The following is a 127,612-nucleotide window of genomic DNA, read 5'->3' on the forward strand; positions in this document are numbered from 1 at the left end:
GTGTGTGTTTTCTAGAGAGGAAGATATATATATATATATATATATATATATATATATATATATATATATATATATATATATATAGACCTCCTTATGCAACAACAAAAAATCTCAAAGTAAAACTACCTGACCGTTGAAAACCAACGTGAAGATCAAAACAAACCTAACAAACACGTAACAACTTGCATTGACCCACTCAAAGCAAAATCTTAGAAAAGATAAAAAAATCTAATTTTATGTAACAAATTCTAAAACAAATAGTTTATTTTATAAAAACAAAATTAATATGAGTAATATATTTTTATAAATTTTAAATTATAAAACAAATATTTACTAACATTCCCCTACATAATTTAAAATTTTAAAGTATTTTTTTTTAAAATAATTTGTATAGAAACGTAAAAGAAAGAGCATGTGATATTGTATTTTGGTATAAGGAACCTTTTGGGTTTGAGCCTTATACCTAGTGTTTATGAACTTCCGCCCAAAAAAAATGTAGTGACTTAATTGTCTTGAACTACACCTTCTTTAACCGGACTTTAGTATACAACCCCTACAATATTGTCGTTTATTTAGGTTCTAAACAGTGGTAGCGCGTTACATGGCCTTGCGCATGTATCTTGTTTCGTGAATGTCACTTAGAGATTAACCCATATCTCTCACAGTGGCGGCCCCACCACCACACTCACTAGGTGAATCCTCAAAGAGTGGTTTGTGAACCCCACCCCTACAATAATTGTCATCGGATTTATTAAGAGATACTTTTTTATATACCAAAAATACACGTATATAAATACCTCAACCTTAATATTGCCATAATTTATAATACACCTTGTCATAGGAATGAGAAACGGAACAATTCTGCAAAATTTTATTTTTGTGTACTTTAGTCAACATGCAATTTCGTTGTTACCCGTTGAACTCCATTCATGGGATCACCAATCACACGGAGACATGTGTCCATTGTTGTAACTAAATAATGGGCTCTAGTCTCATTCTCCTCGATGACTCAAGTACTTGTTGGCGTGTTAACCCTTTTATAAGCGGATCCACAATATTATTTTCTGACCTGACAAAGTCAAGAGAAATGACACAATGAGAAATCAAATTTCTGATAGACTTATGTCTCACTCTTAAGTGTCTTCTTTTTTCATTAAAATTTTTGCTAGTAACTTTAGATATAACAACTTGACTATCACAATGCATTGAAATATGAGGTATAGACTTATTCAATAATGACAAATCACATAATAAATTTTTAAGAAACTCAGCCTTACTAGTAGCAGTATCTAAAACAATAATTTCTGCTTCCATGGTAGAATGTGAAATAATAATTTGTTTAGCAGATTTCCATGATACTACACCACTAGCTAAAATAAAGACATAACCACTTGTCGATTTTGTTTCATCAGAATTAGAAATTCAATTTGCATCACTAAACCCCTCAATTATCGATTCTACAAAGCCTTTAGGTTGACTCATAAATTTCTTCTTCTAATTCACCATTTAAAAAGGTAGTTTTTACATCCATTTGATGAATTTCTAAATTAAAAACACAAACAAGTGCAATTAAAACCCTGATAGTAGTAACTTTAGAAACAAAAGAATATGTATCAAAGAAATGTACACCTTTTATTTGTTTACAACCAATCACAACAAGTCTCTTGTCTTAAATTTTTCTATAGATCCATCAGTTCTTAATTTCTTTCAGAAAATCCACTTACAACCTATACTTTTACAACCACGGGAAGATCAGTAAGAAACCAAGTTTGATTAGTTTTAAGAGAACTTATTTCATCATTAATAGCTTCTTTCCAAAAAGATGCATCAATTAATCTCATGGTCTCACCATACGTTTTAGGATCATCTTCAAGTAGAAAAGAGCAAAATTCAAAACCAAAATACTTAACTTTTTTTAGATCTTATACTCCTCCTAGGTTAAAAAACAATGTTCTTATTAGCATTACTACAAGATGATAAATTAGAACAAGAAGTATCACAAACAGATTTAGACAATTTATTTTTCAAAGGAAAAACATTTTCAAAAAACTGACATCTTTAGATTCCATAATAGTATCATTAGAAATTTCAGACACTTTTGAATTAACAACCAAGAATCTATAAGTAGTATTATGCAAAGAATATCTAACAAAAACATAATCAACAGTTTTTGATCCAATTTTCCTTTTCTTATTAATAGGGATGTTAACCTTTGTTAGACACCCCCACACTTTAAGATATTTTAGACATGATTTTTTTTTTCCATAACTCAAAAAGGGGTTTTCAAAAAAAAAATTATAAGGTACCCTAGTAAGAATATGACATGCAGAATCTAAAGTTTCACCAAGTGTTCATTTTATTGCTTTGTGTGTTGTATTTTCACATGTTTATTTTTTTAGCAAGGAGCTACATATGCAGAGGCAACCAATCTCCAACGTGTAGCAATAAAGTACTTGCAGCAATAACATTAAAAACAAAAAATAAAAACCAAACAACAAACTTCCTAATTTTAAAGACTTGTAAGTTCACAAAAGAATTTGACCAAGTAAAAGATAACTTTCTAAAATTAATATATAAATAGAAGTAATGAGATGCTTTTAGTTTTTTATATAGACTAATTCTAAAAACATTTTATCTTTACAAAACATAATTGATAAAGAAAATATATTTTAATTTTAAATTTTAAATTATAAAAAAATATTTTCCAACAATCCCCCACTAATTTAAAATTTAAGAAAATGAAATAATATAATAAAAATATTTTTAATGGAGCATAATACATTGTGTTTTCATCCATTAATTTTCCAGGTTTACTAAAAAGGAACCCCAAACATATTCATTACAGACATTTTGATAAAATAGAATGCTTTTGCAGAAAAGATTATACAAGAACATAATAATTTTTCTCTCAAAGATTGTTAGAAAATTAAAATAAAATAAATAAAAAGTCTTCACTTTAACCTAGGACACAAAGATTAAACATTACACTTCACTTGAATGGGGTGAAATAAGTTGCCTCAATGAGACTGGAAACCTATACCAAAACAAAGACAAACAATCCCCAATTGTTGTGATTCCTAAACTTACATTTTTTTTCCCGCTTTAACATGTGTTTTTTCAACCAAACTGAAGATACTTTTATTGATTTGAACTTGATAAGAATTATCTCTACAAATCAAAATGAGGAACCATGAAACTAAAGTTGACATGATATTTCTCTTTTTCACCCATCTTTTCTTCTACCATTTGCACTAATTTTTTTCTAATAGAAAAACAATAAACACACTACCAATCTAAAGGAAGCATGAGAAGAGGGAAAAAAAGAAAAAATATTGCAGAAAAACAACTCATTCAAAAAAGTAGTATTATTGAAAATCTGAAATTAACATTAATAACTAATTCTTGCATTGTTTATGTGCTATCTGCAAAACTGGATGTAAAGACTCAAAAGTTGATGTGCAATCTGCAATTTCATATCTCTTGGCAAGTTCCAGGTTTTTGGAAACTGGTTATATCTTTTTCCCGTTGTGGCCGTAGATTACTTTCGTATCTGAAACATTACCAAAGGAATTCTAGGACTGAATTCCTTGATCAAGAAGTACAATCACAAATAGCTAACTCAAAACATACTTGGAAAATTTTGTATCTTCAATGAGTGAATATGCAAAAGTGCATGATGATTCTGGTCCTTGTTTCTTCTGACTGTTGAATAGGGAAAATCACACACTTGCAACTTACCATGCAGAAGCCATGAATTACTGGCCTTCCTTTCCACCCTAGTAAAAGATTTCCCTTCTCACCGGACAATGTATATCCATCACAGTCATAAACAGAAAGCATCATTCTAACTTGCAACTTACCATGCAGAAGCCATGATTACTGGCCTTCCTTTCCACCCTAGTAAAAGATTTCCCTTCTCACTGGACAATGTATATCCATCACAGTCATAAACAGAAAGCATCATTCTAACTTGACTATTGCACTTCAGTGGCATTACCTGAAACCCTGCTCGGCCTAATTGCCTTCTCCATTGGTCTACCCTTTCATGTCTTTCTATTCTATCTTGACCCTCATAAGCTACAACATTCCGAATTTCTTCTGCAAAGTGTAATCTCTCTATTTTCATCCTGTGTTGGCTATTTCTTGGCATACTTGGCTCGAGAGAATCAAATATGGCTGAGTAATAGTGAAGTGATTCCAAAAATCTCCCAAGGAAGAAATGGCCATTGTGGTTTGTGTCTTGCTCCACCACTGTAAGTGCAGTTGGACCTAACTTCTTTATTGATAGAAGAATTTCCTTCAGATAGCCTCTACTTTCCTTGACATATTTGTTCAACTGTTAGATATTATTAACAAACAAAGCTTCACCTTTTCTCAAGATCAGCTTCTCCATAGTAAGAAGAGAAGGAGTTGGAGACTCAGAAATTGTGATTCAAGATGCATTCCCAATGAGCTTGATTCCTCCACAAGCACATTCATGCTTGTTTGAAGATTTGAGTTGTCTTCATTGCCGGTTAATCCGGTGATCCGGAGCGTTGGATGGCCCTCAGGCCTTGAAGCAAGGGCCCTAATTAGGGAAGACCACTGAAGGGTATTCTCCATTCCTAAGTCGACAATGTGCATTGAGCTCTTTCCTTGTGATGCTTGATATATGACTTCATTTGCACCCATGAAACCAAAGGAAATGTAAGGCGTGGTTTGGTAAAGAAGCTGAAAAGCTTCCATCTTATTCTCCCTAGAGATCAAAGGCACATCCATGGAAATGCTTGTGAGTGTTCCATTTGCAATGACATTATGAGGAAGAAGTGATAACCTACACTTCAATCCTTTGGCAAAACAGCGCGTCTCCTGAAGGACTTGCCAAAGGCCAAATTCTTCTAAGCAGCAACTCTGCTTGTTGGTTGTCTCTACATCCCACAGCTTCAGCACAGGCCAAGTCTAACCCTTGGTTCACACCAAGATTGGCCTCTTATGCACAAGGCACGAGCTCAGGTATAGCACCAAAAGAGCCACAAATTTGAACCTCTTCCTCCCACATGGTTGTTGTGAGAGCTTCATGGATCTCCAATTCTGAATCCTCCAAGGTGGTTGGAACATATTCAAAGACTCCACCATTCACCATGGAGTATGCATCATCCTCATCATTCACCACAAAGTGGTCAAAACTTTGATGATGCTTCTCTTGGGACCCTTGATTTTCATTCTCATACTCATACTGAATTCATGTTGACGAAGCCATCAACAAAGTCATCAACTTCTGATGAAACCAAACAAGGAGTGCTGCCACCTGTAGCATCAGAAGAAGAACATAATTCAGTGTCATAAAAAACTACTGCTGCCTCTTGATCTTGCCATTCTCCTCCTTGTTCTTGCTCCATTCTTGCAGGGCAATACTTTCGTATGGCGAAATCATGGTTAACACTTCCATTCACATAGAAAGATAGCCACCTGTTTATGTCTTCCATTGTTACTAGAGGTGCCTGAAGCCTGGAAGAAAAAATTTGAAAGGATTAGAGTGATTTTATGACCTTAATTAGTCACTGTTTGCACATAAGGGTGCACTTGGCCTATTTAAAAGAGACAGCATACATACTCTTTTTATTTTAATGTTTAAAATTAGCTTCCAAGATGCAAAACAAGGTTTTAAGTATCGGTCACGGTCACTTTGCGATTTCGTAGCGCTTGTTGATATTGCGGTAAATTGCCGACAAATGCAGCTGATGCGGTTCCAATTCCGGTTATAAACAATTAAAAAATCTTGATGTTACAGTACAAATCACGGTCACCGACTGATATTTAAAACCTTGATGCAAAATAAACACTAAACAATGGTATTATTGAAGAATAGTACCTAAATTCTCTTAGCCTGTGACTAAACATCGTATTTAAAAAAAAATTAAGAATTTCCAGTTCAACAAGGCCATGCAACTTTTTTTCCCCTTCGGTTTCTAGTTTTGTGTTTGTTAAAAGTTCATTCTGCTAACGATTTTTAGTTGGTTTTGGTTGTCATCTATAAGAAGAATATTCTGTCAATCAAGGAGAGGCTTTGCCGCACTGAGACACTGTACAAATCTTTTATTAGAAAGAACCAATTCTTTCAAAATAAAATATTCTCCGGATCGAGCATTTGTCAATTGCTTTTAGAAAGCTGTTATGAAAAAAACATTATCAACACTTCCTCTTACGATTTCTAATGCAATTCTATATTATGATTAAAAAAAAAAGTAGTTACTTTTGCTTACTAAAATTTTTTAGAGAAAAGGAATGACAACAATCTAAGACTGAAAACACCCTCAAGTTATAGAGACATACGTGAGGTTTTGTCTTATTCTACTTACTAATTCTTTGGAGTTAAAAATTTATGGATTTATTTTTATATATTCCACTGGTGATGTGTGATTAATTTTATACATGATCAGAATTACATATAATTTTTTTTTGCTAAACAGATCAGTTTTATTTATGTGAACGTAATGAAATTTTACACATATGTGACAACTCGTTGGATTAAAATAAAAGAAAATTATGTATTAATTATTTATTAACAAGAATAATGACTCTTATTAGTTACTCAGACTATATTGTTTATCAATGTCATAAATATTCGAAAAATTTGTATATCATTTATCAACATAAAACAATCTTCCTCTTTTAATTTGTACTTAAAACCGATCATACAATAATTTTGTAATAATATTTGTTTAAAATTGAAATAAAGTGAATTATACTTTTATTTATTTTATAAATTCTTCTTTTCAGACGATCAAGAAATAAAAAATACTGAATTTATTCAAGATAATTATATACTTATAAAATACTGTCTCGATTCATCCTATTTTATCACAATTTTATTTATCATTTTATTTCCTTTCACACAAAAAATGAATTTTCCCCTTTCCTTACCACAAGTTCGAGCCTTCCTCTTTTGCTTACTTCTAATTCCTTGCTTATGGGTCAAAAAGATACATGAATTGAACCAAAGCAAAAAAATTCAACAATTTATAAGAATAATCCAATGTGACCAATACAATTTTTTTGGTGATTTTAACTTTTTAAGGAATATTTATAGCCTCTTTTGTTATAATTGGAATGGAGAAAGTTTTTTTTAATAAAAAACAATATTGATTAGTTATTATCAATTTTATTTTCTTATGTCATTAAGAAAAAAAAACATACTCAGTTTAATTAATTAACGAATGAATTTACATATAGTAATACTACAATTAATTAAGAAATTGGGTCCCAGTTTCCACAACTCCATTTAAGACTCCATCTTTCAACAACGTGTTCCGGTGTCATCAATGCCAGTAGTACTCCTATGAGTTATTGCTCGAGTCCAGGGGAAGCAGAAAGTTGATGCCCACACACGAGCTTAATTGGGAAAGAAAAGGGTAATGGTAATTTGCAAAGAGGCAGTTGATGTGCAATACAAGTAACAATAATAAAGCCGAAAAGGAAATTGAGTTTCAAGCCTTACTTAGAAACATTGGTACGCATATCATGCATGATTTGTGTGAATGTGACTAACATCTCGTGTGAAACTTGATGAAATAGCTCTTACGGTAGAAATATTATGCACAATGTATGTGATAATTAAAAATAGCATTTACGAATTTATTTGTATTTTTGAAAGTTGATTATATTTTTTATATATATAAGTTGTTTTTAGTTTATTTTAACAGGGTTAATTTGTGAAATATATATTGTTCTTACTAAGTCTTTCACTCATCTGATCTACTAAATGTCATCTTCTCCTTCGAGTGAGCTCCTTCTTTGATATGGGGTGAGATACCTGAAAAGGGACTCCGATGATAAAGTCAGTATTTATTTGAGGTGTATATCTAATGAATTGAATATTACTTACTTCTTCATTTCCTAGTGTCAGGTTATATGAAGGAAGATCATTGGGTTCGTAAATATCCCCTATAACATCCCATTTTTTGTAAATAAATTAAAAAGGTTTTTTAGTAAAAAAAAAAAATAAAATTTTACAAAATGGTGAGGTTTTTATAATTAAATAAATAAAGAAAAATAATTGTATTAAAATAATGGTTTGAAGAAAAAAAAATAAATTTGATTTATTCATTTGATAGGAAATAAAATAGAACATTTGTTTATAAAATAATAAAAAAATAGAATAAATAATAGACTAATAGTACCTAGCTATAAATAGATACAATGCTACCTCATTTTTTCAGACTGACTGTAGTCTATACGGTTTCTCTCTCTCATTTTCGTTTTTCCTTCTTCTCCTCCCAAAACTCTCTCTCTTCCTGCATACCACCAAACCTGTCCTAAAAAAATAATGATCTTGGACTCATTCACCGTTGGATCGTCTTGAAATTTAAGCATCAAGTTCGCAACTCAATTCCGAGAATTCTTACCGTTGAGAATTATGAAAAGATGTCGGATCTGAGAGAAATACCCTTTGCATTGTAACTTTTTCTTTTCCCGCAGAAACCCAAAACTGTTTCAGTAAAACTATGATTCCGGATTCGTTTACCGTTGGATTGTCATGAAATTTTGATATATGGTTGGAGATTCATTTAAACACATCTTTACCGTTGGGATTTAAAAAATAATCTCTATGTAGGGAGAAAGATGCATCGCACATAGGACCATGGAATGGAGGCTTCAATTCCTTCTCCTTTTTTCTAACGTTTCGAAACTCTATGAGAGCAATCAGAGGAAAAGTGTGAAGAATCACAAGAAATTTATAGAGATACCGCTATCACCGTCAGAATACACACGTGAGCCCGCTTAGAAGTAAGAGATAAGTTTACCGCAATTGGGGTTAGAATGAACATGTATAGGGATCCTTAGAAGATTATATTGGGGTTTATTTTGGGATGTTTGTTGAATTATAATTTTTCCTTTACGATTATAAATACAATATTGTTATGTTTTACGTACCAATTGATGTTCTGATGAGAATTGATCGATATACTTGAGTGCTCTTGATTTTTTTATGTTTTGACCTATGATTTTGATATAATTGTGTGAAATTATTTGAGGGGTTTTACTTCCCATGTTGTGATCAATCTTTTGTATGAATTGTTATATTGAGATTATGATAAGGTGATTTAAATTGTGAGTATGTGATAAATTGAACTTGTGATGAAGGGTAAAATACATATGAATTGAGATGTGTGTATTGAGTTGTGAGCTGTGAATTATACAATAACCCGACCAATGTTTATCTTGAGAAAAGTGTTGATGCACATTGTTAAAGGAAAAATGTAGGTTTCCTATTTAGGAACCAGTGTTAAATTATAGTGCAATGTGTTAAACGTGTTTAAAACACGAATGTGAGGTCGTGGGTATTGTATAATTCATGAACAGTGTCTATAAATTGAATTTGTGATGAATTGTGGAATAACATGTTGCTTTGAGATTAGAATATTGTTATTGAAATTTAGTACAAGTGCGTAGTTGAACATGTGTCAATCCGTGATATACATGTAAACATGTGATGGTGAATTGTGATATTATAAGATGTGAAATTGTGAACATGAGTTTTAGTTGTGACTAAGTGTGTGGATAACACTTTATGTGGCATTACATGTGTCGTGAGCTGTGAATTGTACAATTATCCGACCAATGTTTATCTTGAGAAAAATGTTGATGCACAATGTTAAAGGAAAAATGTAGGTTTCCTATTTAGGAACCAGTGTTAAATTGTAGCGCAATTGTATTGAACGTATTTAAAACATGAGTGTGAAGTCGTGGGTATTGTATAATTCATGAGCAATGTCTGCATGCAATTTTTTTTTAAGGGTTGGACTTGAATCAGGAGAGAGAGGCCCTGACGGACTCTTCAGAGTGTAGGACTTGGGGGTACATCCGGTTTGAGTGCTCCTTTAAGTCTGTGTCTATCCAACATGGTTGGAGCATTCTCGCAAAACAACGTGACCTTGACTGGTCTCCCTATGATTTTACTTAGTGAGAGTAACTTGATATACCCATGTTGTGGTGTGTCTTGTTATGTACTCCTAAGCGTCCCAGGGTGGTTTTTCACTAACATGGTACCACATTGCATATAGGCTTGAGTCTTAGCATAATTGTTGCATAATGCTTGCTAATTGTTTATTATGAAATTGATGTGTTATTATATCTTGATCGGGGTGTGTGATTCATGTGTAATGTGATTGATGATTGAAAAGTGAATTTTAAATGACAAAGTGGTGGAATTACGTGAGTTATGTTGAAGTAAGTTGTATCTCATTTATATGATATGTATATCTAGTTGTCTTGTTTCTCTGTTAGTTAGGAATGTGATAACTCACTCCCTGTGTGTTGTTTGTATTTGGATCCTGTGATGATCTTGAACTTTATGTTCGGGGGAGCAGATGACTAGGTGAATTGCTTTAGGGAACCTTGTGCTGAAGGATGTCGGGACACAATGCTCTGATAGGATGTGACATTAGGATATAGGTTTCTATATTAATTGTATGAAGTCTTGAACGATCTTGTTTTGAGTTAAGATGATTTATTATTTATTTGGACAAGTTTTATTATGATATTAGAAAAGTGAATGTGAGCCGTTTACCCTTTTGAAAAGCTTGTATTTAAATGTGTTTTTAAAAACTTTTAATTAAATTTGATTTCTTATTTCTTTTATTATTAGTACATATATGTGAAGGGTAGATGGTGTCACATCCCCACTTGCCCACTAAGGATGTGTGCTGATGATGGTCGTCGATTGGTTGAGATCAACTACCTCTGGGCTTGATACAATACACAAGGCTCCCAAGCTCTAAGTCTGATGAAGACAAAAGAGCTTGATGATTATTGTGTTTGTGACAAATGTAAGAGTGAAAATCAAAGTGATTGACCTGTTTTACTTGGTCGATGTGTATTAAAGATTAAATAGTATGTCGATCTGACTTCACTAAATATTCTGACATATGCGCTCAAACAAGATGATAATTTTTTAGACAAAAAAACCTTTCGATTTGAGACATGATAGTCTAGACATCCCTTGATTTTTCCACATGTCAAACCGTTTTAGGTTCGAAAATATTTGTCGCTTAGGATGGGGAATGAAACCCCAAATAGTGGCGTTACAGAGGGCTAAAACCCTTGATGGCAGTTGGTGCTTCAGTTTTTGCACCTCCATGATGGGTTTGTAACTCTTTAGGTAGTCGCTAATAGTAAGAAGTCAGAAAGTTGCTGAGGAGTTTTCAAAGCTTTATATATACTTAACTTTCCCACTTCCATCAAATCATTTCATCTCTTTCAAATTTACCTGAGAAACTTTTGAGTTTAAGGGATTTCCAGTGAAGGGTTCAGCACAATAGGGATAGTTCTTCCTATTTCTACTTTGTCTCTATCATTTTCAACTCCATTAGATATGTTTTTGTTCTATTTCCCTTTGTTTGTCATCTTCCTTCGCTTTTTCCTTCTACTCTTTCTCTCTACATGTCTTATTCTAGTTCTTATAGGGACGAGTCTCTGGTTGTCCACCGGGAATCCATGCTTGAAAATGAGGTTTTAGGCATAGGGGAAGAGTCAAATTCATCCTTTGGCTCCTTTGTTTCACTCTCTCTATTTGATGAGGAAAATTTTCAGAATTTAATGAAGGGACCAGAGATAACCTCAGTTGTTAAAGTTGTTGTCGACGACATTGTCAGCGGTGACATTAACACCATCCTTGTCGAGTTTGATGAAGAAAACACTAAACATAGGAAATATGGGTGTGATTGTGTGAATGCGGGTGAGGTTGCTGGCGATGGAGGTGATAGGTTGAATATTGTAGGATCCTACCCCTAAACATAGGAAATAAAAAAGTAGGAAAGGAAAATAAATAAATATCAATCCTAGAAAACCCAGGGAGAAAAAAGAGTACCCTCAAATTATTCTCCTTGGATATACTTGGGTGACTGGGGAGGTCAGTACCTACTCATCCTTCTTCCAAAATACTAGGTCGATCATTGATCTAAAAGATAGGGTAAACTTGACTCATTTCAATGATACTGATTGGGTCATTGTCAACCATTGTCTTCCTAATGAATAGATTTTCCTTAGTGTTGGTAAAAATTAGGCTGGCTTTACGTAAGTCTGTGAAGATATGTTTAAGGACTTGGAGATTACTCTGCCTTTTATTGAGTTTTAGTGTGGGGTATTGAATAAGATGAATGGATGAATGTTGCTCCAACACAACTTCATCCAAATAGTTGGGCTTTTATGAAAGCATTTTCTACTCTTTATCATTACTTAAATATTACTCTTATTGTCAACAAGTTTTTGTACTTCTATTGGGTGAAAGCAAGTGAGGATGGGAAGGTCGATTGGGTGTCCATGATTGGTGCTTATAGGTCTTTGTTAACTCTTTTCAGTCAATCTTGAAAAAAGATTAAAGACTCGTTTATGTAGGGTTTGGCCAAACCCTGTTTATCTTGACCACAATGTTTTTTTTTTTTACAAGTTTGATGGGGTGACTAAGAGGTTTCTTCTTTATTGGCAAGAGTGAGTTCAAAGATTCAAATCTTAGACAAATCAATTGTTGACTCCCAAGGATAGACGAAATGCTGCCATAATTATGGAGTTTCTTAAAAGAATGAATATCAAGGAAATTCTCAACTTACCTTATTCTAATGATATTGAGGGTTTTTAAGGAAAGATAATGAATTTTAATGGTGTTATGAATAAATATTTAAATTTATGCATTCATTAATTAATTATTATGAATTCATTTATTGTATTTATAAATTTTAATTTTGAAAATAAAATAACTTAATTAAAAAATAAAATTAATAAATTTTACTACACTTATTCATTAATACGTATTAGTGCACTTATTCCAGCAAAATGAGGATAATTTAGATAATTTTTTATTTATTTAATAAAACTATATTAATTAAATAAACTTTGAATAGATGACTATTACAATTATAAACTAATTTATTGTAATCAATTAATCATTGAATTAGTCTAATTGGTAATTCGAATTGTCAGTCATTAATAATAAATTATGCTTTATAACAATTAATTACTTTAACTATAATTATAATTATAAAAAAATTATTGCAATAAATAATAAAAAAAATATTGCAATCAATTAAATGTTAAGAGTTTGGAGGAATGCCACTTGTAAAAGTCATTTTAAAATGCGTGAAAACTAATTACCCTTGCAATCACACACGTACACCGCTAGTTTCACGGGAGAAAGAAAAGTTTCATAGCTAAAAAAAAAAAAAAAGAAATATTTTGTGTTAGATACAAAAGATTGCTCAATGAGTGTGGTATATTTTTTACTAAAAAATTTCACATGATGAAATTTATTTAAAAAATAACCCATTAGAATATGTAGACTTTTGAATGATGAAAAACGGTAAAAAATCATAATTGGATATCAATAAATTTTATTATATTCTTTATAAGAATTTTGATAGTCTTAATTGATTATCAAAAGACTTATTTCTAATTATTTTGTTTCTATATTTAAGACTCAATTAACAAATTTATCAATATTAATAAAAAGTTATTAATTTAGTTAATAACAAATATTTATAATTTTTTTCAAAATTATCAATACTTTTCTCTCTTGTAACTGTTTGTCAATACATTATCTCTTCTTTTAATGAAGAGTGTTTCTAGTATAAAAATAATTAATACAAGAAACAACATAGACCAAGGTAAAAAAAATCATTTCAAACTTGAGTCTTGTAAAAGCAAATAACACAAGAAGGGGATTGAATTATGTTTTTAGAAATTTAATAACTTTTTAAAGACTAAAATCATGTTTTATCATGTGATGCAAATAAACTTAAAAACACTTATATAGGTCTTGATTTAAACTTTATCATATGATGAAGAAAACAGTTTTCTTTGAAAAACAAAAAAGAGATATAAGATCTAAACATATATTCAAATCCTTTGTCAGTTAAATAATAAGAAAGTACACAAAGAATTTAGATTGGTTCGTCTCAATCTTGAGACTATGTCCAGATCTTGGCAACTACCAAGTTTTCACTAACTTATCAAACTTATAAGTATTGTTCACTACCACTTCTGACTCTTACACTTGCTATCTCGCTCTACCCCAAGCATGACTTAAACCCTAGTATTCTCTGTAATGCCAAGCCACTGCTAGCTCTAAACAAATCAACAGGATTTGTTGGATGTTTGTTCATTGACTAAAGTATGATCGTCCAAACAGACATATATATCACTCATCACTTTTAGTTTTTTCTCTCAAGGTATATAAGGTATTTTGAGAACTTTCTATCTTTATAAGAATTAACATAAAACTTTAGAAGAAATAATGAAAGAATAATTTGTCTCTTGTTTCTTCAAAACTTCTTCTATATATAATCTTATCTCCAAGTATCTATTGTCTCCTAATGATTGGATCTTTTACTATGTTCTTTGTCTGAAGTCTTGAGTCCATTAGATCATTTAATGCTTGCATTAAATGCACATTCTTTTTATATGCAAAGTTCATGGTGATAGGTTATCATGTTTTATACTTTAGTAGAGAAGTCACTTCTTTCGTCATAACAGGTCCACAAAAATATTGCAGTTTTTTTATGAGGATCAACGTCGAACTTCATTTATTCTTCATAGGACTTTGACATATCCTAGGAGAATGTTTTCTGCAAGAAAGAATTTCAAACATAAAATATTAATGAAGGTCTAAAATGCATTTCTTAAATGTTGCATCAGATCGTTTTATGGGTGCATCATAGATTCACAAATACAGATCATGATCTGATAGTATATCAGACACAACTTTTATCATTTGTATTTATTTACATCCAATCAAAATAATTAGGAGTCTTGATTCGTCTTTAAGAAGTAAATGTCTTTTGACTTAACAAGTCTTATACATAAGAACAAATGAAATATTATTTAAAAATCTTAATTGAATATCACAATTATTTTTTAATGATTTTTTTAACCTTTCTAAGTTGGATAGGTTAAGCTTCATTAATAATCAACTTTCAATCAACTTTAATTAGTTAATTAATTATATAATTCTTTGAAAAGTCTCTCTCCTATTTATTTTATGGACTCATTTCAATGTAATATTTCTCTTCTCGTTAAACTAATAATGATTACTAACAAAAATAATTACTTTTTTTTACCATAAATCATGATTAATATTTGTTACATAAAATGCAAAAAGCAAATTTTAGATAAAAATTTATATATAATACTGTATTTTGTTTTGTGCTGTGTAACTACCGTTGCATAAGGGGCTCAATTAATATTTGTTACATAAAATGACTTTTCTTTTTACTAAGAAAGTATTTTTTTTTTCTTCTGATCGATCATATACTACTACATACTATTGTTTATAAGGGTGATGGTAGTTAATATACTATGATTGTTATGCTTTCTTTCTTTCTTTTTTTGTTATACAATTTTTATGGTACACCGCTGTTATCTTTTTATTATTATTATACAATTTATAACAATTTGATTAATAATTACAGTATTGTATAAAAAATTTATCTAATTTTTTTTTGCATTTTAAGAAACAAATATTAACCATGATCCTTTTAAAAAAATTATTTTCTTATTTATTTGTAAGTTTACTTAAAAATTATTAGTAATTATTTGACTTAAATGCTTTTTTATCCTTATAATTTAAAACATTTTGAATAATAAAAAATATTTTGAACAATAAAAAAAGTCATTAAAAATATTTTAAGAACTAAAAATAAAATAAACATATTTTATAAGAATTAAAATAAGAAAAAAATTATAAAAACAAAAAAAAACTATAAACATCAAAACTAAGCTTAATTATTTTTAGTTTAATAAAAAGAGAGATTACATTTTAAAGTGAGTCTTATAAAATAAATAGGAAACAGATCACTAAGCTTTCGAAAAATTGTATAATTAATTAGTTAATTAAAATTAGTTAAAAGTGAATTTTAACGAAATTTAACCGGAAAAAAGTTACACAAGTTAAGAAAAACGTTTTTTTTAAATCCATTAAAATTCTAATTAATTACAGCCACTTAATTTCATAAATAAATTCCCGATTCACCACAGTACCAAAATCGAAAGATTCCATGAATATTCAAGACATATTAATATTCAATCGAGTGAAGGAGTACACAAACAACGATTCCAACAAAGCAAGTTGTTTTTTTTTTAGAGAAGAGAAGCAATAAATCAATCAATCAAATCATTCTTACATTGTTGTTACGATGGAATCACCGTTCAGACCAGAGATTCTGAAGGGAAAGGTTGCTCTAATCACCGGTGGAGCCTCCGGAATCGGATTCGAAATTTCCACCCAATTCGGCAAACATGGAGCCTCGGTCGCGCTCATGGGCCGCCGCAAGCAAGTTCTTCAGTCCGCTGTCTCCGTTCTCCAATCCCTCGCCATTCCCGTAACTACTCACTGCTTCTTTTACTCTTTCAACGCTGTTTTTTCTTTCAATTAATTTAGTGTTTTCTTTTTCTTCATAGGAAATGATTCCGTCGTGTTGAATTTTCAATGAAAATTTTATGTGCGTCTCTCTCTTCTTAGAAATAAAATAAGTAGGGTTTTGTTAAAAATTCGTGAACAATAAGAAGAAAGATATAAGAAAAATGCAATATGTTAGGAATGTGTCTTTCGTCAAAATCACACCACCCGTTATTTGTATCAAATTTTGTCTTTGTTGTTTTCAATTTTTTTGGGTTAAATTACTCTTAGTATCTATAGTTTCTCTATAGTTTCACAATTCCAACCTTTTAATCTTAGTTTGAAAGTGGTTTTTTAATCTGTATACTTTAGATTTTAAATTACTTTTAGTCCTTACAGTTTAAAGTGATATTTTTAGTCCTATTTTAATTCTGTCGCTATAATATAAAAGTGATCTTTTAGTCCTATTTGTATTTTAATTATCTTTTAGTTCTTACTAAAAAAAATTAACTACAAATTAATTATAAATTATCAACTATTTTATTTATTACAAATTATCTTGCGATAAATTAGTTATAAATTACTTGCTAATATTTTTATAATTGATAATATTACTCATATTTTGATGACAAAGACTAAAAGAGAATTAAAATATAAAATATTCGGGTTAAAAAAGATCACTTTCAAACTATATGGACTAAAAGAAAATTAAAATGTAAATTATAATGACTAAAAAAACTACCTTCAAACTATATGGACCAAAATAGAATTAAAATGTAAAAATCACTTTAAAACTATAAGGACTAAAGGCACAACCGATAAACTATAGAACCAAATGAGTAATTAAATCATTTTAATCGGGATTTACTTTTAAAAAAATCAATCCGTTTATTTTACTTTTTGTACAATAGTTTTCATAACAAATAGCTAAGCTCAAGATATAAACACCAAATTTCGAAGTCGTGGCTTTGAACCTAAGTCAACCTTCCAAAACTATTTGTAAAGTAATCTCTCATTTATATAATCTAATTTGATCATATCACTAATGAATGTAACATGGATCTCCAACAATAGTCGTCTAAAGATTTAACTGAGAAGATCCTTCAACAAAACTTAGATATAGTGTTTTATAGGTACTTATTCTGGTGTTGCATTGTTGTGCACTCGTTGTACAAATAGAGTTTCACCTCCATAGTTTAGTTATATCTCCTTTAGTGAAATCTTAGTTGTGCATATTATGAAAGTGAAGAAACTATGATTTTGATTAGAGAAACCAAAACCAACTATAAAACTGGTTCAAGACCCATTTCCTTTTTTCTGGGATGGGGAAAAGTTAAATCAATGGACTTTTTGGTCTTTTAAAGAAAAAAGTGGACGGTAGTTTTTGATTTGGCTATTAATGTAATGGGTCTGAGTTTATTTTTATTTTGTTTTTGTTTGTGGTAGAGTGAAAGAGAGTTACTGATGTGAAATTTTTTGTGGTTTAGGCGGTTGGGTTTGAGGGGGATGTGCGGAAGCAAGAGGATGCGGTGAGGGTGGTGGAATCGACTTTCAAGCATTTTGGAAGGATTGATATACTTGTGAATGCTGCAGCTGGGAACTTTCTCGTTTCTGCAGAGGATTTGTCCCCAAATGGCTTTCGGACAGGTTCTGCTTCTATCACCTCTTTTTTTAGGCAAAAGCTAATTGAGATTGTTAAGGAATTAAAAATAAAAAAACTTATTACAGAGTGTATGATTTCCTATGCATCACACTTTATGTTAATGTGGTTAAGTGTTTTTGGTGTTGCTCTCTAATGAGAATAGGAGTTTAATCTTGGTCACTTATGCTAACTTTTAATACAAACTTTTATTATGGGGAATAGTGAAATTTTAATTCTTACTAGAGAATGGCACTAAAAGCACTTAAGAAACGGTATCTTTGTTTTGGAAGAGCTTATTGATAGACTTATGTTATGACATAAGAACTAGTGCAAGTGTTTGTAAAAACTTATGAAAATAGCTTATGATATGTTCATAAGTTGTTTTAGCTTATTTCAATATGTTCTCTAGAATAACTTGTGAAAACAACTTAAAACTTGTATGAAATAGTTTAACCTGATTTCCTTTTTGGTTATGGAAACAACCTATATATAAGGGCTTATATGATAAGCACTAAATTGAGTTGTTTACCCAAACGTGCCTAAAGTTTTATGCATTATGTTTACTGTTGTTAGACGGACATAGGTCTCGTATCAAAAACCTCTTTGCTTAAAGAAGCACCATCTAAATATGTGGATAGGATAGATTTGTTATGTTTCAGATGAGTGGTTACTCCAAGACACTCTAAGTTTCATGTTTTCTCAGGTTTAGAACATGATGCAACCTCATTCTGATTATAGTAATTCAGTAAGAGAAAGGAAGTGGTGATAAGCTGTAATTATTCTTTGCAGTTCTGGACATTGATTCTGTTGGCACATTCACAATGTGCCATGAAGCACTAAAATATCTCAAAAAGGGGGGAGAAGGAAGGAGCAACTCTTCTAGTGGGGGATCAATAATAAACATTAGTGCTACCTTGCATTACACAGCTTCTTGGTATCAAATTCACGTGTCTGCAGCAAAGGTTTATAGCACTTGACTTAGATGTTAAAATTATCTTGTTGGCATTCATCTTTTAATTTCTATTGTGTTCAACAGGCTGCAGTTGATGCCACTACGAGAAACTTGGCACTAGAATGGGGAACAGACTATGATATTAGAGTCAATGGGATTGCACCAGGTCCAATAAGTGACACCCCTGGCATGAGTAAACTGGCTCCTGATGAAATAAGTAGCAAAGCCAGAGATTACATGCCGCTGTATAAACTTGGGGAGAAGTGGGATATTGCCATGGCTGCACTTTTTCTAGTATCAGATGCAGGTTGGCCACTTTATCTATTCACCCATATATCTCTAAAATTATTGTTTCTGTGTTAATGATTGAATGTTCATGTCCGATGAATGTCTTGAACTTCCATTTCATTTATTTTGAACAGCTCCCAAAACCCAAAAAAATTATCAGAAAGTTGCAAAAATGAAATTCTTAATAAAATTGTTTCTAGTTTGGATTATTATTTTAGGTTTAACAACTTTCTCTCCCAGATCCCAATCAACTAGTTCTATGTTAGGGATGCTTCACCAAATTGCGCAATAGAAGGGCATTTAGTACCATGTTTAATATGTGGTGTGCTATACTAGATATTTTGTAGGAAACCATTCAGAAATCTTGGAACACATTTTCCTAACTTCCTTCTTTCAACATAAGGGGATGTAATTGGATTTCTTGCATGATTAAAAAAATGGTGTTGGAGAGTTTATCAAGTATTAGATTTCATGCTTGGTTTTCATTTTAGTGGCAGTTCAAGTATTTGGCATGTAATTGGATTCCTCTGTGCAATATTTCATATTCTTCATACTCCTAGTCCAATATACCAAAACCACAAGTATAAAGAGTGTTGTCTTAAACAATATCCAATTGTGTAATTATTTTTCTAATATCTATTCCTGTAGCTATTTTTAATCTCCTTTTTTTATGATTTGTATACAGCTATATGATTCTTGATAAGGAATGTCTATCTCTGTGCTACTCCTATTGCAATTTCTTTTATATCATAGTTTTGGCTGCTAGCAGACTATTCCTATACTAGATTTGATTTAAACAAGGGAATGTTTTTCCAGCCAATATATTCCCTGTACTTTGTATGTAATTTATGTTTTTCCAAAATATAATGTTCTTCTTTTGTGATCTCTAGGAGTGACTAATCTATTTTTTATTTTCTACCTGTGCTGAAAAGGGATAGTTCTTTTGCTAGAAGATATATCCATGCACACTTTGTTTGATTGTCCCAACCCTTATTGCATGTTTATGTGGCCTTTAATATCTTGGTTCTATTGTTGTTATCCTTTGGCTTGATATTTGTCTAGTAGGACTATAAACATGCATTACTTTTCTATTACATCAGATTTTTATGGCATATGCTATAATTAAGTTGGAAAAAATCATCACACTTCATGTTAGAAAACAAAAATGTTTTGGTATAGAAACACCTTGAAATATTGATTGTGCTTTATCCTGGTAAGATATTTGATTCAGCATGAGTAATTTGTTTTTCGAACTTCCATTATGGCTAACCCAAATTCACAGACATGAGCCATGTAATGAAATTTCCTTTCCATCTGTTTATAAAACTTAATTCCTTTGTAAGGTTGTTTACAAATTTTTCTACCCATACTTCTAAGTCATCATACAGTTAGCAGTTTCATAGTCTATTTTAAAAACATATCAAAGTATCCATTTACTTTCACTCTTTCATTTTTTACCCCTAAAGAGTAACTATCTCATTATGCTTAAAAAAGATAAAATTGTTGACACTATTAAATTATTGGAATGGCCGCAATGTTACTCTAGATACCTTAGTCATCATTTTTTTTTTCTTTTCCTTCCTATCTTTTACCTATGGAAACTTAAAACATTTCTGCAAATTTGTGAAGGAAAATTCATTAATGGCGACATTATGATTGTTGACGGAGGACTTTGGCTGAGTCGGCCTCGCCATTTAGCAAAAGAGGCTGTGAAGCAGGTATCTCGATCAGTAGAAAACAGATCCAGAAATGCATCTGTCAGTGTTCCAAAAAGCAAGCTGTGAACCAGCAGATTCAAGTGTTAGCCCCTCTACACAGCCGGGAAACAAATTATAATTTGTAGAATACTATGGATTTGGAAGATATCATCTGTTACTTTTAAATTATTAAATAGTTGAACTTTCTCAAACTATCAAATATGATGATTAAAAAGATATGCCTACATCCAAGACATCCCCCACACCCAAAAAAAATAATATAAAATAAAATAAAGTTGTCGCAGTCCCCATGATATATCACTTGGATAATAAGCAAATCCATCTCAATGAGAGGTGGTGCATTACCCTTAACACTATAAATATTATGTATGAATGCTGAAATAAGGGCTATGATTTCTTATTGGGTCATGCTTGTGGGGTTTATATATTGTTGAAATGTTGTGCTTATTTTTTTTATCGGGTGATGCTAGGTGCATCAGCTTTATTGCTTGTGTTGACCCAACATTTTTTGTTAATTCCAAAATTACCCTATGGTTGATCTATATGGTTTGTACGAATGAACTTGATCTGTAAGTATAATTTAAACATACGGATCAACTTGATCCGTATTACTCATACGGATCATGTTGATCCGTATGACTCATTTTTGCGCATTCACTTAAAATGCTGGGTGCACATAGCATCACCCTTTTTTGTCCCATAAGAACTTATGACTAAACCTTCTCAATAATTTCTTCAGCTACATGTTATTTATCGTCATGCTTATTTTCACCTGGTTCGTGATAAGTTCAACCAGTGTTATGAAACTTAGTTTGGTCATTGATCCGATTGAGATAGTGGGTCAGTGGTTTAGTCAGCGGGATAGTAATTAAGCTGACATATATTAAAAATTTAAAATTATGTATGTATTTATTATTTATAAGTATATAACTAATATTATTTGATTAAAAAAAGTTCATTCATATTCTAAAATCTAAAATAACAATTGATAATAATGAGACATCAATGTAGAGGTGATCTTTTTTTTTTTTTTGTAAAATCGGTCGGGTCCAACCGGTCCAATCGGGACCCGGTGACCTAACTAGTCGATTTTGGCCAAATCATTTCGGGTCAATTATGTGATCGATCTAATAGTAAAATCGGTCCGGTTAGGCCACTAAGTTCCAATTGAACTGATCCGACTGGTTGGACTGAACCAGGTTTTATAACATTGAGTTCAACATTTATAAGCCAATGAAGAGCTACAAAGATGATTGAAAACAACCTTGTAACAAAAGGAAGGCCCTATACAACACAAAATCATAGCTCTTAAAGAGTCTTCAATTATTTTTTTGCCTATCGTGTTCTACATGTATACTATATGGCATTTAGTAATAAGTTAACCATGCTTTGAGTGTGAAGGAAGATGGGAATAAAATCAAGATTGAAAACTCATTTAAGTTATAGAAATGATGTTAGTGACAATTAAATACAACAAACTAGCTTAGTGTTCCTTGTTTTGCATATGTATTAAATTCACATCTTATAATTTATAGAAGTAATTTTTTATATTATTTGAATTTATAATATATATATGTTATTAATTATTTAGTTTAAATTTCAATAAATATGTCAGTATAATAAAGGATCACTTTACTGGTCGTAATTACCTTAATTCAAATTAAAATATATTGGACAATCAATTAATTGTCCTTTTATATTTGTTTAAAATATCAAAATAAATTGTGATGAATTTTAAAAATTTAAATTATAAATAACTATATAATATTTACTAAATATCTAGAATAAACTAATGTTGATTTAAATTATTTTATTGGATAATCAATTAAAACTGTACAGGTGTATGTTTCGTAATAATAAAATATACCTAGGTGAATTAATTTAAATTTTACTTTGCAAATTATAAAAATATCTGAAACTCTTGATTAGTTGTGTTCGTGTAAAATTTATTTTTAGTGAAAATTACTATATTTTAAAATATACATATAATTGGATATTTTTCATATTTTTACTTTGATCAGCAAAAAAAAATACATCATTTCAATTTATATTGTTCCTATATCTACTGTATAAAATTTGAAAAAATAGAATGAATTTGAATATTTCAATTTATATTTTATACAATTCTTATTAATTGATTTAATTAAATTACAATTTTATTGGAAATAGTATATAAAATTTACATTAATTAAATTATTTAGAGGGAATGAATATGGGGTACCATGTGACATCTAGGCGTCGCACACTAACCCGCCACCATCCTCTGACATGTGCACTGCCTTCAGAAACACCAACACAATCCTTACCAACATTATCGTGCATTGCTTGCACCCAATCCCGACGCCGCCTGCACCATCTTAGCACCCACCAAACCACTTGTCCTTCATAACCACCTGTGCAATTGGCAACAACCCAACCTCCACCATCAAAACGTTGTGCACCGCCACCCACTACGCCAAAACCCAACCGCACACTGCCACGCATGACAAAATAACCCATGAGTACGCCTCACCATAACTCATGACGAGAGCAACAATAGATTTGTGTTGGAGATATGTGTTCAAATCTAAGCATTTCCAGATCTAAGTGTTTTCAAATACGAAATTTGAGATATTTTCACTATAAATATGTGTTTTAGATCTCGCATTCGAGCACAAGTATATGTAGTGTGTGTTCATTCTCTTTTTTGTCCATCTCTATGTTTCTATGTCCCTTTTATGTTTCGATTGTGCATTGTGTTCATGTAGTTCCAGAGTTTCGATTGTATGTGTTCATATGTTCTTGGTTTTATGTTTGATTTGAATTGAAATGACATGATGAAGGAGAAAACAAAATGGATATTAGATCGTTTTTCTCCTTTAATTAATTTTGGTGGTTTTAACTGCAAAAAAAATACAATTATTTATAAAATGAAAATTGGCAGTTTTAAAACTGTCACAACTCATATTTTTAACAAACTAATGACCACATCACCAGTTAGTGGAGAATCATAACGGAAGGGATAAAAAACAAAACTTTTCAAATATCATGGAGCAAAAACCGAAGAAAAAATTTATCAGTGATAAAAAACGAATTTCAAGTATATATAAGGGAATAGGGGTGCTCACGGTGTGATTTGGTGCGATTTTAGCTTAAAATTAGTCCGAATCAAATAAGAAAATTAAGTGCAGTACAACTTGATTTTGTTTACATTATTTATGAAATTCGAACCAAACCAAACCAATCTTTTGCAATTTGGTTCTATTCGGTTTTTGTGGTTTGAAAATTCTACAAGTTAGTGTTAAAAAAATGCTTTAAAAGTTTGATATAATTGAACAAAACTTGAATAATAATCAGTTCAACAATCAATGGTATAAATGGTCAACTTAAAGTTTCAACTTGAATAATAATCATTCAACTTAAAACTAATCATCCAACTTAAATAATAAATCATTACACTTAAAAGTAAGAACAATGCGCAATACTTGCTTCCAAGTTCCAATGACTAAACTTAAAAAAACACAATAAAACAACATTCATAGTACTTGCTTCCAACCATGAAACTTAGAAAAAAAAACATTCAACAACAAAACAATAATTACAACAATAGTCTAAAACCATAAAAACTAGAAAAGTAGATCTCCAACCGCAACATTGTCATTCCACGAGAGAGGAGAGAGTGAGTGTTAAGTGTTTTAGTCTTAAATTTAGATTAAGTGTAACCGTTGTCATTTCACATAAGCTTAAAACTAATATGAGTATAAGCCCTATATTAAAATAATGAGTGTGGTTTAGTTTGATTTAGTTTTGTTTCCATGTGTCAAACCGAAAACCGAACTGTATGGTTTGGGAAAAACAAAAGCCAAACCAATTTGATTCCCATCGTTTTTTCTATGGTTTACGATTTTTTGGATCAGTTTTGGATTTTACGTTCAATTTGGTTCAATTTTGAACATCCCTATCAAGGAACACTAAACATATTTAAGTCATTCTAATAAATGATTTAATGTCACCTTTGTTCCATTGTGTTAGACAATTGTTTCATTTTGATCCATAGCATTCGGTTGGTACATTTTTGTTTTAAAATTTTTAGGGTCCCCATTGTTCTTGAATCCTCTCACTGACACAGAGTGTGTCAACCTTCTTCTTTTGGATGACCTCAACGCCATATAGTAATAAGGTTAACAAATGTTTGATTTTGTTACTGAAATGTGACCATTTTGTCGTAAACCATTTGACGATGCAACGACAGATTTAGAACGTGTGAGTGATTTGATGCAACCCAAGAGAATCGAGTCAGAGCAATTATAAATTTCCTCCGAGTTACAGCCTGCTTCCGATCCGATGCCATTTTCTCCAAGGCTCGTCACCCCAACCTTTTGTTTTCATGAACAAAATGGGCATCAACGTACAAGTTGAGAACAACCAATCTGTTACATCACGGAGCAAACCTTTGACATCAATAATTTTAGCAAACATTGAGAAGAAGAAAAAGGAAAGTTCCAAATGGCAAGAGACTTTATTTTTTCCTTTGATTTGATAATGAAATGGAATGACTTGTGGATAATTAATTCATCACACCCCAACACAATAAAACTCCATCTAGTGTCAATTATAAAAACTTTTAAGACTTTAGATCTAGATATGAACCCCAGTTTTTTTTCCTGCAAAAATAATATTCTATTAATTGAGTACCAGTGGTACTAGAATTACAAACTACATTCCAGATTAGTCCCAATACATAGTTGGGACCAAAATCTGGTATAATATCAATTTACATAATTTGCTCTAATAGTCTATCCTCCTCTATTGAGAAATGCTACTCTGATGTTTGAGGACCAGTAGTTAAAATGCATGTTGAAATCCTTCTCCAAATTTGTGAGCCACGTCCATAATAAGAAGACTGCATTGTCTAAGATTCTATTAGCATCAAATGACCCATTTGAGAATATAATATTGTTTCTTTGCTACCAAATGCTCCATGTCAATGCCAACCACCACCACTTCCATCTGCTAGACCTTACTCCCCCTACCATTCCATGTATGTGTTGGATAAAGTGTTGCCTTGGGTGGTTTGGAAAGACACCCGACAAACCCACCTAAGACAATGACTCCCACCATACTGAAATTATCTTACCACACTGAAAGAAAAGGTGGCCTGCACTTTCCTCCTCACCTCCGCAAAAAGGGCATGCTAGCTCTCCAACCTGAATCTGTCTCCTGTTCAAGTTTACCCTGGTTGGTAATCGGTCCCTAATTAACCGCCATGCAAATATAACAAATTTTGATGGCAGCTTGAGTTTCCACAGCTCCTCAAATGCTCCATCCTGCTGCTGTTCCGATAATTCCTCCCACAGCACTAAACAAGCAGATTTCACCGTATATTGCCCACTCGGGTCTGCCTTCCACTCCCATTGATCTCCTTTGTGAGCCTGTATTGTACTCTGTGTAACATCTGACAAAAATGAAACCGCCATCTCTATTTCATTATCAAACAATGGTCTTCTCCACCTAAAATCTCATTCCCACCCAGCTTCTTTGAAGGCCCCCATGTGTTGTATACATTGATGTTGTTGATTAGAAATACTATACAACCTAGGGTATTTCGTGAGAAGCGTGTTCTCTCCCCCCAACCACCTATCCTCCCAAAATTTAAACTTGTCCCCGCAGCCCACCTTCCATGAAATCACAGAATTCATTATCTCCCTAGTCTACGGATGATTGAACAAAAGCTTTAGATCCCTCCACCAAACAGATTCACCCTTCCCTCTAGTTACCTCATCTAAATCCCTTCAACCTTCATATTTTGACTCCAATACTCTAGTCCACAGCTCCCCCTGGCTATGAAATAAACTCCATTTCCACTTACCCAGCAGCAAGAGGTTAAAATAGTTAATGTCTTTTATTCCGAGCCCCCCAACTTCCTTGGGCAAGCATACAGTATCCCAATTAACCCAAGCTATTTTGACTTGATCTTGGTGACCACCCCATAAAAATCTTCTCTGAATCCTCACTAGCTTGTCTTGCACCTTCTTAGGGACCCTGAAAAAAGAGAAAAAATAAATCGGAATGGACGTTAGCATTGACTTTATGAGAGTCACTCTCCCCCCAAATGACAAGTGTCTTTGCTTCCATTTTGCTAACTTTAGCTCACACTTAGTTATTATAGGGTCCCACATGTGGCAATATCTCGGATTTGTTCCAATAGGAACACCAAGGTACGTGAAAGGGAACGACAACAGCCTACAATTGAGGTAACCAGCTGCAACATTTCTCCACTCATCAGACACCCCAAAAGCTCCCAACCCGCTTTTAGCGAAGTTGATTTTGAGGCTCGATACAAGTTCAAAAATCCTCATCATTGCTTTGATAGCCCTGATATTTTCCATTGATGCCTCTCCGAAGAAGATTGTGCCATCGGCATATTGTAGCAAGCTAATTTCCACCTTATCTTTACCACATAAAAACCCCTTATACAACCCCTTCTCTAACGCTTGTGACATGATGCCACTAAGTGCCTCTGCCACAATATTAAAAAGGAGAGGTGATAATGGATCACCTTGTCTGAGCCCTTTTTGAGGTAAGAACTGTGCTGACAGGCTTCCATTCACCAGGACTAAAACTGATGCTGATGTTATACACCCCTTCACCCACTGAATCCATTTGTCACAGAATCCCATTCTTTTTAACATGTAAAATAGGAATTTCCAGGAGACAGAGTCATATGCCTTCTCGTAATCCACTTTGAACACAAAGCATGATTTATGACACCTTTTGGCTTCGTCAACGACCTCATTTGCAATCATCACACTATGTAGCATGTATTTACCTTCTATGAATGCTGATTGCCTTTCATGTATGATGAAAGGCATGACCTTCTTCAACCTGTTCGCCAGTATCTTCGCCACTATCTTGTATGTGCAACCTATCAATGAGATAGGTCTGTATTCATTCAGCAATTGTGGATCCGCTACTTTGGGAATGAGTGCTAGGAAGGATGCATTCGAGCCCTTTGGGAAGATTCCATTAACATAGAATTCATCCAAGAAGCGCATGACATTAGGCTTGATTATATTCCAAAATTGCCTTATGAATTTGAAAGTTAGACCATCTGGCCCCGGACTCTTCTCACTCCCACAGTCCCACACCGCCCTTCTTATCTCCTCTTCTTGAAAACAACTCACTAGAGTATGATTTTGCTGATTGTCAATGGTCTTGAAAGCAACCCCATCTAATGTTGGTCTGTCCTTCTCACTTTCTTTGAAGTGTTGCTCAAAGAACACCCTAATTGCCTCTTTGACTGTCGTCGGGTCATCCGTCCATGCCCCATCAACCATCAACCCTTTCAGGCAGTTATTTCTTCTAGTAGCATTGATCATCAGGTGAAAGTATCTAGAATTACAATCACCTTCTTTAATCCATTTGGATCTCGCCTTCTACCTTAGTAATGACTCATGTGATTGAGCCGCCATCCATAAATCCTCCTGAAGCTGCTTCCTGATCATCGTCTCCTGCTGGGATAATTGTCTATCAGTTGTGTCCGCTTCCATCTTATTCAACTCTTCTTGAATCTTAGTATATTTCTTAAAAGTATCCCCAAATTGTTCTCTATTCCACACCTTGAGTCTGTTCTTAAGTGCCTTTATTTTTTCTTTCAACACATATCCTCCCCACCCTTTTTGCTGATTGGATTTCCACGACTCCTCCACTGTTTTCTTGAACGAAATGTCGGATAACCAGCAATCCATGATTCTGAAAGGCTTAGGACCCCAATCAACATTTTTGGAGCGCAACAATATCGGGTAATGGTCAGAGAAGTTTCTCTCCAATGTATATTGTGTTGTACCAGGCCATTTGGACATCCATTCTGGAGATAATAGGACCCTATCTAGCTTGCTTCTCGCTGTCCCGTTTGGTCTTACCCATGTGAATTTGCTTCCCACCCATGGTGCTTCCTCCACCTCCATTTCTTCGATCCATTCATTGAATTCTCTAGATCCAGCATCCACCAAACCCCTATGACATGCTCCAAATCTCTCGGAAGAATTTCTGATGCTATTAAAATCCCCCAATACACACCATAATCCACCTTGGTTTTGAATTTTCTATTGTTTGACAGACTCCCATAGTACTCGCTTACTTTGGATATCACAAGGTGAATAAATGTTTATAATATGCACTATTTGATCCTCTGGAATCCACTTTCCTACCAACATTATAAAGCAATTCCCAGTTTCTTTCTTCTCTATTTTGAATGTCTTTTCGCTCCATACACATAAAATTCCACCAGTTGTGTTAACTGCTGGCTGAGCTACCCAGTTAACATCCGAGTTACCCCATAGTGCTTGACACATATGTCTCTCCATCACCTCCTTTTTGGTTTCTTGTATGCACAGCACATCTACCTTTTGATTTCTGACCATCCTTCTAATAGCCGGCCACTTTACTCCCCTCCCTAACCCCCTTGCATTATATGTTAATAAATTCATTGGGTCGTTCTCCTTCCTCCCATCTTCTACGTCTCCATGATGTCCCTTTCTTCCATGTGTACTAATCTCTGCACTTGACTTGTTTGTTCCTTCGGGTATGCAATCCCCATTTCTTGTGCCAACTGCCATAGTCTCTCAGCCTCCTTGTCAATATTATTGTGTTGTTTCAGCTCCACTGATGTGTTGTAGACATCCTCTTTTTGTTGCTGTTTTGCGTATAAGTTATCTCCCCTTTTCTTATCCTGGTTAGGTGGGCTTCCTTGTTGGTCCACATGTTTGAGCAGGTACCTGTCTGGGCTTTTTGGCTCTGTTTGCTTTTTGCGCCATCTCTTTTTTGAGTACACATTAATAATGGGTGTTTTTTCTGCTTGTATTTTCAAAAAACTTTGCTGGAGTTGTACTTTTGGGTTAATGGGGGTGTGAGGAGTAAAGCCCAGCCCACATATTTCAGCTCCTTCTTTGACACGTGCCACTTCACTTTGTTTTAAAAATGGTTCCAGCACTTCAACGGTCTCCTCTGCATGCACCCTACCATTTTTGTGAATGTCTGCTGCCAACGGTGCCGTGGTTGACCCATTTTCTATTTCTTCTCCCAAATCAGGCAAAACTGTCACTACCCCACCTGCGTTGCCCCTAGCTGTCTCTGCTGTTTGGTTGACGCCACCTGTGGTCAGGATGCATGTCGACCTCTCCGTATTGTAGGTATTATCCACTGGGTCATGGTGTTTGGCGCACTCACTGGATAATAACCGTTCGAGTTCGGTTTCCGCCTCATCGGAGCCAATTTCAGCTTCCTCCTCCGTCACCATCTCCAACTCCCGACTTCGCACCGCCTTCGTCTCCGGCGACCCCTTTTGTGCCGCCAACGCCATCTCCAGCAAGTCTCCCCTGGCCCTCATCTTCTCCATCGGAGCCTTGTGTATCGCGATGGCCCGCACCATCTCCTCCTCCGACGACCCTATCTGCACTGCCATCTCCTCCGACACTCCCATCATACATGACGCACCCAGTTCACTTTCTTCCGACAGGATATCCTCCGATGAACTGTACTCTATACCCCTCCGACACCGACACGTGTTGGAGTAAGCGCCTGTTTCCTCGATTATGTGCACCATGAATTCTTCCCCTTGGATATGGACTGTAACTGTATGTTGAATAAGCGCCGGCCACGGTGTTTTTATTAGGATCCTAGCCCGGTCCATTTTCCGCAACTCCTCTACATCATCATCGACATCCACCGCATCTCCTATTCCAGCCACTATTGTCTTCATGTGTTGCGCGTCCCACGCCATCAAAGGTATTCCCCACGCCTGCACCCATGTAAGTCTGTTCCTTACTCTCACCGTCGGATTCCACCTTTCTAGCGAGTAAAACAGAGCATCCCTTCCCTCTTCGTCCACCTCCATCAATCGTCTTGCTTTTTCTTCTATAAGTCCGAGGAGCAGAACCATGTCCTCACCAATGTATTTCGGCACTATATCTAGTCCGAAATCCCATAGCATGTCTTCCTCAATTCTATCATACATGGTGAGGTTTTGTAACCTTCCCACCCATGCATCCTGTAGCCATTTTTTCCCTGATAACGGTATTTCGAGGTGCACTTCTGATCTGGACTTCTAGTTTACATATGTCGCGCTTATTGGTTGAATCAGTTGGTCCCTTCTTGAATTTCTCCGTGCAACAACATCCGCAAAAGTTCCGTGCTTGAATCCTGGTGCCGTTGGAAACTTTTGTGCCCGATACACCCCTCTCCCTTCTTGTACCTGTTGTCTGGTGGCTGCTTGAGCTCTAGTTTCTGGTTGTCTCCCTTCATGTGTGTCTCTTTCATATTTTGGAATATTAACGTACAATTTCAAACCTCCCAAAACAATATTATCCAACCTCCTCTCTAGCTGTTTCACATCATCCACTCCCTTAAATCTTGCAAAACCATATCTCCTTCCACTTCTATTCCTCTTTCTGGAAATGAAGACCTCTCTAACATCACCCACATTTTTGAAATGTTGCCATAGTTCAACCTTCGTTGCTTCTTCGGGAAAACGGGTGAAGTAGAATGAAGAAATGTTGTGATAGTCCCTCCAATTTGTCCTCACATAGCTTTGTTGTTTATCGTTCCCTTCTCCGACGATATTCCGACGTGGGTCCCTAGTCTCTCTCCTTCTCACACTATCTCTCCCCTCCCATCTTGCTCTCACTCTCACCCACCCATCGTTTCTCTCACCAGTCTCTCTCTCTCCCTATCTCGCTCTCTCTCTCATCTCCATGCAATCTGCCTAAACAAAGTGAAAGAAAAGGATAATCAGCAGAAAGCTGAAACGAGAATCAAACCATTCTCGAAGCTTTTGCCATCGCCGATAGTCCAGATCTAGATCTAGTTAGGTGTGAATCCATGAGGACAATGGTGTGATAGAGATGCTATGACTCAGCCAGCTACAGAGCTTGTGGATGAGTGCAAGGGTTGCTCCGATTAATGGTGCAATGGCTCTAATTATGGAGTTATCCCTCACCTCCAACGACGGATTTTGATTTGGGATTTAGGTTCTTACTGTTGCTTATTTTTCTGATGATTGATGAATATTTATTATTTTGGGATTGTGATGAATTCTTGTGTTATATGATGCTTATCTACAATTCATTCTTGTGTGGAGGACTGAAGCTTGATCCTATTTCTTATTTATCAACAGTTGAAGATGAAACAGAGAAGATGGATTTTTTTTGTTGATTTTTAATTTTATAAAATAAACACAGTGATGGCCTTTAGCTGCCACAATTATTTTAAAATTCAAACATTAACCGAACACTAACTTTTACTAACGAAATCGGAAGAAATGAATCAATTTAGACACTTCAAAAACTTAAAATATCAAAATAAAACTTTTAAAACTATAATGTACCAATATGAAACAACTACGAAACATAATAGATCAAAGTAACATTAAGTCTAATAAAATTATGCAAGAGTGAAAATTTAAACTTAAAATTTTAATATCAATGATTAGGACAACTTAATTTTTGGTGTTGCAGTAGGCGTTTCCCATGTTATATCCCGTCCATGCTTAGATTTATACAAAATTACAAACCATTGATTGCACTAGTCTCAGCTTCATACTTTGAAGCGTACAAAATTCAACTGCAAATTTTGAGGGCTAAAAATTTCATCCTCAACCATACATGACATTTTGTAAAACCACGAAAATGCAGAGTCACATAAAGAATGCCCTCCCAGCCCCACAAAAAAAATAAAAAAAAAATAAATTTATCAAGGCAATGCATGAAGATTGTCGAGGTGTCTCCAAGGCTTACCAGCACAAAGAATTCATCAAAAATGAGATGCATCACTGGCCAATTGCAGAAGAAAATGAGCAATTTAAATTTAATCAACAGCTCCACTATGTTCCTCTCCCTGGTCCTATATTTGGTCCCATGAATGTATACATATGGGGTTGACTTTTTATGGAAAGTTACCACCATCAAACCCATTTCTCTGTCCCCAATTAGAACTGTTGCAAATGAGGTTGTAACATGAAGATCTGAAGGTGTCAACATCTATGGAGAGGAGCAGGATACAAGTCGGGTAACTGATATCGTAGCCGATCATTATGCGGTAATGGTCCCTTCTGCATTGATAAAACTACAATTATTGCATTTGTGGGAGGAAATGAAAAGCGTCACAGTTACAAACTGAGTTGCTGTGAGCCTTCCAAAAAAACAAAATGAGTTGCTGTGAACTAAGGCATAATTACAAGGAGAAAATTATAGGAACCGGTTCAGAAAATGGAAAACCCTTCAATTTTAGGGCGGTAATTGGCAAGGATGGGCCAAACCTTGCAAGACTTGGTTCCTGTATCTAAGGCGCCTAAGACCTCATATAGGCCATTTTTTAAAGCCCAAACTTTCAAACCTATTAAAAACTTTGTAATAAATTTTTAAAAAAGGCCGAAAAACTACCTCTAAATAGGCAAATTGATAAATTAGAGGGCTTAGAGCCTTTAAATTAAACAAATAATAACATATTACCTTAAATTTAAATTGATAGTAATAATAATATAGGCCTACATATAACATAATGATATTATCATTTTGTTTATATTTATTCAAATAGGCTAACTTGTTAGACCTAAAAAACTCTAGATATAAAAAAATCCTAGGCCACATCCACGGTTGATGTATGAAAGAGAAAACACTCTTATTCAAAGTTATTCTTTTGTTCTCTATTATTTATCTTAGGTATACTGTCAGTTACAACTGTCACTGTTAGACAGTTATAACTGACTCCTAGCCCTGACCAGTATATATAAGTGATTTAAGTCAGTGGCTGGGTTAAGAATTGTACATTTTACAAACAGATCAACAAAACCTTACTTTGGATTCTGCCAAATCTAATGTAGGCTAAGTCATACGCAAGCAATCTATCTTATTTTCTCCCCTAAGCTTCATTGCAATTCTCAAGATCACTCTCTAACCTGCCATGTACATGAGACCTGGACTCTCCCTCCCCATTTCCACTCTCTCTTCTTTCCCTCCTATAATTTATATCCTGTTATTCCGCTCTATCTAGTTAGCTCTAACTAACTAATAGTGGGGTTTCCTAACAAAAAATCACATATTCTCCCAAACATTAATATTCATGAGGAAGAATAAGTCAAAAAAATTTACAGTGCTTATTCATAATTTGCTGATAAAATACCAAGGCAAAAAAAAAAAGAGAGAAGTTTAACAGAAAAAGATGGGAAAGTGAGAGTAATCAAACAAATCAGCATTCACCTTTCAACCTCTCAAAAAATGAATTATTTTTGTACAACAATAATAATAATAATATAATAATAATAATAATTGTTTGATTCCTGCAATTATGCTATTACCTCCGATCCTATATATAAGCAACAATTACCTAATTCATCATAACCAATAAAAGTGGTTAGATTGTTTATTTTGTCATAAATTTTTAATTTTATTCCATGACTACCTTAAGAGATGATTGTTTTTCAAATTCAACCAATGAGTATACCTTATTTTGTAAATACCTCAATAAATGCATCCACTTTTATGGGAAAATGAATGTAATAATTAATTCACCTCACAATTAATTAGGGGTGAAAAGGAAACTTAATAATGAAGTAGTCTTATATTTCTTATAATTAGGACTATGAAAATGTTGTCTTTTGTATCTTATATATAAGACCGGAGGTAGTTTTATATATCAACATATGTATGCTATTAATTATTATGCCAATATATAATGGTGTCGAAGGGTATCCAGACACACTTTAATAACCTAAACCACATTAAGCAGTGGGGAAGAAAGTACCTCATCTGGATTTATCTGGAATGGCTTCACAAAGTCCTCGAACATTACTGGAGACATTTCCTTTAATTTTTCTTCAACCTCCTATGGATGCATAAAGTAGAAGCTAAGTAAAAAAGAAACACAACATAAAATAGGAAAAAGGAAAAGAAAATTATATAATCAGGCCAAAAGCACGGGTAGAAGGGAAATATAGGCTTGGAATAGGAAACCCAAGACCAAAAGAGTTTGATTCTAGCCACTCTGAATACAACAGCCAGTCCATTTTGATTCTACATATCTAAATTCAATTTACCCACAAGGTAAAATAGGTGCATTATCAACACCTTAAGCCCAAAAGGCTCTTGTATAGGAGGAGGTGTGAGATATAAAACCATTCCCAGGCCTCTATGGAACAACTTCAAGCATTTGGGGGAGTTAGTCTTTGACAGGAGGGAAACAAATATTTTTTGTTACAATACATTAGACAACACCAACAAGGATCAAACATTGAACAAGTTAATTATGCTTTAACCACTTCCCTCTCCAGTGAAAAAAGTAAAGAAAAACTGACAACAGAAATAGGAACATAGCATACCAATCCGGTTATTCTTGACCTCTCCAATAGTTCCCTCACAATCAAGTCCAGGATGTGCCTGTTATTCCTTAAAGCATTCATTGCAAGTTCTTCCGTTTCTTCAATGTACTGTGACAACATATCAATTAAACAACTAAAAATCATTGTATATTCACAATAGATGAAAATTTTAAAAAAATTTAACCAAATGTTTCATTTTTTGTAATATATTCATTTCCCTCTTGATTATTTAGAGTGAAAAACCAAAAAAAAATAATAAAAAAAAAAGCCCCATCTTGATTAGCTAAATAGCTCTCTCTTTCTTCACCTTGTATAAAAAAATGCCATGTTCATATTATGTCATCATTTGTGTCGCAAATGTTTAACATGAAACTCCAGTTACATAGAGCATAAACCTTCATTAGATTCAAGTGTGAAGAATTTGCATAAGCTTAAAGCTCCTTTCAAATGCCATAAAATAACGATGGAGAGAGATCAAACAGAATTACCCTTGTCAACTCCCTTGTAAAAAGCTCAGACACCTCTAGTGTCATATTAGCAGGAATTACTTGGGGATCGTCCCACTAAACACAAATGAAGGAAAAAAAATGAATTACTTTCACATTACAGAGAAAGGTAAACATTATATTTGCTGCTTCAGAGAAGGACTATACTCTATATCTTATCAACTCTCCATCTGGGCTGTCTGGTCGATCATTTAAGCCAACCCTTTTTGTTAAAGCAATTAACCCCAACTTTTTATTTTGGGGACTGATAACCATCTCCCTAGCAATCTGAAAACAAATTTCAGTGATAAGCAAAATAATTAAAACCAAAAGATAATATTAACATACAGGCATACACACCATCAAAGACGTAATAACCTATATCAACAAAAGAAAAATTCATAATTATTGTTATTGAGAAAAAGGGAAAACAAAATCAAGAACTCAAGGGGTTGGATAAGTTTATTTTTTAAAACAAAAACACAGCAAATGTGTCTAAAGGAGAAACAGATGAACCGCATGTACAATATATATTTAAGAAGCCCTCATAGCCAAGAACACCCCCTCCACCCGTCAAAAAATAAATAATCAAGGAAATATGATGTGGTAATAAACTTATTTTAGTTCACTAACTACTTGGATGTTAGGAATCCTCTACACTCTGAGATTAGAATTGCAGAAAGAAAGATTATTTTGTGTATTATTGAAGTAGAATGGGAATACAAAGGAGCCCTCTCCTTTCTCACAAGGATAATTCCTAATGAATCCTCACCATCCTTCAAAGGGTCTATTTACACCTACTATCTCTTGACTGTCTAACTGTCCTAACAGAATTAACAGACTCAATAGTATTCTGTTCAGACCCCTCCTATTTTCAATTATTGGACTACTTTCTCCTTGTGTATACTCACAAAGCTTTTTGTTCAGCCCGTGGCTGACCCTGATCCTCTTTCCTAACAATATCTCCCCCTTCAAAAAGAACCTTGTCCTCAAGGTAAATTCTGGAAATTGCTGTTGAATGCACTTTTTTTTATCAACAAAAGTATGTATATATATTATTGAAAATGATTGATGATTGTTAGCAGTACCAGAGGTACTATTTCTGTACATACTATCATGCTATTACCATCACTGTTCCGTTTTGGGATTCAAATATATTCTGAATGCAGTATATATTAGAGTACCAAAACACTGTGATGAAGAGCATGATAAATCCCACCCACAAAAGACCTTATCCCCCTCCACACAAAAGCCCAGCTTTAGTATTGCTGGTCCATACGTGATAAGGTATTTCAAAATCCTTTCCATGTTTTTCAGCCACAACCAACAAAAGTAAATCACCTCCACACAAAAGCCCAGCTTTAGTATTGCTGGACCATGGAATTCTTCATTGGAGAAAATCAACCTGTTCCTATGGTGCCATATACGCCATGTCAAAGCTACCCACATTGTTTGTCACCTATTCTGAACCACACCTTCCAAACAGCAGTATGAATGCCGTAAGAAGTATTTGTTTGGTGTTTGTGGCAATACTATAGACACTCCTAGCCATGAGAGACACTCCCACCACATTGGTATGATCCTATCACATTTAAAGAATAAATGGGAAGCATCTTCCTCCTCCAACATACACATCGGACATCTAGACACCTGCATATCCACATGTCTTCATAAAAGATTAATCCTTGTTGGAATTTTGTCCCTCAACAGCCACCAACTGAAATGCGCAACCTTGCTTGGGACCTTCAACTTCCACAACCTGCTGAACACCCCATTATCGTCCCCAGCCTCTCCCCAATCACCCCTTCTTCACTGAGAATTTTATACGTGCTGCTAACTTAATACTCCCCACCTATGTCCCCCAACCACACCCATCTATCCTTCTGCAAAGGCTGAACACCAAGAGCCTCCACTTCCGCCATGAAATTTTATGCCAAGGCCAGCTCACTCTCCATCAGATTTCTTCTCCTTAATAGATTCCATTCCCAAATACCACCTACCAGTCGCCCCATCTGATAAATAAATTGTTGTCTTTGTCCTGAGATACAAAAAAGGCGTTGATATTTATCCATCATACAGATTCCATCGTCAAGCCATCCATCCTCCCAAAATCTAGCATTTGATCCGCACCCGATGCTCCATTTTATATTCTCATCAAACCATCTTCCCTCCGCATTAGAGCCACATATGGCACTTAGATCACGCCACCATATGGATTCTTTGTTACTTCTCCTCTCACAGTCTAGATTCCTCTATCCACCATACTTCAACTCCAGTATTTTACCCCATAAGTTACCTTGGTGATAGATTAAATTCCACCGCCACTTTCCAAGTAAAGCACAATTAAACTTTGTCAGTTCCCGAACGCACAACCCTCCTCTCTCCTTTGGAAGAAAAATTGTCTACCAACTGATCCATGGGATTTTCTTATACTCCGCGTCACCTCCCCAAAGAAACCTTTGTTGCAGACCCTCCAGCTTAGACACCACCTTCTTGGGAACCGTGAAAAAAGAAAAATAAAAGATAGGAATTGAGTTTAGGACTGACTTTATAAAAGTCACCCTTCCCCCAAAAGAGAGATGTCTCTATCTCCACTTATTTAATCTCTTTTCACACTTCACAATGATTGGGTCCCATGTTTCGCTCTGCCTTGGGATAGCCCCAATGGGGATTCCCAAGTAAGAAAAGGGCAACAACAACAATCTAAAATTCAACATGTTTGCAGCAATTTTCACCCACTCCTCAGACACTCCGAAGGCCCCAAAGCAGCTCTTGGAAAAGTTAATCTTGAGACCTGAAACTAGCTCAAAGCTCCATAGAATAGCCTTGATGGCAGCCACATTAGCCATGGAGGCGTCACCCAAAAAGATAGTATCATCTACGTACTGCAGGATACTGACTTCAACTTTATCGCTTCCCACCTCAAAAGCGTCATACAAATTCTTCTTTTGAGCCTCCCTCATCAAACCCGATAAACTCTCAGCCACGATATTAAACAAGAATGGGATAATGGGTCCCCTTACTTGAGACCTCTTTGGGGAAGGAACTCATCTACAGGGCTCCCGTTCACCAACACTGAGACTATAGAAGACTTCAAGCATCCCGCGATCCAACGAACCCACTTATCATAGAAGCCCATCCTTTTCATCATGTATAACAGGAAATCCCAACATAGTAAATCGTACACCTTTTCATAGTCCACTTTAAAAACTAAGCATTTTTTTTTTGTTTCTCCTCGCCTCGCCAACAACCTCATAAGCAACAACAACACCATGCAGCAAGTGCCTTCCTTCCATGAACACACTCTAACGCTTATCAATGATGCTCAACAAGACCCTCTTTAATCGTCTTGACAAAATCTTGGCCACAATCTTAAAAATACACCCGACCAAAGAAATAGGCATGTACTCATTAAGGCCTTGTGGATCCTTAACCTTTGGAATCGAGGCCAAAAATGATGGATTGCTTCCCTTCGGAAAGATACCATTTGCATGCAATTCCCCAAGGAATCTAAGAAACTCCAGTTTAAGAATCTCTCAGAATTCCTTAATGAACTTGAAGTTGAACCCGTCTAGACCCCGGTTCTTGAAGCTTCCACACTCCCACACAACTACCTTCACCTCTGCTTCCTCAAAAGGGGTTGTGAGTATGACGTTATCAGACTGATCAATAGTTCTAAACTCAACCCCATTTAACCATGGCTTCAACTCGAGAGATTTTTGAAATCTAGTCTTATAAAATTGCTTCAGCTACTCCCACATTGGCTAGAAATAGTGCGAAGATAGAGTATATAAGTGAAGGACAACCTTCACCCTATGAGTTAACTTTTGGGATTAAGTTAGCCCCAAACCCATATTCTAAATGTTATATTATCCTGTCAAGACAGACTATACACTAAGATATCATAAAAAAAGATCAAAATAAACTTCCTGAGGAAAGGTTGCAGTGTAGAATTCATAACAAACTAAAAAGTTGCAGGGGCATTTGTCAATCCAAAAGGCATTACCAAAAATTCATAGTGGCCTTGATGGGTCCTAAAGGCTTTTTTTGGCATATCATCCTTGTGCATGCGAATCTGGTGGTATCCAGACTTTAAATCAATCTTTGAAAAATATCTAGCCCCATTTAATTCATCTAAAAGTTCCTCAATAACCGGAATAGGAAATTTGTCCGACACAAACACCTTGTTAAGGGCTCCATGATCTATTCAAAATTGTCAACTACCATCCTTTGTTTTAACTAATATTACAGGACTAGAGTATGGACTATTACTAGGCCTTATTACACAAAGCCAGCATGTCAATTACTTTTTCTATCTCAATTTTTTGTAGATAGGGATACCAGTAAGGACAAATAGTCACTGGATCTATTCCAGCCTTCATAGGGATGCAATGGTCCACCTCTTTGTTTGGAGGCAACCCCTTTGGTTCAGAGAAAACTTGAGCATACTCTCCCAAAATTATTTTCAGCTGCTCCTATTTTTCTTCTGATATTTCAGACTAATCCAGAACTCGCCCTTCCTCTCTAGCTGATTCTTTCTCTACCATCCACAAAAACGAAACTGCTTCTATTTCTGTCATTTTTAAAAAAATTTAAGGAAAGATCAATCCTCTAAATAACCCGGATCACCCTTTACCTCCACAACTTGTCCTTGCTGTACAAATTTCATTGTCTGACTTTTCCAGTTTACTTTAACTTCCCCCAAAGTAGCCAGCCATGCTACTCCTAAGATCAAATCCACAGCCTCATTGTCATCCTCCTCAGTTCCCGTCTCAGTTTTTTTCCTTGTAATTTCTCCATCTTCATTGATTAGCTCATCCTCCACTAAAATCACTGCCCTTAAGCTCTTTTCTGGGAATCTAGGCCCTGTCCCAAAAGGTCCCCCACACTGAAAACATAACTTTTCATCCCTCCTCTTCACATATTCTTGGTAAGACAGATTTCACGTACCTCTATTTCTTGGCCCCCATGACCTATTTTCTCTTTGTTTTCCAAATTCCCTGTTATAATTTTATTTACCCCGGACTACCCTTATTCTAATACTGGGTCATTTATTTTTTACTCAATCCTCCATAAGACCCATTTCTTGAAACAACTCCACCCCCGGTTTGAGTAAGGGTAACCCTCACCCTAGCCAGTTAGCCAACCATCTTCCCACAGTTTAATCTTTGTTCCACATCCAATTTTCCATTCTATACCACCTTTGAACCATCCCCCCTCCCCTGAAGCATTACAGACATGTCTTAAATCCCGCCTCCAGATTGAATCAGAGGTATTTGATCTTGATTCATCCAGACTTCTCCAGCTCTCGTATTTGGAATCCAAAACCCTCGCCCATAATTCTCCCTTATGATGAAAAAGGTTCCAACGCCATTTCCCAAGAAAATTGCAATTGAACTTTGCAATATCCTGCACCCCCAGCCCACTTTTCTCCTTTGGAAGACAAATTGTCTCCCAATTTTCCCAAGCAATTTTCCTTTGGTCTGAATTTCCACCCCATAAGAACCATCGCTGCAGCCTCCCCAATTTGATGGCCACCTTCTTCGAGACCCTAAAAAAAGAAAGAAAGAAAATAGAGACTGAATTTAAAACCGACTTTATAAGAGTGACCCTTCCCCCAAAATATAGATGTCTTTGGTTCCACTTTGATAGTTTTCTCTCACATCTCTCAACTATAGGGTCCCAAATCACATTATGCCTTGGGTTTGCCCCAATAGGGATACCCAAATACAAAAAAGGATTGGCCAACACTTTGCAACTAAGGTAATTTGTCACATTCTCAATCCAATGATGCGAGATGCCAATTGCCCCAAATTTGCTTTTAGCAAAATTTATCTCAGCCTGGAAACTAATTCAAAACTTCTCAACAAAACCTTGATTGCTTTTACATTCTCCAAGGAATGGCCAACACTCTGCAACTAAGGTAATTTGCCACATTCTGAATCCAATGATGCGACATGCCAATTACCCCGAATTTTCTGTTAGCAAAATTTATCCTCAGCCCGGAAACTAATTCAAAACTTCTCAACAAGACCTTGATTGCTTTTACATTCTCCAAGCATGTTTTCCCAAAGAAAATTGTGTCATCAACGTACTGAAGTACAAGCTAATGTCCACCTCATCCTTCCCTATCTTAATCCCTTCATAGAGCTTCTAATCCTGGGCTTCTCTCATCAACCCAGCTAGCCCCTTGGCTACAATGTTGAACGAGAAAGAAAATTCATCTGTGGGACTACCATTAACCAGGATTGAAATTGAGATTGACTTCAAGCATCCATTTATCCACTTAATCCATTTGGTGCAAAACCCCATCCGTTTCATCATGTAAGAAAGAAAATCCCAACTCACAAGATTGAAATTGAGATCGACTTCAAGCATCCATTTATCCACTTAATCCATTTGGTGCAAAACCCCATCCATTTCATCATGTAAGAAAGAAAATCCCAGCTCACAGAGTCATAGGCTTTTCATAGTCTACTTTAAACACCAAGAAACTCTTATTGCGTCTCTTTGCTTTTTCTACAACCACACTGTGAAGTAGTTGTCTGTCCTCCATAAAAGCAGATTGACGTTCATCAATGATGCAAGGCAACACCCTTCTTAAGCCTGTTAGACAGCAGCTTTGCCACAATTTTGTAGATACAGCCTATTAAAGAGATAGGTCTATAGTCAATGAGGCCTTGAGGGTCATTTACTTTAGGAATCAACACTAGAAAAGATGCATTGCTTCCTTTTGGAAAAACACCATTGGCATGAAATTCATTCAGAAATCTAAGCACATATGGTTTAAGGAGATCCCAAAACTGTTTGATAAAATTAAAATTCAGTCCATCTAGTCCAAGGCTTTTCGCATTACCACAATCCCAGATGGCTGCCCTAACTTCATCCTCTTCGAAACAAGCCACCAAAACACATTATGCTGCTGATCAATGGACTTAAATCTAACTCCATCCAGCCTTGGTCTCTCTCACTCAACTTCCTGAAATCTCCTTTTAAAGAATAGCCTAGTCTTCTCTTTAACTCTACCTGGTTCATGAATCCAGCACCCCTCAATATTCACCCCTCTAAGCATGTTATAACGCCGCTTACAATTTATAGTCAAGTGAAAATATCTAGAGTTGCAATCCCCTTAATCCATCTTGATCTTGCCTTTTGTCGGGCTATGGATTCAACTGATCTTTGCTGCCCACCATAAATCTTCCTGAAGTTGTCTTCTTAATTTCTGATCTTCCTCATTCAGCTGCCTCACATCTCCCTCTTTTTCCAGATTATTGAGCTTAGCTTCCACTTTCTTTAATTTCTGTTAAGCATCTCCAAAGTGATTTGTATTCCAATCTTTTAGTCTCTACTTTAGCTTCTTAAGCTTTTCTTTTAGGACATATCCCCCCTGCCAGATACAGAATTGTCCATCCAGCAGTCCTGAACTAACTTCCTGAGAGATTTATTTTGCAGCCAGCAATCAAGAAACCTAAAAGGCTTGGGTCTCCAGTCAACAGAAGAGGATCGCAACAAGATTGAACAATGACCAGAGAAATTACAATCCAAAATAATCTGAATACTGTCTTGTCATTAGCAGAACCAATCAGTTGAGACAAGAACCCTATCAATTTTGCTTTTTGATGTCCCATTTGGTCTGTACCAAGTGAATTTTCTGCTCACACTAGGTACATCCTCAACATCTAAGTCAGCAATCCAGTCATTGAATTCCTTCATGTTGCCCCCATTCCGAATCCTTTGACATACTCCTACTCTTTCAGATTGCCTTCTAATGCAATTGAAGTCTCCTAAAATACAACATAGGCCCCCATTGTTGGCAGCTCTAAGTTGTTTGATTTCATCCCGTAGAATTCTTTTGGAAGCTATGTCACAAGGTGAGTAAATATTAATTATAGTCACTTTTCCACCATCACCAGCCCAAGTACCTTCCAAATATATAAAACCATTGCCCGTCACCTTTTCCACTTTGAAAGCTACATCACTCCAGATACACAATAATCCCCCTGCATTATTGATTGTTGGCTGTAATTCCCACTTAACTTCAGCATCTCCCCCCAAAGCTTGACATAAAGTTTTTGTCAATGACTTCCTTCTTAGTCTCCTGTAGGCATAACAGATCAACTTGCTCTTTTTTCACCAAATTTCTTATTGAGGCCCATTTTAGACCCCTCCCCAAGCCTCTTACATTGTAGGTTACAATCTTCACAAGTCACCTACATTGCTTCCCTTCCTCTGATTTATGCCCTTGTCCCTTTCCTCCATGTTGATCAATTTTCCTATAATTGTTCCCTCTTGTTTATTGAAATTGACTCCTATGTATTTTTCCATTTCCAAGGTATTTACTGCCTCTTTTAATATTTCACAGCTTCTGGATGTTGAAGCTGAAATTTCTGATGTTGTGGCCTTTTTATCCTTGGAGTTTCCTACAACTTCCTTCAGCCCACTACCTGTTTTCTGTTTAAGGGAAGCTGACTGGGTGTATTTTAAAGAATTGTTCCTACTTTCAGCATTATGTCTGGTTTTTAGACATGCCTTATGTCCCTCTCGCAAATCTAATTTATGAATGGGATGATTTTCTTTATTGCACCCCTTGTTTCTTTTGTACACCTTCCATTTTTTATTGGGCCCATTCAACTGGAGGCCCAAATCCCCAACACAAAATTTTTTGGAGGGACCCGAGACTGCTTTGTCTTTTTCACACTCCTGAAATGATTCCCACTTCTCCTTATGCAGCCCCTTTAATTCAAAATCTGACTGATTATGTGGAACCCCTTCTTCACCTTTGTTGCTCTTTTTATTAAACTCTTGTCCCTCCTCACCCGAAAGCACTACATCTGCCTCCCCATTATGGTTACTTTCTGCTGCCAAATTTTGCTGTCTACTATCCTCCCTGTCCCCCTCCTGTTGTTCTGCAGTGCTCAACCTTCATTTGCAAACATATATTCTCACCTAAACCACCGTCCAGGATTTGGTGAGTAGTCTCGTTGTCAACATTGTTGACTATTGTTGCAGAGAGTGGGTAATACCCAGCGGGTAATAACCGCATTCCACAATTCAGAGCCCTTGCATCTCCCTCAACATCCAAGACAGTGTTTGATGTCGGAGACTTGCTTTCCGCCTGATCTTCCTCCGACTGGATGCCAAAACCTATGTCGTTCCACTCTGAAGATATTTCTTCAAATGATTCCCCATAGTCCCCTCTGTTACAATTGCAGCTGTGACACACATAGCATATCTCTTCCACAATCTTAACCGTGTGCGCTACCCCATTGATAAAAGTTGTAACTATATGATTTATCACATGGAGCAGTGGGGTTTTTAGGAGGACACGTGATCTATCCAGTCTATGGAGCTCTCCAACATTTTCATCGATGTTCAACACCTCCCCAATCCCATTCACGATCTTTGTGATATTTTCCACATCCCAAGCATGAAGAGGAATCCCCCAGCACATCATCCAAGCCAATCGTAAACCAGCTCTCAAAGACAGACTCCATTTCTCCAGCGTGTAGAACATTGATAGGCCGTTTTTAATTCCATCTCTACACAACTGTTCTGCTCTTGCGTATTTTGGTTTTATCTCCACCAATGTATTTTGGTTTTATCTCTTCACCTCCATCCCACATAAATTCTTCTTCGAGCCTATCAAACATTACTAGGTTCTTCAGTCTTCCCACCAAGTGTTGGTTAGTCATGGTTTCTTATCCAATTGTATTGTTAAATGGAAAGACGAGCAGGATGGTATACTATTTGCATGGGCAGGCTTCGGTGTCCATATTTTTGTCCCATAATTCCTGCCTGTTGCGATCACCTCGCATATGTTCTGCTGCCTGTCACATTTCTGATACTGTGTTGTTGACCTCCTGTAGTTGTACTCTGGTTTGCTACACCTTTTCCTTTGTCTTTGTCCCTATCCCTCACCTTTGTTGTAGCTGCCTCCTCCTTTGATTGGGGCTTGCTTTTTATAGTCTTTATCAGCTTTTGTTCCCTATCATGCTTCGGTAAGTTTACACGTAGTTTCAAACCTCCCAGAAATAGATTGTCCAGCTGTCTCTCTAGTCTCTGCATTTTCCACCCCTTTGAGTCTCACAAAACCATACCTGCGGCCATTTCTATTCCGATTCCTTGCAATAAAAACCTCCCTAGCATCTCCCCATTTCTTGAAAACTGCCCACAGCTCCTTTTCACCCATGTCTTTCAGAAACCTCGTGAAACATAACGAGAGGATGTTCGGAGCATCCTTCCAGTTGTTACTTCTTCCATTTTCCCCAGTTGGCTTTATACCCTTGGCTTCGTGTTGCAGATAATCCTTCGCTGGAAAATTTGATTTCAGGTCACACGAGTGTTTATTCCTTGGTTATTCCACCTCTCCCAAAGGCTACAAGTGTCTCTCTCCTAATGACAAATTATATGTTTCCAAAGATGTTATCTTCAATGAGCTTAAATATCCCTACAATGATCTTTTTCCACCTTTATCCAACTCTGTCACATCTTCTAAGAGTGATTTTTTACCTACTGCTCATATTCCTCTTGTTTCACCTTCACCTAATGAACTCACTCATTCTTCTCAACATACTGAAACTAATTCTATTTCTATAAGTGCTGATCCCTAAATACTGAATTTCCTAATTCTCAAAATGTCACATCACTTCTCCTCTTTCAAATGCTGAACCAAATTTTGTTACTAATGAACACTCTAACACTGTTTCTGACTTAAACATAAATCCAAGTGAATTGTCCAGTACTTCTTCTTCTCAGTCTCACACTGTCAATTCTCCTTCTTCTTCTAATCTTGTTCTTCTCTCACAAAATGTCCATCCTATGCATACCAGATCCAAGTCTAGAATTCATCAATCTAGGCTGCATCCTTCAATGTTTTTGGCACATTGTGAACCTAAGACTGTTAAACAGGCTCTTGCTGACACCCAATGGTTTGCTGCTATGAAACAAGAGTATGAGGCTCTTCTTAACAATAAAACATGGGATCTTGTTCCTCTTCCCAAAGACAGACAAGCTGTGGGTCGTAAGTGGGTCTTTAGAATTAAGGAGAATGCTGATGGGACTATTAACAGGTTCAAGGCTAGGTTAGTGGCTAAAAGATTTCATTAGGTTGCTGGTTGTGACTTTAATGAAACCTTTTCTCCTGTGATAAAACCTGTTACAATCAGGTTGATTATCACTCTTCCTCTCACTAATAAATGGGATTTGTTCCAATTAGATGACAACAATGCCTTTTTAAATGGCCATCTTAATGAGACTATCTACATGCAGCAGCCACGAGGCTTTGAAAGTTCAGATAAAACCTTGGTTTGCAAGCTGCAAAAGGCTTTGTATGGCCTTAAACAGGTCCCAAGACAGTGGTTTGATAGGCTCAAAGGAACTCTTTTACAGCTTGGGTTTGTGGCCAGCAAGTGTGATCCTTCATTGTTTGTTTATAAAAACAAAGGAAACATTATCTAGATTCTTGTTTATGTAGATGATATTATTATCACCGGTACCTCCAATGTTGTAATTCAGCAACTCATCACTATGCTGCATTCCAATTTTTCTCTTCAACAATTGGGTAAACTTGACTATTTTCTTGGTACTGAAATCAAATCAGTTGCTGATGGGACTATTCTACTGACTCAAAGCAAATATATCAGAGATTTGCTTCAGAAAACCAAAATGGCAGAAGCACAACCTATTTCTTCCCCTATGACTGCTACTTGCAAGTTAACTAAAGCTGACTCGGATTTATTCAGTGATCCATCTCTCTATAGGTCTATTGTTGGTGCTCTTCAATACACAACCGTTACAAGACCTGAGTTAAGCTAAGCTATGAACAAGGTTTGTTAGTTCATGGCTAATCCTATGGACTCTCACTGGACAGCTGTTAAACGCATTCTAAGGTACCTTAAAGACTCTATTCATCATGGTCTGCATTTCAAGGTTGCTCCTTCCTCTCAGCCTTTTACTTTCAAAGCCCTATGTGATGCTGATTGGGCCTCGGATCCAGATGATAGAAGGTCTACCTCTGGTGTAGTGATTTATTTTGGTCCTAATTTGGTCTCATGGGGGTCCAAGAAACAACAATTTGTGGCTAGATCTTCCACTGAAGTTGAATACAGGAGCTTGGCTCAAGCCACGACAGAAGTTACATGGATTCAAACTCTTTTAACAGAGTTATCTGTTCGTTTCAGACCCCAAAGATTTACTGTGAAAACCAAAGTGCAGTAGCTATCCGTCATAATCAAGTTCTTCATTCCCGGACTAAGCACATGGAAATTGACATCTTTTTTGTCAGGGAGAACGTCTTAGCTAAAGAGCTCAAATTGTATCATATTCCTACTATAGATCAATGGGCTGATGCCCTCACTAAGCCTCTGTCACCTCGATTTCTCTTTCTTAGGTCCAAACTCAACGTAGTTGAATCCATTTCTGATTCTCAACCCCTTTGAGTTTGAGGGTGGGTATTAATGTATTAAGTAAGTTTTACTTTGTGATTCAGTTAGGGCAGCTGTTAGAACAGTTATGATTCAGTTAGGACAGTTGTGGTTTTGTTATTTCTGTTGTTTTGTTAAAAGCTATTATTTCTGTTACTTTGTTCGAAGCTGTTATTTTTGTTAGAGCAGTTACTAACTTTGGTTAGTTAACTGCCTTAGTTAGATTATGTGTAATCATATCTGTCCTCTCTATAAATAGGGAAACAGAATCTGTTTGTAACAAACTTTTCATTCTGAATCAATATTAATACCTTTCCACTTTCTTCTTTTTCTCTCTCTCAAACTCTATGAATGGTAATGACGTATCTATCATATATTTTTGAATTTGAGCCACAAAGTCACGCTGTAATTGTCTCACATCAATAGTATTTATCATTTGCTCAAGGCGGTAAATATATCTTGAAATGATATATTAATTACCTTCGTTATCTTTTCAAGATCATCACTTCCACCATCAGTTATATCATCACCAAATATAATACGTTCAGCACATCGACCACCATGAGCTACTACCATTTGCATCATCATGTAACCAAATGTTGTATAGCCTTGGTCTACCATATCTTCTCGAGGATAAAATACAGATATTGCAGTTTCCTGCATAATTAGAACATAAATTCCATGTAAAGACAAAATAATAATAGTAATAATCAAATATCATCATTTTGCATATTGCAGTAACCTGCGGCATACCTTACCACCAGGCAGGAGCTGTGAAAATGCATGCCAGTCAAACCGAGGAAATAAGTGAGCTAGCACTACATGACCAGCTTCATGAACAGCAAGCAGTCTCTTCTTTTCAAAGGATAACTATAGTACAGAAACAAATTCAATACAAAATGCTTTGCCAGACCCACAGTAAGAAAACTAACGAAGACAGACATACCCTTTGTTCACATTTTTGTTGCTCTTCCTCTGTCAGAAGGACACCCATACCCTCAAGCAGTTGTTTATCTAGTACATCAATAATATCTTGCTGGAAAATTTTGGAATGCCCTTTTCTCACCTGCAACCAACAACTTTTTATGATTAAAACATTTAATATTTTACCATAGCTTACTATCAGATTAACAAGAAAAATGTCATTGTAGCCAAAATGCATACAAGATATTGAACTTGTTACATAAGGATTTCAAATCACACAATAAAACATGACATAAACATATCTACCACGAAAAATATGAATATCTAGATTTGCAACAAGTACATTACTTGACAAAAAGATTTTCAAGTGTTTCGCAAAGGTTATATACAGGTCGGATTTGATATTTGGATATTCTTTTCAGAAATGATTTCGTCAGTCATTTATAATATAAAATAGGTTATGATACTTCATAAATTGATGAAAATTGGTAAATCGAAATTATTTTTAGATGAAGTAAACAAAAAAAAATCATTTTTAGTATTCTATATCTATAGGATTATGAAATGCTCATGGAGTAATAAGAGTCAAGATTCGGGGTTCATTAATTGAATATTTGATTTTCTTAGTCTTTTCCTAGGGAAGTAATTCAGGTTTAGAAATCATCCACAAAATTGCTTCATGCAGAGTGCAACAGATACTGTCCAGTCCTATTCCAACTTCTAATACTGTTAAGTGAGCAACTGCTACAGTTCTTTACTTGAGTTCCAAGAAAATTTATTGGAGAAAATTTAAAGCAAGATCCAACCTTAAAACCAAGATTTGGAAGCTTCAAACAAATATTAGTGAATACCCAAAATTATTTAAAACTTGAGAAAGAGAAAAGTCATCATCAATTGCAAGATTCGCCCGTGTCATAACGGACTAAAACAAGACGAGCAAAACAAGTGCTGCAACAAAGGTGTCAGGGTTTTGAAGCCATCAAGGGAAACAAAACCGTACGCTAGCAAACAGCAACTCCAAAAGAAACACATACACAAAACCTAGGCTAAAGAGGTGAGCACACAAAAGAACTCAGAAGAAGGCAAGCGGAAGGTAGTACTAACTAAAATCCTCACAAGAACCAGCAGATGCCATGATGAGTGAAAAACAGTAACTACAAGACGCAAACCAAACAGTTCCTGCAAATAAAATAAAAACAGGAACAAACAGCACCACACCTGGAGATGTGGGCCCACAAGGATGGGTAGAACTGGCCGAAACTCCTAGGGTGGGGTCGCACCTGAGAGGTGACCTGAGAGCAGTGTTGTTAAATGGCGGTCATGGCGGCGCCATGGCGGAGTTGCGTTGCGATTTTCTGAAAAAACGTCACCGAATAGCGGTGGCGTGGCGGGTTAAAGATGGCGGCGCCATGGCGGCCATGGCGGATCTGGCGGCGAGGCGGAAAATGGCGGATGCAGCTGCAACCCTCGACCTCGAAGCTCCAACACAGCGCGACAACCCACGACCTCGGAACCACCCACACCTGCAACCAGCGACGACCCATGGCGGCGACGAGCACGGCAGCGACCACCCACGGCAACGCGAACGGCGGCGACGAGCACGGCGTGAACGACGGCAACGCGAACGGAGAAGACGACCCAGCCAAAACCGCGACTTATACTGGTGGGGTGGGCCAAAGCCTTTTTTTTGTTTTTGCTGCTTAACACCCCTTTTTGCTGTCTGCAGCTTTTTTTTTCCGTTTTTCTATTTGACACCCCCCTTTTACTTTCGACAGTCCCATTTTTAATTTTTTTTTTCTATTTGACACCACAATTTTATTTTTTTTCTGTTCAGTCCTCTTTTTAATGAGTTTATTTGGTGTTGGTATTTGATTATTGTATGAACTCATCAAACTTTTTTAGTTTATTTGAATGCAATCCTTTGTTTTTTTCAATTTCAATGAGTTTATATATATGTTTTTTTTTTTTTGTCCGCCATGACATCCGCCATTTTCCGCTACGCCATCCACCATATTTTTATGGCGGATTTTTTACTTTCCGCCATGAACCGCCATCCGCCATTAGCAACATTGCCTGAGAGGTAAAATCGCAGCCTGAACAGAAGCCACACACACTGACACACACTGGCGAAGGGTGCTGTTTGGAGCATCAAAAAAGCCGCATGCAAGAGCTCTAATGGCGATCTGGTGGACCTATCTGTGTAGATTGGCAAAAGGTGCACCAGAAAATGTATGTTTCTCCCCAAAACGTCACCGGGAAGTCGCCGAAATACTGGTGGTGGCAGCAGGTGGCCGGAAAAGCGCCGAAAAATGAAGCAGAGTTTGCCGGAAAAGGGCGACAAGCAAAAAGGCTCACCTGGGGACAGTGGGTTGCCGGAAAAGTGATGGTCACCAACAATGACCAAAAAAGGAGAAAGGGTCGTCAAAAAGCAGAAGCGGGGTGTCGAAATAAGTGCAATGACCAGAAAGGTCCATCGGGGACAATAGGTCCCCAGTAGGGGTGGGTAAGCGGACCGGCCCACCCCGCGTAAGGCCCGCCCGCATAAGCCCACATTGGCAGCGGACCAGGTCAGCCCGTCCTACATTCTTACACGGACCAAATAAATTGGTCCGCCCCTGCCCCGCGGGTCAAACGAAACGGTCTGCGGGCCTAGTTTTAAAATAATTTTAATTTCAATAAAAATACAACACAATCAAATTAAGTTCAATACAAATGTAAATAAAATCTTAACAATTAGTCAATTACATCAATAAAATAAATAATATCTTGACAAGAAAATCTAAGCAATAAACAATGCTGTTAATGGCGGATGGCGGTTCATGGCGGAAAGTCAAAAATCCGCCATAAAAATATGATGGATGGCGTAGCGGAAAATGGCGGATGTCATGGCAGATGGTTCAGTCATTTAAAAGAGGACTGAACAGAAAAAAAAAACATGGTGTCAAATAGAAAAAAAAATAAAAATGGGACTGTCAAAAATAAAAGGAGGGTGTCAAATAGAAAAACGAAAAAAAAAAAGTTGTAGACATCAAAAACGGGTGTCGAACAGCAAAAAAAAAAGTGCACCACACTGAAGCTGCGCCGCGACGTTCGCCTTCGTGAGGGTGCTGGGTGCGGGGTCGTCTGCCGGTGCTCGTCGCTATCGTGGGGTCATGTGTCAGTCCTCGTCGCTACCAGGTCGGGCGTGCGGGCCGTGGGGTCGTCGCTGCTGGGTGCACGGTGACTACTGCGTACGGGGTGTCACTCCTGGTCGAGTACTGCGTTCTGTCCTGCGTTTCCACGCTGCGCTTTTGAATAAAATAACGGGTAGGGTTGGGTCGAGTCAGCCCAACTCCTACCGCGCAAAAAAACAAAAAAAAACCCATTATTTCCGCCATTTCCGCTATACCACCATGACCGCCATGGCGCCGTCATTGTAAAACCGCCACGCCACCGCTATTCGGTGGAGTTTTTTCAAATTTTCGCCACGCAAAACCGCCATAGCGCCGCCATTGCCGCCATTTGATAACACTGGCAATAAATCTAAAATATGAAATTTAAACATTTCCAACAACAAATGATTCCAAATTTAAAGCAATAAAATCCTAATGCGGGCAACTCGCGGACCCCGCGGGCCAAACCCACATGGTCCGCAGGTTAAGCGGGACGGGCCCAAAAATATAACATAACCATGGACCGTTTAAAATAATTGGTTCATTACCCGCGCGGACCATGGGCCTCGCGGGCCAGTCCATGGACCTGGGTCCGTTTACCCACCCCTAGTCCCCAGTGGGGGACTGCTTTGTTATTTTCTCTTTTTTTATTTTTAAGCTGCAAAAATAATATATATTAAAAATTAATCAGTACCAGGGGTACTACATAGTAGACAGAGGAGTGAAGTATCTCCTGAAAAGGAAAAAAGAAATACAACAACCCTACAAAAACAGCCACAAACCCAACCCTACAAACCAACTCTATTTAAAAGCTATAGACATAGCTGAAGACCATTGTTGAAAAGGTACATTGAAATCCCTTTCCCACCCTTTCAGCCAAGACCAAGAGAGGAAAATTGCATTATCCAGCAGCTTAGAGATATCAAAAGTCTGATTATGAAAAACTATGTCATTTCTAAGCTTCCAAATTGACTTTGTAGCTGTCAACCACCATATTTTCCATCTTCTATTGGTAGCCATCCTTCCTGCTGTACTTGAGTGCTGGAGAAAGGGTGTACAATGAAGAACTCTGTGTTCCTTAACCCAGGAATTGGATTCCCACCACATTGGCAAAACTTTATGACATGTGAAGAACAGGTGTGAGGCAGTCTCAGGTTGGCTTTGGCAGAAGGGACAAAGTTCATTATCAATCTCAACTTGTCTCCTAGATAAGTTATCCTTAGTAGGAAGCCTATCCCAAAGCAATCTCCAGTCAAATGATAAGGCTCTGGTAGGGATTTTGATATCCCAAAGCTGTTGGAAACCCAGACATTGGACATCAGAAGGCTGCTCAGCTTTAATAAAGTGGTATGCAGATTTAGTAGAAAAGATCCCATTAGTTTCAGCTTCCCACACCCAAGTGTCCTTCAGATTAGCATTTAGCCTGATTGCTGCAATTTGATCAATAAATGTTGAAGCTATCCCCATCTCACTATCAAACAAATTTCGTCTCCAAGAAAAATGTCATTCCCACCCATTTTCATAGAAAGAGCCCATATCTGCCACAATCTGTAATCTTTGGGAAGAAATTTGATATAATTCTGGAAATTTATCTTTAAGAGGTATCCCACCATCAACCCATGTATCCTCCCAGAAAAGAATCTGATCTCCCTTACCCACCTTCCAAATAAACTGTTTAGAGACATCAGCCATGCTCTGATGCTGATTAATAGCCCTTAGGTCAGACCACCAGTGAGAAAAATAATGCTTTGATGGCCCCTCTTTCAAGCCTCTCCAGCCCTTGTATTTAGAGACCAGGATCCTGCTCCAAAGTTGATCTGATTGATGAAACATCAACCATTTCCATTTAATTAGAAGAGCATTATTGAGGACCTTAATGTCTTTGATCCCCAAACCTCCCATTTATCTAGAAGCACACACCTGTCTCCAAGCAACCCAAGCAATTTTCTTCCCTTCCAAATTACCACCCCAAAGAAAGTGCCTTTGGATGGCAATTAATCTATTAATCACTGCTATAGGGGCCCTGAAGAATAACAAATAGAACAAAGGCAATGCTGTTAGGACAGCATTGATTAGAGTGATCCTACCAGCCATCGAAATGTTTCTCTGGTTCCATTTATTCAGCCTAGCCTCATATTTTCTCTCGTGATACCATGTAAAATGAGATAAACTGAGGGATATTTGGGTGTAAACCGTATCACAAAGAGACCCTACAAAGCTTGTTTATATAGATGGGTAGTATTGATTAAACATAATTAGAGGATATTCAGTTTCCTCTAAATCAGATATCATATCTTATCACATCATTATACATTAAATTCTTGATTGTCAACATTCTATAATATGTACAGATTTGTAGCAAAACTTACTAGGATTTTTTGGACCTATATATACATTATATCCGACCATTGTAAAATTATCAGAAAATAATATTCACTTTTTCTCATATTTCAAGGTAAAGAATACCTGGCCTTCCCTGAACAGAGAAAAAAAAGAAACACAGAAAGTGACATTGGCATAATTTTATTCCCTATTATAATTTCTGACCCTAAGTAGTGTAGTGTATACAAGATGTATTCAGGGACAAGGCTGATAATTTGAAGTTTAGTACTTACCGACATTATTGCTGATTCGTTGACAAGGTTTCTTATATCTGCTCCAGAGAATCCAACAGTACGGAAGACAAGCTGTTGAGAGGCAGAGAGCAGCCACAGTCAGTCCAAAGAAGTCAAGTCTCACATACTAACTCAGAATGAAAACACAAATATGAAGACATGAATATGATAAAAACGCAGTCCAACTTTATGGTAATTCTTTGGGAGATACTCTTGAAGCAGATTCTGTTTTGATCATTGGGAAATTTCATTGAAAAATGAATCTGGTACTAAGATATGACTCATAATTTCAGCAGTGAATACTGTAGGAAATTCTTAAGCTAATCTGTCTACTCTACAGTGTATACTACATGATTGCTCAATGGAAACATCCTTTAACAGCCCATTATTAGCCTTTAATTTGATAGGAGCTAGCTTAAGCATGTTTGAATCTACCCAATGCAGCCAGTTTCACAACATGCCCCATTCTTATTTTTCATACAGTAATTATCTAACTTATCCTTGAGTGCCTTTTGAATTCATTAGATTACGTTTATGTACGTAGATTTGTATATTCCTTAAATGAACCATATACCTCGTCAAAATCCACATCCTCTGCAAGTTGCTTTCCGGAACTGTGCACACCAAAAATTTGAACTCTCTGCTTTGCATCAGGCAAACCAATGTACAGACGACGATCAATACGTCCAGCACGAACAAACTCAAGATCTAATTCATCTGGCCTATTTGTGGCACAGATAAATATGATAGCTTGTCTGAGGGATACACGGTCTACACCAGTTTTTTCCTTCCTAATAATAGATGAAAATAGAGATAACTAACAAGAAAAAAAATATATATAAATATATATATGAAAAAATTCTTAATATATAGGATAATTGTTAGGATATCTTTGTAGCCTATTTAAATGGCAGAATGAATTGAAATTTAATCAAGAAGAAAATATTCAGAAAACTTGTGTTATTTTAGGAGGGGCTCGGTTAAGGATGAGTCTGCTTCTCACTCTAACTAAAACGTGTTAGTTTAGGAGGGCCTCAGTCAAGGGTGAGTCTGCTTCTTGCTCTCACTATAGGTCGAAAGAAGTCTTTCATGTCTAGGCCCGTAACCCTATCCTACGCTAAGGTTCATAACAATCTCCAGGAGTAACTTATAGCAACAACTACATATGAAATACCATTTAAAATAAAATAAACCAAACAGATCATATGACAATCCTCACGATATAAGAAAATACCAAGTTCTATCTTCTAGGTTTAACAAAGAAAAACAAAATAAACTTGAGAATACAAGAAAATCCATTAAAAAATCTTCGACAGAAGACAAGACACACTCAATTATAGGACACTACCCTAGCTATCACTGCAGTCATAATGTTGTACAGACATAAACCCTTCCATTTTCCCTGCAAGTATGACCATAATTTCGTTTTGCTGAACATAACCCTAGATATCAGAAGTATACATAGTCCAATGTTAATTATCTTCAGTGGTAATCAGCTATGGTAAAGGAAGAAAACTAACACATGCATGCTTCCATGAAAGTTTTTGATCATGCGGCTTCCTCAGGACATCAGGCATGTATAGAGGGTACCTAAGATTCTAGTTTTCAGGTTTGTCTTGAATTGGTAGGTATTATTTAGGCTTAAATATGTTTTTAGTCCCATTGAGTCACTTTAGATTTTGGTCCCCCAATTTAAAAATTTCTCTTTTTAGTCCCTCAAATTCACATAATGTTGTTTTAGGTCCCTCGGAGGAAATTTGAGGAACTAAAAAAAGCAAATTTTCAGTCATGAAGTTGAGGGACTAAAAATTGCATTTCACGAATTTGAGGGACTAAAAAGAATAATTTTTTATTTGACGGACCAAAACCAAAAATGCCCCAAATTTAAGGGACTAAACATATTTAAGCCTATTATTTATGTTAGAAAAGCTGACTTGTTGTCTGTTATAACTCATAAATCAGTTTTTTTATGCCTCTATCTACGTGTGTTATGGGCCTTAGCATAGGATCGTGTCACGGGTCTAGACACAAAAGACTTCCTTCAATCTATAGTGAAAGCAATAAGCAGAGTAGCAGACTCGTCCTTGACAGAGCCCATCCTAAACTAACACAAGTTTTTCAGAATATTTCTCATTGACTAAATTTCAATCAAGTCTGCCCTTTATATAGGCTACAAAGATATCCTAACAATTGTCCTAATTGATAAAATAAAAATAAAGAGAATCCTAATTGATAAGAACATAACTAACTGTTGACAGGGTATCAAAAGAGGATAAAATCTCTATTGGATTCCCTGAAATATTTCTATAAATAAGTTTGATTCTGTACTTATTTTGTTTCCCTGTTTAACTAGTAATTATTATATTTCCTTTTTTAATTTAGCCTATTTTAGGTAATTCATTATTGTTATATTTTATTTCCTTAATTAGGATTTAGTTTCCATATTTTAGGAAATCACCTAATGTAATTCTCCTTTATAAAAAGGAGGAATCCCTGCACAGTTGATAATGAATAATATTTCGTATTTTCTACTTGGTATCAGAGCATGATCTCCTCACCACTCTAATATGTAGCCATGGCTGACGGTTCCTCAGTCACCAATGATGATCAAAATTCCCAACCTGCAAAACAGGAGCAGAGGGTTGTTTTTGGGGTGATTCTCATTCTGTTCAAATCACCTCTTTTTGACTTAATGGGTCAAACTATTTCCAATGGTTCCAATCTGTCCAGATGTATATCCGTGGAAGAGGAAGACATCAGTAGTAATTATATGTGCTATTCCACAGCCAAAGAATTGTGGGATAGTGTCATAGAAATGTATTTGGATCTTGGGAATAAATCTCAGATTTATGAACTCACCTTACAAGCTAGAGAAATCCGGCAAGGAGGTGACAATGTGACAAGATACTTCCACTACTTCAACACTTACAAGTGGAAGTCAGCCGAGGATGCCAAACACCATCAGCAGACAGTGGAAGAAGGAAGAGCAATTCAGTTTCTTGCTGGTCTCAATGAGGAGCTAGATGAAGTTCATGGTAGAATCATTGGGAGAGCAACTTTGCCTTCATTAGGTGAAATTTTTGCAGTAGAAGAGAGGAAACTCGCAGGAGTGTGATGATGGGAAAGATGAAAGTGGATTCACGTCCTGAGACCAATGCTTTGGCTGTAGAAGCCACTACTTGTAAGAGTTCAACCATTCGGAAGAGCTCCTCCAATCTCTGGTGTGACTACTGCAACAAACAGCATCACACCTAAGAAACATGTTGGAAAATTAGTGGCAGTCCAGCACATCTAAAGGGCAGTAAAAAATTTGGGCCTAAATCTGGTCCTACAGCTCATGAGGCAAAAAAGACCTCCTTGTGTAAGGAACAAGTTGATGAACTCATAAGGTTGTTAAAATCTAGTTCATTATCTAGTATTCCTAGTGGTTCTATGGCACAAACAGGTAATTTTAGTACCTCCAACTCTCTTATCTGCACCTCAAATATGTGTGCATCATGGATCATTGATTCAGGTACTTCTGATCACATGACCAGCCTTTCTTCTTTAATTAAAACTTATTCTCCTTGTTGCAGATGGTAGTTTTTTCAGCAATTGCAGGAGAAGGGAGTATTATGTTATCTAAACACATTGACTTAAAAAATGTGTTACATGTACCAAAATTATCCTGTAACCTTCTCTCTGTTAGTAAAATTTGCAAGGATTCTAATTGTTCTAATTGTAATGTGAAGTTTTTTAACACTAACAATACTTTTCAGGATCAGACTTCCGGGAAGATGATTGGCAGTGCTAAAATGATGGATGGTCTCTACTATTTCGAGGATGCTTTCGGGAATAAAGTAGCTCAAGGTCTTAGTGGTATTAGTTCCACCTCTGTAAGGGACCAAATAATGCTTTGGCATAGTAGACTAGGACATCCTAGCTTTCAATATCTTAGGTATTTGTTTCCAAATTTATTGAAAAACGTTGATTGTTCTTTTTTTGAATGTTAAAGTTGTGTTCTTGCCAAAAGTCATAGAACTCCTTACTCCTCTCAGTCTTATGCATCTAAACCTTTTCATTTGACCCATAGTGATGTATGGGGTCCATCATAAATTACAACCCAATTTGGAAAAGGTGGTTTGTAACCTTTACCGATGATCACACTCAAATGTGTTGGACTACCTTATGCACGAAAAATCTGATGTTTCTAATATATTTAAATATTTTTCACAAATGGTAGAAACACAATTTGACACAAAAATCTCCATTGTGAGAAGTGACAACAGCACTGAATATTTTAAAACGAGTCTCAATGAATTTCTTCAAAATAAATTCAACATCAATTGACATGCCCAAATACTCCTCAACAAAATGGCAACGCTAAAAGAAAAAATAAACATCTCCTTGAAGTAGCGGGTGCCATCATGTTGAAAGTAATGTTCCAAAGTACTTATGGGGGGATGCTGTCTTAACAGCAGCCTATCTCATAAATAGAATGTCTTCTCATGAGCCATTGCAGAAATCCCAGAAGATGGCCTAGCAGAAATACCTCAAGAACTTCCAGGTAATACTGAAATTCCCACTTCTAATACTAATTTGCCCATAGCCCTTAGGAAAGGAACTAGAGCCTGCACCCAAAAACCAGTCAAACCCAGCACAAACCATCTCATTTCCAAATGTTTCCTACCAAAACCTTTTACAAAATCACCAAGCCTTCACCTCTAAAATTACAAATTTGTTTGTGCCTAGAAACATTGAGGAAGCACTAGATGATCCTAACGAGAAATTAGCAGTCTTAGAGGAGTTGGATGCACTTAAGAAGAATGGAACTTGGGAGATTGTAAACCTACTCCATGATAAAAAAAACACAAGTCGGGTGTAAGTGGGTTTTTACCATTAAGTGCAACGCAGATGGAAGTGTAAAAAGGTACAAGGCTAGATTAGTAGCAAAGGGATTTACCCAAACATAAGGAGTAAATTATCAGGAGACTTTTGTTCCGGTTGCTAAACTTAATTTTATATGGATTCTTCTATCCCTTGCTGCCAATCTCAATTGGCCTTTACATCAACTGGATATAAAAAATGTTTTTTTGAATGGAGAACTTGAGGAAGAACTGTTTATGAGTCTTCCCCCCAGATTTGAGGAAGAGAATTTGGAAGAAATAAGGTGTGTAGATTAAAGAAGTCACTATATGGGCTGAAGCAATCTCCAAGAACATGGTTTGAGCAGTTTGGAACTGTGGTAAAAGGGCTTGGTTATATCCAAAGCCAAGCTGATCACACACTGTTCTATTAACATTCAACAAACAATAAGATTGCTATTTTAATTGTATATGTGGATGATATTATCCTCATAGGTGATGATAGCTTGGAGTTCAAAGGTTTGCAGGAGAAACTTGCCAAAGCTTTTGAAATCAAGGAACTTGGCCCATTAAAATACTTCCTTGGAATTGAATTTGCAAGATCTAAGGAAAGTATTTTTATGAACCAGCAAAAGTATATTCTGGATCTTTTAAAAGAAACAGGATTACTTGGATGCAAAGCTGCTGAAACACCAATGGTGCCCAACATAAAACTGCAACCAGCTGAAACTGAGGATATGGTGGACAAAGGAAGATATCAGCAATTGGTGGGAAGACTATATCTATCCCACATGCATCCTGATATAACTTTTGCTGTAAGCATGGTAAGTAAGTTTATGCATGCACCAGGACCTGAACATCTGAAGGCAGCTTTCGGGATCCTAAGATACTTGAAGGGGTCACTTGGGAAGGGGCTACTCTATAAACATGTGGGCACCTTCAGGTAGAAGCCTACGCTGATGCAGATTAGGCTGGAAGTATAACAGACTGAAGATCAACATCAGGCTATTGCCCCTTTGTTGGAGGAAATTTGGTTAGCTAGAGAAGAAAAAAAGTGTTGTGGCAAGAAGCAGTGCAGAAGCTCAGTTTAGAGCAGTGGCTCATGGCATTTGTGAGGTGTTGTGGGAGGAAAAAATTCTACAAGAATTGAAGGTTTTCAATTCCCCACCAATAAAATTGTATTGTGACAACAAGTCTGCAATATCTATTGCACACAACCCAGTCCTGCATGATAGGACCAAGCATGTAGAAGATGACAAACACTTTATCAGAGAGAAGATAGAAAGGGAACAGATCTGTATTACTTATGCTCCCACTCCAGACCAATCAGCAGACATCTTAACAAAAGGATTACCCAAGAAACTCTTCAACAACATAACCAACAAGCTGTCTGTGAAAGATATCTTCAAGCTAGCTTGATGGGGAATGTTGACAGGGTGCCAAAGAGGATAAAATCTCTATTTGATTCCCTGAAATATTCCTGTAAATAAGTTTGATTCTGTACTTATTTTGTTTCCCTGTTTAACTAGTAATTATTGTGTTTCCTTTTTTTAATTTAGCCTATCTTAGGTAATTCATTATTGTTATATTTTATTTCCCTAATTTAGGATTTAGTTTCCATATTTTAGGAAATCACCAAATGTAATTCTCCTTTATAAAAAGGAGGAATCCCTGCACAGTTGATAATGAATAATATTCAGTATTTTCTACTCTAACAATTATCCTAATTGATCCTAGTTAATTATTGGAAAAAACCCAAGTCTCAAATTGGCTAGAGATAGTGTCAAGATAGAGTATATAAGTTGAGAGCGACATTCACCCTATGAGTTACCTTTTGGGGTTGAATTAGGTTCAAACACATGTTCTAAGATTGATAAAATATAAATAAAGAGAATCCTAACTAAAAAGATCTAATCTAATTATCCTAATAAATAAAATAAAAATCTAATCTAAAATCATAATTCTGATATAAAATCTTATAAGAGAGGAAAAGATAAAAAAAGATAAACTAAATAATTTAAAATTTAGATATGATAATCCTAATTTGTGGCCATATCACTGTGTCACACCAAAAATTTGTTAATCCTGAATTAGGTGTCACAATAAAATTTCAACCTATATGACAGTTATATTTTTTTTTTTTTTGAACGGCCAAAAATATCATATATTATAATAGAATAGTACCAGAGGTACTGCGGAGATACAAAAGTAAGCCATAGGCTTAGGCTAATGAATAAAGCCTACAAAAACCTCCCCAACAGGAAACAATACAAGATCCAGCCACCCTTCCCTTACTAGGTGAAGGCAAGAGACATGGATGAGGACCATTGTTGAAAAGGAACAGCAAAGCCCTTTTCCCATCCCCTCAACCAGGACCAAGTTCTAAAAATAGCGATATCCACCAGCTTTGAAATAGAGAACTGTTGATTGTTAAAAATCATGTCGTTCCTATAATACCAAATAGAAACTATTGCTGCTATCCACCAAACCCTCCACTTTCTGTTAGAAGCCTTAGGAACACGGGATAAAATCTAATCCTCTTCATGGGAGGGATCAAACCAACAAACAAGAAATTGATTCTGATTTCAATGATGCAAAATCTTCAAATGTCATATAACCTCCCATTTTTAAAATGAAAACTTACTCCCCATCAAGCTGTGCAATAAGAGCCTCAAAAGTTGCCCTTCTCCGTGGATCCTTCCTAGCATGTCTTCCAGCAATAGCGTCTATTTCATCCACAAATACAAAACAAGGTGCCTGCAGAAAAATAAAGAACAATCATTACCTCAAAACACCATTCACTTTCACAGGATAAAACCCTGTAAAAATTATCTCATTGTAAATGTGTTTTCCAATAGCTATCTACTTTTATCAAAGAGTTCTAAAAGAATTAGAAAGAGAAAACAATACAAAAAGATGGACGGTAAGGAATCCTCAGATCAGAAAAGGAAATCATAACAAACACACAGAAACCAAAGAACTATAAAACTAGTGTAAAAGAGCTCTCTGATCACTTTGAATTTCTGAAATACTGAACCCCTGAAATAAGCCATGTGCTGAACACCAAAGTAAACACATGACAATTCTATCACAAAGCAAATGAGCCCTAAAAGATATAAGCACTCCTTTCCAACCACATGGCCAATGAAACCCCATAAACTGCACATTCCCAGGTATTGTTTTCTTATCATTATCAAATCCTTTAAAATAAATGTAGAATTTAGAGGAAGATAGAACATAATATTTTAGAGATGGGAATGCCTTATTGTTCAATACAAAGTAAGGTTCTGCATATCATCCATATAATACAGACTCCTGATGGATTTAGTGGAAACTATTGCCCAGGATTATAATAAGTGATGCAACTTCCCACACACTAATGCCCATGAACGTTAAATGTATTTATACATCAACCACATAGACTTCTAACACTCCCTCAAACTAAAGTTGTTATGTTTTAAGCTTGTTAAAAATAAACACTCTTTTTAATTTAATAAAAATAGAAATCATGGAGGCGAAAAGATACTGAACAAGGTCTGCATAAGGAGATCCCATTCAACAAAAGTAAAAAAAATGGAGACCACAAGTCTAGATAGAGATCTGCAAGGAGATTCAGTAGGTAAAGCTTAGAAGTCCCACATCACCTGCCTCAGTTCTTGGGGTACAGCTTATATATCTGTTCGACAACTTCACTTAGTACCAATTGGTTTTAAGTTGAAATCTAACATTCTCTAGACTCCAATTATCATTCAAATCCTTCCATAACCCTTACAATCCTCACCCTCTCCCATTTTACAGACCCCCACTCACATTCTCTCACCTCTAGCTATCTTCTTTTCACCTGGGACACATTTGCCCTTTTGGGCCTGCGGAAATAAACCTTAAAAGGACTTGGTCTGAGACAGGTTCCTATCAATACCACCCTCTCTAAAATCTGCCTTGTCCTCAAGGCAAAAAGAAGGAAACCTTGTTTTGATTGAATGAGCAAATTCCCAAGTTGCCTCCTCTATGGGTTGGGATTTCCAAAAAATAAGCCATTTCAAGTTGCTGGTCCTTGGCGCTTGTTCTCTCGAGAAGCCAAGATGGCCTCAGATGCAAGCGGGTCAAAGGCAACCACTTCCCAACCTTGAGGTAAAGCTACAGGCACAGAACCATGCTTCGAGGAGTGTTTGAGCTGAGACGTGGAAGACAGGATGAATGCAGGCTGAATTCGGAAGTTGCAATTTGTAAGCCACTTCACCAATGCGAGACATGACCTAAAAAGGGCCGAACTAATGAGATGACAACTTGGGACCAATCCAGCGAACAACAGACTATTGTTGATGAGGTTTAAGCCTGACATAGACCCAATCACCCACTGAATAAGTAACATCGCGGCGATGTGAATCAGCATAACACTTCATAGTTTGTTGGGCATGATTCAAATGGAATTTTAACTGCCGCAATGCCTCCTCCCTATCCAACAGCACAGTAGCAACGGATACCACCTGAGTTTCCCCCATCAAGTAACGAAGTACATAAGAAGGTCTGCAACCATAGACAACCTCAAAGGGTGATGAACCAGTGGAAGAATGGGGGGATGTGTTGAACCAAAGTTCGCCCAAGATAACCAAGAATACCTCTTGGTCGGTTGTTCTGAAGCGAAACACCGGACGAAAGTTTCCAAGCAACGATTTACCACCTCCTTTTGACCGTCAGTTTGGGGGTGGTATGAAGTACTCATACATAGCATTGCCCCTTGAAGACAAAATAGCTCATGCCAAAATTTATTGAGAAATAAGGGGTCGCAATCACTTATGATAGACATAGGGAATCCGTGTAATGTTGCCACCTCCTTGATGAAACTGTCAGCCACGGTTCTAGCAGAAAAAGGATGCCTCAAGGCCAAGAAATGGGTGTACTTGGAGAGACAATCAACCATGACCAAGAAGACCTCATAGCCTTGGGTAGTATTTTGTTAGACAGTTGTAAGTACATCTGTCAACAGCTTTATCATTCTGTTATGCAACTACCTATATGTACAGCTTAATTCCCCAATCTATAGTTGGGTTGAATCCTCATCAATACAGAAACACTTTCCTCTCTCTTCTCCCTAAATCTCTTTATGGTTCAAAGAGCTAGGTTAGATCCTTGCTTCTGAAAATGGCTTCCGCAAACAACAATTCTTCGCATCAATTGGAGACTTAATTTTGACGAGCATTCACATCGACCTGATTCCTTATGGTTTGCCTGATGATTATCGCACAATTTGTACTATTTTAAACAATTCGCATGATCCTCTAAGTCTGCATGATGTCACTTCTATGCTACTGGCTGAGGAATATAGCATTTGAAAAGTCTCAGAAGAAGAATTTGGGCTCGTTGAATTTTGCTGAGGGTTCGAATTCCAATTCTGCTTCTAAACCTCAGGTTCATCTAACTCAGGGTAACACACACTCCTCCTCACACTATGATTCTGGGTATGGTAATCAAGGGAGGGCTGATGGTGGCCGTTCGTACAGTGGAGGTGGTCGTGATAGAGCTCGTGGGAGAGGGCATGGCACATTCGCTGATGTTCAGTGTCAGATTTGTCGTAAATTTGGGCACAAAGCCTCTCATTGCTGGTACAGAAATGATGCAAGCTACTCCTCCAAGCCCTCTCAACCAAATTCCCAACCTAATTTCCAACCCAATTCCCAAGCCAATAACCAATCCAATTACCCCAAACGGAACCCCAATTCACCCTATCATTACTCACCTTATACCTTTTACCCATACTTCCCTTTCAGGTCAGGGATGAAGATATTATTACTTACCCCAATAACCAATCCGTATGAAGCTATTATCAAGCTCCTTTTCGACGTTCCTCCTGTCTGCTACACCTTTGAAACGAGCAAAACCAAAACGCTTCCCCTCTCTGTTCCTCCGGTTAGGGATGAAGATCTCTTTCAGTTCCCCCCACTGACGAAAGTGTATCCAGAGCTCCGTCTTTGTTACCTCCTCTGGGAAGCTGGTGAAATAGAACGAGGTGATGTCTACATCGTCCCTCCAGTTCCATCGAGTTCTTTGATGCCGACGGCCCTTCCCTCCATGCGACTGTGTGCGCGAAAATCTAGTCCTCCTCGACTTCACCGTTTTCCACTCCGACTCACTAGCTTCCGGCGGCACTTCATCTTTCGGTCGTTCCCTCGCTGTGTCTCGCTCATTGGTATTAGCCCACTCTCTCACGTAGACCCTCTCTCTCTCATTCTCCCTCTTCCTCCCTCTCACATACCCTCTCTCACTCACACTCTCCTTCCCTCTCTCTCTCCCTCTCTCTCTCCCTCTCTCACTCATATCATTGATTGTAAGCCACTATGCAGATTATGCTCTTCTGTTAATACTGTAATTTCTAATTCTTCTGTCAATGTGGTTTTGAATAATGTACTCAAATTGTGTAATCTTCGTTCAATCAATAAAAATGAGAAAGAATTCTGCTCCTTTTGCTGTCTTGGTAAATCACACAGATTACCATCTTCTCCTTCCACTACTGTTTATGATACACCTTTTGACTTAGTGTACACTGATCTTTGGGGCCCAGCTCCCTGTTTCTGAAAATGGTTTTAGTTACTATGTTACATTTGTGGATGCTCATACTTGATTCACATGGCTGCATTTGTTGAAAGCAAAGTCTGAAACTATTTCTGTTTTTAAACAATTTCAACAACTTGTACGCACTCAATTTGGTAAGTTTATTAAATCTGTCCAGTCTGATTGGGGAGGGTAATATAGACCATTTTCCAAGTACCTTGCTAATCAAGGTATTATCGATAGACTTATATGTACCCACACCCATCATCAAAATGGGGTGGTGGAAAGAAAACACCGTCATATTATAAAAATGACTCTCACTATTCTATCTCAAGCTCATTTGCCTCTGTCTTTTTGGGATTATGTTGTGGTCTCTAATGTTTATCTAATCAATAGACTCCCCACTCCATTGTTGAATGGTGACATCCCTTATCAGAAACTGTTTAACAAAATTCCAGATTATAAGTTTCTAAAAGTTTTTGGCTGCTCTTGATTCCCTTTGCTTCGCCCTTATAACACCTATAAATTTGAACCTAGATCTCAGAAATGCATCTTTCTGGGCTATTCTATGTCACATAAAGGATATAGATGTCTTGCTGCAAATGGCCGCTTGTATATTTCAAAGGATGTGTTCTTTAATGAGGATCGATTTCCCTATACTGACCTATTTTTCCCACCCAAACCCACATCTTCACCTTCTACTCCTACCAATCCCATTTCTGTTTTTACCTATACCTATAGCACAAGCTGCTGCCACCACCTCAACTCAGTCAGCAGCTTTTGCTTTCCCTTCTCCAACTGTACCTTCACCTATATTACCTCAACCTTCACCTATATTGCCTCAACCCTCCCCTGGTCAGGTTTCCTCTAATACATCTAAAGCTTCACCATCCACCTCTGCAGAATCCATTTCTGATGATTTTGGTTGGCGAGAGAGGATAATGTGCACCCCATGTGCACTAGGGCCAAATCTGGCATAGTGAAGCCTAGACTCAATCCCACTTTACTACTAGCACATGCCGAACCTAAGAATGTCAAAACAGCACTCTCTAATCCTACTTGGAAGCAAGCTATGCAGGTTGAATATGATGCTTTACTTTGCAATGGTACATGGTCTTTGGTTGAGTTACCTCCTTCCAGGTCTGCCATCGGTTGCAAGTGGGTGTTTCGAGTAAAAGGGAATCCAGATGGCTCTATTAATAAGTACAAGGCATGGCTTGTAGCCAAAGGCTTTCATCAACAAATGGAAAAAGACTACAATGAGACTTTTTCTCCAGTTATTAAACCAGTAACTGTAAGGATCCTACTCACTTTAGCTGTCACCAACAAGTGTAAGTTACAGGCTTACAGCAACTGGATGCCAACAATACCTTCCTAAATGGTGTTTTAACAGAAGAAGTTTATATGCAGCAGCCTCCAGGTTTTGAGAATGAAAACAAGCAGCTTGTGTGCAAGTTACACAAGGCAATTTATGGGTTAAAACAGGCCCTTAGGGCCTGGTTTGACAAACTAAAATCCACACTATTAGCTCACAAGTTTCAGTCCAGCAAATCTGATCCTTCACTCTTTGTCTACTCAGATAATGCTACTGTTATCTACATGCTGGTCTACATTGATGACATTATTGTCACGGGTAATATAACCCAACAGCTATCAAGTCTTTAGTTACCAACCTCAATTCTGAATTTGCACTCAAGGATTTGGGAGATTTGGATTACTTCCTTGGTATTGAGGTGAATCATCGCCCTAATGGCTCTCTCATGCTCACTCAGTCCAAGTACATTCGGGATCTCTTGTCAAAGACAGCTATGGATGAAGCTAACTCTATTTCTTCTCCTATGGTTGGTGGCTGCAAGCTTACAAAAACAGGTTCTGAGGATTTTTTTTATCCTACCTTGTATCGTTTTGTGGTTGGTGCTCTACATTATGCTACTATCACACATCCAAAAATTAGTTTCTCTGACAATAAAGTTTTCCAATTTATGAGTCAGCCAACAGAACAGGATTGGGTTGCTGTCAAGAGAATCCCCGGGTATCTAAAGGGCACACTTCATTTTGGGCTGAAACTGGAACCCAATTTTTCTACAAAGCACTACTCTGTTCATGCCTTTTGCGATGCTGACTGGGCTTCAGACCTTGATGATCGAAGCTCTACCTCTGGGGCTGTTGTGTTCTTAGGCCCAAATCTTGTCTCTTGGTGATCCAAAAAGCAATCTGTTGTGGCCAGGTCCAGTACTGAGGCAGAGTACAGGAGTTTAGCCTTGGCAACAGCTGAAGTAACTTGGATTCAGTCCCTGCTGACTGAACTCAAAGTTCCTCATGCTCCACCAGTTATTTTCTGTGATAATATGAGTACTGTGTCCCTTGCTCAACCCTCTCCTACACTCTCGCACCAAACATATCAAGCTGGATTTGTTCTTTGTCAGAGAGAAGGTTCTCAGCAAACAGTGTCAAGTTGTCCATGTTCCAGTAGCAGACCAGAGAGCTGATATCCTCACCAAAGCTTTATCTCCCTCCAATTTTGTAAAGCAATCTGTTGTGGCCAGGTACAGTACAGAGGGCAGAGTACAGGAGTTTAGCCTTGGCAACAGCTGAAGTAACTTGGATTCAGTCCCTGCTGACTGAACTCAAAGTTCCTCATGCTCCACCAGTTATTTTCTGTGATAATATGAGTACTGTGTCCCTTGCTCAACCCTCTTCTACACTCTCACACCAAACATATCGAGCTGGATTTGTTCTTTGTCAGAGAGAAGGTTCTCAGCAAACAGTGTCAAGTTGTCCATGTTCCAGCAGCAGACCAGAGAGCTGACATCCTCACCAAAGCTTTATCTCCCTCCAATTTTGTAATGCATAGGAGCAAACTCAGAGTGGTCAAAAAGTGTTGTGATACATTCCATAATTAGTACAGACTTTATTCTGTAATTAGTACAAATTTGATTTTTTTTTTATTTGTACAGATTTTGTTCCATTTTATTTCTTTCCTTAATTAGGTCGCTGACAGCTTATAAATAAGTCTTGTATTCACTCTTTGAAAAATAAAATTACAATAATATTCAGATTATTATTTTTCAAGTAAAAGCATTCTGCCAACCACTGCTGAGTTTGTGAGGGGTATAAGAGATTAGTATTTTACTCTCTCAGTGTTTTTTTTACTTAGTTTTCTGTTAGACAGTTATAAGGTTAATTTTCTGTAAGACAGTTATAAGTACTTCTGTCAACAGTTTTATCATTTTGTTATGCAACTGCCTATATGTACTGCTTCATTCCCCAATCTATAGTTGGGTTGAATCCTCATCAATACAAAAACACTTTCCTCTCTCTCTCTCTCTCTTCTCCCTAAATCTCTTTACAAAAGAAAGTAGCAGCAATCTTCTTATAAGTCTTCATGAAACCTGAGTGACCGCCAATTGCTTGATCGTGAAATTCAGTAAGCATCATGAGAATCAGAACTGAACTGGAAGAAAGCATCAATCTCCCCCTTGAAGAAGATCAATCCCTCACAAAGTATATACTCATGCATCGAAGATGGATCCAGCTGTAGCGTCTCCTTGATGCGGTTCAGAACAGGATCATTACTCACCTCCTCTCAGTTTGGGGAAATCAACCCAATAAGGATAAACCGAAATGGTATTGAGCTCAATGTCAGTGGATTTACGAGAAAGATCATCTGCAGCTTTGTTCTCTTGTTCTCAAGACCAGGTTTGTAGAGGACCTCAAATTGGAACCTCATTAATTTGGACAACCAACATTGCTGGTCTGTTGTTGTGAGATGTTGTTGTAGCAAGTGCTAGACTTTTATGACCAGTATAGACTTCGAAGCTGCGTTCAAGAAGGTAGTGTTTCCAATGTTGACCAGACAAAGCGAGAGCCATAATTTCCTCCTCATACACTGATTTGGATAGAGTACCATGGGACAGGGCCTTACGAAAATAGGCAATTGGTTGGTGATCTTGCATCAAGACAGCTCCAATGCCACAGCAAGAAGCATCACACTCAATGAAAAAATCTTTAGTAATACCTGGCAAGGCTAAAACAGGGAATGATCCAAGCAATGCTTGAGGTGGTCAAAAGCTTGAACTTGTTCTTCCCCCCAAAAGAAGTCATCCTTCTTGGTTAGTATGGCCAAGGGTTGGGCGATCTTGCCATAGTCGTGGATAAAACGATGGTAATAACCCGTGAGTCCCAAAAATCCCCAAACATCCTCCGTGGTTTGGGGAATTGGTCATTCAAGCACTACTTGGACTTTGGAAGGATCTATTGAGATATGTTACTGATACGTGTTAAGATATCATTCTGATATGATTGTTTCCTTGTTTACGTTATTGATCAAGTTTCCTATTTACTTTTTTTTGCACAGCAAAAATCTATATATAATTTTATAAATAATGTAGTACTAGATGTACTGCATACAGGAAAAAGAGTACAAGGCAAAATTGCCTAACCCATCTGAAAAAACAAGATAACGTTATCTGAAACAAAAAATCAATCCCTAAGACAGCTCGTCCCTCAAACTAGTGGACCATTGATTAAAATGAATATGGAAATCTTTGTCCATACATTTTAACCAGGCCCATGAATGGAATAAAGCTTCATCCATGACTTTTTCGGAGTTGAAATTCTGGTTATTAAAAACCATTGAATTTCTATGTTTCCAAATAGTCATGGATAGAGCTATCCAAATCACTGCCCATCTATTGTCTATGCATCTTTTGCTACTCCATCTTGAGAATTGGGTGAAGTGATCTTTAGGATCAATGGTGAAGGGACCCACTCTGTCAGCCCATCTCAAAATCTCCCACCAAAGGCATCTAGTTCTTGTGCAATCAAACATGACATGACCAATAGTTTCCTCCTCTCCATCACATAAAGGACAGGAATATGATGGAAGGCACACCTGCCTCCTTCTTAAATTAGCCTTAGTAGGCAATCTATCTTTAAAGATTCTCCAAGAGAAAGCGGCTGCTCTTGGAGGAATTTTCAAATTCCACATAAACCTGGAAGCATTATCTTCATAATCTGATCCGCCGTCTTCCATGAGGAAATTGTATGCTGACTTTGTGGAATAGGATCCACTAGGTTCAGCCCTCCAAGTGAGATAATCCATTCTAGAGGAGTGAATCTGAGCCCCATCAATCTCATCCATGAAAGCTGCCACCGTATCAATTTCATGATCGAAGAAATTTCTCCTCCATTGAAACTTCCAATCCCACCCATTGTCAATATTCTGACCCATTAAATTGATAGTGAGATCCTGTTGCTGACTCACCTGATATAAAACAGGGTATTTGTCTTTAAGGGTTATATCATCTTCCCTCCATTTGTCTTTCCAAAACTGGATTCTGGTCCCATTACCCACCTTCCACCTCAAGTTAGTGGCCAAACTATTCTGATGTTGCTGCTGGAAGATCGATTTTAAATCCTTCCACCAAGGAGAATTGTCAACACTACCTCTACCATGTAATAAGGCCTGCCATCCCCCATATATAGACACTAAAGTTCTTGCCCAAAGCTGATGGGGATTATTTGCCAGCTGCCATCCCCATTTGCCTAGTAAGGCTTCATTGAACTTGTTCAAATCTTTAATACCCAATCCGCCTCTGGCTTTTGATAAACAGACTGTATCCCATTTAACCCAAGGGATCTTAGAAGTGTCATTGTCGCCGCCCCAAAGGAAGTTTCTTTGGATAGCTACTATTTTTTGAGCAACTTTTTTGGGAATTCTGTAGAAAGACAACAAATAAATAGGCATTGCTGTCAAAACAGAGTTGATAATGGTAATTCTGCCCCCCATAGAAAGGCATCTGTGCTTCCAAGATGCCAGCTTGGTCTGAAATTTGTTGATGATAGGCTGCCAAACACTCCCACTTTTTGGACTAGACCCCACTGGAATTCCTAGATACAAGAAAGGAATATCCATCTGCCTGCAGTTGAGAAAAAGAGCCGCATCTCTACACCACTCCTCAGATTTTCCAAAGCATCCAAACTGACTTTTTGAATAATTAATCTTGAGTCCAGAAGCCAACTCAAAACATGATAGGATAGACTTTAGAACTCTGACATTGGCTGAAAGAGCATTACCAAAGAATAGAGTGTCATCTGCATATTGCAGAATATTTATATCTTCCTTCAGACTTCCAACTTGATAACTGCTGTACAGATTTTTGGATATAGCTGTCCTCATTAAACCTGTAAGCCCTTCTGCCACCAAATTAAAAAGGAGGGGGGCAAGGGGGTCACCCTGCCTTAAACCTCTCTTGGGTGCAAACTCCGAGGTGGGACTTCCATTAATTAAAATGGAAACTGATGCAGTAGCAAGGCAACCATGGATCCACTTTCTCCACCTTTCACAAAAACCCATCCTTAACATCATGTAATTAAGAAAGCCCCAAGAGACCGAGTCGTAAGCTTTTTCAAAATCAACCTTGAAGAACATGCAAGGTTTATTTTTTGATTTAGCTTCAGCTATAACCTCATTAGCTATCAACACTCCATGCAAAATATGCCTTCCTTTCATAAAGGCTGTTTGCCTTTCATCAATCAGCTGAGGTAGAATAAGGGCTAATCTATTAGCCAAGACCTTGGATACAACTTTGTAGACACAGCCTATAAGAGAAATTGGCCTATAATCGTTAAAAGCTTGGGGATCCTTGATCTTGGGAATAAGAGCTATGAATGAGGCATTGCTTCCTTTTGGGAAAGAAGCATTATAATAAAACTCATCCATGAAACGCATAAAGTCAGGCTTCAAAGTCTTCCAAAACTTCTTGATAAAATTGAAATTAAGCCCGTCCGGGCCCGGACTTTTATCACCATCACAGTCCCACACAGCTGAGGTTATTTCAGCATCAGAAAATCTAGACACAAGGGCTTCATTCTCACTTTGACCAATGGAAGGTAGCTGCACACCATCCATGGTTGGTCTATTAAAATTCTGCTCAGAAAATCTTTCTTTAAAATGATTGAAAGCCTCAGATTTAACCCTACTAGGGTCCTGAACCCATTCCCCGTCAATGATCAATCCTTGAATAGCATTATGTCTTCTTCTATGATTTATCAGCTTGTGGAAGTAAGCTGAATTTCTGTCCCCTTCCTTTAACCATTTCACTCTAGCCTTTTGCCTCAGCATAGATTCATAGGCATTAGCAGCTTGCCATAATTGCTCCTGAAGAGACTTCTTGAGCTCCCTTTCAGATTGATTCATAATTCTGTCAGATATACCAGCCTCCAAAGTATTCAACTCCTTCTTTAAAACCTGAATTTTCTTAGCATTAATAACTCCATTGGATGAACTCCACTGTCTAATGCAGGCTTTAATGAACTTCAATTTTTGTTTGAGGGCGTATCCTCCCCATCCATTAGGGTGATAATTGCTCCATTTAAGGGTCACCATTTCCTGAAATCCCTTGTCTTGCAGCCACCAATCCATGACCTTGAAAGGCTTAGGACCCCAATCAACACTTTTGGATCTTAGAAGGATAGGGCAATGATCTGAAAAATCTCTGTCTAGTACAAACTGTGTTGTATCAGGCCAAAGAGTCAACCAATTATCAGAAATGAAGAACCTATCCAACTTACTCATAACACTTCCATTAGGTCTGATCCAGGTATATTCTCTACCTATAGATCTAACCTCTTCTTCAGCCATAAGAGAAATCCAGGAATTGAATTCCTCAATACTGGATGCATTAGCCAGATTCTGAGATGAACTCAGTCTCTCATTATGATTTCTTATCGAATTGAAGTCTCCTAAGATACACCACAATTCATTTTGATAGGAGGACTTCAGAAGCAGAATCTCTTCCCATTGATTTCTCTTCCCTTGTATATCACAAGGCGCATAAACATTAATAATGATGACTTTCCTATTTACTATTTTTATGTAATTGATTTAGCTTGATTATTATCCCTATAATTAAGGGGTTAGATTATTACTATAATTAAACATTGATTACTACAAATAAACAGCCAAGGGGACATTCTCTTTAGGCATTTAGAATATACAATTTAGATATTCAAGTTGGTATCAAAGCCAGGATGAGGAATAACGAAAAATCGTTATCCTTCGTTTGTCTCCCTTCTTCGGGCTTTCTATTTCCACATTCTAGTGACCTTTATACTCGACGCACCTTTTCCAGCTATCATTTTTCTTCTGATTTTGCTTTCTAGGCTTCAACAACATTTTCTGCTGCAAACCGCCACTGCCACTGCCACTGCTTCGGTGACATTTTCAACCAGTGACCCCATCACCTTACTCGTCTTTTGCCGATCTACATGGCAGTGGACATGACATTGGCATCCGACTTCTGACGCGCTCTCAAACGCCTTTTCTTCTATGCACCAAACAGCCCCAATGTGAACCTTCCATCGGGGAGTGATGGTGCATGACAACATCCTTTTCTGCCGGCGACATCAAAGACAGACTCGCCAGCCTAATCTGTCCAAATCCGATCTTTGTTTGTCCTAAAGATCTCTGACGCACAAGTACTGTTGTGTTTTTTGGTTCTTGTCTCTCTCACCAATGGCTTCCACTGACCTATCTCTATAGGAGAGTATACTTACTCGCCCAACTATAGTATATTTTCTTTTCTGTTTGGTTATGTTAACCTAAGTCTTTCCTTAGTTATTTTTCTATTAGGAACTAACTCAAGGTTTAATAGCAATCTCAATGACACCTGGGTTTGGAGAGCTGACATTAGTGGCAACTTCTCTACTAAATCGGCCTACCAACTTCTAAAAGATGAGCAGTCTTCCGAGGTCCAGTACCTGGCTTTCCGGCAACTTTGGGATATCAAAATCCCCCCGAGAGCACTGTCCTTTGCTTGGAGATTGTTATGGGATAGACTTCCCACTAAGGACAACTTGGCCAAGAGGAAAATCCTTATTAATAATGACCTGTGCCCTTTCTGCAACAGCAAGCCTGAATCTGCTCCCCATTTATTCTTTACATGTGACAAAATTCAACCTTTGTGGTGGGAATTTCTATCCTGGGTGAAGGAAGACAGGACCATCCATTGTAGACCAATGGATAATTTTCTTCAACATGCTCCTACTGTAGGAAATCGGGCTGTTGGTAGAAGATGGAAAATCTGGTGGCTGGCAGCTACAACATCAATTTGGAAAGTCAGGAATGATATTATTTTCCAAAACCAATCCTTTGATATATCTAAATTGGCAGATAACACTTTTTTCCTTATGTGGACCTGGCTGAAGGGGTGGGAAAAGGACTTCACTGTCCCTTTCACACAGTGGTCCTCAGCAATGTCTTTAGTTTTTATCTAAATCTTTAGGAAGGGCTGGTTGTATGTGTTGGTTTGGCTGGGTGCCTATATGGCTATTTTTGTTGTAATTTCTATATATAACCTGTAGTACCTCTGGTACTTTCAGTTTTCAGTTATCAATATAAATGATATTTGCAGTTCAAAAAAAAAAAAACAAAAAAAAACTCAAGGTTAGTTGACAGCTACAGTTGGGTAATTGTCTATATAAACAGCTTTGTAATTTGTTGTTAGTTGGGTTGATTTTATCAATACAATCACCCTTTCCTTCTCTATCTCTTTCTTCATTTTCTCTGAATATATTATGGTATACAGAGCAAGGTTGATACTTGACTAGTTTTTCATGGCTTCCGCTTCATTTCCTCCTCCTCCACCGTCATCATCTCCGGCAATGACACCTTCTCCGGCTTCATTTTCGCATTCTATTCCAACGAAACTCACAAACTCCAGTTACATTCTTTGGTGTAATCAGGTTCAGCCGGTCATTAAAGGTCATGGTTTGTCGTACTTTCTGGTTGCTCCGATCATTCCATCGCGGTTTGATACTGTTGCCGATTGCAATGCTGGAATTGTGTTGAAGGAGTATCTAAACTGGGAAAAGCAAGATCAGTTTCTTCTTTCTTGGTTTCAATCAACGATTTCTAATGTCGTTCTTCCTCATCTCGTTGGATGCAATACGTCATGGCATCTTTGGGAAAAGCTTCATGCACACTTTTACCTCCCTCCAGGTCTCCCATTGGTTGCAAATGGGTCTTCAGGGTCAATGAAAACCCTGATCGTACAGTTAACAAATATAAAGTCAGGTTTGTTGTCAAAGGCTTTCATCAAAGACTTGGGTATGATTACAATGAGACCTTCTCACCTATAATCAAGCTTGTTACTGTCAGAATTCTTCTGACTCTTGCTATTACTCATAAGTGGAAACTCCAGCAGCTTGATGTGAATAATGCCTTCCTCAATGGCATCCTTCAGGAGGAAGTCTTCATGACTCAACCACCGGGCTTTGAAGCTTCCAACAAGCAGCTTGTTTGCAAGCTTAACAAAGCTATTTATGCCCTCAAGCAGGTCCCAAGAGCATGGTTTGATAAACTCAGAACCACACTTCTCAACTACAAGTTCAAATCCAGCAAGTGCAACCCCTCATTATTTGTTTTCTCTGAATCCACTACTGTAGTCTACATGCTGGTCTATGCAGATGATATTATAGTGACAGGGAATAATCCAACCTCTATCAAGTCTCTGGTTTCCAAACTCAATTCTGAGTTCTCTCTCAAAGATTTGGGTGATCTTGATTACTTTCTAGGCATTGAGGTCAGTTCTCAGCCTGATGGTTCCATTATTCTCACTCAGTCAAAGTATATTCGAAACATATTGGCTAAGACTACTGTAGAGGGAAGGATCAGAGAAGGATTCATGTCCTATTTCATCTCCCATTGTTGGTGACTGTAAATTAACAAAAACAGGACATGAATCCTTCTCTGATCCTTCCCTCTACAGATCAGTTGTTGGAGCTTTACAATATGCAACTATCACAAGATCAGAAGTAGTTAGTTTCTCAGTTAACAAAGTCTGCCAGTTCATGGGTAAACCCACTGAACAGCACTGGATGGAAGTCAAAAGAATACTTAGGTATCTTAGAGGCTCTCTCAACTTTGGTTTGAATATGCAACCTAATTTCTCAGTGTCACATTACTCTATTCATGCCTATTGTGATGCTGACTGGGCATCTGATCCAGATGACAGAAGGTCATCCTCTAGTGCTGCCATTTTTATTGGTCCTAATTTGGTATCTTGGTGGTCTAAAAAGCAATCAGTGGTGGCCAGATCCAGTACGAAGGCAGAGTATAGGAGTTTAGCTCTTGCTACAGCTGAGGTGAGTTGGATTCAGTCTCTTTTAGTTGAGCTCAAGGTTCCTCATGCTCCTCCTGTTATCTTCTGTGACAACCTCAGCACTGCCTCCTTAGCACATAATCCTGTTTCACACTCCAGAACTCAGCACATCGAGCTTGATTTGTTTTTTGTTCAAGAGAAGGTTATTGGCAAGCATCTTCAAGTAGTTCATGTTAGTTGAAGAATGACTTTTGTGAGGAAAACAGTTCACTCACTTGCTTAGCTTTATTGATTATAGAATTACATATATATAGAGAACAAAAGAGAGAGAAAGAGACAGCCCTTGTCTATGTCCCAGATGCATTGGCCCTTGTCTTTGTCCTAGATATACTAGCCCCATTTATGTCCCAGAAGCACTAGTCCCGACAATTATCCCAGATGCATTAGTCTTGCCTTCAATTTGAATAATTATTGGTCTTCCACGAAAAAAATTGAAATTGGTTGTCACTTTATGCAAGAGAAGATAATTTATGCAAAACTCACTACCAGATATTTTTACCAAGTCACTTAGAGGGCCGAGGACATCCTACATTTGTTCCAAACTGGATGCATATGATCTATACGCTCATGCTTGAGGGGGAGTGTTGAGATATGTGTTAAGATTTAATTTTATGATTGTTTCCTTATTTACGTTATTGATTTAGTTTCCTAATTACTATTTTTATGTAATTGATTTAGCTTGATTATTATCCCTACAATTAAGGGATTAGATTATTACTGTAATTAAACATTGATTAATATAAATATCCCAAGGGGACATTCCCTTTAGGCATTTAGAATATACAATTCAGATATTCAAAATAGTAACAATGGTTTAGTTGCTTACATTTCTCCTAGCAATGGAAAACATCTCATTGATCCTAGCTGCACCACTTTTTTCACTATCAGTGAATTCTGCACCTGAAGCAAATACAAAAGGTAATCCACTTTCTTTTGCAAGCGTCCTGGCAAAAAGTGTTTTTCCAGTTCCTGGAGGTCCAGAGAGTAGAACACCCTGCAATGAGCTTTCTCAGCAAACAATTTACATCGTATGATGTCACTTAAACATAGCACTGAGAAGGATAACTGCCTATGAAATTATCAAATGTTTTACCCGAACAAACTGCACATCCCTTTCATAGAATTGCATAGGATTTCCCATATAGATCATTAACTCATCAAGAAGATCCCAGACATCACCCCCCAACACAACTTCCTTGTACATTGATTTTGTTTCACCAACATCTCCAACTGGCTACCAAATAGAGGAACATAACTAGTAATAAAAACCAGTAGAAAAGGAGCAAGATAAAATAAATTACCAAATAAGAAGCAGATGCTGGATTCAATTTGTACATAAGCCTTTAACAATTCAGGGGAGGAAAGCATTATTACGGTAATTGATTATTGAAGTAAACATGCGTCTCTCTTGTCCAAAAAAAGAACACTAAATCTAACAATAGATCCATCAAAATAGTAGAATAATGTTAGTTTACATATCTTTTTTCTTTAAAAAGAAATTCCTTTTCACTATAAAATTGTCATATGGTGATAGTATTTACAAGAATATTTCAATGGCTACACAGAATAAACAGTGTTGATATTTTATGAAAAAATCAACTATATGCTATAATTTTTGTTTTGTGGTCTGTTTCCCACAGATTATAGTACATCAAAAGCTTACCATGATGAAATTTTCAGCATGAGCCATATCATAGAGTTGATTATACTTCTTGTAAAGAAACCTCTTGTTAGTAATGTGTAGAAGCATTACAGACTCCCTTATAAGCCAGAGAATCAGTATTCCAGGTACTAATGCAATCACAACCTTCATGAAATAATGGATCTGTCGCTTCTGAAGGAGATCTACTTCAACTCCGGAACTTGTAATAATCTCAAACATATACGGATCAAGAGGGATATCAACCTACCAAATAAGAGCTATGTTAATCAATCAGATGTCCATGAAGGGACACCATCCGGAGAACCTTGGCGAGATATTTGAGATTTCTGATCAGCAATAACAATTACGAGGTAACTTACAACAAATTCCAATGGAAAACCTTCTTTCATCGTCACATACAATCTTTTCAAGTCTTCAGTAAAGACAACGGCTGCTACCTGTCCAAAAGAATATAGCTCAGCAACTGCCACCTAACCAAACTTGTCAAAAATTTGATGCGCATAAAATATGATTATACATAGGGAGTTCACTGTTCACGTGATAATTAGAAAACAGAGACTACAACATTCATTTTTTTTTTTTTTTTTGATCGGCGAGACTACAACATTCATATTTATAGTCAGCCATTATAACTACTAATTTGATTTCAAAAATTGCATTTCCCATCATATAACCAAACATCAAGAAGACAAAAATGCAATAGAAATGTATGGTCAACGACGTGAATCTTCATCAAACAGGATTGTATCAGTTACATTACTCACTAACCTTTTACCTTCATATGTTGTAAAGTGTTGGAAATAAGAATTAATATTCTGATTCTAGTATTAATTACAGTTTATAGGGATATTATTATCTTTGATTTAGAGGAAACTGAATATCCTCTATGTATGTAGGATTAATGTAATTATCCTATATAAACATGCATCCATTGTATACTCTAATGCACGGTTTCAGTCAATTATGCCTCTTTATTTTCTCTCATTTTACATGGTATCTAGAGTCAGGTTGGGGGAATAACAAAAACCGTCCACCACCGGGGAGCCACTGTCCCTGGGTGAGCCCTTTCTCCCCTTGCCCTTCTTCCGGTGAGCCCTTCTACTCACCTCACTTTTACAGCAAACTCTGCTTCATTTTCCAGCGGCCGCCATCCCTCCAGCAAACTTTCCAGACGACAAACACACCATCAAGAGCACCCAGTGCCGATCTACCCAACGCCTTCGACAGCGTCCCCATCTAACATCAGACGTGCTCTCATGTGTGTTTCCTATGCCAGCCAAACAGCTTCGCCCGCCAAAGCGTAATGGCACGTCCAGCACCTTTTCTGGCTGCGGTTTCAACAACATTGTCGCCTACCCAACGCGACTCTGTCCCCAAAGTTTCATCTCCATCGGACTTGTTTGGGCAAAAACTCCTTTTTTGCATCATTGTTTTGTACCTTTTTAGGTATTGTTTGGTTTTCGATTTTGGGCACTGTGCAGTCCTTTTTTTTTACGTGTTTTGTGTTGTTGCAAAGAACTTTTCAGTCGCCTATCCTGTTGCCATCCTTTTTCAGCATGTATTCCGTCAACCACCTTCAACTCGCTGCTCATTTTCCAGTGAAAAACTCTCTAATTGCTTCTCTGTGCTGTACTTTTCCAGCGTGTTTCTCAGTGACTTTTGTGCTTCGCTGGTTGTGCGTTTTTGCCACTATTTCCTCTTTTTTTCAAGTTTGAATAATTTTGGGTTTCCATAGTTTGTTTCAAGCTTCCAGATCTTAGTTTTAAGAAGATCGGAACTTGCTTTGAATTTTCTTAGGTTGATGGATATTTCAGCTCTCTCTTCCTAGCAATATTCCCCGATTTCATCAAGCTCCCTGAGTCGTCCTCAAATATTGGTTTGAAGCTTCCAAATGATGGTTTTAAGAAAGTCAGAACTTGCTTTTCTTAGGCTGATGAATATTCCAGCTCTCTTTCTAGCAATATTTTCCAACTTCACCAACATCCCAGAATTGTCATTCAAACTATTGTCCTTTTTAGTGGAGCTCAAGTTTTATGTTTCTTGTTGAGAATAAATTTTCTTGTAACAAGCTAAAGCTTGGTAAGCTTAAGCTTTAGCTTGAGGGGAGTGTTGGAAATTAGAGTTAATACTCTGATTCTAGTATTAGTTAGAGTTTATAGGAATATTATTATCTTTGATTTAGAGGAAATATAGCATCCTCTATTTATGTATAATTAATGTAATTATCCTATATAAACACACATCTGTTGTGTACTCTGATACACAGTTTCAGTCAACTATCCCTCTTTATTTTCTCTCATTTTACATAAAGATTTGTAATAAGTCTTGTATCAATTTCTAATAGGTGTTGCTAGAATACTAGTTGTTCCAACCTCAAGTCCATTACATAATTAGGGTCATAGCATCCAAGGTATTGTCCACTTTAGCATTGGTATGAACCTCACAGTTTTTCCCTTAAAAGGCGCCTTGGAGGGTTAAGGGTTGGGGGAGGGTGAATACCTCGGGAGCTTTCCCGCAAAATCCAAGGCAACATTTTTTGCAGCATGGCAATAGGAAGGTTGGAGGGATAAAATTCAATTGATGGAAGTGCTGGTGGATAGCTTTAACATGGACTATTTGGCAGCAAAGGAATAGGATAATTTTTTTAAATGAAACCTTCAATGGAAGCAAGCTGATGGACGATGCAATATTCCTAGTTTGGTCATGGCTCAAATCTATGGAGAAAGATTTTGTAATGCACTTCAACCAATGGTCCAGTAACCTAAGAGAAGGTTTTTGTAATTAGGAGAGGATAGCAGTTGTTGGATCTGTGTAGTATTTTACATTGTGACTAGCTCGGTTCCTTCTCAGACTGATCTAAGTCTGGTCATAGGAACCAACTGTCTACCTAATCTCATCATGTAACTTTAGTACCACTAGTACTCATATATATATATATATATATTTTAGCTGAGCAAAAAAAAAAGGGTTGGGGGAGGGTGTTCATCAACTACCCATTGTTATGGAGTTCGCCACAAGGTATAGAAGATTAATAATTTAGAGAGAGCAGAGACACAAACAGAGAAAAGTGTTTCTTGTATATATGTGTGTTATGCTAAAATGACCGTAGTTGGTTGGTTACATTCGATTATTGTTCTCCTATTTATAATAATTGTAGACAGGGTCTTTGTGCCACGTGTCATGTCCTTATTTGCGTTGGAGATCCTACGCTCTTGGTCGAGTCACCATGACAATTCAGCTTTTGTGCCAGTCGTATATCCTACGCCGGTTCTATCTTTTTTGCCGATTTTCCTGCCGTGAGTTGGTTTTTTCGTATCTAGTCTGGGATAATCCCCGAAACACTAGTCTTGATCTAGATTATCATGATAGTCAAGATTCATTAGCATATGCAGCACATGCTAGATTATTAGTGAACAACTATAGTTATTACCGAAGTTAATAGTTGTTAATAAGTTCTATAATTAGAACTTGATTAGCTCAGGTACTTAATTTTTTTTTTTCAGCAAAAATAGTAATTATATTAATTGAGTACCAGGGGTACTAAAAGATACAAGATAATAATCAGTGTTAGGCTCGAGATTAAAATAGATCTCTGAGCCAGCAACTGATAAAGAGTAACAAGCTACAGTTATATGCTTAAATAAAAATTCTATACATGACTGCTGGAAAAAGCTGCACTAATATTAGAAGACCAGTGGTTGTAGTGAATACTAAAATCAGGTACTTAATGACTCAATACTCTGTACTTATATGTTCTTTCTTTTTTTTTTATCAGCAAAAATAAATAAATATATATATATAGAGATAACTGAGTACCAGGGGTACTAAATTACAATTGTTTTGTTGCCCAAGCTACTGGTTCCAGATTAGACTAAATTAAGTCTATTTAGGAACCACAGCCAAGCCACACCATATTAGTGAAAGAAGCTGCTAATCTATGGTTCTATACTTTACTAATACACTATCCCTTCTCTAAAGTTACTAGACCATTGGTTAAAATGCAATGAGAAATCCTTCTCCAAATGCCTCAGCCATGTCCACAACAAGAAAGCTGCCTCATCAATCAATTTGTTGCTGTCAAATGTTTCGTTGGAGAATATCATCTTATTCCTTTGCTGCCAAATAGTCCAAGTCACTACCACCCACCAACATTTCCACCTAGTAGCCCTGCTGCCATCACCCAATATATCTCCATGGTGTAGAAAATGTTGTCTTGGGTCTTTTGGGAAAGCTCCAGACTTGTTCACCCAGGATAATGATTCCCACCAAATAGGAATGACTTTGTTGCAGTGGAAGAACAAATGTCTTGCTTCCTCTTCCGCTTCTTCTGCAAAATGGGCAACTCCTATCCAATATCTCTATTTGTCTCCTGTGTAAGTTTAGTTTAGTAGGCAGTCTGTCTTTAAGTAGCCTCCATGCAAATACTGCAAATTTGATTGGTATCTTCAACTTCCACAGCTCCTCAAAAGCCCTATCCTGGATCCCATCAACTGCAACCCCCCTCATTACATTGTATGCAGTTTGCGCCGTGTATCTCCCACTTGGATCTGCCTTCCACACCCACTCATCTCTTCTATTTGTCTGAGTAGCCGACCTTTCAACATCTTTTAGGAAATTGACAGCTATTGGTATCTCATTATCAAACAATGGCCTTCTCCAAGATAAATTCCACTCCCACTCCCCATCCTTGTAACCTCCCATCTGCTGAATTAATTGGTTTTGTTGGCCCGAGATTAGGAACAATCTGGGGTATTTATGTTCTTTCTTTGTAAAGCCATATTTTATAGGACTGTATCTTTAGCCAGCTGTAATCTCCAATTAACTTGTAGTTACTTCAGAGTCTGTTTGATTGGTTGGACTCTATGACAAACAGCACCTTCCTATTAAGAAGGTATATTTTCATTTCATACTTTATATATATACATATGCTCCCTTTAATATAAATTATCTTTGCAGTTCAAAAAAAAAGCATATGCTCCCTTGAAACTAACAATACCAAACTATACATAATAATGTACATACTAATGACAATATGATATATGAATATTCTTAAAGGGAGAAGGGAAATACATCCCAATATAATTCTGTTTATAGAAATAGAACTAACCTCAGAACTATCGAGTTTGTCAAGGAAATAAGTGTAAGGAAGTTTAGGGCGATAGCGCCACCATCTCTTAGCTATCCACAAAGCCCTTGTACCCTGAGTGGGTGTCACCTTTTCTGCCACATCCTTGCGAAGACTATTTTCAACCTCTTTCATGTCGAATTCAACTACATATTTGGCATTTAAGGAATCCACTTGCTCAGAAAAACGTTCTTTACTAAGGATCTCTCTCCATTTATTAAGTCTATCACGCCATGTGCCATCAGTTTGAACTTCACCTGCTTACAACAACAACAACAAAAAAAAAAACTTCACCTGCTTAGAAAAATAAAAAAGTATCTCATTAAGAATTAAAACAATGGAAACTATTTGGCCAGTAGACAGATATTGAGATAAAATCAAACTCACAATAGAGCTTCTTGATTTCACTATCTTATGTTAGATTCCATCTCAAAAACAAATTGACAGTAAGTGAAATTGTCCAATAGATATATAAGTTGCACCCAAGAATTGAGACACCACAATTCAAAATATGGTGGCTATTTACCCATTAGTTCCTTTAGCGGGTTCAATCTAAGAATTAAAAAGACACAAATTTATAGCAAAGGAGAAATGTATACAGGCACAAGAATAATCCATGTCATTATGTAAGCACGTTCTTCATTTTGGTGACCAAGCATAACTGAACAAGTTTAACTTGAAATAGCTATTCAGGGGAACTAAAAATCTTCAATGAAAGAACAGAGTTCAAGGATAAGAAAAAGAACACCAATGCAATTTCTTGCCTTTCACATTATCAAGGGGGAAGAGAATAGAAAAATGATCAATCTCACAATACATCACCAGTCTCCATCATAAGCAGCTGAAAAACCTAAACCCTGGGGGTCTATGGTGCATATTGGGGGACTTCAATAATATCATAATTCCGGCAGAAAGGATGGGTGCTTGCCAAAGGGGGCTGGGAGATAGCAGCATGAGCGAGTTCAATGAATGGATAGAAGAGTTGGAGATGGAAGAAGCGCCATGGGTGGGAAGAAAATTCACATGGTTCAGACCAAATGGGAGTGCTAAGAGTAAGCTAGACAGATTTCGTATATCTCCAGAATGGCTTGCTAAATGGCCTGGAACCATTCAATACACATTGGATAGGAACTTCTCAGATCATTGCCCAATTCTGCTGTCATCCAAATGTGTAGATTGGGGTCCCAAACCATTTAGGATTCTTGATTGTTGGCTCTTGGACAACTCATTCAAGAAAACTGTTCAGGTAAAAGAAAAAATCAAAAGGCTAAAGGAGAGGTTGAAGGTATGGAATAGAGAACATTTTGGTGATACTTTCAAGAAATACAAGAAGATTGAGGAAGATTTAAACAAGCTGGAAGAGAACACAATAGACAGACAATTATCTCCCCAAGAAATGTTGTCCAGGAAGCAGCTTCAAGAAGACCTGTGGGTAACAACTCAATCACATGAGTCCCTATTAAGACAGAAGGCAAGATCTAGATGGATTAAAGAGGGTGATTGTAATTCTCGATACTTCCATTTGATGATGCATGCGAGCTGCAGGAAAAATTGCCTAAAAGGAATGATGATTGATGGATCTTGGATTGAAGAACCAATAAGAGTTAAAGAGGCAGTTAGGTTACACTTCTCACAGCATTTCCAAGAATCTGATCATCACAGACCCCAATTGGATGGTATCTGTTTCCAGACCTTACACAACCATCAAAATGAGATGTTGGTTGAACAATTTCAAGAGGATGAGGTCAGAAGAGCTGTTTGGAGCTGTGGGAGTGACAAAAGCCCAGGCCCAGAAGGACTCAACTTCAGATTTATAAAGCAATTATGGCATATGATTAAACCTGACGTACTTCGATTCTTCGATGAATTCTATGTCAATGGAATTTTCCCAAGGGGCTGCAATGCCACTTTCATAGCCTTAATTGCCAAGGTGGCGGATCCACAAATACTAAAGAAATACAAACCTATTTCACTAATAGGTTGTATATACCAGATAGTAGCTAAGATCTTGGCTAACAGACTGAAAAAGATCATGCCTCTTATCATAGATGAAAGGCAATCTGGATTTATAGAAGGAAGACATATGCTACATAGCATGCTGATAGCAAACGAGGTGATTGAAGAAGCTAGAAGAAGTCAAAAGCCATGCATTGTGTTCAAGGTTGATTACGAGAAGGCATATGACTCAGTTTCTTGGGATTTTCTTATCTATATGATGAGAAGGATGGGTTTTTGCTCCAAATGGATACAATGAATTGAAGGGTGTATAAAATCTACATCTATTTCGGTCTTGGTAAATGGGAGTCCCACATCCGAGTTCCTACCTCAAAAAGGACTTCGACAAGGGGATCCATTGGCACCTCTCCTATTTAATATTGTTGTTGAGGCCCTAAATGGGATGATGTCACAAGCTATGGGGAAAAACCTATTTAGGGGATTCCCAGTGGGCTTAAACAAGGTGGAAATCAGCATTCTACAATATGCGGATGACACAATTTTCTTTGGTGAGGCATTCATGGAGAATGTTAGAGTAATCAAAGCGATTCTGAGGACCTTTGAACTCATATTAGGCCTCAAAATTAGCTTTGGAGCTTTTGGCATGTCAGAACAGTGGAAATCTGAGGCAGCAAATTACCTCAATTGTAGTTTGATGTCCGTTCCTTTTACCTACCTTGGCATTCCTATTGGAGCAAATCCAAGAAAATGTCAGACATGGGACCCTATCATTAGCAAGTGTGAGAGAAAATTAGCGAAATGGAAATAAAGACACCTTTCTTTTGGGGGGAGAATGACTCATACAATCGGTCTTAACATCAATTCCTATTTATTTCTTTTCTTTTTTCAGGGCCCCTAAAAAGGTGGTGGACAAACTAGTGAGACTAAAGAGGAGATTCCTGTGGGGTGGTGCAGATGAGCAAAACAAGATAGCCTGGATCAAATGGGACACAGTGAGCCGTCCAAAGGAGCATGGGGGACTAGGAATCAAGGACATAACCACTTTTAATCTGGCACTACTTGGAAAATGGAAGTGGAATCTATTTTAGAACCAAGAGGAGTTGTGGGCACGGGTGTTGGAGTCTAAATACGGTGGCTGGAGGAGTTAGTGAAGCACCTGCAGACATCATTGAATCCACATGGTGGAGGGACCTCAAGCTAGTTTTCCAAAATCCGTAACACTGTGATGCATTGCAAAATGCAAGGTCATGGAGGGTTGGATGTAGTGACAAGACTAAGTTTTGGGAAGACAATTGGTTGGGCGGCAACGGTACCCTACTAGCCAAATATCCAAGGTTACACCATATCCTATCAGCAGAATCAAGTTTTTTTTTTTTTGCACGGCAAAAATCAATATATTATATATGAAATTCAGTACTAGGTGTACTGAAATATACAACAATAAAAAGCATAGGCAATGAAAAGCCAAACCCCTCTAGAAAAAACCAAAAGCAATACAATTGACAAGATAAACCCAGCCCCTCTAAGAGAATTCATCCTTCAAATTAGTTGACCAGAAATTAAAATGCGATTGAAAGCCCTTCTCCACACACTTAAGCCAAGACCAAGTATGAAATAAGGCATCATCCATGACTTTGTCTGGGTTGAAAGGCTGGTTATTGAAAACCAAGCTATTTCTGTGATGCCAAATAGACATGGACAAAGCTATCCACAAAAATTCCCATCTCTTGACAGTGCTGCTTTGCCTATTCCAGTGAGAGAATTGCAGAAAGTGATTCTTCGGGTCTATGGGAAGAGGACCCACTCTATTAACCCATCTCATAGGCTCCCACCAGAGATTCCTAGTCTTAGTGCAGTTGAACATAACATGGCTGGCAGATTCTTCTTCAGAGTCACGTAAAGGACAGCTATAGGAAGGCAACATCACTTGTCTCCTTCTGAGATTAGCCCTAGTAGGAAGCCTGTTCTTGAGTAATCTCCATGAAAAAGCACTTGCTCTTGGGGGTATTTTCAGACTCCATATGATCTTGGATGCCCTGTCCTCATTAACATTATTATCAGCTTCCTGCAACACTTTATAGGCAGACTTTGTAAAATAAAGACCATTAGGGTCAGCCTTCCAAAATAGAAAATCCCTGCTAGATTGATGGATGTGAGCGATCTCAATCTCAGCCAAGAAAGCTGCTACCATGTCAATTTCATGGTCAAAAAAATTCCTCCTCCATATGAGCTTCCACTCCCATCTATCCTCTACGAAATCCCCCATGGAATTGATTGTAGAGGTCTGCTGATTACTTATTTGGTACAGATTAGGATATTTGGCTTGGAGAGTTAAATTATCCCTTAGCCACTTATCCTTCCAAAATCTGATTTTGGTACCAGAGCCCACCCTCCACTTGAGATTATCAATAAAGCTATTGTTGTGCTGCTGCTGAAAGACAGCCTTTATGTCTTGCCACCAATGAGAGGAAAATTTGCTCTTTCCACCAAAGATCAACTCCTTCCCGCCACCATATTTGGAGAGTAAGATTCTTGCCCAAGGTTGGTTCTGATTATTAGTCAGCTCCCACCCCCATTTGCCAAGTAAAGCCTCATTAAATTTAGAGAAATCTTTAATCCCTAGGCCCCCTTTATTTTTAGGAAGGCAAATTGTGTCCCACTTCACCCAAGGAATCTTGTTGGCCTCATGATGACCTCCCCAAAGGAAATTTCTCTGAATTGATACAATCTTTTGCACCACTTTTTTAGGGATCTTAAAAAAAGATAGTAAAAAGATAGGTAAAGCTGATAAAACTGAATTAATGAGAGTGATTCTGCCCCCCATAGATAGACTTCTTTGCTTCCATTTTGCAAGCTTGGCTTCAAACTTCCTCATAATAGGCTGCCATGCAATCCAGCTCTTAGAAGACACCCCTACTGGAATTCCAAGATAAGAAAATGGAAAGTCCGGTTGGCTGCAATTGAGGAATTGAGCTGCATCCCTACACCATCCTTCTGTTTTGCCCAGGCAGCCGAAATGGCTTTTAGAATAATTTATCTTAGTCAGCAGAATCAAGTTATCCAGCAGATGGGATCTCACAAAGATACAGGATGGGAATGGGCTGACATCTGCAATCCGAAGATTGATGGGGAATTGGGAATCAAAGACCTGTCCAAATTCAATGCAGCTTTAAGGGGAAGATGGATCTGGGGACTAGCTTCTAATCACAACCAGCTTTGGGCCAGACTTCTTACCTCCAAATATGGAGGTTTGGTAGACTTGCAGAGCAGTAGAGTTAAAGGGTGGCATTCTTCGTGGTGGAAGGATCTCAGAAAACTTTATCATCAGCCAGATTTTCAGATTATTCACCAAAATATGACCTGGAGGGTTGGATGTGGGGATAGGGTAAGGTTTTGACAAGATCCATGGATAGGTCAGGGATGTAGCCTTCAGCAGAAGTACAATCAATTATTTTTTATTAGCAGACAGCAAAACCTTTCCATCTCTAACATGGGGAAATTTTCTCAAAATACATGGAGCTGGGATTTTAGATGGAGAAGGAACCTATTTGATTATGAGAATAAGCAAGCCATAGCTTTCATGGAAGATATATCTGCCTTTTCTATTCATCAGCAGTTGCAGGATATTATGGTATGGAAAGCAGAACCTAATGGACTCTATTCTACCAAGTCAGCTTATAGGCTCTTGATGCCTACCAATAGCACTGGACAGCACAGTAGGAATTTTCAGATTCTAATGAAGCTTAAAATCCCCCCAAGGGCTGACATGTTTTCTTGGAGATTGTTTAGGGATAGACTTCCTACCAGGGCCAATTTGCTTAGGAGAAATGTGGTTCTACACCAAACTATGTGTCCCCTTTGTGGAAATCACCAGGAGGAGGCTGGCCATCTCTTTTTTCATTGCAGAATGACTATAGGGCTGTGGTGGGAATTTATGAGCTGGACCCGGTTTAAAGGAGCTTTCTCAGCTGACCCAGCAAGACATTTTATTCAATTCTGCGAGGGCTTTGGGACACAGAGGAATCATAATAGGAGGTGTATATGGTGGATTGCTCTAACTAGTACTATTTGGCAACATAGGAATTCCCTCTTGTTTAAGGGCACACCATTTGAACCTCCCAAAGTGTTGGATGATGCTCTATTTCATGTTTGGTCTTGGCTTAAAGTTTCAGAAAAAGGTTTTAATATTCCATTTAACCATTGGTCTTCCACTCTTCCAGAGGCCTTTGGTTAACTTGTAATATTTCCTTCGTGGTGGGTATTGGTGGGTTTTGCTTTTGGAAGGTGGCATTTTCAGTGCCTTGTATTTGTTATCTCAGTACCTCTGGTACTGCTATGCTTTAATATTATTAATAATATAATTTTGCCTTCCAAAAAAAAAAAACAGGATGGGAATGGGATTTCAGGTGGAGGAGAGCATTATTTGAAAGTGAGATAGACATGGTTGTTTCATTCCTAGAAGATGTTGAAGGAAAGACAATTCATCCTCAGAGATCAGACCAGTGGGTGTGGACGGTAGATCCAAGCGGTCAATACTCGGTTAAAAGCATCCACAATATGCTGAGGGGAGAGATAATGGAAGAGATTTAGGATAGGACTTTTGAGGAACTGTGGAAACTCAAGGTCCCAAATAAGATTTCTGTATTTGCCTGGAGATTACTCAACGACAGACTACTGACAAAAGCAAATCTGCAAAGGCGACAAATAGAGATAAATGATAGCAGCTGTCCTTTCTGCAAAAGCATGGACGAGAACGTAGGCCATCTTTTTTTTCATTGCAGCAAAATCATCCCTGTGTGGTAGGAAACATGGTCTTGGTTGAATATTCTAAGGGTTTCCCCGATGAACCCAAAACAACATTTCCTCCAACACATTCTTGGAGTGCCCAAGGGAATAAGGGCTAACAGGTGGAAGTGGTGGTGGTTAGTCTTGACATGGATCATTTGGCAGCAAAGGAACAAGGTTTTTTTTTGCTCAGCAAAAATAGGTAATATATTAATAGAGTACCATAGGTACTAAATATACAAATGGTGCATTATAAGACCACACACCAATGGTTCCATTGTCAGACTAATGTAGTCTTGATGGAAACCAGAGCCTAGATTGCATGTGACCAGTATTTTGCACCTATACATTGTACTGTCGACAACTAATACACAAACCCTGAACTAAGATTGTTGGACCAATGATTGTAGCTGATGTTGAAATCCTTCTCTAAGTGCCGAAGCCACGTCCACAATAGAAAAGATGCATCTTCCATGATTTTATTAGCGTCAAATGAGTCATTGGAGAAGAGTATCTTATTCCCCTGCTGCCATATCAACCATGTAAGAGCCAACCACCACCATCTCCACCTTTTACTCCTAGCTCCCTGAGTCACTCCATGTATGTGTTGGAGGAAATGTTGTTTTGGATTTTGCGGGAGAGGCCCGACAGAGGTCACCCAAGACAACGATTCCCACCAAAGAGGAATGACTTTGCTACAATGAAAAAACAAATGACCTGTGTCCTCCTCCATGTTGCCACACAACAGGCACCTCCTATCATTTATCACCACTTGTCGCCTATGAAGGTTGCTTCTTGTGGGGAGACGGTCTCTAAGTAGCCTCCATGCAAAAACTAATATTTTCTGTGGTACCTTCATCTTCCATAGATCTGCGAAAGTTGTATCTTTTATTGCTTCTGATGAAGACTCCCTCATGACGATGTAAGCGCTCTTAGCTAAGAATTGACCATTGGAATCTGCCATCCACGCCCACCCATCTGACCTCTGTGGCTGAATTTGCTGGGTTTCTATATCTTTTAGAAATTCAGTAGCCATGTCTATCTCATTATCAAACAACAATCTCCTCCACGTGAATTGCCACTCCCACCCTGAGTCATTATGGACCCCCATCTGCTGAATAGTGTGATTTTGCTGACTAGATATGAGGTACAATCTAGGGTATTTCTGGCCATCCAATCGAGGTCTTTCAGGATCCGGTTCTTGGAAACGTTGTATAAAGAATGATCTCACGACCTCTTTGACCCTTGTTGGCTCTTCAATCCAAGCTCCATTAATCATGACTCCTTTCAGGCAACTATTTCTGCGTCTGGCATTCATCAACAAATGAAAATATCTTGAATTGCAATCTCCTTCTCTAATCCACCTTGATCTCGCCTTTTGCCTTAAAAGCGGCTCATCAGATTGGGCCGCTATCCACAATTCTTCTTGAAGCTTCTTCCTGGTCAATGATTCTTCAAGGGTCAAGTGTCTGTGGCTTGTGTCACTCTCCAACTTGTTTAGCTCCTCTTCAAGTTTGGTGTACTTTTTGAAAGTGTCACCAAAATGTTGCCTGTTCCAGACCTTCATCCTCTGCTTCAATGTTTTGATTTTTTCTTTGAGCACGAACCCTCCCCAGCCGCTTTGCTAAGTAGAGTTCCAAGAGTCTTGAACCATTTTCTTAAACGAGTTGTCCAAAAGCCAGCAATCAAGGATCTTGAATGGTTTAGGACCCCAATCCACAGTTTTGGATGATAGCAAAATTGGGCAATGATCTGAAAAGTTTCTGTCCAATGCCTGTTGGGTGCTTCCTGGCCATTTGACGAGCCACTCTGAAGAGACCATGAATCTGTCCAACTTACTCCTTACGGTTCCATTTGGTCGGACCCAAGTGAATTTTCTTCCTAACCATGGCGCGTCGTCTACCTCCAGCTCTTCGATCCATTCATTGAACTCGTTAATGTTTCTTTCCCCCACATCCGTGTGATAGACGCTGAGTCTTTCACATGGGTGCCTAATATTGTTAAAATCGCCCAAAGAACTCTCTTATTCTGGATATCGCAAGGTGAGTAAATGTTGGTGATGTGAATAATTTGAGCCTCTTGGTGCCACTTTCCTTCTAGCATTATAAATCCCGGGCCCTGAACTTTTCTTTCTAGCTTGAAATTTTTATTGCTCCAAATGCAAAGAATTTCCCCTGCTGAATTTGTTGCTGGTTGTGCCTCCCAGTTGACATCAGAATCCCCCCACAGAGCTTGACAAGTGGATTTATCAATGGTCTCCTTTTTTGTCTCTTGTAAACAAATCATGTCGATATTATGCCTGATGACCAATTTTTTAATTGCTGGCCATTTGACCCCCCTCCCGAGCCCTCTGACATTATATGAGATGATATTCATTGATAACTCCTGCTGCTTCCCACTCTCTGAGCCTCTTTTTTGTCCCTTTCCTCCATTTTCATTATTTTGTTAACGGGGTTGTTGTTCAATGTCCCACATGTGACCCCTAATTCCTTTGCTAACTGCCATATGGCTTTAGCTTCTTGTTCCTGCTTTGTTGGTGCTGTGTACCTCGTCACAATCTGCTTGAACGAGATTATTATTAGAGTTGTAATTTATTTCTAGTTGGGCATCTTCAGCTGAAACTTCGAATCCTTGCGGGTGTTGTGTTTGGCTTGAAATGACAGCATTAGATTTTGGAATTGTATCTTGAGTAAGCCCATCTCCGCAGCCCAGAATTTTTCTTACGAAAAAAAATTTTCCGAGAATAAACCTGAAAGGAATTTGGCTGTGGGCTGAAAAACTGGTGTGTATGAGAAATTGGGGGGGGGTGAATAGTATGGCCCAGCCCATCATCATATATTTCTTCAGTTTGAAGTTGCTAAGTATAAATGGAATTGCCCTTCCCTTTGACTATTTCAAAACTCACTTTTTCACTGATTTCTCCTGCGCTTCCCTTTTCGGGCCTCTCTGCATGATCTTTCTTCATTTTTGAGCATTGTCTTTCTTCATTTATGTTAAACTATGCCTTTGTACCCTTCTGAGTAGCAAGCTGCCTCTTTGGAGATGTGGTCACTGTAGCGATCACAGTTGTGTCACTAATCCCACAGTGCACAGTAGCTGTTGTGATGGAGGTCTCCAGGGTACTAGGTTTGTCCAACTGGATGTTGGGTTTGGAACACCCGTTGGGTAAAGGCCCAACCAGTTGCACCTGTGATCCCTTGGAGGTCGCAGAAAGCCCTGTTGCCGGCTGGTCCTGTTCGCCCGCCATCGCGACCTCATGCATGTCCTCCTGGCCATGTTCTGCCGCAGCCACGATCGCTTCATGCAGGTCCGCAGTCGCATCGGGAGGGGCCACGACAGATAACACCGCGCACTCAGGATGGATCGCAGGTTGCACCGCGCCCCGCACCGGGATGATGGACTGGTCTTCCATTTCCGATCCCGCCAAGCTTCTCGCAACGTCGGTGACTCCCTCTCTACCTGCGACACACAGCGGGTAAAGACCAAAGCTGAGGGAGCAGGTGAGATTACCCCTTCTTGTTCGAGCCTCAGCATGGAACTACAGTCATCCTCCTTGTCACTCTCAAATGATTCTATTTCCTCCGAAGACCCATACCCTCCCCAGCTCCTCCATTGAGTTCTGTCTGGGTTTTCTCCTCCACCTTCCTCCGCTATGTACACCCTGTACACTTCCCCTTTGATGTGCACTTTCACCATGTGCTGTAAAAGAGGCCTTCGTGAGGTCTTCAACAAGACCCGCACCTTATCCATCCTCCGAGCTGCAGCCACATCATCCTCCATGTCCACTATGTCACCTATAGAAGCCATGATTTAGCTTATTTGTGTGTTGTCCTAGGCCTGTAACGGTATACCCCAGCAACTTACCCACGTCAATCTATATCCCGTGCGCAACTTCGGACTCCATTTTTCCAATGAGTGGAAGGGAGTGGCCCCACCTTCATTTTCTTCTGCCATCATCTTCTTAGCTCTTTCGTCAGTAAGGCCTAAAATCAGGACCATATCATCCCCTAAGTATTTCAGGTCTATGTCTTCGCCATCGTCCCAGTACACATCATCCTCTGCTTTATCAAACATAGCCAAATTTTTCAATCTTCCTACCCATGCCTCCTTGAGCCAATTAATCCCTGTTTCCGATACTTCTAGATACACCGAAGACCAAGATCCTTCGTTGCTGCAGTTTTCAGTGACTACTGCTCTCCTAGTCCTTGTTCCTCTTTGATTCCCTGACACTACCTCCGTGTATGATCCCTGAATCATTCTTTTTTGCATCTGTCTTGGCCACCTTGCCTCCGTTCCCCTGTGCTCGGCATACATTGATTGTTTCGATTCTGATTTTGGCTGCTGGGTTCTGTTCCTCCCAAATTTGGGTGTGTTGACAAACATCCTGAGACCGCCATAGACGACATTATCTAGTTTTCTTTCCAGATAATGCACATCCTCCACGCCTTTAAATCTAGCGAACCGTACCTTCTACCTGTCTTGTTTCTGTTATTAGGTATGAAAACCTCCCTTACATCACCGAACTTCTTGAAATGGTGCCATAAGTCCTTCTCAGTAGCCTTCTCTGAAAATCGAGTGAAATAGAACGATGTAATATCATTCCGGCCCCTCCAACTATCTCGATTGTAGCTCTGTCTATGATCATTCCTAATACTTGAGTGAGTCTGATGGGTATCCTCTATCCTAGTTGCACTGTGTCTCTCTCTTTTCTCTCTCCTGGAACACACTCTCACCCACCCACTCTCGCTCTCACTCTCTCTCGCTCTCTCTAAACATCTCTCTCTGTTTATTTATCCTCCCCATTCATGTAACTATACCTGGTATCTTAAGTTTTAGATAGAAATTGTCATTAACACGTTATTGGAGCCTTTGACTGGGTAGCAAAGGAACAAGGTTATCTTTTCCAATGACACCTTTGATTTTTTTTTTTTGCTCAGCCAAAATAAAATATATTCATTAGTGAGTACCAGAGGTACTGAAACAGTACATATTTTAGTAGAGTACTTCAATACTAATTCAGCAACATGCATTGTGATTACATTAGCTGAAAAGTATGATAGAACAGTACAAGTACAGGAATGAATCCTATCTCCCTATGATCGTGCCCGAAGAAAACCATGTTTGATATTTGAAGACCATTGATTGAAATGAGATGCGAAGTCCTTGTCTAAGCATCTGAGTCATGTCCATAATAGAAACACTGCGTCGTCCATTACTTGATGAGCATTGAAAATGGCAGTGGAGAAAATGATGCTATTTTTGTGCTTCCATATAGTATAGGTCAATGCTAACCACCACCGTTGTCATCTTGTCGCCTGCATTTCCTCATGAACTCCATGAAAATGCTGCAGAAAGTGTTGTCTCGGATGATGTGGGAAAGCCCCCACCAAATTCACCCAAGACGCCGATTCCCACCATAAGTGAATAATTTTACTGCAGTGGAAGAATAAATGGCTTGCACTCTCTTCCGCCGATCTGCAAAAAGGGCATAAATAGTCCTGCAGCTCAACCCGTTTCCTTTTCAGATTATCCCTGGTCGGCAATCTATCTTTGATTAACCTTCACGCAAACATAGCCACTTTCGATGGTGCCCTTAGCTTCCATAATTCCTTGTACCCTCCCCCCTGACCCTCTCTTGATATTGCTTCTCTAATTACTCTATATGCACTCCTAGCCGAATACCTTCCATTTGGTTCAGCCGCCCACACCCACTGATCTTGTGAATCCGGGCTGATTCTGAACCCTTCAACTTCTTGTAGGAATGCGACCGCCATCTCTATCTCGCTGTCAAACAACGGTCTTCTCCACTGCAAATGCCACTCCCGTCCTTCTTCATTGAAAGCTCCTAATTGCTGGATGGATTGGTGTTGCTGATCTGATATGGTGTACAATCTTCGATACTTCTCTGCTAATTGGCTATCTCCGCCTGTCCATTTATCCTCCCAAAATTTAAACTTGTCCCCGCGCCCAACCTTCCACAAAATTGCTCTGTTCAAGTGTTGTCCCTGCTGAGGGTGTTGATATACCAGCTTTGATGCCAGCAAAGTGCTAGATGATGCAGTTTTCCTGCTATGGACATGGCTCAAAAATTTGGAGAAGGGTTTTGCCACTCATTACAATCAGTGGTCTAGTAACCTTAGAAGTGGATTTATTGTGTAGTGCAGGGTATAACAATACATTCAGATTAGATATTAGTTTCATCTATGTATCCAGAATTTGGTTCACATCCTGACTTCTTTAAGTCTGCTTTTGAACCAAATACCAATTAACTTATAATGTACTTTTCAGTACCTCTGGTACTAAAACAATATACATACTTATTTTTGCTGATAAAAAAAAATAAGGAATAGATAGGATCAGGCCATAGGACAGGATATCAGTTATTGGAGAATTAAGTAGGAGTTTTGAATGTGTGTGTTCACAAGAAATAGTGTATTAATAGCCTTTTCTACCATGATTCGAATACAATGCTTCTGTGGCAAGCTAGTGAAGTGGTAACTGGCGATATATTTCTTAAAACTAGAATTTAACATATTTGTTTGAGTGGTGAAGCCAGACCTCATTTTTTTTCATTGAGAAACTTCATTTTTTTTTTAATTAGCACTATTATTCTTCACAATTTAAGATTTTTTGCTACAGATGTCTCACATAATTTACATTTTTGGGATAGGGAAAAAAAAAGTACATACAAGTAGCAGTTTATGTTTTGTATACAAAAAATGGGCATTTATGAAAGTAGCTTATGACTTTTCTAAAGCTTTCAGCGTATTTTAGTAAGCTTCCAGCAGAAGCCTATCAAAATAAGTTATTTTTCAATTATTTAGTAAGCTTAACAGTCAAGCTTATGAATAAGCTCTTACTTTTTTTTTATCAGCAAAAATATAATAGTATTATATATAATATGAAGATCAGTACAAGTGGTACTGTTATATATACAACCCAGCACAGTACTTTGCAAAGCTATGGTGACCTAATACTAGCAATACATCAAGAATTAGGTGACCATAGGTTTGACCGCAAGCTAGGCACCCAAACACAGAAAGGCTATATTCTAATCCCCCCTAAACACAAAACCCTTCCCTAATATTGCTAGACCAGAAGTGGAATGGATTATGAAATCCTTTTTCCAAATTCTTAAACCATGTCCAGCAGAGGAATAAAGCGTCCTCCATCAATTTTTAGGCATTAAAGCTGTCATTTGAGAAAATGACTCTGTTTCTATGGTGCCAAATACACCATGTCAAGGATATCCACCAAGTCTGTCAGTGCTGCATCTTAATGTCCTCCAAGTTACAGTATGAGTGTTGGAGGAAATGAGCCCTCGGAGTGTCTGGAAAACACCCACACTGTTTAGCCAAGACATGGATTCCCACCATAATGACAAAATTTTAGCACAGTTAAAAAATAAGTGAGATGCATCCTCACCATGATTCCTGCAAAAATAAGCTCTTACTTCATAAGAGCTTACTGAATAGGTGCTTAACTAAACTATTCATCCAAACACGCCCAAAATCAAACGGCATGAAAGACATTGATATTGATAATCCAATACATGCCACATACACATTTATTGGTATTATCTTATTTCAATGCAGAAGACACGATGAAATAAATATAAGCAGTAATCAAATGAAACATCAAGTTCTGCAATATTATTTCTCAAGTCATTGGAACAACTTCTCAATATACCCAAAAAAATTAAAAAAGAAAGAAAGAACAAATTTAAATGGAAAGTAAAAGAGTAAAAGAACCAAAAAATACAAAGATAACCTGAAATGCCCAAGCCTTTTGTTAACTCTTTCTTCTCTTCTTTGTTTAACCTTTCATCATCCTCTATAATTTGTTTTACACGCTCCTCAGGAGCCTCTCGATCATCCTCCCATGCATCCTCTCCAACATAAGAAGTATCATGAACAAGTGTTCCATCAGGTCTTTCAATAAGCTTTTTCATTTTCAGGCCTTTCGGCATTGTCTTCTTCCACATACCCTTTTTAAATCTGCAATCAAATAAATTAAATAAAAATTGGCTAAACAGATTCAAATTTCAACACACTAAACAGTTCGCAACATGAAATGGTTTCATTGTTTAGGCTTCAAATAGGCCTGAAAATGGTTTAACTTTAATGGCAGGATGTGGGTAGTGGAAAATTTTGGCAATGGAGTTTTTAGGGATTTTAAGGACAATGTCAAGATTATCAGCAAGGAAATATTCATATAGTGATTCAAAGGTAGATGGAACCTAAAGCTGAGACAATTTTTTTGTTGATAGAAAATATAAGAAATGGAATGGCCCAAACTCACTCCCAAAAGCTTGCTCAACAGGGGAGAATTGCCCAAGTCTTATAAGGAGTATTCTGGGTGTATTCCTAGCCAATGCAAGACCTCTTAACAGAAGCAAGCCTGTAGTTCAGTAAGCCAGTGTATAGGATAGGCTTCAATTGCCATCATTGACTAGTTATAATGAATGAAAAGTCTACTTTCTCACAGGATAGCAATTTTCCGTTAACTGCTGATGTGGCAATTGACTCGACACGTCGGCAATCTACCTGCGATGTCACGTGTACTCTATGTCTGAGTTGGAATTCCACATAGGAAATAGATTTTTTTATTTTTAAAAAATATAGCAAATATTATTTAAGATAAAAATTTAATTTAAGATTAAGAGGGAGGGAGAAGGAGATTACAACATCGTTTTGCTAATACAGAAAGGACATTGTGCTTTGCTTCAGAACACAAATGCGATTTCCTCTCTTCTTCTCACACGCTCTGCCAATGTTCACCACAAAAGAGGATTAGGGTGAACGATTTGCTTCTTACAAAATGTTCCCTAATGATATGTCCCACCATTATACCCATTAGTTCGCTTCCCTAACCTCAATCAAATTAGCCACTCATATTTCTTCTACTATATCAATTATCTTCCCAATCCTCTCATCATGCGTTTTGCCCCAACAGATGGAAGGCTTCTGAAGCAGATGCAAGGAGGTGCAGCAAGTAAGAGAACGTCAACGAAAGATTACAATTCGTCCTCACCGCTGTCCAACCTCAAATGAAGCTCTAATTGAAGAACGTCAGGGGCGTCAAATATGGCTTCGAGCAAAGGAGGAGGAGGAGGAAAGGCAACCACCGCCGCACTTTAATACCAGCTCGCTCGGCTACTAGCTCGCTCTGCCTCCAAAATTGTGAGAATCGCGTCGTAGGTCATCAAAATGCGATTTGAATCGAAGTTCTTCACGTCAAAGATTGGGGATGTGATGTGTTTGGATCGAGATCTGAAGCTTCAATTTGATTTGAAGTTTAGGATTGGGTTAGGATTTGGACAAATGCCGCCACCGATAAAGAGCTAAGGAGGAATTGTTGTTGGGTTTGTTTTAGGTTTCATATCTGATTTTGATTTGGACTTCTGATCCCATTGATTCTGATTTTGATTTTGAATATATCATCTATATGGAGGTACACCATTGGAAATCTTAGACCGTCATACTCCTCTTCTCTATCACGATCAATAACCAGTGCGGGAAGAAGACACAAGCCTCCTTCTATTCTTAAACGACAACATTTTCATATAAGGATTCCTAATAATCTATTTTTTTCGTTTTAATTTAATTAAAATATAATGCCATGTCAGACGACACGTGGTTTGCTTACATGTCACATTTAATCCGACGTGGCATCACAGGTAGCTTGTCAACGTGTCGAGTTAACGGTCACATCAACAGTTAATGGATCCTTTTTAACGGCAAGGACCTCACACAAAACTTTTCAAATATTAGGGACCTATCGCAAAGGAAAAAAATTATTCGAGACCAAATGCAAAATTTGGGTATATATCAGGGATCAAAAACATATTTAAGTCAATTTTATATTAGTACAAAACTGGTGAAAGAATATTATTTGTTCATAAGGTATATATCAGGGATCAAAAACATATTTAAGTCAATTTTATATTAGTACAAAACTGGTGAAAGAATATTATTTGTTCATAAGAAATAAAATTTGAGAAGTCAACAATTAAACTTCTAAGAGAATTATGACTATACCAATTAGATATGCCAAAAGTATATATAACAAGAGCATGTGTGTCCAAACTCCAAAGCATGTGTTAATAAAGGAGGATTGATTTACCTTTTAATGTTGGTAGGGGATGGTTCAGGAATTAACGCTTCCATGTAAGCTTCTGTCAACTCTTTTTTCTGGCGACTTAGGAAAGGTGCTTGAATTGTTACATATACTCCTCTACAAGCAAATGTCACAACAAAAATGTAAAGAACCAATGCACCAATTCGCTTAGGTTCCCAATCCTTGATATTCTGGAAAAAGAATAAGCAAATTTGTTTTAGTTTATATTAAAAAGAAAATAATACAGTATAATAACAAATATAACTGAAGCCCATTTTATGAATAAAGCAATCAGTCCATGTTCTACCATGCTGTCCAAAAGTGTTGACATTAGATGCATTTCTTGTAATCAAAATGTTAGCTAGACACAAATGGTTCTAAGAGAAAGAAAAACACATGAATGTCAAAATAGTTGTTAACCCAACGCCACTGATCAAACAAAAACAATCTCACAGAACCAAATAATATTAAATACCAGCAGAAGAGAACAAAAGCAGAAAGTATATGAAAACTTTGAGCAATCCTGTCCCATCTTATCAAGTGGAAAAGAAATGCCTTTGAAATGCAGGCACTGCCACAAAATTTTGACCAGCCACTCTCATGTTGCACTTGAATGTGGAAATTAGATTTGACTCTCCCTCAATCTGTTTGGTTTAAGGAAACATTTTCAATTTTCACTTATAATTACAAAAAAGGTTGCATTATTAGGGAACAGGAAAATTTAAAATTGGAAAACATCATCCAATGTAGAAATCAGATTTTGCTCTCACTCAAAGGTTGGTTGGTTGGTTAAGAAAGAAAGACAAAAAGGGGAGAAAGGTCACAGGTTCAACCCCCCTGCTAACAAAAACTAACAAACTAACGATTAACATTTACCGATAAAAAAAAAAGTCAGCACTTTGGTTTTAACAAAAGGTTTTTCATTTTCACTCATATTTACAAAAACACCTGCATTATCTTTTTTTCATCACTGCAATTCCTATCTTCAAATGCTTCAGCTTCTCCAGTAAAACCATAACATAAATATTAAATTAGTTTTTTTGTCCTCTAATTCATTATTTAGGTTCAATTTGGTCCTTAAATTTTTTTCTGATTTAATTTGGTCTTTTAATTTTTAAAACTAATTCAATTTGATCCTTTTGTCTAAATTAATCGGATGGTGTTAGGAAATGTGCATTAAACAACCATTGATCCAATCTTGACGGTAGGACCAAGTTGAACCCCAAAAAACTAGACGACCCAAATTAAATCAAAAAAATAAATTAGAGGACTAAAAAACTAATTTAACCTACCATTACAACATTCTCACACTCGCATCCACACTCACAAGTCACAACAAAAACATGAAATTAACAACACAATTAAAAAAACATGAAATGAAATTAATTAACAACACAATCAACACACAGCAATTGAATGTATGGTTACCTTCCACCGTTCCCAACGATTCCAATCGACAAACCGAAACACCCAATCAGTCCCCAACCTTCGCAATTCATCTCCGTTCACAAACTCGCCAACTTTCTTCACACTCCTGTTTTCGAAGTCGAGACCCGTCTCCTTCTTTACCATTTCCCCAAACTTTCCCCAAAACCGCCGTGACCCGCGCAGCAGCGATTGCGACCACGACGGCCCATCGGGCTCCGCGGCGGCCGAGACCCGAAACCGAATCCTTCTGCGGCGGCGCGGCACGGTTAAGGTGAAGACGTTGGGGTTTCGAGAGAGTGGTGGGGGTGAGGAAACGAGAAGAGGGTTGGGGTTGCGTGGGATGGTGAGTTCCATTGCTAGCTTCTGGGGTTCATTTCGGGATTTCGGGGTTTATGGGGTTTATCCATATCATTTTTCCTTTCAAATAATAAATATAATAATTAAGTAAAATCTAATAACAATATTTTTGTCTGTTTGGAAACTCTATTTGTGGAAAAACATATGTAAGAGTTAGCCCCGGACATATAAAAAAAATATAATTTGATCCACCTCTTTCTAGAAGAATAATTAACTATTAATAAAAAAATTTATCTATAAAATTTATCTCTTAATTATATTTTAAGACTTAATTTGATCCTTTAATTATTAAAAGGTTCAATTTGATCTCTTAATTATTTAAAATTAAATAATTATATTATTTTCATCATATCCATTAATTATTTGACAAAAACTAAAAGCATCAATTTTTAATAAAATTGAGGTCAAATATTATATTTTTCTAAGGTAAGAGACACACATTTAGGATGTTCTTTTACATGGGTGGTTAAGCAACCAATTTAAAAAAATACTTTTACATAAGTTGTATTGATAACTAATATAGAAAGTTTAGATTTTCATCAAATAACTAATACATATGGTTAAAAAAGGTATATTGTTTCATTTTAAACAATGGATAAATCAAATTGAACCTTTTAATATTAGAAGGATTAAATTGAACATTAAAATATAATTAAGGGACCAATTGTATAGTTAAGAAAAAATGATGTTTTAAGATAAGTTTTGTTTGGATATAAAAGAAAATTATTTTCATGATGAAAAAAAATGTATGTTTGAAATTGAAAGAAAAATAATATTCAGAAATTCAAAGTGATTTGGGCATAATGTATTTTAGAAGAAAAAAAGATTGGTAAATAGTTATAAAGTTTCGTGTGAGAATTTTTATTTTCTATTTTTTTAGAAAAAAAGGTTAGTGATATTTAACAAATGTCTCAAACAAATTGATTTTCTTTCAAATAAACTTTTTCTTTGAAAATAACTAGAATTGAGAATTTTTAGTTGTTAATGTCACAAATATGCTCTAGATGGATCTCAGTATTTTAAGAAATTAGTCATTGATATTTAGTTTTTTTTTTAATGAAAACCAATGTTTTAAAAATTGACTCAGACCTCTTCCATATTGGTTTCATAAAACCTATAGTGCTACCAATTTGGTTCCAATTAGGGCTGGAAATGAGATTGACTCAACTTGCTTTAAACTCGAGAACAAGTTGGCCCAACTCATTGCTTGACTCAATTTAAAATTATAATTTTATATATATATATATAATGCATAAATAAAATTAATATGGAATTAATAAAAATATTCTCTGGACCCACTTCTATACTTCTCTCATTCCATGAATGATGGTTATGGTCTCGCTCCCTTCCTTTGTCTTGGTCAAGCTGATAGTTGTTGTATGGGCGATAGGATTGAGCCTTGTGAATAAAATCCTTCATATGTCCTAATTTGATGAGATCATCAATCTTATCTTTTAGTGTACCACACTCTTCGGTTAAGTGTCCTCAAATTTGGTGATATCGGTCATGTTTAGAAAAATCAACCTTAGGAGGAGTATTAACTCTTTTTGGCATCGTTAAGATCTCAGTGGCCAAGGCTTGGTCCAAGATGTGGGATCTACTCACACTGAGGGGGTGTAGTTCTATGGGTGATCGATTCCTCCCTCATTCATACCTTACTTTGGTAAAGTTTGGCTTGTTTGATTCCTTCTTTTTGGAGGTTGCCTCGACTTAAGCTTGATTTTTGTATTCGGCTAATTCTTTCATTTTCATGTACTTTGCCACTCTTTATCGAAGTTCATCCATGTCAAATGCTATTTTTTTTGCATAGGCTATTGACAAAAGGTCTCGGCCTAAGGGCAGTTATTAAATGATGCAAAGCAATTGTTGGCTCTAGATTTAGGATGTTTAAGACTATTTATAAAGCGTTCCACAAAGGTTCGAAGATGCTCATTCTTCTCCTATTGTATGTTGATTAATGTCACCTAAGATAGGTTATGAGGTTGACTAGTTGTAAATTGTGTACCAAAGTGAGATAAGAACTAAAGCAAAATAACAAGGATGAAAAACAAAATTATTTTATTACGAACTCCAATGCAAAAAAATATTTATTAAGGATCCAAAATATAATTCATTAATTTATCAGTGATCAAAAATATATTTTGCCTAAGGATGACAATATATGTGCAATTGAATCCAAACTTAAGGCATTGGTTCTTAAAGGAAAATTTGATTAACATAATTGTTTTGATGAAAATATGGTATGCAAAAAAGGCAATTAGTTTTTTGCAATGTTTTGATGCATATGGAGCTCATCGACAACAATTTTTGTAAAATTAGAAGTATGCTCCTTATTCGCAACAAATAATATGCATGTGCATTATTCATCTTTTGTCTTATTAAAAATGTATTACGTAACGGATAACTAATAAATCCATGTATTAATAACAATAATAAATAACATTTTTAGTGATGAACATAAAAAATATAAATAACAATGATCTATATATTTTATGGACAAAAAAAAGATATAGTAGAAGGACTAAAAAATAAAATAACAAGGAAAAAATATTTTATTAGGAACTCAATGCAAAAAAATATTTATTAGTGATCCAAAACATAATTTGCTAATTTATCAGGGATCAGAAATATATTTAACCTAAAGATTTCGATAAAGGTGCAAATGAATCCAAATTTAAGACATGGATTCTTAAAGGAGAATTTGATTAACATAATAATTTCAATAAAAATACAGCATTAAGAAAAAACCAACTAGTTTTCTAAAATGTTTTGTTGCATGCTGAGATCACCCAGGGGAGTTTCTGTGAAATTGGAATTATGTTCTTTACTAGTTGCAGATAATATGGTATGGGCATTATTTATCTTTTGTCGTAATAAAAATGTATTGATAAGTAATAAATGCATATATCAATAGCAATAATAAATAACATAATAATTTTTATGAAAATATGGCATTCAAAAAAGCCAACTAGTTTTCTGCCATGTTTTGTTGCATGTTGAGCTCATCGATGAGAGTTTTTGTAAAATTGGAAGTATACTTAATATTCATTGCCAATAATATGGCATGAACATTGTTCATCTTTTATCGTATTAAAAATGTATTTTGCAACTCATAAATAATAAATGCATATATTAATAACAATAATAAATGACATTTTTAGTGATGAACATAAAATATAAATATTTTTGTCTCATAATATTATTATTGATAACTATGTTTCATTTGTTAAAAGATAGAAATATTTTTAGGATTTTAAATAAGTAATATATAGTATCTATTCTATATTATATGCAAAGAGAAAGAAATATTATTAACTTTCATGGCAATTTTTTTTGTATAATTGGGTGTGGTAATAAACATCTTTATTGAATTTTCTTTAGTCAATTTGGTAAAAAAATTTCAAAGAGCTCATATGATGAATTGAGACTTATGCTAAAAACACGTTATTCTTAAATGCTTATTGGAAAAATATATATTTTTGTAAGAAAGTAATAGTTTATTGTTTTTAATTGTTTTTCAAGTTAAATTAAAGACAATTTATTTTACTTTTCTTATACCGTAATAAATGCTAGTGCAAGGACACATATGCAAAAAATGTTATTATAGCATTAAAACAAACTCACACTTCTTTCTTTGACTTTCATTACCACCTTCTTTTCTTTTCTACAATTTTCTTTCTTCGATTTGGAATTGAAATCTCAATCTCTTTGAAACAAATTAGTGGAGGTATGTCTTCTTCTCTCTTCCCCTCCTTGTGTTAATTTTCTTCTAGCTTGCTATACAATAATGAAACTCGATCTAATTTCACACTTCATATTTGTCTTTATGTATAATGTTTAAAGTTTTTTTATAATTTTATTTTCAAAGACAAATTTTAAAGGGCATGCGAGTTGTTTCGATGACAAGTCTAAAAGCGTTGTCATAACTCTAGGTTTTTAATTGGGTGCTTGTTAGTTTTCCTGGTGATATTGTGCATGAAGCATGTAAGCCCAGAGTAGCATTATGTGTGTGTGTGTGTGGCATTGCAATGCTAATAGTTTTACTCAAAAAAATAAAGGAAACATGTACCACACGTGTAAAATCAAGAAAAAAAATATCACATGAATATTCTACCATAATAGGTATTGAAGAATCAGTACATGAAATTTTAATGATTTTGAAAGAAATTGTATTGAGAAATACTTTGAATGGAACTTGGGGCGCTTCTATTTGTTTCAAAGGTGTGATTTGTTTTAATTATTTATAGTAATTGGAAAAGGCTTCAACTTGTAATCTTATATTGTCAATTTTGAACGGGATTCTGATTATGGCTAGTAAAAAGAATTCTTATGATATATTTAAGTCTTGACACAATTATTTTGATTTACTTGAGTCTAAAAAGGTCATTCAATGGGTTTGTGAGTCTAATCATGACTAAACTAGCAAACATAATGTATCGATCAAATTTCATTGGCTTAAATATATATTTTTTTTGTTTTCGACATATACTAATTTTTTTTTCTTTTAGTCCCTAATAATTTTTTTCTTAACATTTGGTCTCAAAAAAAATTATTTTGTATTTTGTCCTTATTGGCTCTGTTGAATGAAAACATAAATTTTGATGATAAAAATTCCATAAACCAAAAACAAAAAATCCCAAAATATTTGTGACTTGGACCAATGTAAATTTTTATAAAACTTTAGCATTTATTATTTGAGATCCACAAATGATGTTTATTTTTTAATGAATCCTTTTTCTTCTCCTGTGTTGTGCATGGTCAAAGAATATTTTGGAGTCCATAAGAACATGGATCAAAACCAGCATTGTCAACCAACTCAACAAGCACACGACAAGAACCAATATCAATCTAATCCTATGATGGCACCTACCAATCCTTCTAGTCAGACTGTTGGTCCTTATGTCCCGTCATCTTACCCTGGAGAGAAATAACATGCTCTGCAAGACATTTACCAAGAACAACTCAATAACTTCTGGGCAAAATAGTCCCGAGAAATTGAAGAGATAATTGATTTAAGGACTCTCAACTTGCCTTATGCTTGGATTTAGAAGATCATGATGGTTGATGGGGATGTGAGGATGATATCAGCTGAGGCTCATGTGGTGTTTGCCCAGGCTTGTGAAATGTTATCATGGAGCTAACAATATAGGCTTGGGCTAATGTTGAGGATCACATGAGGAGGATACTTTAGAAGTGTGACATTGCATCTACAATCTCAAAGACTGGTGTGTTTGATTTTCTTAAGAATGTTGTCCCCAAGGGTGCAAGCATACCAAGAATAGGCATTACTCCAACAATTTTTTTTATCAAATCATTCCAACACATCAAAATGTCATAGACCCATCATATTATGTTCCATCAATGGTCATGGTAAGGCTTGTTCTTCATCAAAATCATCATGGGCTGCAAACCTATCATTTCCCAACCCCCGAAAAAAAACATTCATTATCCCAATTCAGATGATTGAGCAAATAAAAGTACTTGGTGAATGCAATGGTAATTAAGGAGACAATGTATGGTCAATATGCTCAGCTATAAATGAGGCCTTTTTTTCCCTCTCCGGTGAAGAAGGCCAAACGTTAGGTAGGAACCCCAAACTCAGTTTGGGAACCAAAAAATGTAATTTCTTCACCTACATTCAGCTGCAACACACATTTATTTCTAAAGCAACAACAGTTGGTCTTATGTTATGATAATAACTATCATTTTTACCCACACTTTTCCACCTTTACACGCACAACATCACCTCACATCTGTCTCTTTTAATGCAAAATTTGGTACAGTTTTGGATGAGAATTATGAAGAATATTAATATTAACCATCACTTTCTACATTCAAATCAACCTACCTGCTAGTCTTCAACCTATTTGTGGTACTCTCTCATATTTCAAATCCTGATCCTCTCTCATATTTCAAATTGTGGTCTTCTTGTTACCATTCTACATTCATTCGTATTCTGTTTCTTTCCCCTGGGATCTCTTTGATTTTTTGGTATGGAAATATTCATACTCTGATTTTTACAATTTTTTACTATTCAAATATAGGGACAAATTTTGGTTTATTGGAAAAAGATTTTAGCAATTATTTTATTCTGCACTTTTATTTGTTAATTTAGTTTTGGCTGATTTGCTTTCCATGAGTAAAATTGTCATGAACTTCATTGTCTTGGATTGATGGCATTATCATTGTTGGACACATATTTTTCCAATGTCATATCTTATGGAATGTTTGTAGCTTTCAGAAATCAAGAGGAAATATTAGTGAATTGTTTGAAATTTACAGTTTATAATCCATTGTCAAAGTATTTGGATATCAATATTTGAGTGAACTTTTTGTTAAGACATTATATGAATTTCTTGTTTTGGAGGTGTTGTAATGGAACTACTATTTATATGACTAATAAAAGTATGTTTTATTCCAATTTCTTGTCAAATATTTGTACACGTTATTTTTCTGTCATATATGTATTAACTATAAGTTACATTATTGCCTATGTGTCATTTTTTTACACTCTCATTTCCAGAAAAGGTTTTTCAGAGACAAATACATATCATTATGGAAAAGACATTTTGAAACTTGCATAGTTCTGGAATGATTGTTCTAAAACTATGCAAAACATAGTTAACTTATTTTTTATCTATATTTACTGTAGTTGCTATCTCTAGTACAATGTCATATAATTGATTTATGTATTTGTTGGTTTACAAGTTGAAAATACCAATGGACAATTGGAATGAAGATTTTAGCGAGGATGAAAATGAAAATTCTACTCTACTTTCCATTTTAGAAGATGAAATATCAGATGTTGAACATGTTGGTGCATTAGTTAGTGAGTATGCTACTAGATATTTATGCAAAATACCATGTAGAACTAATGGCCAAACATGTCATTATTGGATTTGTGAGATTTTAGAAGGTCATCCAAGTCAATGCTATGAGCAATTCTGAATGCAAAAACATATATTTAGTCAATTTTGTACCAAATTAGTTAAACATGGCTTGAAAAGAACTAAGCAAACTGAAGTTGAACAAATGGTTAGAGTATTCTTAAGCATAGTTGGCCATGCAGAGGGAAATAGAATGAAGCAAGAGAGGTTTCAACACTCGGGAGAGACTATAAGTAGATATTTCCATAAAGTATTACATGTTTACCTTAACTTGTCCGTTGAATATATCAAGCCACAGGATCCCACTTTTTGTCATGTCCCTACAAAATTTAAAGATGATCGGTGATATGGGTCATTTTTAAGGAATGTCATTAGAACAATTGATGGTACACATATCCAATGTGTAGTTGCTCCTAGTGAACAACCCAAGTTTATTGGAAGAAAAGGATATCCAACTCAAGATCTCGTGGTAATATGTGATTAGGACATGTGTTTTACTTTTGCATTGGCGGGATGGAAAGGCACAACACATGATGCTCGTGTATTTGAAAATGCTCCGAGAGCTTCCACCATGAACTTTCCATATCCACCTCTAGGTATATTTCTCATACCTACAATTAATTTATAGTTGCATTCATGTTTTAAAATTCTATTAGTTTATATTTCATGTTTTTATTGTTATGTATTTAAAACACGATTATTTTAATTTGAATAAATATATCATTTGAATATTAGTGTTGTTTCAATTATATTATTTATTGATGAAATTATTTAATATTATTTTTGCAATTTTTACAAATTTATTTAATGTTTTTAACAATATATTACTACTTCGTATTTAATAATAAGGCATTAATGAATTTCATACCCTTTTTCAGTAATGATACATCTAAAAGTACTTTTCATTATTATTACCAAACAAATTTCATTTCGACAAACATACTTTTGAACATAAAAGTATCCAAACATAAATTTGGTTGTATCAACTCATTTTTTTTTTATCAAACTTAAGTTTCAAACATGCTTTTAATTTAAACTAGTTCATGAACTTTAATGCAAACACACACTTAGTGGTTCTGATGTGGATGGCTCCAAGGTTTCTTTTATTAATTTTTTTATTTTTATTTTTTGGTGTTGTGAATATGAATATATAAATCTGGAGAAATAACACCAAATTTGCAAAGCATTGCAAGTAACTAAAGCAATATATGCAACGAGCATTAGTCTTTCCATTGCCTATAAAGAGACTTTGGTCTTGTTCAATGGAATATTGGATAGCTACAATTTAATTAAGTATTTTTCATTTAATCCTAAAGATATTCTAAAAGCTTTTTAAGAATTTCTAGAGCATGAATATCTCCTTATTAAATTATCCTATGGTAAATGAATAAAAAGTGGATGGCATGATTGAATCTAAATGATTGATAATTGGCTAAATTATGTTTTTCATCCCTATAAATATCAAAATGTTTAGAATTCATTCTTGCAAAATTTTGAGTAGTTTTTTCATCCTTGTAAAACTGAAATGTTACTTTTTGGACGAACATAGGTTTAGGTAAATTCGAACTTACTTTTTTTAAATGTCAAAAAATGGTTTTGGGGGTTAAAAACCGCTAGAAAATGCAAAAAAGTTTGCCACAAATTTTTAAATCCTTCTTCCCTAACCTTTTTCATCTTCATCTTCTTTATCATTCGAGTACATGTTCCTTGATTTCATTCCCCCATGACTGTTTGTGGGAGTGTAAGTGATCTTTCTCCATTCATGTTGTCATTCTTTTCTGTGTTAGTTTCACTTGTTGAAGATAACCTAGAAGCTAGATACAAGGAACACCAAGTACATATAATTCAATATTGTCCAAGAAAAGTAGATGCATTTGTATGAGTATTACTTAGATGCATTATCATTTATGAGTGTGTTGTTATCTCCCTGTTGCTTTATAATTGAGAGTATGAGGATTACTTATGCAATGTGCATATGTAAAATAAGCCCAAGTGTTATTTAACTTACTTTAAATCTTAATTTTAGTTTAATGTTATTGTGTGTGTTGAGAAATAGGGACAAGTTGAAATTAAAACAAGTGTGCAATACATGTGTTGAAGACAAAATTGAGGTAAAAAGATACTATTGTAATTTATAATGTAAGGTCTTAGTGTAAGAGTGCTGGAAAATGGGGGGAATGAGATACCTAACAAAGTACCATGAAAGTGATGAAGTGAACAAGGCCAACATTAGAACTCTTGATGAGTTATACTATTTTCCAGGTTTCAAAGTGGGAAAGAGAAGTGTTTTCAAGCTTGCAAAATATAAAGGCAAAAGTCAAGAGATTTACATGAAGTAAAATATGTTGAGGATGTAGAAGTCTTGATTTCAAAAGAAGATATTAAGGAATGAACTTAGCAACTAGCACTAGGCTATTTAATGAAGGACATAATTTTTTGAAATTAGATAGGCAAAACACGGGATGAGGGACTAATAAAATGCCAAATGAGTGATGAAATATTTTTTTTTTTATTCTAATTATAAGGAACAAGAGATGGGATATTCTCAATTGAGCAATTTTTTTTGGAGGAGGTGAGCTCTCGAGGCATATTAAAGCAATGTAATTTGTGGTTTCCTGCCTAAGGCACGACAGACAAAGGGACCCATTCAAGATTGGCTTTGATACCATGTCAGAAAGTGAGTTATGAGTCTAAGTCAATGCCACAAAGTCAACTTATAAGGTGAGGATTACTCCCCACTTATATAGTTTATTTCAACACTATCTTTAATTGATGTGGGACTTCAATATGTCCTTTTTTGTCCATGACTACCCATCATGTGAGACTTTCAACGCATGACCTCTATCTGAGGGTGACCACAAATTAGGTGGTTTTTCCAACATAGTTGTTACTGTTGGAATCTAGAAAGGGCTTGAATAGATTCTTTCAAAATCTTTACCAATTCGTTCTTTAAATAGATTAAAACAATCCCTTTAAATCAATCAAATTTTCTTCAAAAGTTCATATAAAAAAGATCATTATAAACTAGAAAACTTCAACTATTATAACATGTGTAACAACAAAGTTTTTATGACCCTTTGAGACCAATTCCAATATCAAGAGGAATTCAAGCCTAAGAGTTAAGAGAATCACACAAGAGTTTATATGGGTTCAGTCCAATAAGAACCAACATCCCATTGTTCAAAGTCTTTTTAGAACTTCTACTATATAAAGAAAACAAGTACAGACACTATGCACACACAATTCTCTAATTGAACTTTAATCTTTCCCTTGAACCTCACAAAAGAAAGACTCAGAATTAAAACCCTATCAATTCTCTGAACCTTTAGGTAACCCTAACCAAGAATCACAATCTAAACATATGAAAGATAAAGGATTGATCTTGATGATGAGAGGTCCATATCTGGTGCAGCTATCTTCCTTGGTCCAAAGTTGATTTTCGGGGGGTTCTATAAGCAGACTGTTGTTGCCAGATCAAGATTTTAGGTTGAATATATAATCTTAGCCTTGGTTACTCAGAAGTCACTTGGGTTTTATCTCTTCTTTCTGAACTCAAGGTTTTTCATGCTTCTCCAGTTATTCTTTGTGAAAACACCAATACAGTGGCTTTGGCTCACAATCCTTTCCTTCACTCTCGAACCAAACACATGGAGTTGGACTTGTTTTTTTAGAGAGAAGGTGCTCACCAAAGCTCTCACACCTTCCACCTTTCCTGTCTACAAAGACAAGTTCAAAGTGATTAAGAAGCTTTCAGCCAAAAACCCCCATGAGCTTGTGAGGGGGGGGGGAGGGGTATACCTACTTTGATGGGTTTATTTTTCTTTAGTCTAACTGTTGACAGTTGTAGACAACTATATTAACTAATTAATTAACTACAATTAGTTAGTTAGTTACTCAATTAGTTTTGTTATGTTAGTTAGGCTTTATATAAATAGAGCTTGTAATCATTCAATACTTCGGTTGAATAACAATATATTCCTCATTCTTAATCCCTCTCTCAATATCAAAATCTATTATGATGGATCCTTTGTTCTGCAAAAAATTGTTTAGTTTTCAAAAATCATTTTGATATCTCAATTTACATTATCAATACTTAATTTCCTTGCTAAAATGGCAAGGGGTCTAATGTTGGCACCTTGTGCTAGTATGATGAATCCAACAAATTCAGGTAAACAATATCAAAATATACTTTCTTGGTTTCTTGCATTTGAATGAAAACTATGAGATTTCTGAATTGAAGATTAATTTGGCTAGTCTTTCCTCCTTTACTTCTCTAGCTCATTAAATGTTGTAGTTACCTCACTTTTTTGTTAAATAAGTTTGTCGTTATTGGTTCATTTTGTTTTGAAATCCAATAATCCAAGTTGTTTTTGAATGCTTGATTAGTAGGAAAGGAGTTTCTTTATCCTTCAGGTGTACCTAATAAAACGTATGCATAATTAGGAAAGGAAAATAAGGGAACTGATGTAGAAGTGTGGCATAACCATGGGTTAAAAAGGAATCAAGGTGTGAAAGAGGATGTTAGGACTCTAGTATCAAAATCCAACGTTCTAGGACACAGAGTTCAAAATAAAAAAAAATTACTTAAAAAATGTATCCTTTCAGAATTAATTAAGATTTAGTAGGAAAATTAGAAATATTAATATATTATTATTATTTTCTTTTTAATAAAGCTATCATATTTATCTTTGTCGTATTTATAGCATTAATTTAGGAATATGTTAATTGGTGATATTAGGATTTTGTTTTCTTTTCTTATATATTCGTATCAAATTAAGACATACGTAGGGACAATGAGAATTTAAATGAAAAATTGAGAACCTTTTCAATTTCCCTGTGTCAATTCCTTGACATTCCTTGAATCAATGAGTTATTACTTATTGATATTTAACGTCGTTCCATTATGTATAATGCATCCGATACCGAGCTTTCCCTCACTGGCAAAGATACAAAAATGTGCAGAAAAATAACTACAAAATAACAATAGGGATCCTACTGAAAATAAAATACAATTACCCTAAACCTTTGCTTGCTCAATCTTTGTCTGCCTTTTTTTTCTCTCTTTACTCCTCTATTTTTTTTCCCTAATCCAGATACCATGCCAGAATTCACTTTTACACTCAGCATGTCATGATCTTCACTCTCTCCCAACGAACTCTAACTCTTCCCTTGGAATGTTCTCTGCAGTGGTCATTTTCCCATTTTCTCCCAATTTTTTCACACCTTTCCATACACTTGTGGAAATTCATAGACTTTGGTTACTCAGTTTAAGCTTTGCTTTGCTGGTTGCATTATTATTTTAATTTGATCTTAAGCTATTTTTGTTGTTTAACCTCCTCCTGTTTTGCTATTTCTTGGGGTGTTGTGGACATCCGGGCTACAGATGGAACAATAAAGATTGGCCAACATAACACCAGGACATTTTCTTCTCCTTGTCTCTAAATTTGAAAGGTTGTCCAGATAGATCCATAGCGAGGAGAAAGCAACGCAATAATGCTAAAAATGGTATGGAGATTGACGAATCTAATAGTAAAGTTGAAAAAACTTGTTTCTCAGGTTGCATTTCAAGTTCCCACATTATGGATGCATTGATTGGAAATTCGGAAAAGGATACCATCAATGGTGGATATAATGATTATTCCACAAAGAAGAGAAGAGACAGAAGCCTTTGTCTAAATTCCATGTCTTCCAATACAATAGAAGCTGCAATCATAGACTTGGAGGAACTTATGAATAGAATTAAATGGTTAAAGAGTGTGTTGAATTTGAGGGTACTTGTTTATCAGATACTAAACAACCTTCTTGGAAGTTTTCGCAACATCATGCACCATACAAATGATTGTTATGTAATCAATGTTTGACCTCAACAAAAATTGTTTTGTCTATACAATTGATTTTGGAATGTAGTTTATTCTTAATTTTACTTTGGTACTTTGTTCATTCACAACTAGAAAAAGAGTTTTGTTTGTCGATTTTATGGCACATTCAAAGACGGTTTCAAAACCAACATCTTGGAAAGTCTTGACTTTCCACGACAGTTTCTAAAAAACCGTCCTAAAAAAGGTATCATTCTAAGACGATTATTTGCCTAAAAACCATCTTAGAATGGTAGCTTTTCTAAGACGGTTCTATATTGAAAATCATCTTAGAATGTTTTTAAAAAAAACAAACAAAATGAGAATTTTAAGACAATTTTTGAAAAATCATCTTAAAAAATAGACTTTCTTAGACGGTTAGAATCATCGTTCTTTTTTTTATAAAAAAAAAACAAAAAAACTAAGGATTCTAAGACGATGTTTCAAAGAATCGTCTTAGAATGTAGACTTTCTAAAACAAGTTTTTAAATAACTGTCTTAGAATGTGATTTTCTTTAAAAAAAAATTAAAGTGTTGAGGATTTTAAGATGTTTTTTCCAAAAATCTTCTTAGAACGTCTTTTTTTTAAAAAAAGTACTAATAAAATAATACAAAAAGGAAAATTGTAATAAAATAATAGATAAGATTATTAACAAAATTTTTATATCAATTGTAATAAAATAATACAAAGTGACGACCATGCTTACACAGAGCCACAATTTTCATTATTTCCTGTGCAAACTTTAGAAAATAGAAAATAAAGTGAAAATATAAAGTGACAACCGTGCTTACATAGAGTTTGACTTACAATATTAAATAGTTTATACTATGAACTAAATAAATTCTACAAATGTTAAAAGATTAAACTCTATGAAACCAAACAAATATACATGGATTGCAAGTTTGCCAAGTCACCGGTGGCCGGTGATATCTCTCCACCAAGGTTCAAACTAGACAGCTAACAAGCACTCAGTACTGTCCCCAAGAACAACTAACAACTTTCCATCTGAACTAACATAAATGTTCTACATAGACCAAAATATGTAAACATGACTGCATAAAAAAAACAACCAGGAAAAGCAAAATTCTCTACATCAAAAACCCAAACATGGGAATCATTATTTGTTGTAATGACCCTCAACGACCCACTGCAAAAGTGAAGGTTCAGTTACAAACTAAACTAAAAACAAAAATTTCAAACATAAAGTTCTGCATTTAGTTGCTTACGCTGGATTTGGTGTAAACACCCACAACATTGGTTATGGCATTATCATCTGTAGTTATTTTACCATGAAATAGAACTCCATGATGTTTTAAATTCTAATCCCCAAAAAAATTCACACGCATTAAAAGGGGGCTTTCATATAGTTAATCATTAGATTGAAAGAAATAATGATCAACCCTACCTTACATATAAGCTCACCCTGGAAACACCCTGTTACCATCATATTTTCCTTAACAGTCGTAGTGCTTACTTGCACTTTGGAGACAGGTTGAGCTAAAAATCCAGGACACTTCTACATAAGAACAGAATACCACTCATATCCAATGCATTGAGTACAAAAGAAAAACATCTAATTAACTAAGTGGAGCTACGTACAAAGGTTGGAATAATTCGTTTGGCTACGTTAAGCACTTCTTTACCCTTTTGTAGTAATATGGACCAGTGCATCACTAAATAGTTTTGCATAAGGTATACATCATGCTTCGAAGTTGCCCGTAACAAATTCCTCAGTTGTACACGAGAATTAATGACATTAATATCAACACCCAACAGGAAAAAAGAAGAGATAAATATATGATGTGGTAAACAAGCCACCAATATACTCTATGCATCAAGGGGTCTAGAATTGAACATGACCCTTCAATTAGAAATATTTATATATAAAAAAAATTAATCTAATTGTTAGAACTAATATGAGTAGAGTATACAGTATACCATGTTAACATATGATGTGCATTATTCATGGCGATGCAGTCATCTCCTATTAAAATAAAATTAAGCTTTAAATTAGTATATGAACTGGCATATATTTTCATTACTATATATGGCCTAGAATGTCAAGATTGTTTTTAATGCCTCTTACCTATTGCAATGGTTGAGTGCTGAATTAGAGTGTAGCTTGATTGAGAAACGTCAATTCCATTAATGTTTGGGCTATCTAGAGGTGCAGTGATATTGACATTGAATATGTGATTGTGATTAGAATTATTTATAGATATATGGTTTCTTGCACTATTGAGATGACGAATCCCAGTTAGTTGTAGGTTGTTGCAATTGTGAATAGAAAGGGCCTACATAACATAAATAAATGATTTATGCAGAAAAAATTTCAACTCCGTTGCACCACAAAAATTGAGGACATATATATCTTACCGTTGGTCTTAAGCAGCATTTCACCTACAAATAAGACAACATTAGTAAAGTAAAAAAACTCCAAGGATGCTTCTTATATCCCAATTTTGAATATGAACGTAAAAAATACAACAAAAGTAAAACTCACTTTACAAGAATTCCACCAGACAGAACCACTACCGTCAATTTGTCCACCTTCATCGATTATAAGGCCATTGACATTTGAAAAATCAATCCACTTGCTAGAGTCCTGACCCTTCCATGCTTCGGTGCTCTTTGGTGTAACAACATCTCCTTCAACCTTGTATACACATTAAATCAAAGATTCATATCTAAGAAAATGAAATATGACTCTAGTGGAATTGCATGAGGATAATACTTTTCTGCATGACTCTCTAAATCTTATATGTGGGTACACAGTTTTACTTGAAAATGAACCAAAGAGAAACTGCAGGGACAACTGAATTGAAGAGGTTTCAACATGAATGTTTCCTAGGAGGATATATCCAAGTGTGATGTGATGATATATCAAAGTGAGTATGAAGGTGTTCCTAAATAGACCTAGATGGATATATGTTGGTGTATCCATCTGAACTTATCATTTATGAGATGAGAAAATTCTTCTTAATACAAATTAATTGGAAGGAGCTTGTTTCATAATACTTAGTAAGTTTCTTTTCTAGGTACAAATTAACAGGATTGATGCTACTAAAACACGGGTAACTAAAAATCACATGCTCCAAAATGCAAAGTGCTCATAATAATACAAAGAGCAGGATGCACACACACAAACATGTTTGTTAACACCTATCAAATTATCAAAACACAAATATCTTTCATTTTCTTTATCGCTCATTACTAATTTATGTCATGTTATTGAGAGGTTTTCTTGGATCTGATTTGACTCCATGACTTCATCGCTTAATCCTTTTCAGTCTTCAGATCCCCCACACCAAAATCATTTAGTAGATCTTCCACTTCAACCCACTCTTGTGTTCCTATTTCATACTCACATCCAATTTCAATGTGACTTGATGACAAAAATTTCCTACTTTGGAAGTGGTAGGTGGAGACAGTGATTAAGAACTTCGTTGAGTGTTCTTACAAACCCAAAAATCAAAATATGGAATAAATTATATTAGAGAAAATAAAGAAGGCAGAGGGAAGAAATCCATACAGTGCAATGTTCTTTGATGAAGATAGTAAAGCTTCAAATCCTTTTAATACATTCTCATATTGTCCGGGATACTGTATGTAACTTGTCTCCATATCATACACCTGTGTTAAGGGGAAAAAAGATCAACAACTGCTCACTATGAATCACACTAGAAGTGTATCATGCCCAATTAAGTCTTAATGACATTGTAACCGTGCATACCTAGTGAGAGAAAGTTTTCGCCTTTTTCGAAGGCAACCCAAATGCCAATATTGAAAAATCTACCTATTTTTCAATGTTGTGAAGCTCTTCATGAAGTTTGGCTATCCTACTAAGCAAAGATGCTAACATTGTCGATGGGTTCATCGTACCCTTTTGCCCTAAAACAAAACATTGTGTTATAGGTTTAATAACCCTTAAAAAATCAATTCAATCAAAGAGTAAAAAAAATAGAGGGTTATTACCTTTTGATTCCATGTTCGAGAGATGGACAGTATCAGCGAGTCCGCAAATGTTATTAGCTTTTGTGCGATGTTGTTTTGTTCGCGCTCACCGCAACCACCACTATTAGAGAAGGAAGCCTCACTTCTCTGGGAGTGGCGGTGCGTGATAGAGACAACCTCATCAAAACCCCAAAACCCAAATATGGTTGGCTAAGGCGACGCGCGACGGAGTCAACACCCTTACTCACCATCAATGCCAAAGTCGAGTACAACAAAGACAGCGAGCACGAGAGTGACAGCGAGGGAGACTACAAGATCGACGGTAAGGGACACCGTGAGAATGAAAATGAGAGACAACACTAGCTAGGTTAAGTTGAAAGTAATGAGAGTGTGAGTGAGAGGGAAGATGAAAGTGTCGAAGGTTAAAAATGAGAAAGCATTCCTAGACGGTTTTGTTGAAACCGACTTTGTAGATCGATATACCACGATGATTTTGATGAAACTGACATTGTCACGTACCACTTATTTACAAAATTACCACTGCATATTCATTTAAGATGGATTTATCGGAATCGATGTTGATGGAATGCTATGGAATGAATGTTTTGTAGTAGTGGTTGTTCCTTGTTAGGATTTTCATGGTAATACAACCATTCTTAAAGTACTCATTTGGTTTTGTAATTTAACTGGCAGTTAGGGGTGGCATCTGACACATGACAACATTTGTGTGGAGGCGTGCCTTTATGGTGATCGGTGGAACATCAACTCATCTAACAACAAAATATGGCTCCAGATGTATCCAAAATGTGTGTGGAGGCGTGCCTCTTCCTCCATCGTGTAGTTGTAGCGATAGCTATTGATCTATCTAAGCATCCTCCGCTGATGCTCCATAATCTTCCCCTGAAATTGGTGATTGCAAGGATGAGTCATCCGCTCCTCGAACGCCACAAACAACAAGCAATAGTAAAACAAAATTAACACATAATTTATGTAACCACTACGTGTGGTTGTCTAACAAACAACACTCGCATCTTAAGTGTGTAACTATCACACTTAACTCATTGTTAGGCCCAATCACTATCAACAATCCTCTTGGGTCTTGATGGTCTTACAAATCATGTGGATGACAATCGAGAATGATTGCTACATATGGATACATCGTACATTAACCCCTCATCCCCCTACTCAAAAAGCATAGTTTCAGAGCCCGTCAGGAGTAGGAAAGTGAGGTTTGCGAGTTACCTATGCTAATTGAGTGCAACAAATGTTGGGTAGTCATCACTCGCTAATTCCCCTAGGTTCTTTGAACCTCTCCGCCCATTACACCCTAGTGTATCTCTGTCCATCATCCAATTCCTCACGTAACCTCACCTAGACATGGCAACGGGATGGGACGGGGACGGGTATTGCCTCCTTAGTCCCCGACCTCGACTCCCCAACATATACTGTACACGTCCCCGATACTCGACGAGTTAAAATTTGTTACCACATCCCCCTACCCGTTGGGTATCGTGTATTCTTGTCCTAGCCCCGTCCGCGGTTCAGATTTGTAAAAAAAGTTTTTTTTGTAAAAAAATTATATTGAGAATCTGATTTTAAAAAGCAATAAATTGATTGTTACACATTTATTTTTAAGTACTTATATATCAATAAATTAATTGTAGCGCATTTGTCTACAAAAATTATCATGAAAAGAATCTTAAATTATGTAAAAATTATAAAATAAAATTAGCAAATAATTAATAAAACTAATAATTTCATCATCATGGCGCGTACGAGAATGGGTATGGAACGGGTAGTGACATCCCTATCCCCAACCCCGACCCCAATAAAAAAAATCGGGTAATCATCGAACCCGAACCCGTACCTGGTCAACTCGAGTATTCCCTGTCAAGATCGGGACGGGTTTGGACGGATACTCACGGGTAGGGGTATCATTGTCATGCCTAACCTCACCTCCTCACAAAAGGAAATACAACCAACAGTTCCTTAATCTCTATCCAATCCTCTTGAATATTGTCACTGTGTCGCGTGCATAGCGCTCGTGCTGCGTGCATCAACGAACGCATATAAATAAACAAGGAAGAGAGATGAGGCTCTAGCCTACGTACTACTCTTATTAAACCAGTCATGGCCCCTTAAGCGGTAAAACCACTTGTCACACAAAATAATCGGACAACATAACGAATGTAATTATGGCTATCTAACTAGACATAACAAACAATTTGTCGAGGGTCAAACACCTCTGAACCCAAACCACAACGCATGTAGACAAAATAACAATATGCAGGTAATATATATTATAAAATGAATTCGCATGCCACAAATATAATTGTCAAAATTCAAACTCTGTCAATTTTTTCATTCAATAATCATAATAGAATATAGACACACATTTCAGTAATTTTATCAGTAGAGAAATATCACAGTTTCAAAACATACATCAATCATCAGATCTCACATTTATCTTAGCAATATAAAGTAAATAAATCCACAGTTTTGAGAAATAAATAATTCTAAGATAATATATACAAAGACACAGATTCCAAAGTTAAGTTATCTAAAATCTCTCTGTCACTCAGTTTTTCATAGTTTCGCTCCTAGATTATTTTTAGCACTCTTGGTGTTCCGGGAGTCGAATTTTCACAAATCTTACATGCTACCGTATATTTTCAAACCTAAAAAACTCATTTTTGAGGTCAAAACTTTAATAAAAATAGTCCATGCTACTGTAACTCTCAGTCCAAATTTGTGGCAGATTTTTCATTTTACTTAAGGTCATTAAACTTATTTTATTTGTAACTTTTGCTAGGAAACTCCGATTTGGGTGAAATTTTAGGCTAACTCTGTTTTAACATGCAAAGAATTTATTTTTGGCATTAAAACCAAGGAAAATAACTCAGCACAGAGATTCAAGACATAACAACAAGCTCAAACGTTTCAAAGTAACATGTTCAAGGAAGTTCAACAACAAGCACATGGTTCAAGAGTTGGAGAGACCCCCTTACCTTTTGAAGAACTCATGAAATCTTGAAGGAGAATGAAGAAAAGTCAAGTTTTTCAAAGTTTCCCTTCATGAGTAAAACAAATGGCAATTCTAAGTTATTAGAGAAACTAGAACAAGAGAAAAAAAGAGGAATTAGGTCTACTATTAAGAATAAAGCTCATTTACCTAAACTTTGTGACTCAAGAACACAAAGAACCAGTTGAGAAGAAGAAGAAACATAGTTTATCTTCCCTCCCTCAAACTTTAGTTTCGTGCAAAATGAAGGGATAAGACTCTAAAAGATTTTTTCTTCACAACGGCCCATAAGCCATTGTGTAGGCTCTCATTGACAAGGCTTTGTGACACTCAAATGACCCCCTTGGCAACCAATTTGAACATTCCAAGCCATACCACAAATGGGTAGTTTTGCTTTTTGCAAAACTAACAAAAATGGAAGGGGATAGTAGGATTTGCCAAAAATGAATATTTTTGCTTTTTTTATCAAAACTAGTAAATTTTATTTTAATCGCCTAGGTTATTGTGCTAATCTCCCTAGGATTGCATATGTCCAAAGTGATCCTCACACAGGTAACACTCTCACACCGAGTTAAATTATATTGTCGCTCAGTGTGTAGTGCAATTTTGCTACATATGGAATTTTATTCAGGCAGTTTTTAACTTTTTGCAACCAACTAAATAAATTATTCACAATAAAAATAAAAGAAAACTACCTCTAAACTTATACAATTAATATCTCACACAAAATAAATTAAATCACACATTCATATAATCAAATTACATGGTATAAAATTTTCACTATTTAGTCTTTAACATGAAAATTTTTTACATGTGTAGAAAAATAAATGGTGAAAGAAATTCCAGGGTATTACAATGGTTATGATTAAATTTTAGATGAATAATCATTTTTATCTTTTAATATATAGAGTCCTGATAAATTCGTCCCCACGTATCACGTATGTTCTTTCAACCAATGTATGAAAATTAACGGATGAATGAATTTTTTGCATTTTTTCAATTTTGAAGATTAAAATTTAAATTTTTGTCTTTAAATTTATCAATATTTTATATATTTAGTATCAAATTTTTTTTAAGAAGTTATTATGAGCGCCGCTGTATATATAATGAGAAACTACTAATTTCTCAGTGGTTAAAAGTTTTGGAGTGCGGTAGAGGAAAGGGGGATGGAAAAGAAAATAATGTAGCTGACGTCTGATGTTGGATCGCGGTTGAATGAAGTTACACCTCAACTAGATTTTGGAGAGAGAGAGAGAGAGAGAGGCGCAGAGAGAAGAGAAAAGAAGAGAGGCATTATGATGGTAGTCCGAAGATCTCTGCAATACCCATTGCTCCTGGCCTTGACCTCTCTGCATCTGCAACACCTTTCTGGTATCTCTTTCTCTCTTCCTTGAATTTGTTGTCTTTCTGTGGAGAATTTCATGAATGCATTGCTGATTTGAGGGTGTGGAACAATTTGTGGTTTTAGGCTTTTCTGTTCTTTAAAATGAAATAGAACAAGTGGTCTATGTGGAGATTCTAATATTTTCATTTTGATCTAGTTATGCTCATTTAACCGCTACGTTCGACTTGCATCCTTTGCTTGTCACTGTTAACAATGCTACCAGGGCAAAGTTCAAATAGTTATAGGATTGTATCAAGCTAGTTATCTCGCAGGTGAAACTTTCACCTGGTATTTTGATTTTGGATAGCTGGCCTGGTAGGATAGAGGACAGGAGAATCAAATGTTTTGGCTTTTCAAATTCCACCCTTTTTTTTATAAGTTAGTTAAATCTAATTATTCTGTCTTGTAAATAATTTAACGGCCAAGCCTTTGGCCGTATGGGTTGTTACTTTGTAACATTATACATCATTCACATGGGAATGAACCAAATTTTTAATCCATTAATTTTTGTCAATTTCTTACAAGAAAGCAGGAGAGGTCTCCCCCCCTCCTCGCGTATTGTCCTTATTGGTGGCTTATGAAAATTGTGTGTCCTTGAAGGCCTAGACAACAACCCTTCAGGTGCCAAAAATGAAAATAAAGATGTGAATCATCATGCTTCAAGAAGCTCTGTGGGGCTCAAGATAATTATTATTTTCCTTGGTGTGGTGACAGTCATAGCATTCTGTGTTTTTCTTTTCAAATTATGGCAAAGGAAGAAGAGAGAAGAGCAGCATGCTCGCCTTTTGAAGCTGTTTGAAGATGATGATGAACTTGAGGTAGAACTTGGTATGCGGGATTGACAATTTATCTCATTCCTTCTTTATAGAAAAAATGCACATCATTTTCATGTCAACAAGGCTATGTTCTTTTACCATTTAAATCTAGCATGGGTTAGTTTGAAGAGTTGAACTCAGGCATTTGCTTGTCACCCGTTTGGTCCTCTCCTGGTTTAGCAGGGGGGATTTAGGGTTCAATTCTCATCTTCTCACTTGATGAGAGCAAGATGAGGCAAGTTTATATTTTATTATTGTATACTTATTTGTAAATCATATATTGGTTCTACTTAATAAGGTGATGTCAATTAATAAAAAATTTATCTGATGTGAATATTCATTTTGAACTTTTTTTCTTCCATTACACAGTGGCTCCAAGATGCATTTTTTCTGCATGTCTTTATATAGTCCTGTGCACTTATGATTTCCTTCTGTAGTATACAACTAAAATACTAAGAACTTTATGTTACTGACCTATTAGACAAGACAATTCCTTGCAGTTACATCTCTAGTTCCCCTTATTGGAAGAATACAATCAAATATTTATATACAGTCAAGGTCAAGTGTGTAGACAATTTATCTCATTCCTCCTATTGATCTTGTGAAAGCTAACTATGACATCTGTGTAGAGGATATTTAAATTGCTTTCTAAGCTTCTGGCACTCTGGCTGTAAAATTGGTTTTTGTATGTATTTTTTCCAATATCTAGTTTGTGTAACTGAAAAGCGAGTAGCAAGTAGAGGTTTCTGCGCCATTTGATGCTAGCAATGCAATATCTATGCACTGTCTCTTGGATTGTGGGCTTTTTGTTTATTCATTCCCCATTAGTTTAGAAGCATTCTTGACTGTAAATTTTCTGTTAGCAGTAATGCATAGCAGCATAGGGGAATGACTTCAAGCATATAATTTTTTCAATGTTAAATAAAAATCCAGGTTGGGTGAGTTGAATGCATTAGATTACCAGGTTGGGTGATTTATTTGTACATTTCAAAGCATGAAGAAATGAAAGACTGAAGGTTGTCAATATTATTAATATCCCGCAACAACCCCCATAGACTTGCTAATTTCCCGTTAAGAAAGATTAGTTAAAAACGGAAGTCGTTTGTATCCACTTAAAAAACACGCTGAATTCAAGAGGGGGGGAAGTTATGTGACTGATTTTTTTTTTCAATACGAGTATATATATGGCACGGATTTGGTTTGTTTTTTGGGTCATTATTTCTGATTGTCTGCTCCTTTTGACAATTTTTATTTTCTAAGCTATGGCAGGATGCAATTTTTAGCGATGAATGTAGTTACAGCTACACTTCTTGAGCATTGGCATAGCGAAATGCTAACTAATTACACCCTTAACACTCTTATACAAACATTTTTTTTTCTAGTTACACTTTTTGGCCTTTCAAATTTCGCAATTGTGTTATTTTAGGTCTTTATGTTTCAATTGTGTCAATTGGAATCTCCAAAGGATGTGCAAGTTTAGTTTCTTAAGTTCCAATTGTACAAATTGAGTATTCTAGGTATTACAATTGTGTTTTTAGTCTCTGTGTCAGTTGGAATCTACTAACATATTTATTAAATAATGTGTCACCTGACATGACATTTATATGATAACAACATGCCAACATCATGTCTATGTGAATCCTAATTAACATGTGCGATTTTAATTTCAAGTTTCATAAATGTGTGACTTTACTCTATTTATAATTGTGTGATTTTAGTTTGTCAAATTTCTTAATTGTATAATTTTAGTCCCTCTTTACTCATTTTTGTCTACAACATCAACCCACCAAATTAAAATTACACAACTATGAAATATGATAGACTAAAATTGCCCATTTATGAAACTTGAGACTAAAATTGCACATGTCGAACCAGAGACCTCATAGACATGCTAAATTAGCGACCATGTTGATGTGATGTTATTATGAGTGACACATCATCCATCAATGTTACATTAGCAAATTATGATTGATGAAGAGAATAAAATTGCACAATTGTAATATCTAGGAAATCCAATTGACACAATTGAAACTTAAACTAAAATTGTGCATTTGTAATACCTATGGGATTCAATAGGAAGTTGAAAGACTAAAATTGCACAATTGTGATTCTTGAAGGATAAAAAATTCATATATAAAAATTTATTTGATACTTATGTAAATCATATTTTTTATTTGTAGAAATTGAAATTAGAAATGTAAATTAAAATTAATGTAATATTATTTTTAAAAATGTCAAAATATGAATAAATTAATTACCTTGTTATGTTTAATTTTGATCAAATTTGACCCAAATAATCAACCTAATATATAATTATAATTCAGGATTTCGATTGATAAAAATTATGTATAAAATTATTGATAGTATAATAATTTATACAAGTCATAATGATACCGTTTAATATCTTTCTTATATATCAGACATATTAAATGAAAATTTAGTTATTTTGAAAATGAAAATTATAATTATGAAGAACTTAAATATATTTTTGGTTTCTATTATATAATTTTTTTTTTTACTTTTGATCCTTATAAATTTTTTATTTAAAAATTGTCCTTTTAAAATTCTCGTTTTTGGTTTTAAATTTTAATCCTTGTTATTTTGTTTGTCCTTGCAATATATCCATTTTTTTTAGTTCCTAATATATTTTGTTCATTTTGAATTAATTCTTTTGAAAAATGACAGCGAAAGGTTCTCTCGTTTAAGATAACTATTCTAGTTTGTATAGAGAGAGGGATAAAATGTTTATATTAAATCATATTTATTTTATTTACTGATTGTATTATCAA

The 127,612-nt window shown here is 36.4% G+C and overlaps 2 protein-coding genes, 1 long non-coding RNA gene and 1 pseudogene across 3 annotated transcripts; 2 read left to right on the forward strand and 2 right to left on the reverse strand.

The window, feature by feature from the left end:
- Positions 1 to 3,844: 3,844 nt before the first annotated feature.
- On the reverse strand, positions 3,845 to 5,508 carry LOC114424000 (annotated as a pseudogene).
- A 10,517-nt stretch (positions 5,509 to 16,025) lies between these two features.
- On the forward strand, positions 16,026 to 21,374 carry LOC114422642 (peroxisomal 2,4-dienoyl-CoA reductase-like). Its single transcript, XM_028389112.1, has 5 exons — positions 16,026 to 16,349; positions 17,854 to 18,013; positions 18,798 to 18,970; positions 19,045 to 19,267; positions 20,878 to 21,374. Exons 1-5 carry the CDS (start codon positions 16,164 to 16,166, stop codon positions 21,030 to 21,032), a joined length of 897 nt encoding a protein of 298 aa, XP_028244913.1. The 5' UTR covers positions 16,026 to 16,163; the 3' UTR covers positions 21,033 to 21,374.
- An 11,027-nt stretch (positions 21,375 to 32,401) lies between these two features.
- Positions 32,402 to 102,950, reverse strand: LOC114422643 (ATP-dependent zinc metalloprotease FTSH 12, chloroplastic). The gene is made up of 19 exons (XM_028389113.1): positions 102,549 to 102,950; positions 101,127 to 101,311; positions 98,772 to 98,998; positions 84,243 to 84,517; positions 79,495 to 79,572; positions 79,136 to 79,378; positions 78,566 to 78,706; positions 78,299 to 78,466; positions 62,403 to 62,515; positions 55,489 to 55,705; positions 54,915 to 54,986; positions 49,170 to 49,289; positions 48,977 to 49,093; positions 48,704 to 48,880; positions 35,970 to 36,089; positions 35,805 to 35,879; positions 35,317 to 35,424; positions 34,743 to 34,823; positions 32,402 to 33,051 (listed from the first exon to the last, which is right to left on the reverse strand). The coding sequence occupies exons 1-19, from the start codon at positions 102,900 to 102,902 to the stop codon at positions 32,974 to 32,976; spliced, it is 2,949 nt and encodes a 982-aa protein (XP_028244914.1). The 5' UTR covers positions 102,903 to 102,950; the 3' UTR covers positions 32,402 to 32,973.
- Positions 102,951 to 123,747: 20,797 nt separating this feature from the next.
- On the forward strand, positions 123,748 to 125,170 carry LOC114423157. The gene is made up of 2 exons (XR_003668801.1): positions 123,748 to 123,995; positions 124,609 to 125,170. It is a non-coding gene; the product is annotated as an uncharacterized LOC114423157 (long non-coding RNA).
- The last annotated feature ends 2,442 nt before the right edge of the window (positions 125,171 to 127,612 follow it).

The sequence above is a fragment of the Glycine soja genome, chromosome 8, assembly GCF_004193775.1.
Source record: "Glycine soja cultivar W05 chromosome 8, ASM419377v2, whole genome shotgun sequence".
Classification (NCBI taxonomy): Eukaryota; Viridiplantae; Streptophyta; class Magnoliopsida; order Fabales; family Fabaceae; genus Glycine; species Glycine soja.

Coding starts and splice junctions, on each gene's coding strand:
- LOC114422643 (XM_028389113.1), bottom strand. CDS start 102,902: ATGGAACTCACCATCCCACGCAACCCCAACCCTCTTCTCGTTTCCTCA. Junction 54,987..55,488: donor AGGATGTGGATTTTGACGAG/GTATATGGTTCA, acceptor GCCTCTCAACAG/CTTGTCTTCCGTACTGTTGG. Junction 36,090..48,703: donor ATCTTGAAAAGATAACGAAG/GTAATTAATATA, acceptor ATTTGTTTTCAG/ATTGCTAGGGAGATGGTTAT.
- LOC114422642 (XM_028389112.1), top strand. CDS start 16,164: ATGGAATCACCGTTCAGACCAGAGATTCTGAAGGGAAAGGTTGCTCTA. Junction 16,350..17,853: donor TCCAATCCCTCGCCATTCCC/GTAACTACTCAC, acceptor TTTGTGGTTTAG/GCGGTTGGGTTTGAGGGGGA. Junction 19,268..20,877: donor TTTTCTAGTATCAGATGCAG/GTTGGCCACTTT, acceptor AAATTTGTGAAG/GAAAATTCATTAATGGCGAC.